We start from the raw sequence: 144,179 nt of genomic DNA, 5'->3' as shown, positions 1-144,179 counted from the left end.
ATAACTGAGCACACGTAGCGTTTTAGGGCCACTTCTTTTTCTGGTATATGTAAATGATCTAAGTTATCATTTTACCGATATTCCTATCATTTCTTTTGCAGATGATACTAATGTACTGGTTAAAGCCAATCCAGCTTCTAAACTTGATGCTCTGGTTATGAATACACTACATAGATTAAACTCTTGGTTTACAAATAATAAACTGCTACTGAATTATGGTAAAACAAATTTTATTTTTTTTCCTCAAAATTAAAATCAAATAAACCAAATACTCTGTTAAAAAATACCAACTTAAATTTTGTGGCACATTCACGATTCCTTGGACTTGAGATTGATGAATTTTTATCATGGGACAAACATACGTTTGGTTTGCTAAATAAATTAAACAGTATGTGTTATATGTTTAAAGTACTTTCTCATATAACTACCAAACAATGCCTATGGTCTGCCTACTTTAGTATGTTTATTCTTTAATCAGCTATGGAATTATGTATTGGGGGAGTAATAGACATCATCTACAATCAGCTTTTATTATACAAAAAAAATAATTAGAATTATACTCCACATGAAACGTTTCGACAGTTGTCGTGACATTTATAAATCCTTAGGTCTTCTTACTGTGCCCTGTATTTATATTTACAAAGTATTATTGTTTATTCATAAAAACAAATAAATTAATTTATTTAAAAAATACTAATATCCATGAGCATTTCACGTGAATTAATGCAGATTTTCATCTGCAAAGGGTTCACAAGAAAAAACTTTACAGTCAGTTAGAAATGTTGGTATTAGATTATTCAATAAATTACCATCAGTTCTAAAAAATATGGACCAATATAATTTATTTAAAAAGGAATTATTTCTTTATTTATCACATAAGGCTTTTTATAATATAGATGACTATGAACAGGAGGTAACTTCGTAATTTTTTTTATGTATGATTTTTCTTTTATATCTAATTTCTTTTATGTATAATATATAATAGGTGCTTATTCATGGAAGAGCAGCTGTTATATTTTATTATTTTAGTTTTGTAATGCTTTTAATACTGTTCTTGTACCTGTTTATGTGTTTGTATTTATGTTTATTTGTAATTTTTCTTTTGAAATATTCTATACCATTGTATGGTCTATTGAATGAAATAAAAAATCAAAATCAAATAAAATCACGTGTTTGCGGAAAACGAAAGAGGAGACTAATTTAATAAGTCAATCAATTTACAGGAAATAGATCCGGAAAGGAATCTTTGGAATGGGAAATTAGTACAAATGTTTTTCTTACCTCCGGCAAAAAAAAGTTATTTTTCAAGATGCTTGTTAGTAACTATATCTTCATAAAATAAAATACCAGTTCACCGAGAGCTTCTCATAAAAAAATGATACGCAACCTAATCTAAAAAAACTAACAATTAACCTGCAATTATTATTGCTGAAATATATTCATCCACCATTTCGTTATATGTTAATTAATACTTCGCAATGGATGCTCACGTACATCAGGTACATAAATGAACTCTTTCAGAAATCAAGCATTTTGGACACTCTCCCACGGAAAGTTTCGCTGGAAAAAATGTTGTTTGTAACATTGTGCTTTTTTATCATTAAATTTCACAAGCAAAATTTAAAATTTTTTTTGCCTATTTTCTTTGTCGATGATATAGCCTATTACCAGGGGCAAGATTATATGGTGAATACCCATAAAACCGAAACAACAGCGAAATTGAAGTCAATACACCGCCAAACACTGAAATGGAAGTCAATGACCGCATAACACCGAAATACAAAGCAAAATACAAAATGCAGCGAGATTCACCTCAAATACCCAATTTTGTATGTTAAAATATAGAATTTATTTCATAAATCTCTCATTAAGGGTGTTATGTACTAAGTAAAAAAAATTAGTTCCTACATATGTTTTTTTTTTTAAAGTAAAGTAAATTTAAAGCACTCAACAGACATGCCTAAAGGCCCACAGAGAAACGTTTGGTTTTGGGTATTTAACATTGCATTTTTTTTATTCATATTGGTAGTATTGAAATAAGAAGACCGTGACAAAAAAAATTAAATTTGAAAATATATTGAACTTTCTCATGAACAAAGAAACATTAAAGAATATTATTGAATGTTTTGATTGGTACTTTCTTATCAGTATATTTTTGCTTAGACATTTTAAGCAACTTACCACAAATTTTTGTAGCATTTATTCAATGTTATTGTGCTTGATATGTACATATTATTACATATGTTAATCCTTAATAGTGATAAAGATGGAATCCACTAGTTTTAACGACGAAATTTGCATACTTAGTACACCAAAAAATATTGGCTCTACTTATTACTGTCAACATGCGCAATAATGTACGCAAATATTAATATGGCGCGCCATCCATAAGATACAGAAAAATAAGGGCTCGTCCGGGATTTGAACCCGGGACCTCTCGGACCCAAACCGAGAATCATGCCCCTAGACCAACGAGCCGCGAAAGTTTAAATGCTAAATCAATGTTAAATATTGATAATTTAATCTAAGTTCTCAAAACTCTGTGTGCAGCAATATTATCTTTTATCTGTTCCAAGTAACAACTCTTATCTCCAGCACTTCACTTTCTTGAGATATTTTGTATGAAGTACTAGGGTATATACAATTGTTTTCTTTGCGTGAAAGAAGTAGGTAGGCCCGGTAACGTACAAAGAATTTCATTATGCCCGCAATATAATGACACGTAAACGGAGACGGATCACGGAACAGAATTACTGCAACAGCACGCAGACGGAGACGGACCCGCACGCATTAGCTCGGCAATGCTGAGCTCTTACGTTTACGTTGCTCCGTGCGACCAATAGCAGCCGAGTGCTTGGCTGCGGTGGCAGCAATGATTGTTATATTATGTTCTAAATACGTTAAAAATTGTTTCAAGTGTAATACTATTTAGAGTTATATTATTACTCTGTCGTTTATTTTTTTTATAAACGTAAATTATGTCCGTGCTATGTTCTCAAGGCATATAATTTTCTTTTTTAAGTTAAATTAATATTTCGTAACCTTGAAATGCAATCTCATTGACTGCAGTTTGTTAGGTTTCTGTGCATTGCGGAAGCAGTAGAGAGGTGATGGTGAATTTTTTCCGGGAGATCCGTTTCCATTTACGTGTTATTGCAGAACGGGCCTTACAGGGAGAAGATGAGTGGATAGAACCACTTATTCCGCTGGTTTTCTTTCAAATTATTTCCACATATTGTTGGGAATGATAGATTTTTTTTAAGGTTTCGAAAAGGGGATAAGGAGGCCATGGGCGTACCCAGAAATTTTTTTCGGGAGGGGGGGGGGTTTGGGGTTTCCCATAATTTGTTAAATGAAAACTCACCTGCATATTTGTAGTTCCTGATTATGTAATAGTATTTTATCTGAACTGGTCACAATTATGATTAATAATAGGCCTACAGTCAATTAACTCAAGAACAAAAGGTTTTTTTTTATCGTACGAAAACTGTTTTAGGTATATGAAGAGTTATTTTCAAATTTGATTTCATTTACAATACACAATTTATGTATCGTTTTAGCTTACCACTTTGCCTTGCTCTCAACCCTGATTTCATTTTTTTTTTTTTTTTTTTTTTTTAGCTCTCTTAAATATATAAAGCATGTATTGAAATATAGTTTCTTACAGACTTTACAGTGCAGTGCAGCATATCCTTCATACACACTGACATGACTATGTTCAGCACCTGAACCTAGTAAACAGAGAATTAGCCAACTAATACAGATATAATAAAAGTATTGACAACAACGAAAGTGTATTTTTTACTACAATGTTATATTTATGCATAACAAGTTAAGCTTCAGGTTAATTGCTTTTCAAAAATCTCTAACTTTACAAATGAGCAAAATAAATACGTTAAATTAAAACATTTTAGGACACATTTGACATGACCTCATTAAATTACAATTATAGCTTACAAAAATAAAATATCAAATAATTTTTTTACATTTAAAACATACACACAAAAGATAACATGTTAATGTTAAGTAGGAATTACAAATTGCAGTCGTAATAATTTCAATTATTGTATACAATAATTACTGAACTATTTATAAATATGCTCAATCAGATAATAAAAATATTTAAGACAGCAAATGTGATCAATTATTTGCAGAAACAAAATACAAATCAAGTTTATACAGAAATGCGCCTGGGCATTTTCAGAAACCTCGAGACAACTTCTTCTGTTTTCACCTGTATACTGCGGTGCACAGAAAGAAGTGCTAGTCCAGTCAATCTCGTCTCGCCCATAGAGTTTCTCAAATAAGTCTTCAACCTCCTTAATGTTGAAAAAGTCCGTTCTGGGGTTGCAGTTGATACTGGAAGTGTCGCTAGAACTTGCAGTAACTTCGTCACATTTGGAAAAAAATGTTTATTACAAGTAGCAAATGCATCCAACGCATTGGCTGGTCTTGACTTGGGGTCTTCCTTCATCCATTTGTTTTTCCAAATAGAAAATTCTGCATCAAATATGCTGTGTTCGGGCAAAATCGTCTTATAAAATTCAACACACGTCCTCAACTCTTCTACATTTGCATCACTGCTGTAAGATGGGATAATCTTCTGAATGGATGTTAAGAGAGATTTGTGCTTTTGGAACCTCTCTTTTAACTGAGTCCGGACATGTTCAAGAAAAGGCAGGTACAAGTTCTTCTTAAAATGATCTTGTGTGGATTCCGTAACAATATTAGCTCTGTGAGCTGATCTGGCAACTATACGGGGACTCCTAATTTCCTCGCCCACTTTTTCTAGCATCAAAGATGATGATGTGTAAATATAATTGAACTCATGTGTATTTTCCCTTAGCTCATCAAGTGTGGTCACAACATCGTCAACATATCTTAGGGCTGCTGCAAGATCGGAGTTGACAGATTGTAGAAATTTACAAAGAACTAAAGTGTATGAAAATATTTTGCTCAAGATATTCAAAGCAACAACAAATTCACTTTGAATTATTGCACAGTACAAATGATGGGCTTTTTGGGATGCTTCTCTGTTGACGAATTCTTGAATCTTTAGAAGAGACTGTACAATTGGTTCATAAAGTTCTTTGAAACGCAGCACTGCTTCATGATTGTAAACCCATCGAGTTTCACACATTGCCAACAAATTAGAATGTGCAGATGAAGGCAGAAGTTCTTTAATGGTATCTTTAAGCATGGTCGTATTTTTTGCAGATATTCTAAAGAATGAACCAACTGACTTAATTGTACCTATACAGTTACGAATTGTAGGCAGAGAACATGAATCTGCAAGAGCCAGGTTTAAAGAATGAGCGCTGCAGTGAACATACAAAGCCATTGGGTGATCTTTCCTTATATAGGCTTGAGCACCGTGTAAATAACCACTCATAGATGATGCACCATCGTAGTCTTGACCAATTAGGTACTCATCATGGATGCCGTGATGTTTCAGTGCTGCAGTAATTGTTTCTGCAAGCCCTTGTCCAGTCAAATCTTTTACAAGAGTAAAAGTAACCAAATCATCATGAATTTTATTTTCATCAACATCCAACCATCGGACACATAATGACAGCTGTTCCACTGTTCTTATGTCTGTAGTTTCATCTACAAGGACTGAAAAACACTTGGCTTTGTTTATTTTGTGAACGATTTCCTCTTGAATAATATCACCACAAATATCAATAATTTGATTTTGAATTTTTAGGCTTGTATACATTGCATTTTTTGCACCACTTACAATGTGTTTTTCCAATATAGAATCCTTTGCTTGCACACGGAATCTTAGAAGAGATCTAAAATTTCCATCACTGATGTCTGTGGCTTGTGTCATAACATTTCCTGCATCATGCTTACCTCTAAGAGCAAGTTCTTGCCTTCCACATAGAATTATTGTTTCAACGATGGAACCAAGAATTACTCTGTTTTCTTCATCTTGTCGGGCACGCTCCTTGCTGATTTGATTAAGTATGGGCTGTTGTTGCCCTTGTGCTACCTTCAGGAAGTTTTCCGCGAATTCACTGCATTTTTTGTGATAAGAAGTGTTTGCATGTTCTGAAAAACACTCCAGTGCATTTTTCCAATTTGTGTACGCTTTTGTCACAAGGGATCCGAGTTGCTGGTGACTTCCTTTCCCTGCTGCTTCTTGGGCGAACAAAACACAATGTCGACAAAGGGCTCCTTGTAAGTGCTGCGTGTATGTCAACCAAGGAAACTTAGAAAACCATGAGATTTGAAAACGCAAATTTCTTTTTGTTTGCACAGGGAAGCAGTAGTCTTTAGGAGGAGTCCATGGACACTTCAAGAGATTTTCTTTCGATAAATCATCCAAATTGTTTCTTCCGATGAAAAGTCCAATGTCCCACTGACTGTTGCATATGTTTAACGTGTTCTGACCCGAATTTGAACCTGAATCAGTACATAGGGTTTATGACATTTTCAATTTGCATCTGTGTATTTGATTCTGCAGTTTCTTTACCCCCACCCTCATCATTTAGTGTTTAGATTTTTTTTTACAACGAAGGTAGTCAGTGATGACTGTTTTTGACTGAAACGTTTCATTTTCTGTAATAAAAAAATACACCACATATTAAAGAAAAATTTAACCTTTCTTTCAGTGCCTTTTTAGCCTTTTAGTTATGTTTCCTTTCATTTTCTAAGTTTGCATAATTTATTATTGTCTTAAGACATATGTTTATTGCCAACCATTGCGTCACCTCACTCAATTTAGGATATATAAAATTCTGCATTTCAAATTAAAACTTAAACATTTTAGTAATGATAAATGAAAGAATAGCATCTAACAGATGGACAAAATAGCAAAGTTATAGGTATACGTTATAACTATAACATTAACATGTGAAATTGAATATCATTTTCAAACCAAATAAAATGACACCTATGTTTGTAACTTATAAAAAACAAAGAATGAAAAACTAGGTATTTCGTGTATTCTTAAATTTTTTAAATAAAAGCTTTGCATTTTGCAACAGTATACAGTTAAACTTAAATAAAAAGAACACAAACATACCCAAATTTGGCTATTTTGTTAAAGTAAATTTCTTTATATTGAAATTTTTTAAAGTCTACGAAAAAGACACACATGCATTAACTGATAAGACAGTCTGAGAAACATGAAATAGCTACACAAAAGTTACATACTTTAAAAATTAAACTTTATATAAGAAGTTTGCAGTACGGCTTCATTATTACAAACTACAAAGGACCAAAACTAGAACTTTTCTGTGTATTGAAGGTCTTTATAATAAAATAAAAATTAGAAAATTCCTTAATAAATCCTATCGACTTATTTTTAAAACAACCAAATGGTTTGTTCTTAATAGTGAAGTATTCTTTGTATTGAAGTTTTCTATTTGATGCTTTACTGTATATTGTTCTCTTAAATATTGTATTGGAAAGTTAAATATCAAAAATCAGAAAATCACAACCAAAAAACGCTGCAAAGAATATAAATGAAATAGGTACGCAAACCAATCGAATCACATCCAATGCAGTAACGTTCCATCCTAAACATTTTTATAGCAAACTAGCTGCAGTACCCGGCTTTGCCCGGGCTGAACACCGGGTGATATATTGTCCGCGAGTTACATTAAGAAATGACACATAATTACTGTTTGTGTATCTGTGGCCTATGATTTTCTGTTTACCCATAGCGATCGGTTGAAAGGTTTAGAAGTTAATGCGCTACAGCCATCTAGCGGCGAGTTACATAAAAAATGGATAGCATAAAAACCTTCTTCATGATAGAAGCACTTCGATGTGCCAACTTTCATGGCGATCGGTCAAACGGTGTAAGAGTTTATCGACGTCATACATACCAAAATCCAATTATATATATTCTTATATTTCAAAATTTTGGGGATTTCACTTTTGCGGAAAGTGGATGTTCAGGACCTCGAATGGTTTGGAACACTCCATCCCGAAAGAACAGATATTTGAAATTCCTGAAATTGTCGAAATTTTGGGGCTTTTACCCAGAGGGGGAGGGGTGATTTTGAGGACCCTGAATGGCAGGGAAACACTAAAAATCGAAAGAGAATGATTTATGAAATTTTCTAAATTTTGGGGCTTTGGCCCCTGAGAAGGGGGGAGGGGGTTATGTTGAGGACCCCAAATGGCTCGTTAACACTCCAAATCGAAAGAGAATAGGTTTTCGAAATTTTGGAAAAAAAATTTATTATTGGGTCTTTGACTCCTTGTGGGGGGAGGGTAGTTTGAGGACCCCGAATGGCTCGGAAACACTCCAAACAGTAAAAAAAAGTATACTTAAATTTAAGAAATTTTTGAAAGTTTTCGTAATTTTGGGTGTTTTGCACTCCCCCCCCCTCCCGCAAAATTGGGTGGAAAGTCGACTTTGGGTAAACGTTCCACCATGCCCCAGACACTTTAGTTCGTAATGACTTAATTTTAATACAATTTCCTCCAATTTTTCGAAATTTTGTGGCTTTCACTTTTGTGGAAGGAGAGGGGGTGGAGGTTCAGGACCTGGAATGTTTCGGAACACTCCATCTCGAAAGAAATGATATTTGAAATTCCTAAAATTATCGAAATTTTGGGGCATTTTCCCAGAGGGGGGCGGGGGATTCGAGGACCCTGAATGGCTCGAAAACACTTAAAATCGAAAGAGAAAGATTTTTAAAAAATTTTAAACTTTCGAAATTTTGGGGCTTTAACCACCTGGGGGCGGGGGGGAGGGGGACCCCGAATGGCACGGAAACACTCCAAATCGAAAGAGATATAAAGGAATATAAAAATGTAGGCATTTACTGTACTCCTATCTACCATAATAACAATATTGACAAATAGAAAAACTTATTACCTACCTATGAATAATGATTTTTGTCTGCAATTTAAATTGTAATATACAAAAACGGTATTGAAAATTGAAACAAATATGGCGACACTACAAACTGTCACTACATATTGTATGAGGAGTCGATGAATATCGATTCTCTCGACGTGTTCTGTACACATGATGTCTCGATCTACCAAAACTAAAAATAGATGTAGTAAATCATGCATACAACCGTTTTTATTTCCATTTTTGTTTGCGACATGCCTGACAAAAATGAACATATTTCGGGGGGGGGGGGGTTTCAACCCCCAACCCCCCCCCCCTTGGGTACGCCCATGTAAGGAGGGTATATATACTTACCACATCTCCCCATTTTGCGTATGCCTATGGATAAGCCTACTTTTGGTTAAAAACACATTTAAGATTATTCATATCCATTTAGTTTGTGGTTCCCGAATATCTACCTACAAGCACAAAACGGCAAAGAGAAAAAAAGGGAGGGATGACATTTGACAAAATTCAACCACTTTTATGAGAAAGGCGGGTCCATGGTATCATTCAAAAGAAAACAGTAACAAAAGAAAGAGCGTCAATTATTACATTTTTTTTAACAATAGTTTGTTAAGATTAGATAAATATTTTATTTCTCCGTGTAGCTACCTCGTTTGCGAAAAACTATCGACGTTGGTTGCCTAACATGACCAACCCATTTAACCTGTTATTACCAATAGTGCTTCTTAGCTAACCTACCTGTTTATAAAAAAATTTCGGTATTTTGTCGTTTATATATTTTTCTGTTTTATTTACCAATTTCCTCCCCCCCCCCCCCCTCGCATAAACAATTTACTGGTAATCAAATTTCGTTACTAAACATAAAATACAAGCAAGCTATTGTAAACTGGAATATCCTTTTATTTTTTATACTAAATTCTATTTAATTTTTTTTACACATTTGATTAAAATTCACTAAATGAAACAGGAAAATTTATCATTCACAAAAGCAAGCTTGTGTGTGCGTGCATCTAGTCACTTTAATCTCCATGCAGTAATGTATGCATATGTAAACTTTTTAAAAATTTTAATAATTGACAAATAAATATAACTTAAGAAATCTTACATAAGTTTTTATAAAGTTTGAAGTTAAATAGAGCAATTTAATTAAATACAAAATAAAGTATAACGTAGTTTCATAAAAAATATATATGTGTAGAAAAGATAAAAATTCATATTTTAGGAAAACTATAAGTACTTAAATTACTACAGTAAAGAAAAAATTACTTAAATTTTACAGAAATCTCTTCGTCAGTTAAATAATTCAGCCAAACATTGACATATTATTTTTGTTTGAAAAAAAAAGTTTAAAATTTTTTAAGAAGAATGACTACAATTTTTGGAAGTAAACATTCTAAAGATCTCTGTGAAATTGTTTTATGAATTTGAGGACTAGGTAAATAATTTATGTTCTGCTAATGCCGTGTAGAATAATTATGAGCTATATAATATATATGATTTTCCCCTTCGATGCATACTCATTATTGCAGCTCTAATATATAATCTTATGTGAACTTTCGTGGACTTTTGTAATAATTAAGACATTTTTATTTGCCCACGTGAAAATTTTTTTCCCCCTGCTGTTATAGACCATTTCCTGCTGGTAAATGTTAGGCCCAAATGAGTTATAAAACCTAGATAAGATATGATTTATGCAGAGTAAAACCATAAATTCAAATAGATAAAACAAAAATTATATCATTGCAAAAATAAAATTTAAAATCTCGTATAACGGAGCGTGTTTTTACTCGAACGTTTTACATTATAATTTTAAAATGGTAAAACTGCTCTGCTACAGTTTTCAGTTTTTAATCGATACTTCTTTACAGCTGGTCGGTAAGTCATCCGAGCGAAACGAAAATATTGTAACGCTCACAGCGCTATGGATAGTGTAACGATCAATTAGATTGATTGGTATTTGGTGACATTTGTGTTCCACTGGCACTTATATGGCGACACCAATAAAATGAGTATGGCGAGGCATTGTGGCTGCGGATACGTCAATTGCACATTACTCAGATTATTTTGAAGCCTCTTTAAAGTAACTAGAAACTCAATTATCAGGTTTATATAAATTTTTAAAACCCCAAAAATTCACATAACCTACACTTTTATTGCACCATACTTAACAGTTATCCCTAGAGACCTGAAAAATTCGCGCATTCATTTCACGATAGGCTAGAATCCAAAGAGGTTGCAATTTTCCTGCTTCGGTGATTGGGCCACAGTATATATGAAGGACTTTGGGCCAATGAAAAATGTAAACAAAAGAAGTATCAAATCACGAGAAACCCAGTTAACAGGTGCTGCGAGTCAGTAACCAATGAGCAGATGCAATTCGCCCGAGTGTATAGAGGATCATGGAGTCCATCCTATAGGTAATTGAAATAGCGAACTTTTCCGGTCTCTAGTTATCCCCCTCGAACAGCAAATTTATGTATCACATTTAACTATAATGTTACTTGCTGAAAACACACAGAGAAAAAAAAAGGGGGGGGGGGGGACAGAAGGAATACAAAATACTCAACTGTAAAGAGGCCACATCTAAAGCGAAATAAAAAAAAAGATAAGTCAAACTGCGGATTAACCGAAACTAACACAGTAGTATATGATAGCCGGTCCGGAAACAGGCTTTAAGGCTGTGGAGCGTGTGGGCACGTCCGCCATCTTGGATTGTGACGTCACGGCGGCCATCTTGGATGACCTTGACCTTGACCTTTGACCTTGACCTTGAATTTGATCCTCAAAAATCGCCAAAATTTGCCAAAATTGGGCAAAAATTGTCCAAAATTCCTCAAAATTCGCCAAAATTTCCATTTCTGTGGAAAAAAATTCCGCCAAAAAATCTCAAAAAATTCCACAATTCAAAAATCAGGATTTCGAAAATCCTCAAAAGTCGTTTTGCCCTAGAAAGAACCCAAATTCCTAAAAGCGGCTTAAAACTCCTAAGAGCTAGCCGCTCTAAGCCGTCGAGGTCATGACCTTGAAAATTAGGATGCCATGGCAGCCATATTGGATGATGACGTCACCGTTGCAATTTTCGTTACGGCCACCATCTTTAACTTTTTTATTTATTATCCGATTTTAATGAAAAAAATTTAAAAAATTATAAAAAAAAATTAAATAATAAAACTTTAATAAAATATTTAAAAAAAACATACATTTACGACACGGAGTTCGGAGTCCTCGGTTCGAACCCGACGAGCGCAAAAAAAATAAAAATGGTGACCGATCCTTCCCCCCGTGGTGACTTTTGGCAGACTGACTCCCACCACTTTTCTTAAAGCATATATATCGTCACCCAGTATGACGTCATGTCCGACATCTTGTCTTCGTTGCTGGAGACCACCATCTTGTATTCGTCGGCGAGAGTGCGCTGATAACATGTTAGTTTAGTTCTTATCCGCTAGAGTGCAGTAATCATTTATTACTGTGACACCTGCCATCTTGAAATTCGGCCGCCATCTTGGAAATCCGTAATTATTTAGCTAGGAATTCGGGAAAAGTTCCAAAACTCATTAAATAAATAGCTCATTAATTTACATATTGATTCGATCCGTTCCTGTCCTTGGTTCGATACCCGATCGATGCAATAATGTTTAATTTTATGTAAAAAATAATAATTGCAATAAACCATGTTCAACATATATTTAAAGAACCTCTAAATCCTCTACGACCACCATCCTATCAGACATCAAGACCACCATATTGGAAATTCGTAATTTTAATGCTAGAGATTCGGGAAAAAATTCAAAATTCATTTAATAAATTTGTAATCTATATACTGATTGATTAGATCGAATAAGGTCCTTGGTTCGATCCCTGGCCGATACAAAAAAAAATTTAATTTTAAAAAATACCACAAAAGCGACAGGTTTGAGAAAATAAAAACACCAAAAGTTCTTTTAAAAAAATTTATTACATAAATTCAATACACTACTACAAGTACAAAAAAAAACACTGACAAATTACCAAAGCCTTTTGGATTCCTCGTTTCAAACAGTCTTCTTATTGTACGGACTAAGCCTTTAACATGACTTTAAATGTCTATCCGATCCGTTCATTACCTCAGCCAGAGACGGACTGAAGTCCATATCACCAGGGTCTCACTTATATAGACTCATCAGTCGGTACAACACATGAGTCAAAACAAGAACCATGTTCATTATACTCACACTTAACTTTCTCGGAGCATTTTACATAATGAAGATGTAAGCTATCAAGACGTGAAATTAGTTTTTTGCACTTATTGCACTGAAATTGTATTCTTTTAACATTATTAGAACAACTGCTTCTTTCATGTCTGCGAGCATTTGAGGTGATAGTAAATGATGCGTCACAGTATTTGCACTGACGCAATGTACGCTCTTCATTAGTTGAAGAATCCATTGCTGACGATGAAACTTCGGATGATGGTGGTATCACGTCTGTTGAAATCTCCTCCAATGTTGACATCGTCGGTGCACACGGGATCTGCTCCTTCTCCGTCGTAGCTGTCGTCAAGGTTCCCGTAGTCGATGGTACAACCTCCGAGTTCAACGTTAAAGACGGTAAAGATGCCATCGAGGTCTCAAGAACAGCTAATTGACACGACTTATGCACCAGAAGAAACAAACTAGGTGATCCTTACACCGCCGTCGTCAGAAACAAACTGAGCGTCCTGCTGTCTAGGACTCGCTTATATACATGCACCGTATGGAATAATACGCTAGTCAAATCAAGAACCATGTACAATAATTCTAGAGTCAAATCTACAAATTAAAAAAGAGGATCATTTGATCGAAAAAAAATTCGATCTCTCCAATATACGCCAGGCTCCAAGAGCTACAATTCACGTCATCAGATCCATCTACATTTTGCTCCTATGCTTCAATTGACCATTAGCTGCAAGTGCTCCAACAGCTCCATCAGCTCCAACACGTAATGTACGCAATGTACGCGCAATACATGCAATTTACACGCAATAAATGTAATGATTACACAGTACACACAGGAAATGGAACGTACACACAGTACACACAGGAAACTGAACGTACACACAGTACACACAGGAAACGGAACGTACACACAGTACACACACACAGGAAACGGAACGTACACACAGTACACACAGGAAACTGAACGTACACACAGTACACACAGGAAACTGAACGTACACACAGTACACACAGGAAACTGAACGTACACACAGTACACACAGGAAACTGAACGTACACACAGTACACACAGGAAACGGAACGTACACACAGTACACACAGGAAACTAAACGTACACACACACAGTTCACACAGGAAACTAAACGTACACACAGTACACACAGGAAATGGAACGTACACACAGTACACACAGGAAACTGAACGTACACACAGTACACACAGGAAACGGAACGTACACACAGTACACACAGGAAACGGAACGCACACAGTACACACAGAAAACGGAACGTACACACAGTACACACAGGAAACTGAACGTACACACAGTACACACAGGAAACGGAACGTACACACAGTACACACAGGAATCGGAACGTACACACAGTACACACAGGAAACGGAACGCACACACAGTACACACAGGAAACGTAACGTACACACAGTACACACAGAAAACGGAACGTACACACAGTACACACAGGAAACGGAACGTACACACAGTACACACAGGAAACGGAACGTACACACAGTACACACAGGAAACGGAATGTACACACAGTACACACAGGAAACGTAATGATCACACATACAGTAGCAGAAACACACACAGGCTTAGTTGGAAATCAGAATACAAGAAATAAAAACATTAAATTTTTACTTTCAATATTTTATTACTTCTCAACATTACACAAATACAAGTAAAAGAAGCCATTATCGTATGTAGCCAGCTTTCCTCAGTTCTTTGAGTATGAAGGATATTTCTTTGATGCACGGATAGTTTCCTGCACAAAGCGAGCCATGTAGAAGTCTTAGCCGGTCAACCAATATGTTTGGATCTTTCCATGATGTGTAATCAATCTCTTCTACCACCATCTTACTTGCTTGTTTATTATAAATACTTTTAATATCACAATCGTCCCAGTGATCATAATAATCATTATCAGATTTATTTATTATAACACGACGTTTCCATCGTTTCGGTCTCAGGACATCGCCACATTCTTCGATCTTGTCGGCTCTAGGTGCTTCATCACAGTCTATGCCTTTGTCAACAGCCTCAGAGTCACTGTAACAATCACTGTAGAAGACATCCTCTTCACCCAGATTACCGTATGAATTCGCTATCGATGATGTCGAAGTGTCTTCATCGTCTTCATGCTTCCTTTTTAGGAGTCCATCATTTTTACAAAGAATGGAGGATCTACTGAATATAGGCTTGAATGTATTCTCACTTTTCACGGTGTTGATACTTCCATTAGTTTCAGTCTTCCCGAAGCCATTAGCATCCTTCAATTTATGTTCTTCCTCACGATCGGGTGAGCTAATTCCATCACGCTCAGGACAAGGAAAATTATTGTCATAATGCAGATCACTCTTCTTTAGTCTAGTGGATCCATCGGTGTCCTCTATGCCGTAAGTAGTCTTGACTTTACATGTTCTACCATGTCTTTTTAAGCTGTCAATTCGTGTTAACAACCTGCTACAACGATTACAGCTTAACATGTTGCGTAGTGGGTTTCTAGCACAATCATTCTTCTCATGTCGTCTAGCATTCCTTCTCATGACAAAATCCTTGCCACAGTATCTACAGCGGCTTCCTTCCGATTCAGCTATAGATAACAAACCACGATCCATGGTAGCTTCTGTGACTACTGTTAGATACAAACTGTCAGTTTTCTCCAATTGGAACCATTTCTTAAATAGAGTTTTTGAAATATTACATCAGCGAGAGTTAAGTTATCTAATGCAAAGCAAATTGATGCAAGTAGTTCCGGCTGTCGTCAACAGATGACGCCACGTGTTGCTTGCAGGTAAATAATATATATTTCATAATGTGGGATGCGGAACGCTCACTATCGATCGCAAAGGGAGGTTGGCTTCGATAGTAGCCAAGGAGAAAAAAGTTCGTCCTTCCTGCTAGTGCTTCTCAGATTTCTCACGGTCCGCCATCTTGGATTACGACGTCACAGCGGCCATCTTGGATGGGTGTGACCTTGACCTTTGACCGAAACCGCAGGAATGATTGCAAGCACACGGATTAACCATCAAAATATTGATAAGAATAATCAGGAGCACACGGAGAAAACCATCATAATATTGACAAGAATAATCAGGAGCACACAGAGAAAACCGCAACAAGTTTTCTTTGATATAATTAAAATACAAAAAAAATTAATAAAAAATTAAAAATAAAAAGGAAAAAAAAAATTCAAACATTCTGGCTTGTACTAGAACTATATCTTTGCTCAACAATGAGAAGTTCACAAGCTAGCAGAATGTTTGAATTTTTTTTTCCTTTTTATTTTTAATTTTTTATTAATTTTTTTTGTATTTTAATTATATCAAAGAAAACTTGTTGCGGTTTTCTCTGTGTGCTCCTGATTATTCTTGTCAATATTATGATGGTTTTCTCCGTGTGCTCCTGATTATTCTTATCAATATTTTGATGGTTAATCCGTGTGCTTGCGATCATTCCTGCGGTTTCGGTCAAAGGTCAAGGTCACACCCATCCAAGATGGCCGCTGTGACGTCGTAATCCAAGATGGCGGTCCGTGAGAAATCTGAGAAGCACTAGCAGGAAGGACGAACTTTTTTCTCCTTGGCTACTATCGAAGCCAACCTCCCTTTGCGATCGATAGTGAGCGTTCCGCATCCCACATTATGAAATATATATTATTTACCTGCAAGCAACACGTGGCGTCATCTGTTGACGACAGCCGGAACTACTTGCATCAATTTGCTTTGCATTAGATAACTTAACTCTCGCTGATGTAATATTTCAAAAACTCTATTTAAGAAATGGTTCCAATTGGAGAAAACTGACAGTTTGTATCTAACATTAGTCACAGAAGCTACCATGGATCGTGGTTTGTTATCTATAGCTGAATCGGAAGGAAGCCGCTGTAGATACTGTGGCAAGGATTTTGTCATGAGAAGGAATGCTAGACGACATGAGAAGAATGATTGTGCTAGAAACCCACTACGCAACATGTTAAGCTGTAATCGTTGTAGCAGGTTGTTAACACGAATTGACAGCTTAAAAAGACATGGTAGAACATGTAAAGTCAAGACTACTTACGGCATAGAGGACACCGATGGATCCACTAGACTAAAGAAGAGTGATCTGCATTATGACAATAATTTTCCTTGTCCTGAGCGTGATGGAATTAGCTCACCCGATCGTGAGGAAGAACATAAATTGAAGGATGCTAATGGCTTCGGGAAGACTGAAACTAATGGAAGTATCAACACCGTGAAAAGTGAGAATACATTCAAGCCTATATTCAGTAGATCCTCCATTCTTTGTAAAAATGATGGACTCCTAAAAAGGAAGCATGAAGACGATGAAGACACTTCGACATCATCGATAGCGAATTCATACGGTAATCTGGGTGAAGAGGATGTCTTCTACAGTGATTGTTACAGTGACTCTGAGGCTGTTGACAAAGGCATAGACTGTGATGAAGCACCTAGAGCCGACAAGATCGAAGAATGTGGCGATGTCCTGAGACCGAAACGATGGAAACGTCGTGTTATAATAAATAAATCTGATAATGCTTATTATGATCACTGGGACGATTGTGATATTAAAAGTATTTATAATAAACAAGCAAGTAAGATGGTGGTAGAAGAGATTGATTACACATCATGGAAAGATCCAAACATATTGGTTGACCGGCTAAGACTTCTACATGGCTCGCTTTGTGCAGGAAACTATCCGTGCATCAAAGAAATATCCTTCATACTCAAAGAACTGAGGAAAGCTGGCTACATACAATAATGGCTTCTTTTACTTGTATTTGTGTAATGTTGAGAAGTAATAAAATATTGAAAGTAAAAATTTAATGTTTTTATTTCTTGTATTCTGATTTCCAACTAAGCCTGTGTGTGTTTCTGCTACTGTATGTGTGATCATTACGTTTCCTGTGTGTACTGTGTGTACATTCCGTTTCCTGTGTGTACTGTGTGTACGTTCCGTTTCCTGTGTGTACTGTGTGTACGTTCCGTTTCCTGTGTGTACTGTGTGTACGTTCCGTTTTCTGTGTGTACTGTGTGTACGTTACGTTTCCTGTGTGTACTGTGTGTGCGTTCCGTTTCCTGTGTGTACTGTGTGTACGTTCCGATTCCTGTGTGTACTGTGTGTACGTTCCGTTTCCTGTGTGTACTGTGTGTACGTTCAGTTTCCTGTGTGTACTGTGTGTACGTTCCGTTTTCTGTGTGTACTGTGTGCGTTCCGTTTCCTGTGTGTACTGTGTGTACGTTCCGTTTCCTGTTTGTACTGTGTGTACGTTCAGTTTCCTGTGTGTACTGTGTGTACGTTCCATTTCCTGTGTGTACTGTGTGTACGTTTAGTTTCCTGTGTGAACTGTGTGTGTGTACGTTTAGTTTCCTGTGTGTACTGTGTGTACGTTCCGTTTCCTGTGTGTACTGTGTGTACGTTCAGTTTCCTGTGTGTACTGTGTGTACGTTCAGTTTCCTGTGTGTACTGTGTGTACGTTCAGTTTCCTGTGTGTACTGTGTGTACGTTCAGTTTCCTGTGTGTACTGTGTGTACGTTCCGTTTCCTGTGTGTGTGTACTGTGTGTACGTTCCGTTTCCTGTGTGTACTGTGTGTACGTTCAGTTTCCTGTGTGTACTGTGTAATCATTACATTTATTGCGTGTAAATTGCATGTATTGCGCGTACATTGCGTACATTACGTGTTGGAGCTGATGGAGCTGTTGGAGCACTTGCAGCTAATGGTCAATTGAAGCATAGGAGCAAAATGTAGATGGATCTGATGACGTGAATTGTAGCTCTTGGAGCCTGGCGTATATTGGAGAGATCGAATTTTTTTTCGATCAAATGATCCTCTTTTTTAATTTGTAGATTTGACTCTAGAATTATTGTACATGGTTCTTGATTTGACTAGCGTATTATTCCATACGGTGCATGTATATAAGCGAGTCCTAGACAGCAGGACGCTCAGTTTGTTTCTGACGACGGCGGTGTAAGGATCACCTAGTTTGTTTCTTCTGGTGCATAAGTCGTGTCAATTAGCTGTTCTTGAGACCTCGATGGCATCTTTACCGTCTTTAACGTTGAACTCGGAGGTTGTACCATCGACTACGGGAACCTTGACGACAGCTACGACGGAGAAGGAGCAGATCCCGTGTGCACCGACGATGTCAACATTGGAGGAGATTTCAACAGACGTGATACCACCATCATCCGAAGTTTCATCGTCAGCAATGGATTCTTCAACTAATGAAGAGCGTACATTGCGTCAGTGCAAATACTGTGACGCATCATTTACTATCACCTCAAATGCTCGCAGACATGAAAGAAGCAGTTGTTCTAATAATGTTAAAAGAATACAATTTCAGTGCAATAAGTGCAAAAAACTAATTTCACGTCTTGATAGCTTACATCTTCATTATGTAAAATGCTCCGAGAAAGTTAAGTGTGAGTATAATGAACATGGTTCTTGTTTTGACTCATGTGTTGTACCGACTGATGAGTCTATATAAGTGAGACCCTGGTGATATGGACTTCAGTCCGTCTCTGGCTGAGGTAATGAACGGATCGGATAGACATTTAAAGTCATGTTAAAGGCTTAGTCCGTACAATAAGAAGACTGTTTGAAACGAGGAATCCAAAAGGCTTTGGTAATTTGTCAGTGTTTTTTTTTGTACTTGTAGTAGTGTATTGAATTTATGTAATAAATTTTTTTAAAAGAACTTTTGGTGTTTTTATTTTCTCAAACCTGTCGCTTTTGTGGTATTTTTTAAAATTAAATTTTTTTTTGTATCGGCCAGGGATCGAACCAAGGACCTTATTCGATCTAATCAATCAGTATATAGATTACAAATTTATTAAATGAATTTTGAATTTTTTCCCGAATCTCTAGCATTAAAATTACGAATTTCCAATATGGTGGTCTTGATGTCTGATAGGATGGTGGTCGTAGAGGATTTAGAGGTTCTTTAAATATATGTTGAACATGGTTTATTGCAATTATTATTTTTTACATAAAATTAAACATTATTGCATCGATCGGGTATCGAACCAAGGACAGGAGCGGATCGAATCAATATGTAAATTAATGAGCTATTTATTTAATGAGTTTTGGAACTTTTCCCGAATTCCTAGCTAAATAATTACGGATTTCCAAGATGGCGGCCGAATTTCAAGATGGCAGGTGTCACAGTAATAAATGATTACTGCACTCTAGCGGATAAGAACTAAACTAACATGTTATCAGCGCACTCTCGCCGACGAATACAAGATGGTGGTCTCCAGCAACGAAGACAAGATGTCGGACATGACGTCATACTGGGTGACGATATATATGCTTTAAGAAAAGTGGTGGGAGTCAGTCTGCCAAAAGTCACCACGGGGGGAAGGATCGGTCACCATTTTTATTTTTTTTTGCGCTCGTCGGGTTCGAACCGAGGACTCCGAACTCCGTGTCGTAAATGTATGTTTTTTTTAAATATTTTATTAAAGTTTTATTATTTAATTTTTTTTTATAATTTTTTAAATTTTTTTCATTAAAATCGGATAATAAATAAAAAAGTTAAAGATGGTGGCCGTAACGAAAATTGCAACGGTGACGTCATCATCCAATATGGCTGCCATGGCATCCTAATTTTCAAGGTCATGACCTCGACGGCTTAGAGCGGCTAGCTCTTAGGAGTTTTAAGCCGCTTTTAGGAATTTGGGTTCTTTCTAGGGCAAAACGACTTTTGAGGATTTTCGAAATCCTGATTTTTGAATTGTGGAATTTTTTGAGATTTTTTGGCGGAATTTTTTTCCACAGAAATGGAAATTTTGGCGAATTTTGAGGAATTTTGGACAATTTTTGCCCAATTTTGGCAAATTTTGGCGATTTTTGAGGATCAAATTCAAGGTCAAGGTAAAAGGTCAAGGTCAAGGTCATCCAAGATGGCCGCCGTGACGTCACAATCCAAGATGGCGGACGTGCCCACACGCTCCACAGCCTTAAAGCCTGTTTCCGGACCGGCTATCATATACTACTTAACACTATTGTGTTATTCTATAATTTAATTTTAAGAGCTATTATGCAAACATTTGAATATAATTGTTTAGTTTTAAAAGAATTTTTTTTGCTATACTGAAATTAGTGATATTAAATTTTTGTTAAACATTGTCATACTTTTTTATTTGTACTTAAACAGTAACCATAATCATTCCAATATATTTTTATAAACCAACTACACACAGGTCTGGTTGTATAGTCTTATCGAGAGAGGTAGAAACCAGTTCAGTTTCAGGCGAATAGTGTGTAAATGGAAAATTTAGGCCAATGGAGTACAAAAACTTTTTTTTATTTTAAGGGGAAGGAGCCACAAACCCAAACTCTGCCCCAGAATGTCTGCGTGGACGGCCCTGAAAACACAGACGCCGGAACGCCAGTGAGCTGACGGCAGAACTAAAAATCATTCCAAAAATTTTCAATTCTATCGCGTGCGGCAGCAACGTAAGCTACGCATCAGGTTTCCTTTTTCCTTTTTTTTTTTTTTTTTTTTTTTTTCCAGTGGATGAAAATTTGCAGTAATAATTTTGCTGCACGTTTCACGGATTTCCAGTGGGGAAAAAAACTAATTCAGCAGTAGTATTTCGACTGTAAAGGACGCATCGTTATAATTCTAAAACAGCATGCGTCTGTGTTTGGTGTGTGTGGGTGTTGGTGAGGGGGGAAAGGGAGGGGGGGGAGGCTCGAACCTGTCGCTCACCATTATCTGAGGAGAGCCTCACCATGGTCGTCAGCTGCAACCTGCCCCCCGACCCCCCCCCCCTTTTATATTTCCTCGTTCATCCCGCGAACCCAACCATACAGGCGCTAATGCGTCCACTCGACAATCTGTGCCGAGTGACACGGTGGTGCGTGCGAGAGGCATCGCCCCTCGCCCGGCGTATACATCATACACACACCCTCGACGATATCTGCGCGGCGATACGAGTTTTATGATCCCCGCCGCAGCCGGCCTCGACACGTCCGCCGGATTTATGACAGGCGCTCTTTTTGGTTGTGGAGAGGGAGGGGGAGAGGGGGGTTAGTTTTTCCGATCACGCCCCGGCGGGAGCTGCGTGTCCGCCGGTCGTGACCGCGGGGGGGAGAATACTCCAGACGCGACGAGACCAGACGAGACACTCGGGAGTAAAACAACGCATTCTTGTGAGGGTGGTCACGAAAATTATCTTTGAAAGATTCGTGCAATGGGAGTGCATGACTTGATGTAGGCTCTTGGACATACGCCATTGCTTAGAGCAATGCTTAAGCAATTGCTTAAGCAATGGCGTATGTCCAAAAGCCTACATCAAGTGGCCACGAAAAGCTGGCATCTTTCATCAAGAAATACTTGAAGGCAGCGGTGGCTAGCGGCGAGAGCTCGTCCCGAACCAAAGGCAAGCCAAGGATGCGTCTGTCTCCTTCGAGCTGGCTTCAGGGACCATCCGGTGCTCCGGACCAGCCCAAAAGGCTCCAAGCGGCAAGCGTGGTGCAGCTAGCTGCCCCTGAGGAAAAGAAGCGATCCGTGGCCAAGAAGACAGCGGCGGGCAGGAAACCAGTCAAGAAGACTCCACCTACAAAAAAAAAAAAAAAAAAGGCAGCAGCGACGTAGCGACAAATATCAGCGCGACCGTCTCTCGGTTCGCTCCGGGAGACGGTTTCCCGACGCTTGTTTCAAACACGGAGGCAGATAAGTGATTATGGAGGTTCGAGGGGCAGGATATCGTCTACAGGTGTTCTGCGTGCCAAGGACAAGGGAAATGTTCAGTGGAGATCGTGCCCGGCGTGGGCTGCCTGGCGGGGAGGGAGACAGACGCCACGGCAGCGAGTGCAGAAGAGGTCGGGAGAGCCACAGCAATCGCAGAGCTGACCTACGTATGGCCCCGAGTAGTCGGAGGACGGCCGCGATGTTAACATCTGCCGAGAAGCGGGCCGTAGTAAGCGCCATTGCCAGATGATTATGTAGGGTGTCTTCGCAGCATGGACAACAACATGAGGGGGCAGTGTCACTGGTGTACTGAGGGCCGCAACGCGGGTCTTGCAGCGATGGTCTGCCCAGGGGAGCCCCTCATCCCTCACGGCCGCTGACGTCACGCTCGCGAATACCGACCTGGACACCCCCTGCCCCCTGCTTCCTCCTTCCTCGGCGCTGCTGTAATTCCGCGAGCTCACCGTGGAGGCCACCGCGCTTGGAGTGACGTGACTCCGACGCGTGCGTTTCTGGATGTTTCGAGCGTCGCGTCGGGTCGGGGCTCGGGTCGACGCGACGCGCCACGACCCACTCCAGTCGGTTCCAGAAAGACTGCCGAGGGTATAAAAGCGGTGACGCCGGTCTCCGCGGGAGGTCCACAACAGGCGAGCTGAGTGAAGTGCGAGTTCGGCGAGGAAAAATCACAAACACATCCCCCCCTCCCCCAACAACCTTTTGCGACCGGCGCGACGCGGGGCGGCGGGACCGTGCAAATGTTAACGAGAGTGGCACGAGACTGTGTGTGTGTGGACAGGTGCCGGTTAAGGGAAGAACCACTGTTGTGCCTAGCTCCAGTGACAAGTGTGAACTATGTACTTGACAGATACTCGGTGATTTGTGAACATACATTAAGTGTGGTGAGTTAATTATAAATGTAAATATTAGTAGCAAATAAAACAGTATAAAATTAATTGTGCTGTCTCCAAGAACCTATTTCCCCCACTCATAAAAATGCCAACCCCCAATACTTAAAAAATATATAAAACTTTTTTTTAATAGAATGAAGATAAAATTACTTAACATCATGTCGATGTAAAAATGTTTTTGTAAGAAAAAGTGCATTGATTTTTTCTTAATTTATTACCTATATTGCTAAAATGATGCAAAAATTCGAAATATATATATTTTTTGATTTTTTAATGTACTCACTAATAGCTAGAAACATTTATTAATGCAGCTTAAACTAACCATTTTTGTTTGCAAGAATCTGGAACGTAAACAAAAATAAAACCTCGCAAACATATATTAATAGATCAAATTATCACCAATACTACGAAATACAAAGAAACATCAAATAACTAATCTCTACAAAGATCACAGCCAATCAAAAGAAAGGCTTGTTCCAAATATTCAACGTAGTGGAAAAATAAGCATATTGTACTAGAAAATAATGTGTCACAAATAATAAAATATTAAAAATATATTTTCATATATTTGCTTGTTTTCAAAAGCACTCCTCTCTTAGATAATTTATCTTGGTTTTAATTTACTAAGTTATAGTGTTTGTCTGTTTTTATCCATGAATTATTAATTAAACATTCTTTACACTTTTTTGAATTTCTGTTTCTTAAAATTGCAAAAATTGGCAATATTAGTTTCGAAAAGTTTTAGGATGTGATTTATTTTTAAGAGAAATCATGTACTGTCTTGCACCCACTGGCTCTTCTTTGTAATGAGATAAGACATCCACCCTTTGCACATTTAGATATAAGTATATTCATAAATGTATAAATAACCCTAGCATGTAAATGGCTAAACTGAATACTAACACCGAAGAGTTGTTTTTCCCTACATTCAAAGAATAATTGAATCCACAATGGTATAAAATCTGGAAATATTTCGTTGAAACAACCACTTCGTTAACATAACCAACTATTTAATTTGAATAGATGTATTTTGAACAGTTATCAGTGTTTATAACCGTTTTGCCATGACAAGGAAACGAAAAAATTGAAAGGGATTACGGACCCGCAAGATATTTACGTTTCACAATTCTTCTGCGGTTTCCACAATGCAAAGAAAAGTGAAAAATTGCAACCAATCTGATTGACTTTCGTGGTTCAAACCAATTAATTGTAATAAAAAAAAGAGGCACGAGTACGTATCACGGTCAGAATAAACAAATATAAATATAATAAAAATAAACAATAAAGCAATTATATTGATATAATGCATTTTTTTGGACATACGCCATGCAGTTTTGCACGGTTTGTCATGGAAAAATTCTAAAAAGAATAATAATAATAAATATGAAAATAAAAATTCACAGAAAACAAAACTTAATCAGCTGATTTCGGACAAACATAATCTACAATGAAACTAAACAAGTATTATAGACAACACAACGTCGAAAGCACGGACAAAAATTGTTCAACCGCTAAATATCAGACAGCACAAGAATTCCGTTGTAGGAACTTAGACATGGAAAAAATTATATAAAAATCCCGACGAACACAGTGGGCTAACAAGGACGAGACATATTAAATGCAGGCAACGCAGAAAACGGGAAGCCTACGATGTACATTCTGTATTGCACAGACCCGAACAAGCCCGAATATCTACCTTCGGCCAACGTCGGCATTAAAATGATTTAACAGTATTTTTAATGTAGCTGTAATACTAACCTAACATAACCAACCATCCACAATTTTGTAAAGTAATAAACAAAAAAACTGACGAAGTTGGCCGAAGGTAGATATTCGGGCTTGTTCGGGTCTGGGCAATACAGAATGTACATCATAGGCTCTTCGCAGAAAACACATAGGTAAACAAAACAATGAAGATAAACAAGTACTATGGACAACACAGCGATGACAGCGCTGACGAACACAGAAGGTTTCCAGTGACAACAGTTGCGACGTTTCGGGAACTGACATCTGTTCCCATCATCAGGCACAAACAGAATTATGTACGTTCAAAAAAATTGCATTAAGTTAAAATTTCCCATTGCATGAATCATTTAAAAGAAAGTACTAAATATTCTTGGAATTCAAAAATGTTTACTATAAATAAATTAACCAACCATGGCTACCACAGCGGGGAAATACTAGGCATCTGTTGGTCGCACGTATTAACGCGAAAGGAGGAGATGGGCGTTGCCAAACTAGTTCGTACGGTAATACGTCTAATCCGTGTACGCATGCGTGCCATTGCAGGTTCTCCGTACCGTGAGATTCGTCTTTGCGTACGTTGTCCGTCCACATTCCCGTGTCGTTGTGTAACGGGCCTTACTCAGTTGTTTTGTTGTTTTCATTCCACGGTCTTACTATCGCAACTCTGATAAAGCCACGGCTGAACAAGAAAACGACTTGTCTTTTCCGTCTTAGTGCAGAAGTAATCGCATATGCTTAATGGTATGCCGATAGTAAATTCTTTCTGATACACCATGTCAAAAATTGAAAGCACCAATACTGTTTGGAAAAGAATCACATAAAAAGAACTAAAACGTTATTGAAACAATACACAATTATTAAATGTTCCCACTTTACTACATTCTTATTTTCCTGAAGCTTTTCCCCAAAATCCTACGATAATAAATGTGCTACAACTGTGAAATATTCACGTTATCAGTTATAAAATGCACGAATTATTTTATATAATGCAATATGCATGCAATGTTATGGACTGATATTTAAGAAATAATTCTTTAGGCATGTTGACGATTAAATTTTAGTGAGCAACTAATGCGCGCGCACCATGCTAAGGAAATGCAAGAGAATGAAGTCAAAAGCACGTGCGCGTTTTGATACATAGAATAAAATTAGGACGTGGTTTGTTGTCACCGAATGGATATTATGTCGTGGAAATAATCAAAGTGAAAAAAATATATATGCAACTCACGCACACACACACATATATATAATTTTAATATTGACTTAATGGCTACAGCTACCAGTAGGTAGGTACATATATATATATATATATATATATATATATATATATATATATGTGTGTGTATATATATACATACACACACACCTATATTTTTAAGCCGAAACCAGTGAACATAGTTTGTGCAACAATGTTTTCTCAAGGTTTTCTTATAATTCACTATACGACTAGACGAGAACACTGTGTTACAATATACATAACGTCGATGATATTTGACACTTCTTTGGTTATTTTTATTATGAGCGCCATTCCTTCTTTTTTTTTATGTCAACTATAGAGTGTCTCGCGCTTAGATTGCAGTACAACGTAAATGGAGCCCACTGTCACCAGACCGATGCTACCCGGCTTGATAAAATTGAAAAGTTAAAAACCTTATTTTGCTTACCATCGTTAAGCATAATAAGTTTCAACTTATTTCTTTAATTTTACAATTTTTTGATTTTACTAAGACCATTAAATAGTGCATATTGACAATACTATTGCAGATATCATTCTAGAAAAAAAATCAAATGTTAAACACCATTTTTTATTTCACAGGAAAAACTATCTATAACAGTATTTCATTAATTGTTATTACAAATTATCCTTTACAAAATACAACGTTTTAGATACATTTGAAAAAAAAATTAATTGTATTATTAAGCTGTCTTTAACACATTATTGTGCTCTATGGCGTACATCTGGCAACACAGCACGCAGAAATCGTGCATCGAAAAGACACATTAAAATGCACACTGAAAACTAACGGTGAGAGACCCTGCGCGTGCCTTATTTAATCACACCAAAGAAGCGTAAAATTTTAACGCGTGTACATAGTTATAGCTACGTACCTACCATTATATTTAACGAATTTTTTTATGGGCACGCCGCCAGGATGTTTCTACGTCTGAACACAGCTACTTCTCATCCGCGGTATCTCCATCTCCGGCTCGCCTCGGCGCCGACAATAGCAGATTAAATGCGCCGCCATAAAGCCCGAGCGATGCACCTCCTCCCAGAACCCGCGCGCAAATTTCACGGGCGGGGCCGGAAGAAGAAGGGTGGGAGGAAAGGAGAAGAGGGGAGGGGGTGGAAAAAGAAAAACTGAGGGGAAAAAAGAAGTGGGGGGAGGGATTTTGTGGTCCAGGGCGCGTGCGGCAGATCTGATCTCCAGCTGCGCTTGTTGATGTTCCTCTCCCCACCTCCCCACCCCACCCCTTCGCATTCACTTAATACCGTCCGGCCTCCCTTCAATGCATTTCGCGCCTCTCTAAGAGGATTTTAAATGCCCCCCTCCCCTCTTCCCCTCTTCCACACCTCCCCCCCCCCCCACCCTTTTCTCATTCTCTCGGAGTTCTCGGTACCTGATTTTAAATTACAAATATAAAGAAGGAATCGCCCGAAGGGGTAGGGGTGTACCGCTCACGAATGCGTTTGTGTGTGCGGGGGTTGAATAGGGAAGAGGGGTGGCTTACCCCACTCCTAATCTAAACCACGCATCTATCCCAAGTGAGCTACTCCCAGGGCTTCCTCCCCCCCTGTGGAAGCATGAATGGCCCGGTTCGGACACGGTGAATTAAACCTGCATGGAGTCCTCCTCGGGGCTGTAACACGCACCAGGCCTACTAGCCCCCCTCCCCTACCAACCAGGCTCGAGAGGAGGTCCTACCTGGAGGACCTTCGAGTGGCGATGAAGAGAGATCCTGATTTCTTCACCGAGCTGTCGCCGAACACAGGCACATCGTTCATTGTGCGGGCGTGCGCGATGAGGCAGTCCCCATCTGCAATACGTACTGGAATCGCAATAGCGCGAATATATCTACCAGCCAATCGCGCTCGACGTATCTGCGACGCGAGCACAACCAAAATTCGCGGGCGTCATGTCACTCGAATGCAGTTCTATACTGGTGCAATATAATTTTTTATTTATTTTCACTAAATCTATTTTTTCACTGTCACGTATAGTGTACAAGTTGTTTTCCAAAGTTTCATAAAAAAAATAATTGTAATATGATGTGTATTTATTTTAAAAAATTATCTATCAAAGTTAAGACAAACAAAAAGCTAAATTTAAAATTGTACACAAAATTATTTGTACCTAAATAATGTTAAAGCTTTATTTAAGTATGCGTGTAACATAATGTTCATATGTAGGCTATGTACAGTGTAATTTTTAATTTTTTCAGTTATAAAGTACAATGTAGAAATGAATGAAATAATTTAAAATCTCAAATAATGTATGATTTTATATTTGAGTAACTATTTGCTCAGTTCTTTTGCATATAACATGCAAAGTGATTTTATATTTATAAGTGTAATCATGCTTACACCATAAAGATTATAGCCTAATTCTTTATCAAAAAAAATTGGTTGTCTGTAAAGTCGGTTTACGGACGATAGTTTAACGTGACGTCATAACAAAACATTGATTTAATGATTGATCCAGAAAATGAAATATCCAATTCAGCCTGAGACTGAGCCGTAATAGGTTTTTGCAACCAAACCATTTAGGCATTAAAAATATGTTATTCTTTGAGGAAGTAATTTTTTTTTAAATTTTTCTAACTTTTTTATGATAAAATCTACCTCTGCATACTTTATGAATAAAATTGAATCATTTTTATTGAATTATCACTATTTTGTATGGATACAAAGGAGTGAAATGAAATCTACAATTTAATTGATAAATTTACTTTTATTTGCACTCATTAATTCAAATATGTTTATTACTTTTGTAGTGTCGCGCGCGCCGTATTTATTTTTACAAGTACAAAAATGAAGGTATAGCGGCGGCGGGGTTTCGATCAGTCAACCTTTGGATTGGTAGTCTGTTTCATACATTAGCTCTTTTACATGATACACTTGACATGCCAGCACACTGTGCTCTTTTGCCAAATAATATATACAATTTAAAAGGTGAACGTTGGTTTTACATATATACAGATGAACATGTTTCAATTGATAGTCTTTGAAGGAACAAGTTTAAAAACCTTGTAGTCAGCGATGATAATCGCACGGCCACGAGGCCATATTAGAAATAATGGTTTCAGATGTTGTATATATATTTATAAAAATTTTGTTTTGTGTTGTGGAAGTTTTAAAAACGAATGTAGTCCGCCATGTCTACTTCTTATAGTGGTAGGCGGGAAATTTAAAATATGTCGGCTGCTAGTCGGCCGCCATGTATATACTAACTTCAAGATCGTGGATAATGTTTTACGCTTTTCCGCAATTACACATTTAACGACGAAGTTTGTTCGTCGTGAAATTAAACGTAGAATTTAATAAAAATGCCCTTGAAGTTAATAAAAAAGTATTAGTAAGTTTAAGAAAGAATTTCGGCTTTAATCTCCAACCCAGACGCTCGTGGTGTGCTGGGGCCGAGATTAAAATTTGTCGAGAATATTTTACGTTTTTGTCTTCCAGTGCTCAAAATGATATGCAATTGTGGCCCCGGGCACGAAATTGTATTTATAATTCATTAATAATAACGCCCCTCGTGATAAACAAAGGAAAATATGTATTAACGAGTGCTTGGTTTCCTCGGAAGACAATGAGCATAACGGGACGCATCGTAGTGGGACAATGTGCGTAACGGGACACTTTTTCGTGCGTGCAGCCGGCGTTCATCGATTAGACGTTGTCACGTCAAAATGAAAATTAATGAAATACAATATAGGTATCACTAATTCTGTAACTTTGTTTTATAAATAAATTTAATGTATGAGGTGCTTACTAATGCCCAGCGTCATATTTATTGGACATGGATTTTCTCACCAACTATAGCATATGTATAAATTTTATCGCCGTAGTTGTTATATATGTATGTTTTTTTTTTTTTTTCAGTTTTGTAAGTTTCCCCCACAAAAAAAATATTTGAGTTCTAATGGGTTAAATATTCATTTTGTAACAGTTCACAGGAAAGAGAGATGTATTACTTTGTGATATTTACCCACATATTGATGGGAGGACCACTCCCGGTTGTGGAGAAGGGGGGGGGGGGGGGAGGAACCACTCTAGGTGGGAAGGGAGGGGGGGTCCTCATGTTTAAGTCTGGGGAAATTTGGTAGCACCAGGTGACCTGCTCCGCTGGCAACACATGGGAAGGCTTGTCCCATCCAGGGCCGGCACGTCCATATAGGCGAACTAGGCAACCGCCTAGGGCGCCAAGTAGCTGGGTGCGGCGCAGCACGACACATAACAGCTGATTATGTTTAACTATTTTTGAAACTAGATGAAAATGGATTTTTGTAACAGTTTGGAATGTTTATATTGATATAATTATTTAAAGTCCATGGTGACCTGTTTATGATTTGTAATAAGTAAAAAAAAAAAAAAAAAAACACAGGCCTGCTTACATTTGATTGTTGACAAAATCTTAGGCTTACGTGATGTATTTTGAGGCAAGTAAAATTTTTTTTGGGGTGTCCGGCCGGGGGAGGGGGGGGGGGGGGGCAATTAAGGCTTTTCGCCTAGGGCGCCAATTTACCTTGCACCGGCCCTGGTCCCATCTCACACGAGTTCTGGTGATGGGAGCTTTCGGTCAGCAGCATGATCCTGATGCCCAAACATTTTATGCTTATGGCACGTTTTCTCTCTACCGGGTCCACACCACTCACCATGACTGGCAAGTCACTACATGAAAAACTTGCCATGGGGCAACAGGCAGATCTGTGCTATATTTTCCCACTTTGGAACAAAGTGGAGGCTTAAGACAGTTGGCAATCGGGACATGCGCGTACGGACTGTCATGTGTCCTCGCATGATGTCGGCCACGCCAAACATGTGTGGCAATCTGCCGCAAGGTTATTTCCATGCCTAAGTGCCTGCTGATAATAGCAAGGTAGAGAACATAGCTGGTACCACATCCTTTTCCGTGAAGCACACAATGTCTTGATCCGAGACAGAGGGCACTGCCTTACGGTCCTCAAGATCCTTTCTGATGCTGATACAAAGAGGGTCACCTTGTTGACATTTACACAGGGTGAAGTACAACTCAGGAATAACTACTCTGTCGATCTCAAGGCTGACGCAGGAAGCTCGCCAACCTCGAATCCCTCCGGGTTGAACATTCTGAAAAGTATGTTGGTGAGCATGTTTCCCTGAACTTTAAACAGTAGATCTTGTCCCTAAACATCGATGACCTAAAAATCCACCATCCCAATTCACCCTGTTGGTGTGAGTGCTTAAATTACTGAATATCAGTGTAGGGATTGAATTCCCCAAGATTGAGTTACGACTCAAAAATCTCTGCATTGAATAAGCAGGCTAAGGCTTCCTTCTCATACATCCCCAAACAGCGTTCAAAATCTGAAAGGGTTCAGCTAGCAGAGGCGATCAGTGTTAACATGCCATCCTCTGGTGACCTATGGCTGCTCCTAAAGCAATGGAAGAAGCGTCAACCTGCAATGCAAACCGTTTATAGAAATCTGGCATGATCGAGACTTGGGGGGTGGTAGCAGAGACATAACATTTCATGGGTTGTCCAGTTAAACATAGCTTTAGGTTTCTTTCCTCCTTTTGACCACATAATTGGATAAAAAATATTCATTAGGTTGGGTTAGCCACATTTTAAAAAATGTTAAAAGCATGAATAAATTACTGAAACCCTAGGAAAATTGAGATTTTTCAAACTTATTAGTCTATAAACTGGAGGCATAAGTCACCTCCTGCCTCATGTTACTGGCCCAATGAATTCCATCAAATTCTTTACACAAAACCAGAGAATTTATGAAGCACAATTCATAGCAAATGCTTAAGCTAATTGAAATCCATTTTGCAAGCACTTTACAATGCACTGACAAAATATTTGGTTTATAATTGTATGCATGTTAGGAATAGTAGCTAAACTGCAAAATTATTAGCAAGCACCTTATGTGAAACCCATTTTGATGTGTGTAACACTAGTGAAAATATTGGCTGTGTCTTGTTCACACAAACCAGAGTGTAACAAATGAAAAAAAAAAAAAAATCTAAAAACACTTGAAGCAACATAACCTTAACAAATTAAAGGAACCTACAAATAAAAAAACATTTCTCATATCCAACTTACCATTATTTATTTAGAAATCTCTAAAATTTGTGGCAGCTTTTCATTGCTATTTCTTCTCAAACATAACTGTATCAATCATAAAACTTTCCCTGTGCTTGATATAATTGATTAAGAAATAAGCTCGTTACTGGAGAAAGGAAACTGACTTCCAAGATAAAATTTTGTATACAAAATAACGACAAAATTTTTTTTTCTTTGCTCTTAATTCATTAACGGGAGAATCAGACATTAAGTATGTTTTGCATTTACACACAAAAAGTACACAATTAAAGTATCACTATACCAAGGGAAAAGGAATTACGAAATATAAACAAAATAAAACTCTAGAAACAAGATAATTTTTGAAATTTTTCTTTTCTTCCAAAAAGATGTTGCATTAGCAAATTATAATCACTTCGTAATCACTGCTGAACCATTCAGCTACTCACAATGCTACACCCCATTTTCTTACAATTAATATTTCGAACATTTAACCCTTATCATACATATGGTTCCTGGGGAAAAAAAACCCACATGTGTAGTGTTACAGACCACGAACATCACAAATCCTTATTTTCTATTCCTCAATAAAAAAAAAATTACAATTCCTAAAACAAATGTACTAAATCACACCTATCATTTAAAAAACAAATAACACAATCAATATAATTAGACAAATATAAAATTTTTCATACAGGACTAAAGTACTATATAACAACCAAACATAACCTGAAATACAAAACAAAAACAGTTCTACAATGTATCAACAATATCCATTTTTTTTAAATTCTCTATCAGTATTTTACAAAGAAATTTTTTTGAAACTTTTGTTTTACAAATAACTATTATATGTACGATTCCAAACAATGATGATACAACTTCAAAAAGTTTAATGAAATTTTGATTTCATCAGTCAGTGTTTGTAATTATTTTACAGTAAAAATTTAGTAAAAATTCTTGCCAAAAAAATTAAAGTTCTACTAAAATTGAAAGTAGCTTCTAGTAAAATCATTATGATAAACAATATTTGTTTTTGAAATTATATGTATTATTATGCATGCCAAACAAACTTCATTTACAAACACCAATTTATACAAAAATAACAAAAATAACTTTCTGCTAACTATACAAGTGTTATTAGTGTAAAATTTAGCAGAACTTGCATTAATACTAATAATAATTAAACATCTGGCTAAAGTCTTTTAAAATAAAATCTACATATTCTCATCCAGATAAGTGAGTATGTCCTAACTTAGCATCGGCACACTATTAGTACTGACGAATTAGCACAGTGGCAATGTTTACCATAATGATGCCTGAACATTTCTGTTTCTTTGACTATCTTTAACAAATTAATTTACATAATATCCACCTTCAAAGATTTTAATACAAGTGGAAATAAATTTAAAATGTACCTCACTGTAAAGAATTTTTCAGTGCAAAGCACATATTTTCTGATCCTTACAAGATGTTTTCTATTTGTAGGAATTCAGCATTAAGCAATTTTATTATTAAGTACTAAAATTGTAGGTCTTCCAAGTATGTTGTTGTATTGATGCTTAACATAGTTAAATACTTACAGGACAGACATTAATGGTAAGAAAGGACATACTTTAAAATGACACGATTACATAGTTTAAAGAAACGGCAAAACCACATAAAAATAACATGAGCCCAAATATGGACTATAATCAAGAATGTAAGATAAATAATAAATAACACACTAAAACTTTCCACAGGTTGGAACATGACAGTCACAACTACAGTATTTATGGTACACTATTTCCTAACAAAAAAAATCGAAACTTAAATTTTCTTAGGCGGGGTTCTTCCTTCTTTACTTATCTTTAGTAACAATTCCTGTTAATTAATGAAACACTATGTTTTTACATATCTATGTATTACTTATTGCCAAAATTTGTTCATTAAGCCACCCACCATAGTTTCAGGCTTCTTTACTTATTTATTTAACAAATTAACATAAAAAAAACTACCACCTGTTGCATAAAAAAAATACAATGATTTGAAGGGATCTTATAAAATAAGATTTAATTCATTAGAAATCAGTAAATTACATTATTTTATTTGGAAGACCATTTATGCTAAATGTATTTTGATATCAATAGTTTGTAGCTTTGTATTACGTACATGATATATGATGTAATCAGTATCGTATTAGATATGGGTAAACATGGTGTGCCAAAAGTGGTGATCACAGGATAAGATGTGGTAGTTATGTTCGGTTTCATCTTCTACTGCATAACAGCAAAGAATCAAACCAAGAATTGAGGTCTTAGATATAATTGCACGTAGGGAAATACAGATACCTTTTCTTGTGTTTCCTTCTTCAATAACATTGCTGAAGAAAAGATTTTGAGCTAAATAAAAATAATGGTCTTCTGTGCCTAGACTGCACCATACAATTAATTATGGCAATGCAAATTATTATTTGATTATGCTTCAGTGATTTTTATCTATGCACAGCTATAAGAATAGCCAAAACTAGATCAATATCTTAGCTGCTTAAGTTATTTTGAATGGTGTTTAAGTCAGTTGAGTTTAGGGGCTTTCAACTGTTTAATCACAACACCTTTACAAATTAAAAAAATTTGTATTCCAATATTCTACACTTTAAAAACTTCACAAAGACATTTTAATAAAGCGCTTCCACAAATATTTTTATTTGCAATGATAAAAATGTTGAGACTTATTGAACTGTTTCATTCTAGTTTTTAATAAGTAAAATACTATTTAGGAATAAATTTTTTTTTTTAAATTTTAAATCACCTTTCAATTATTTTTTTTCAATAAATGTCATAAATAATATCTTTCCAATCTTTATGCCTTCATACATGTACTCTCATATAGTTGATAAGTTATCAATGGACTCCAGCTTGAAATTGCCAAAAGTGAATATTTAATGCTGGCAACCTCAAGTACATAATATGATACTTAAACTAGTCCACGAATACTTGACACTACACATACTTAGTTCTTTTCTAGAAAATGCACTAATCTGACAGATTTCTAATATTGCTAGTAAATGGCAGTGATCAAATATAATTAATGACAACTATTCTACCTTTTTCTTAATTAAACTTAATTCATCTTCTTCTTAAGTTTTCTCTCAATAGTATTTGGTCAAGAAATGAAATTTTGTTGAAAACTACCAAGTAAAAGAAATAAAATTAGCCACAAACATCTCATTACACACACTGGATAAAATTTCACTTCATACCTGTATACCAATCACACCAGAGATAGACACAAATAAGACTATTCCATAGAAGACCAATGTAAAAATAGGTACATATTATTATTACATATAAAGCATCACAAAATTTAAAAAAAAAATTATGAAAAAATACATCAATACTTTTTTAACTGAATTTTACAACAAAATTGTGTTGCAGTCTGTAATCAAGCAAATATTTTATTAATTCACGCAACTCGTGATTTTTGATACTAAAAGAACACTCCCTATGCTTAAAAATATCACACAATGTCAAGGGTGCATTCACGATGCCAGATTGAGACAGCAGGTCGGGAAATAATCATCAGCATGCAGTTGGAATAAAGTGATTCCACTTATAAAACAAATGTTAACTACACCTCCAATGTTACCACAAGAGACTTTTTTTCAAGTCAACAAAAATTTATTTTAATAAAAATTAAAAAAAAAAATTTCCCCTCCTAGCTATTCATTTCTCATTTATTAATTTCATTATTTATTTTCATAAGTTAGCCTAGAAGCCATAAGGTTTAATCTCCCTTCGTGAATAAAAAGAGTAAAAAGACCATTCCCTAATGGTGCCAGCAAATGCTTTTTATAGTTGATGCATGTTGAATGTCAAAAATTCAAAGTATGAGAAAAAAAAATTGTGAAATTTCAAAGTTTCCATAAATAAATAAAGAAGCTTCAAAGCATAATGCAACACACCATTGTAACCCCCTTACATTCTCCGAGGCGACCATTCTGTATCACCACACATGATTTGCACAGCCACTGCTGCTTTTGAACTTGTCATAAAACACAATTTGTTTTCTAACTGCGGCTTGGAGTTTCAAAAGTGACCAAGTAAAATACTCTACTGACAGAAAGAGGCACCAGAAAGGATTAAACATGGAATAAATTTAATAATTAAAATAATATTCAAGTGCTTAATACTACTTGGAACTGCAATTTCCAATCCATAAATTCTTTTTCATAAACTCGTGATAAAAATGTTTGAGGTCCATTATTTCATCCTTTTATGTATTTTACTTGATACTTGATTTTATTAAAATTTATTAAAATATTTACATTATTTAAAAAATAATGTACCCCAAACTTTTTTATTACGAGTTTATGAAAAAGAATTCATGGATTTGAAATCGCAGTGTTTGGACGTGCTTTTCAATGTTATTTCGGTTTTATCACAATTCACCATATAATCTTGTCCCTTACCTATGTGGTATACCTACATGTTTGGGTATTCATTTAGTTACCTATCAATGTCAAAAAAAGTTTCCTGGTCAAAATCTGCATTATTTTTGGCGATAGATGAGTGTTCTGCTAAGGCCAATTTGTGGTTTTCTTGCTTAGAGTCTAGAGTGCATCTTTCGTTCTTGTGGTGATATAGTTTGTAGTTATCCTCGAGGATTTTGGATTAGGTGGGTGGGTAGCATACTTTGTATCCCAGTTTCCATTTGTTGTCTTATAGAATCCAAAAGACCAGGAATCATACTGATATTCTATAGAGAAACAGAATCAAACAACAGCTAAAGAACTTATTAAAAAATTAATAAAATTTCTCCAAGGAGGTTTATTTCTTTGGGAAATACCTGTTCTTTTAGACAAAATAAATAAATACTTCAAAATCTACATTATTTGCTATTCGTTAAAAGTACGAAACATTGAATACAGCATTTTTTTTTTTTACATGATTGCAAACTGGAAGCATTTTTATTTATAAGTTATGTTTAATTTTTCATATACAAAATTTTAAATAATTAATTTACATGAGACTTAAATAAAAAGCCAACCTTGGTCCCCAAAATTTTTAACTAACTTGGATACATTTTGAATTGTGAGTTTCGAATATCAAAAACGTTTGTGTCTTACATTTGAGTTCACCTTGGAATCAAGGTTTTTTTTTTGACGCGATAACGTCTTATAAATCGATGAACGCCGGCTGCACGCACGAAAAAGCATGACTCATTGTCACGTTCCGTCTGAGCCGAGCGTGCAAGCGAGCGCGGAACAAGCGATAGAGAGGCACGATCAGCTTGTGACTCATCTATCTCTCTTCCACTCCATCGGCCGATGCGTCCGAGTAGAAGAGAGACAGCGGCAGCACACAACCTACACGAGAACTGTTTTGTCAACTTTTTATAAAGTGAAGTGAAAAGTTAATGTGGTTTCCATTGTTTATTACAACAACAACTGCGGCAAAAAAAGTAATTGATTCTTGCATTTTAAGAATTTGATTAGTGATAAAATCTCATATATTTGTTCTTGGATTAATAAAAAAAATAGCATCAGTCGGCGAGTGCAGTAATATTAGGTTATTTTACAATTTTGACTAAAAAAATTATTATATCATATAAACGATTGTATAAAAAGTCAACTGCATTTATTTAGTATTCAATAAAAAAAAATTGTAATTTTCAATTAACTCCTTTGTATTATACAAAATAATTATAATTCAGTGATAATAATTCAATTCATAAAAGTATGCAATTTTTCATCAATGTTTTCTTATGACGTTATCAAGTATAATTATTGTCCGTAAACTGACTTTACAGACAAACACCCCCCCCCCCTTTTTTTTTTTTTACAAATATCACATTATTTTACATAAATAAGTAAAATGAAAATTTATGTAGCTATCAACTAATGAGATGACAGATACCAAATAACCTTAAGGTAGTAGTTTGCCTGGAAGTATTCTCCATGTTAGAGTTAGAACACACACCAAATCAGATGCCTTTACATGCACCACACTGAAATGACATTCAATTGGTTTCATTCTTTTTCTTGACAATAATCTTATAGGATTTTATTTGATTACCTCATAATTTCTTGACAGTAAACAAAATAATTTTGAATACATATTGTGTAACATTTTTTTGTATTTATATAAACACTTGGAAAAACACCCATTCTAGCCATTCTCACAGCCAAACAAAATGCACAATAAAAAATTAGTTATGAAAGATTAGAGACCTGATATGATTCTTAAATGCTTTTAATGTTCACACTTCTTTCAAAATTTTTCCCCACTATAAGCTCTGTGCATTTAGGCCAACTTGCACAGTCATATCATAACAAATAATGAACAATTTGTGCTCAGTTTTTCAATGCCTGACGAATGAACAAAGCCTTAGTGGCCATATGGTGGTCACTTTTAGATCGCAACAAAGGAGGTGGGGAAAAATAACAAAATAATTAAACGTATCTTAGCTGGCAGATACTTGTAAATTAAAATTTTCATCTACTACTTCTATGAGATCTCATAATTTACTTGTGTAAATTCACCAATACCCTCTTTTATCGCATAATGGTCGCACTCGCGTAATAGTCGCACCCATATTTTAGGGCGTCAAAATTAGGATAAAAAAACTCTCGCGTAAACGTCGCATAATGTTTTTGGTCCCGCTATTAGATTCCAAGCGCTTTGTGTGGGTATTTTTTCCGTATAAAACAATGTACAGGGTGTCTACCAGATCTAGTAAATTAAATTCCCTGATTTTTCCAGGTTTTCCAGGTCTAAAACTGAATTTTTCCAGGTTTTCTTTAACACAATTATGACATTCCAAGAAAATGAAAAAATTGCATAATATTACAATGACGGGTTTCAAAGTATTTCAACTTACTTAAATTAGTAAAAAAATTACCTTCTTCCAAACGTCGCCAAAGTGACTCAATTGATGGCAAATAAAAGATGCTGCTACAAATATTTCACACACTTCCTTTTGCAAAAAAAAATTAGTAAAAGGAAGCTCCCATCAATTTCGCAGTGACTCAACTTTTGCGTCTATTGCACTTACTTCAGAACGAGCCAAATCCAACATTCGAGCCTTCTTCAACTGCAATGCCTTGATCTCCTCTTCAACTCTTCTTTTTTCTGCCTTCTTCTTGTCTGTAGCTTCCTTTTCTTTTTGTTTTGTTTGCAGGGCTTCCTTACGCCTACAACTAGCATTTCTTACATACTGCTCTACACCTCCAGAACGTTGAACAAAGTCATACATCTGTCTTTGTGCAATCAGTATTTCTTCTTGCAAGTTTTCAGTCAGTTGATTAGAATTCACTGAAAATCCTCTTTCCAATGATGCATTTCCATGGGAAAGTACCAACACCATCCTCACAAACTTTAGAAGGCCTGTTTTGGAAGCTACTGTATATGCCTTAAGAATGAGCATCCACAAGTGATCAAGGCGCCCGTCTTCTCGAGAAAAAGACGAGAACAGTGCTGCAGAATCTTGCAAGGAACATACCAACTGATATGATCACTCAATGTTATCAGCTTCTTGTCCTGATAGCCACCTGTTTTGAAGACAACATTCTAAACTGTACTTCACACGCTGTTTCCTCACACCCGAATTTAAAGCCACAGACGGACATAAGCAGGAAATTCCCTTGGTAAGATTGTACTTCAGGGGACTTTTGTCTTGAAGTTTTTTTACCATAACCTTTAGACAAGTCCTATCATTTTTCTGTAACAGGACAGACTTTTCTGGTACTTTCTCTTTCCTGATGGCATGGCGTACTGCATAACCCAACTTGATATTGTTAGCAGTCAATAGATTTTCCTGGTTATCTACATCCAATGGAGATACATTGCGTTTCTCCCTAAAGCTCTTCAGTACTTCTGGTTTCAAAATTTTCCTGCCAAAGCTAATAAAACCAGTGAATCATAGAGAAAAGGTGCCATGGGTGCTTCACTTTGGAACATTGTGAGAAACAATTCCAGCTCTGATGCCAAAAAAAAGGAAGAATGTCAATTTTACTTTTAGAAGATTATCTTCAAGAGCACATTTCACTACACTGAAAGAGAGAGATGAAATAGAAACTTCACTAACCAATTTCTTTAGGTGGGGTAACGTTTTCATGGCACGCTCAGCAACTGCAGTATTCCATCTGATTGCACAAAATTTATTGGGAAAAAGCTCTGATCCAGTTATTCTAATGTAATCTGCCCTCCTTGCAGATATGTGCTTAAACAAATAGTAACTGTGCCTCAAAAAACTAAAAACGTCCCATTGTGTAACAGAAATTCCAGTTTTGAAAGCACCATGGACCGTATGAAGCCCACAGCTACCAATTTCTAGCAAAGATGGTGAATCTTCACCAAAAGTGTCTGTGATATGTATTTTCAACGCTAACAAAAATGTCCAGTTTACGTTGAGGGCATCCATAGATACTTAAAATTAAATGCACCTGTCGGTATAATCTGAACGTGGGAAGCACATGCTGCAGCACGTCACGTCAGCAGGATAACAGACCATCTTGAACCAGTTTGTATCACGTGATTTGATGCCACTTCCGAATCCGATGGTAAATAAAAGAATTTGGACGTGGGAATTGTACGTTATTTGCCATTCAAAAATAAAAATGGGAGGGGATACACATGATGCCACGCCAATGCAAGCTGATCAATAAACAAAAAACGTATTGCCAACTACAACCTACCAAACAAAAATTCCCTGATTTTTTAAAAAATTCCCTGATTTTTCCCTGATTACAAAATTCCCTGATATTTCCAGGTTTTCCAGGTTTTCCAGGGTCAGTAGACACCCTGAATGTATTTTAATATAGAAATCTAATATTTATTCGGACATTACCACCAATTTATTTAATTGATGGAAATATGTATGAAGTTGTCTGACGTGTAAATTATCTTTTAAATACTTTTTAAATGTTATAACCTTCAAACGTTCATCAGCATCGCCGCGGTGTACCGCATACAAAACTGTAGCCAGCGCTCGTTGCAATCAATGTTTGGTTATGTTGCTTTCAGTACAGAGCGCGCGCACGGAGCCGAATATTGATGTCTCGCCGAGTGCATGCAACGCACACTCTCTATTTGGTTGTGTCGCTTCCCGTATAGAGCGCGTACACGTAGCCGAATATCGATTATCTCGCCGATTGCATACAACGCGAGCTCTCTATCACTTGCTGAATTAACTACATTTGATAGCCTGCACTCTTTCATGTTATGTAATACGAAGTTATGCGTTCGTTCGGTTTGCATTTGGATCACAGATGTTTTTCTATTTAAAGTTGAAGAAAGGTTTTTGTTGTATGACTTATAAATTTAAATTGTTTGGCGTGCTCTTTTATACATCACTTTTTAAATAAACGTACTTTCCATGAATGGGTTTTGTTTTTATGAATAACTTAATCTAAGAAAAATTTTTTTTCCACATAATCGTCGCACCCCTACTTTTCAAACTTGATTTTAGAATAAAATATGCGACTATTATGCGAGAAAACACAGTATCGTTCAGAGTGAAATCATGCAGTAATTTTTTTTTATAAATAAAACAATGTAATACTTCCTACCTTGGTCTTTTAATTGTAATACTTACGATGTGCATCCAAATGTACTACATTACATTTGGGAACAAAATTATTTTCTTGGTGTTTCTCATACTTCATGTCATAACTTGCTGAATACATACCTCTCTTCACACATGCACTATCTTTGTAAGTTCACGTTAATGTTAATGAGGGGTTCATAATATATCACCGAAGATTCATCACAATAAATACATAAATCATGGAAGATAAAAACAGTAGTTCAATTTCATTACACACATACAAAAATGACTTTGAACTTTTCATGAACACAAGAATTTTGTAAAGATGAGAGAAAATAGTATTCTCTTCAACTTGGCTTACTTGACGACATTTGGTGATGAAGTTCAGAACTATCTCTTCTGATCACCATCTGTGAAGTGATTTTACACATCAATACCTGTCGTAAAACTACACAAACATAAATTTTCAATTCCAACATAAAAACGCTAAACTAAAAAAGAAAAATTTAAAATTTAAAAATGAACCTTTAGGTATGATATAAATATTGGATTACCAGAGAGATTCCTTCAAAATAACAACCACACCATTATTTCAAAACCTGAATTGAGATACAGTGAAACCCCTAATTTACGTTACCGTTATTTATGTTTTCCCGTTAATTGCACTATATTATTCAGGTCCCATTTGGTTCCCATTTAATCCAATACAATACTTTCACGCGAATTACGTCTCAAAAATCTAATCCATCCCGCTATTTACGTCACGTAACAACGATAGTAGGCCTAAAAACATTGTGAAAAACGTAACTTTTATAGTCGGCAGTGAACATTTTAAATCGCAAAATAAACATATTTTATAACATGAAAAGTTGTTTTTATTTCTAAACATATAATAATTTAAGCCTAGGCGTGTAAAAGTCCGAGTAATTATAGCAGGAGACAATCTAAAATGTACTCAGGAAAAACGTAAACTCACGAATGTATAAACGTTCTGTTACTACTATATTTACGTCACAACTTAGCCGAAATACTGGTACGAGACATAAAATTCACTAGATAAAATGAGCGGAGTCTTGGTGACTGTTTTAAACGTATTTTATAATTTCGGAAGTATTGTACAGTTGACACATATTTTTTAAACTAACCATTTATATCTGGGGATCGTAAATAATTAATTATTGGTATCAAGATCAAGATGAACATACACTTGAAAACGTCACAGCAGCAAGAAAACTGGTGCGTATACCAATAAACTGGTATTAGAACTGGACAAAACTGGTACACGGGAGGTGGAGCTTATATTTTTTTTTCCCGCTAAGCTCGCATATATTGGCTGGCTGCTGATGGAACGTCACGAGTCTGGGCGGAGCGTTGAGTGAGTTATACTGCGCATGCGCAGCTCGAACAGAGAGAGCCAGCCGGCGGCTACGCCGCGCCATAACAGCTGATTGAGTACGATGACCTTTCTCCGCGCACGGCGCGCTATTGACGGTAAATTTCAAATTTGCGACCCTTTTTTTTAAATTTTTTTACTGTGGTGCAATGCTTATGTGTAATGTAGCCCGCATTTGTTATGAACGCTGCAGGATGCGACTGTATTTTAATTAACTTTAACGTATTTCTTACTTTTCCCTTTATTTCCACTTTCCTGCTTTTTACACTTTTTACTTTGCCCCCATGAAAAGTGCAAATAAGGGGTTTTGCTGTAGTTGCCTGTACTTACTGGATTTTACAAGCAAAATTTTTAGCACATTATTTAAAAAAAGCAGTGTTCAAAATTATACCAATATTTTCAATTGTAATACTTTGATGTATAATTAATAAAATACTAATCAGATTCAGAGATAAATTAGCAATACATGCATACACAACTACAATCTATATATATAAAAATGAATTTTTGTTTGTTTGTCCCTTATGCATTCCTAAACCCTTCATCCGATTGCAATGAAACTTTGCACACTTGACCTTTGAAACATGAGGAAGGTCACTGTCTAGGTGAGCTTTGATGAAGGCAATCCTTAAAGCAGAATTTAATTGTTCTTGATGATATTTGGCCATTTCATAGTTAAAGCATTGTTTACTCAATCTCTACAATATTTTGTAAACATAACCTTTGAAACAAAGGAAAGTTACTGTCTAGGTGAGGTAATGTATAACAGGTGGCGTGCAAGTAAATATTTTATTACAGTTCCTATTTTCTATGGTCCGAATAATAATGGTGGTGCGCAAGTCTATGGAGTAGGTGTCTGTTCCGAAGTTGAAACCAATTGGTTAGCAAAACAAATCATACCTGTATAAGGGATATTCTATACACGTATATACATATATTTAAAAATGAATGTTTGTCCCTTATATGATCCTATACCATTTATCTGATTGCGATGAAACTCTGGTGAATTGTTATGCGCAAGCCCACCAAGGTTTCTGAATTAGTACAACCCTTTTACAATAGATGACGTGCAAATCATGTCAGCAAACGAGTGTATTTTATATAATTTAGCGGCAGTTCATGTGTTTTTGGTGTAAGAGTTGTAAGCATAATTGAATTGAACTGAACATAAAGTACGCATGCGCATGCGCATGCACACGCGCGTGTGTCTATATATATAAATAAATATTTTTTTTTTTTGAGAGAGAGATTTATAGAGATAAAGAATTAGAAACATATGTACATGCATTTGTATATGTGTACCTACTTTTAAAAATTAGAAAAAAATTGGATCAGGCACTGCAATGCATGCCAGGCATTACAGTGAAACCCCGTATTTACGTTAACGGTATTTACGTTTTCCCGTTATTTACCTCCATTGTTTTTGGCCCAATTTATTTTCCATAAGGCGGTATATGTCGTTTTCATGCTTGTTACGTCGGAAAAGTTTCTTCATTCCAGTTATTAACGTCTCGTTCAGGGTTTACAAACATCGAAACATGGCCACCATAGAAGAAAGATACATCAAAAGCTGCATATGTAAATTCGTTCGAGTCGTGAACAGTGCAAGTAACCTTGTACTATTCAAAAATACTTCCATTTCCACAGCTTTCCGCTATGAGCGCTGGTAGTATCATTGGCTTTAGCGGTAAATGTATTTGACACATCTTTAACTCTTTGTCGTTATTAATATCTGTGAGAAAATGGAGAAAGTGAAACAACGAAAAACTATTACAGTTGCAGATAAAATTAAAATAATTGCCAAATTTGACGAATATGTTGGATCACATGTGGGCCTTGCGAAAGAACTTTCAATCCCTGTGAGTACACTTAACACCATCATCAAAAGCCGAGAAACCATCACTGCAAATGCCGCTCAATGTGGGCCAAGTGCTAAAAAACATAAATATGTGAAGGACTCGAAGTTCAAACAGCTGGAAGATATTCTTCTTGAGAGGTTTTCTGGTGCACGTGCCGCAAATTTACCAATAAATGGTACAATACTGAGAGAAAAAGCACGTGTTATTGCCTCTAGGCTGGGAATTCAAGATTTCTCAGCTTCCAATGGATGGATTGATCGGTTTAAGCAGCGTCACAATATTGTTTACAAGGTGGTTTGTGGCGAAAGCAAAAGTGTGGATGTGGAGACTGTGGAACATTGGAAGTAAAAGCTACAGGAAAAAATTGCTGGGTTCGACCCGAAAAATGTTTTCAATGCTGACGAAACAGGGTTGTTTTTCAATGTTCTACCAGACAAAACCTTTAGTTTTAAAGGGGAAATGTGTCACGGAGGTAAGCACAGCAAGCAACGGATTACTGTCAGGTGATCACTTCGGAAGTGCAATGTATAGAAGATATTGTAGAAAGCCATGTCAGTACTTCTCAACAGGATCTGACGAAGATGAAGATGATGATGATGATGATGAAGAAGTGACAACACCCACGAGTAAAGATGCTCTTGCTGCTCTTCAAACTCTGCGAGACTACATTGGAGTATCTGCTGGTGAAAACTGTGATGATGTTTTTGATAATTTTTATACTTTAGAGAAGCAGATCATGTGCATGAACACTCAAAGATGCAAGCAAACCAAGATTTCTGATTATTTTACAAAGAAATAGACCTAAGTTAGGCTTGAAAGTTTTTGTACATAAGCCTACAAAACTTTTTTTATGGTAACATTTTATCATGGCACACATTGCTTCAATGTTGTATTCACACAATTTTATAAGTTATATGTTGTAAATTTATTTTTGTTTACATAGGCCTAATGAAGGATTTTTTTTTAAAGATATTTCGTTCACTGTGTCTTTTTTTGATGTCTCTGACTACTGAAGTAAAAGGAGTGCATTAAACCAGGTATGTTACATTTTAAAAATATGTTTCCCTCAATTTACACTTTCCTGGTATTTACACTTTTTGTCTCTGTTCCCCTGAAAAGTGTAAATAAGGGGTTTCACTGTAGTAAGTTAATGCATAAATACGTTATCTTGCTTTTCAGGTTGAGTCATTTCGCTCTGCATTGCAACAGGCATTCCACTGCATTTACTACCAACAATCTGAGCCAAGATTTTATGGTTTAAAATTTGAAAAAGTTTATTTTTTATGGTTTTTATTTTGGAATACTGTACTGTAGGGTAGAATGTTCTGTAATAGGTATAAGGGGAATAGGAACTGAAATGAAAAGTTATTGGTTGGTTAGGTTTGCTTGGTTAGATAATTAAAAACACAATTTTTTATGTTATAAATGAAATATTTTAACAATATTTTACGTGTGATTACTGTAGCTGAATTAACATAATTAACTTTCACTTTAGTACTATTTGTCTAACTTCCCGGAAGCCACTACACTGCACATTTACTTTATCTTTCCCTTATATAATTGTCACATGCCGCGAAAAAAAATTTCTGTGGGATTCTAATTCTCAATTTTACAATTTAAATTTGATATTCATGTTCCAGAATAATTTGGTATTTGTATTCAAACTAAAAAAACTGATATTCACACAGTCCTAGTTAGCACTCAAACTCAAATCGAAACAAAACTTAATCATAAATTCAAAAATTGACACAGGCCTACAAATGAGGAATTTTGAATAGGTGCAGTCAGTTCTGGTAAAGTACCTGTTGAGTCGTAACGACAGGTACTTGGGAACTCTGATGGGATGGCGCAGCAGAAGATACCACTTGATACACGTAACTAGATTGCTGGGAGGCTCTGTGAAAACAAACAGAACCACAACAGTTAAATAGTCTCTTAAGTTCCTAGCAGAGCACAACACTTGGAAAAACAGACTAAAACTGTATCAGCCCACAAGGCATCCTTGAATCTGTGAATGAGGTCTGATCTCCTCAACTTACTTATAATTTTGTGATTCTACATTTAAATATTTTAGTTTTTAATTTTTTGCTGAAGAACTAACTATACCAAATTATTATAATTTTTCTTTACTGGCAAGGTATTCAGCACGGCCAACATAAAGGAACCATCACAGTTTGTACTTGGAGCAAGTGATGGACCCTGGTAAAACCTAAATCACCAGGGCAAGATAGTGAGCACAGTTGTTTTTTTTTTTCTCTCTTATCTATCTATCTATCTATCTATCTATATCTCTATTTATTTATCTATCTCTCTATTTATCTCTCTATCTCTCTCTCTATCTATCTATCCATATTTCTCTCTATCTCTAACTCTCTATCTCTCTATCTATCTCTCTATCTGTGTGTGTAGGTGTATTGTAGGTTTTTTTTTTTCAGATACTTAGTAACTAGATTTCACTGTATCAATAGAATATTATTAATGAAATTGCAGTATTTGACATCAAAAGTTGAAGAAAATTAATATTTTTTTTTATTTCCCCTAAGTTATAACCTTTAAAATAGTTGCATAGAAAATAGACTCTTGTAGAAAATATAGCTTAACATAATATTCACAGTTTGTTTTGTTTGATAGTACTTTATTTCGCAACTTTATGCACAGAGTTTTGAAGACACCGATCCACTTGGATACACCTCAGTGCTTATAAATTCAAGTCTAGTATTGGGACTGAATCTACTGAACTTGCCACACTAACATGCATACCAGAAACACTTTATAGTTCGTGTTAGACGTAGTGGAAGTTCATCCACTATTGGCTAAAAGTAGGGCTGTTCTGAAGAAATAGTAAAGTTTATCCAAATCTGAGTGTAAAGTACTGAAAATGCAATAAACAGAACCTGATTTGCTTTCTTTCCAATCCAAATTATCAAAATACTTTATCAGTGCAGGCCACTGCTCTAACAAGCGCTCCGCACACTGTAGGAGAGCCAACCATCTTGTGAAACAAGGTCGAAGAATGTTGTGGGTCCCCATTTACAACATTTCCTGAATATCCTTGAATTCATCTTTCCGCTTTCCTAAGGTTTTTAAGTGCACATAGACATATTTAGATAACTGTTCACACACGTCTGGCAGCTCACTGCAGGCATGAGATGCTGCTAGGTGAGCCACGTGGCATGTGCAGTGTAAGAACCATACATTGCCTTGTTGTTTTTTCACCCTGGATAGCACTGAATTGAATTCTCCAACCATCGCCTTTGCTCCAACAGCTGACATACTTAAACAATTTTTTCCAGGGAATAATATACTCTTCAAATGAGGAGCTCACTAAAGCAAAGAGATTTTCTCCAATTGCAGCACCACTCAAAGCCATTACGTTGTACAGATGAGTTTTAACTATCTCTATGACAGAAAGAACCTTGCCAACACTACAACCTGCCTAGTGACTGTAACATCAGTTGATTCATCAATCATCAGTGTGAAAAATTGTGTTTTCATAGCATAGGAAACATAATCTGCAGCTGATGTACCCAAAGATTGAATTATTATCTGGCTAGTTTTAGTGTGAGAACAATAAAAGTTTTTTTTTTTGCGATTACAAAATTTGGAAACATTTGCAGTTTCGTGAAATTATCACCGAGTTTCACAGATAAATTGTTTTCACAAATGAAGTTCGCCCATAACAGTTCTGCATCAATTATTTTGTTTGGTTTGGTTACAAACCTCGTCAAAGAACTCTGATCAGCAGCTTGTTGGTTTTTCGCATGAACTTGCGTATTTTCGTGCCGCCGAAGATCCTTCAAGCAACCCTTTGTCACGTTCAGTTTCGAGTTGCAAGTCGAACAAACGGCGGAAAATTCCGTTTTGCCACGCCTCAGCCATTTCAATTCTTGCTCCCATTCTTTACGATAATGCTGTTATAGTGACATGTCCGGTGAAGCCTTTCGTTTTTTCTTCATCATAATCAGCTAAGCCCAAAACTACTACTTAAATCACGTAAGAAGTTTGTAAACAAATGCAGCACCTAAAACATTGAAATGGCCAAGAATTCAAATGTTTACTGACGCCATGACCCTTTTCTTGGCGTTTAACTCAACAAACAAACAACATTCCCCCCGAAACCATAGATAATGTACTTTATGAAACAATATGTGGGAGTATATGTTTTTGGTTTGTGGTTAAACACTTGGAAGTTCCATGGCGCTACACCTAATGTGAGTGTTGCTTTACTGTTGGACGCTTGTATGGTTTGACAACTTCAAATAGCTAGTTGAATGTAAATATTTACACAAATGAAATTCAAATTTGAAAATATCGGCGAATCGTAGCAAATATCAGTGAATGTCGCAGTTTATCCATTAGTCCGTTTTAAGCTTCAAATATCCGTGAAAACGGATAAAATCCGTAAAAACTGCTGGCCTGCTATAAGCAACTAATGCAAAAAGTACATTTTTTTAATTAACTTTTCATTTCATTAATTCCATCTGTATGTGTGTACATTATTGTTTTGAACTTAGTAGTGTGTATTTTATTTTTATTTTATTTGTATTTTTTATTTATTATTGTAGTTGTCAGTTCTTAGCTTTCCTATCGTGCACATGTTTTAAACTCGCCTCAAGTGTTGTTGTGCACATAACAATGTATATAAAGTAAAATATAAAAAATATGTTTCTGAGAATTCTGTTCTCCCCTCCCCCCTTTCCATTTAAATCTAATTTTGAATAAAATATCAGATATTTTCAAAAATATTAATTTTTTTTTTAAACCAAGTAAAACATACAGCAATATTATGTTCTTCACATGCATCCAAGATAGAAATTATGAAAATATTGAAAAATTATATATAATCGTACATCAAATAAAAATCATATTTACAGATTATTTGTTACATATAAGGAACCTGCATGTAGCATGTTCAACGTGCTGCTGCAAAGTTTCTGCTGCGTACTTGCCAAGTTTAACACAGAAATGCCGGAGGAACAAAACTTGTCTTTTAGGGTGACGTCACTTGGCAGACAAACTCAGGAATGGTCCTACAACTCCCTAGCAGCAAAAACTGGTGCTACAAGTATGTATATGATGCGCAATATTATGATCCTGTTTTTTTTTTTAGGGGGGGGGGGGGAACAACCCCCCCCCCACATGTTATGGGAAAAATGTGAAACAAGCATAAAAAAATTTATGTTTCAACGTGTTTTTAATTTTTATATTTCTTATACATAATTTTAATTTTGACCCTTGAGACATGGAATAGTATCCATAGAGTAAATTTGAGGTACTTTTGGGTTTTAAAATTCAATATTAGGATTCGAGAAAATTGGGGTTTGACCCATTATAATTAAAAAATATTGGTGACCCGAGTCCCATTGGCTGTATCTACAGGCAAGAAATAGTTTTAAAAAATATATATTATTTGAAATGTTGATTCAATTACACAATCTACCAGCTCACACACAGGCCCGTGTGCCAAACCTATCCAACAAGACACGCACCCCCGCCGTCGATTCAAATAAATGATTCTTCACCAGTGTGGGGTGCACCTGAATTACCATGCACTCAGCGAGTTATAGAAATTTCGGTTTCTGGCCTCGCCCACGCTTACTGACCCGGATGGCAATGTGATGAATCGGTGGCGGCGGCGGGGGCGTTGATTCAAGTACAACACTATTAAATTTGAATTCAAAATTTTTTTTTGTAAGCCAGCAGATGCCTGTACAGTACCTGCGGCTCTCGACGCTCCGCAAGCTCTCCGGGGTGCCGGACGTGCTCCTGACCACTCCAGGAGCGGCGCTGCTTGCGGTCACTATGTTGGAGCTGGGGGGCGGTGGGTTGAGGGGCGACTGGCTCAGCATGTAGCCACCGCCGGCGGGGCTTTGCCTGCGCCAACCGAGCAGGTTTGAGACAAGATTTTATGGTTTAATTAGACGGATCCTGAAGACAGCCATCATCAAATTGTGACTTCCGGAAAATGCTTTCTGTAGTTTTACATTTCCTGGTCCATTGACCCCAAAACAATTGTTAGCTCGAACTGCCGTAATTTTGCACAAATCACTTTCAAACTGATACATAAAATAAAGTAATGGAAAATCTCGATAGTTTGTCAATGGGCAAAATCTGACAAATGGGGAAGAAATTATTAAAGTTTTTTTTGAAAAAACAGAGAAAAAGAGTTATAACTCCCATAATATAAAAAATATCACATCCTCTTGAAAGTATTATAACTCGCAGAAGTAAATACCAAAAACTTGTGTCTAGCTAAATTTTTGATATGACCAACTACAACAGCAAGGTGTGGAAAAAATTCATATTTTCTTTAGTAGGCACACCATCGAATCCGTTAAAATTGCTTGTAAATCTTATAATTTTCATCTAAAACATTTGTTTTTTATTTATTTTTTATAAAAACTGTTTTTTTTTTTAATACTAACTCCACCCAAATAGCGGTAAAATTTATGTGTTTCAATTTTCTGATAAAATTATTTGTAATAAATTCATCTACAACAGATCCATCCAGAATAAAAATAAATTAGTCAGCATTTGTGGTTTAAAAGAGATGCACAATAAAATAATTAAATTAATATTTCTGATCCATGCAATTTGGTACAATGGAAATGACAATCCTGAATTTTAAACATTAAAAGATTACTTTTTATTTAAATTAAGTTTTGGTTAAATAATAATTATATAATTTGCATTTCTGTGCTATAAGACAGGCCCGCCGTTTTCACGGATTTTATTCGTTTTTCGCTTAAAGCGGTAAAGTAATGCATTAGTAAGTACTAAAGGGCAAATGACGGTGCAAGTAAAAAAAAAAGTTAATCACTGCAATTCATAAATCATGGGTACGTAAAAATGAGGTTTTTGTCGATTATCCATTTATCTATGATTATTGCTTACATTTCAGAATTTTCTAATGATTTTGTTGTGTTGCTTTCGTAACATTTTTAGGCCTGGGTGATATAAGCTATAAAGCCAAATAGCAGCAGTTACTAGGCAAAGTGCACAGTGTGTAATTCGATGCTCAACATTGCCAGTGTGGGGCTTAAGGACCTGGACATCACGGAAATACTGAAAGCCACAAAGTAAATTAAGGGGACATTGCACAGAGTTCGTCATTGTCCAGTATTGTAGTGAAAGAAAATAATGGTGTCGTTGATGCTGAGTTACAATGGGCAAATTTTGTTTGTGAAAACAACCTGGATTTTTATGTTGGTACAAGAGTTGGTTTTAAAAATTTGAAATTTGAAATCATAAAAATGTCCTGTCTATATTAATTGGGCCATTTTAAGATTACCAGTCTTTTAGTACCAAAGGAATTTTTGATAAGCTTCCTGGTTAAAAGTTTGGTGTAAGATTACTTTTTAAGATCGAGAGAATTTTACCGGATTCCAGTTCAAAGTTTCTAGGATTTTTTTTACAGGATTTCTAAAATAAATTTACAGGATTTTTTTTAGTGTTGAGTCTGCGACTTAAGTCAGAAACCAGTCGAAGCCCTACTATGCGATGTATTAACTTGCACTTCGATTTTATGCATTTTTACATGCTTTTCGGTTTTATCATAATCCAACATATTATATTATAATCTTGTACCTAATGATGATGGATGATGATTGTGAGTAATGGATGATGGTGGGTGGTGATGGTGGATTATGGTGCATACAAAAAGCATGTATGAGCTATAATGAAATTAAAAAAAAATTCAAAAATATATGAATAAATATGCTTGGCTTTATACATGTTACTACACTATTACTATTTTAACTGTTGTAAATAAGTCCTACTTGCAACATGTTATCAGTTAAGCATTAATTTTTGAATTTAACTGTTGAATCGAACGTCAAAGGAACTGTTTGGTTTCCGAATGCTCCCACCTGATGGTGGGGCTGGGCTGGGCTCCCGCCGCGGTGATGGGGCTGCGGTGCTGGTGGGGGTAGCCCATGGCGGAGGGCGGGGACGGGTCGGGGGGAAGGCCGTTCTCCATGGGGTGCGGGAGGTAGCTGTTGTTGACGCGGGCGCCCCTGGCGGGGTCCTGCTGGAGCGGCGGGTGCTGGGGCAGCCCGGCGCCCGGGTGCACGTTGTTCACTGGAAGAAGAAGACCGTGCCAGCATGCTGAATACTGGCAGTATTACTCAACACGTCTTTGAACACTCGCGGGCAGCTACGCAGCAGTCTCCTGACAATCTGGATCCCCTCTCCTGCCAACATCCAATTAATCAGGATGGGAATACAGTACAACCCTGTTATAACATTCTCCAAGGGACCAACTTAAAAAAAATGTTATAAGCAGGAAATCATAAAATTACATCTTCACTTTGTGTAAATTACGCGTGGATTGATTAAATTAAAGAGTATAGGTAAAACAACACAAAGTACAGGAGTAATACACTAAGTACAGCAATAGAGTGGAAAATTGTTTAATTTTATTTATTGATAATACCTAATAATATGCTAAAGAAAAAAATGTTTTGTACGATACAGTTCAGTGTCGAAACAGAAATATTCAACTCTTTTGCAATCGCAACACGTGTTTTGTTGGGGTTCCTGTCCACTTGGTTAATAAACTGAATTTTTTCAGCAACAGAATATGAATTTCGCTTATATTTATTGGCCATCATAGCCGTACAATAACCTGAATAAAATTTCAAAACAGCGTATTTTAATAAAATATGACAGTGACTACAATAAGTAAGTGAAAAATAATAATTACAGTAAAGGTTAAACACAAACAAAAGCCGTGAATATTTCCACAGAACATTTAACCATCTCAAGGTGTTAAACCTTTGAAACAAAAACCAGCACTATAGAATACAGTAGCACTGTTTCCGACCATGTATCAGTGCACAAAATGTGCATCATAAGTATAACGGAACCAGACATAGGCTATCGAGCGCGAACAGGACGCCATATTGATAGTCGATCCGGTGCAAGTTGTGGAGTGCATGTGTACCACGTCTATGGTGAACTACACAAATGTAAACATCTGATGATTGTATATGCGTGCTGTATTTTCTAGCTATTGTTTCACTCTAATTTATGACTTTGAAGTAAGGGATACTGAAAATTGTGGCAGTTATCAAAGCAAATTTGAACGTTAAAGGCAGGAATGTAGAAATTTTAATATTGTTACAGGCGGGAAATTAAAGCATTGTGATACATGGAGAAATGACGGGACCATGAAATTATGGTGTTATAGGCGGGAAAATGTTACAAACGGGAATGTTATAACCGGGTTGTAGTGTATATGTATATCAAATATACCCAGTTTACTAATATTTGTAGATTAAAAAATTATGTCTACATATGCAGTAGGGATGGGACGATTCCAAAATTTTCGATTCCGATACCCGATTATCGATTCCTTAAAAAATCCTTCGATTGTCGATACTCGATACTCACCTAGTTAACTTAATATTAAATAATTCAAATTCTATTTGCAACATTTTTTTTCAGCTTTCAATACATATATCATGTAGAATACATCATAAATTCATATTTATCAAACTTGAGTACACAACTAAGTTATTAACATTAACTCATATAAATGTTTACATCATTAGAAGTTAATGGCTCATATGTCAAAGGGGTCAAACTAATCTAAAATTTGTTTTGTAATACGAAATAAACTATAAAAAAAATTTTTAAGCTTTCCTTGAGCAGTATAAATTATTTTCGTTAATACAACTTGCCTAACTTAGAGAACGGTACAAATTAACTAAAAAAATTGTGAAATGAAACAGTAACAAAATTTAGCAACTAGAGAACTAGCAAATGAAAGTGTTGTACTTGATTGTGGTATTTCAGCGTTAAGTTACATTTAAGAAACACACACAAATTCATTCGTTGTTATTTCGGCATTGTGGTAACGACCCAACAAAATCTATAAAACACTGTTGACCAACTAATCATCATCGTCACACCATTCGAAAATGAATGTTTGTTTACATTTATCCGCTTTTTGGCACGTTTTAAAATGCTTATGCTGCCACGTACGGCTGGGTGACGAAGTACAGAGCCTGGTACCTGGTTCGCCCGTTATAATCTGCTTGATACTACGACGCTGTTCCAACTATATGCCAGCGCCCCCGGCTGACGTGGTATGGCCACTCACGTAAGGCTGTTCCAAACACCGTTCGCCCAATCATCTGCTTGCTTTTGTATTTATCCGTTGTTGCGGTCCAAGCTGAAGTCAGTGCCCCGAGCAGTGTGCGTAGGCTTTAAAACTTCGCCTGTTTGTCATATATATTCAAACATTATGCCGGAAAGGAAAATAAACGCCGTAGTTTTGCGTATTTTTACACTATATTTTTGGGTTTAACATTATAACGTGAGCGTGTGTAAGCTTTTGTTTGCTTTAGTGCATTTATGATTAATGTTTAGTGGCGGCAATATTGCGGTGTTTGTTTACAAGTGACGAGACATGTTTTTTACACAGTATTTAAATTTCCTGTAAAAACATTGCGATTTCGCATTTTAATACTAAATTTCGCGGAAAAACGCTGTGTTGTGGTGATTTCGCGTAAAAACTGTATTTTACGGTGATTTCGCGTTTATCGTCGTTAAATCGCGATCGCGAAAAGAATACGCCCGTTCCTAATACGCAGTGATAATTTTTTTTATAAATAATTTTTGTACTTTGACTTGTTTATAACATCGACCCAAGTTTTAGATATTGTTTATTTGGGGAAATATGACTGTTATGCGTCTAGTCAGTCATAACCCCACTCAAAGAGTCGTTAAATAATTGTATCTGACAGATTTGCAATGTTGTGAAATGATTTTTTTTTGCTACATGCGGGAATCGACTTTTATCAACGATTCTCGATTCTCGATTATTTAAGTAGAATCGGTAGGTATCGATGAAATTGGGAATCGGTCCCCCCATCCCTAGTATGCAGTTAAAACTAAAATCAAGCTGTAGGAAAAGTACTCATATAAAAAAAAGCTATAAAAATTTATAGTTTTCACCCCTCTAAAACTTGTATCACGTGCATTGTAAGTCAAATTCTATTTATTCTCAAGACCGAGACAGAGTCTGGTCGGGTCTGAATTAATGGGACTCTAATGTACAAGTTAAAGATCTTTAATTTGGCAACTTCGAGACCAATGCCATGCAAAAATTAGCGATTTTGCTGGATTATAGAACATGAATATAGTTATATGGGGGAAAAAGAAGAAAAAATCAATTGACAAACAATGGAATTATAACCAGAAGTCAGAATCAGCTCTAAAAAAGAAAAACTACACATGAGCATAACAGTTGATATTTCTGATATCATATTGAGTCAGTGATTCTTACCTTTTCAAATAAACTCATGACAAAACTCTGAGCAAACTCAAAACACTGGCAGCACAGTAATTTAGTGCAGGATTAAAGCTCTTTCACAGTACTGGATTCATTGAACACTTCTGAGGCACCTTTGAATAACAATTTTACATTTAGCAGCAGTACTGAACTCACTCGATTATAAGATGAAACATTCTTTGTGAATTATAGAACACAGAAAATGGAGTGCCCCTTGCAACAGATGGAAAACACAACTACTAAATTCAAAATATGCATAATTATAACTAGAGATGTGCTGAAATTCGAAAACCTAAACCTAAGTGGTGTAAAGCAAGCAGCTTCAGCTAGACTTGGCTCGAAAATCGAATTCATGGTACTCGACCAGACGAGACTCAACAGAAGTTTTTAAAACTCGATACATATTCGACAAGTGAAACCAACATAAAATCATGCACAATAATTATGAAAATATTTTACTACGAAATATTGTATTTATGCTTTAATATTTACATTTTACTGCCATTCATGCAGTTTTCTTATAGTATAATATGGTATATTACCTACTTGAAATACCCAGAAGAAAGCATATGCCACTATTTAAATTTTCTTTCAGTTGTATTTAACACTCATTTTGATAATTTTATAGCTAAAGCACAAATTTTAAACACGTAAATTGAATAGTGTTAAAAATGTTAATTTATAATTTGGTTATTTAAATTCTGAAAACATTATATTCTGGCAAGTAAGGCAAATGTAAACCAAAGTGTATAGGATTTTAGGTTATGTCAGATACATTAGTAATACGTACATATTTAACATGTAAATAATAATATGTTGTAACAACCCAGGTTACAGCCATTCCCACTTAATAAGGTTATTTGTGACTTATTATGTTTTTATAAGCAGATATGATACATACATGGTTCTGGTATGATTTAAATAACAGCAGTTTATTCTTCTGAGAGGTATTTTGTGCATTTGCAACTTGTTATGAGCATAAGTCACTTTATTTTATGTTTTGAAGTATTTCTGATGATTTGCTTCCTTTAATGGTGAATAAGCCACTTAAAGTGGAACTTCTGCAACTCCTGTCATCAACACCACACCGGCAGGCAGGCTCTAACTGATACGCTGTCCCAGCTTGGTGTCATGTGGCACTTCAATCCTTCTGCTGTTGCTCATTTTGGTGGGTTGTGGGAGGCTGGGGTAGAGTCATCCAAGACTCACTTAAATGCAAGGTGATTGGCGAACAAGTGCTCACATTTGAAGAACTAGAGATGTGCATACCCTTCAAGTGAAGGTGGAAGCTAATTTGAACTCGAGACCCCCTGTGCCCCTTGAGCTCTGATCCCAATGACACCAGTGCTCTGACACCCTGGCCATTTCTCAACTCTGGTGCCACTGGTCGTATTGCTGGAGCCTAACCTGAGGGATTTCCAGCTAAACCGCCTCCAAAGTTGGCAACTTGTGGTACGCCTTCACAAGGCCATTGGCGTCGTCGGCACAGGGGTTACCTGCACACGCTCCAACAGTGACAGAAACGGAATGAGCAGGGAGTTACTCTCACCACCAACCAACTTGTGCTCCAGAAAGAAGAGAGACTCCCACCTCTACAGTGGAACTTGAGGCACACCTTGGACCTCTACCCTGGGAAAGATGGTGCTGCCAGGGTGGCTTAAGTTCATACTTCTAGTGGAACTTAGAAGAGTCTTGTGGTGAAGCTCTGCCCTTTACCACACAATTGTTGAAATGGGACATTTCAAGGCGGGCGGTAATGTTTGAACATGTAAATAGTGTGTGTATAATGTTAAGAGACGTGTCATTTTTGAACTTCCCACTTCAAGTTGGCTGCTTGCCTTCCAAGGTGGGCAGCCCTGAAGCTTCCGGTGACAAAGAAACGGTTGCTGCCAATCGCATTGTTCGCAAGTGAATCATTATTAATGGTTTAGTTTTTATAGATTTTACAGTCTTTTATGTTTCCAGAAAAATAAAGTCATTTAAATATAAAATGGTTCAATTCTAATGTCTATTTTTTTTACATCTTGTTGATGACATCTTTTGAGAAGTGAAATCGAAGAAGGAATTGACCATGGCCTATTGTAAAGAACTATCCCAGCATTTGGAATTGAGAAATTTAGAAAAACCAAAGAATATCGAAATCAAGATGGATGGATTGCAATTTGAACCACAGTCCTTCCAAAATCACATTAATATTATAAATGCAAAAATGTACGAGAGTGTGTATGTTTGTTAACCAATCAAGCCCGAACAACTGAATGGATTTGGATGAGATTTCGCATAGAGTTAGTTCATAACCTGGATTAAAACACAGACCACATATTAATGTGAAATTCCATCCTAATGGAGTGAAAAAGGGGTAAATTCTTGTTATAACACAAAATCATAGCTAACAGACATACTGAGTGTGTGTGTCATTTCTCTATGTCAGCTGTACAATAATATAGCAAGGTTGAACAACTTCCTATCCTTCTCCTTGGTGAGACCTGTTTGCTCGGTGGAGCTCGTGGCAACTGCGAACTAATGGCGCTAATAACGGGTATCTCTTACTCTAACAACTGACTCAGTACGTCTTATGGTTTAAGCTGATTTTGTAATTTATCGATTTTGAGGTATGTATGTTTAAAGGTAAATTTTATTTGTGACTTGAATTTATTTTTATCATGACTTGTAAACGCGAGTCAAATCTTTTGCAGGGCTCACAAAAAGCTCCAGAGATACAGCAAAAAAAAGTTGCTTCATGCAGAACAGCGGAGAATTGAGCAGGTGGTAAAAAAAAATTCATAAAAACCATAGCAAGTTATATATATATATATATATATATATATATATATATATATATACAAACACACACACACATATATATATATATATATATATTAGGGATGGTCGGATACCCGAAATTTCGGGCAGTGTTTCGGGTATCAAGTATACCCGAAATTCCGGGCGGGTATTTCAGTGCCCGAAAATATTGGGCACCTTGGAAAACGGCAATACCGCACGGCGCAAGTAAACAAAGCTTCTTTTTTTTGGAACGCGCGGCAGCTGCAGGAACATGCCACGCTGCTGTGCCGGTGAAGTGAGTGTGCGTGAGAGATAAGATAAAGAAGGTGCCCGGTCAGCAAGTGTGTTTGTGGGAGGGGGAGACATATAAGAGAGCGAGCCCTGCAGCAAGCGGAAGTGGTCAAGGTCAACATTTACCGTTACTCTCGCTGGCTAACGATGCAGCTGGTCGCCCGCCTCTCTCTCACACACACACACACACGCGCGCGCGCGCGCGCGCGCGTACGCACGGCGGATGCTCACTGCTCAATAGTCACAAAGTAGTGTTCAAGGCCGGTGGAGCTGCTTGCTGTGTGCGAGAAGGATTATAAGCTGACTTTAATTACACACATTGTAGTTGCGTGGCATTTGCAGAAAGTGGTTGTGAATTGTTTCTATTTAATTCATGTCATTATTTTACCAAAATGGATACCAGTGGAAGTGTAGGTCAAACAATCAGCAGTGACAATGAACCTTCAAGCAGCTACCCAAACACAATTTAGTTAATAAGCACTTTATTTCCAAGATTAATATGCACTCTATTTTTTAGTTTAATGTTTAACTTTCATATCAGTGCGGTATAGTAAATAAATAAAAACAGTTCAGGTTTGTCAATGCAAACTTAAGTACGACTATTTTATGTTCAAAATTTATTTCATTAACTGATTTTGATGCCCGACCGAGATTGCCCGAGCCCGAAAATTTTGGACAATTACCCCCCGAGCCCGCCCGAAGTCAAATTTCTCTGCCCGACCATGCCTAATATATATATATATATATATATATATATATATATATATATATATATATGTGTTCTGAGAATACTAGGTAAAGTGGCAAAGTGTTGATTACTATAGACAGTAAAAAAAATAATTAAAAGTTATACTAACAGATTATGTCATGCAATGCAAATACTTGACTGGTTTTTTAAGTTAAACTTAACTGCTAAACCGCAGGTGAAATCGTGGGGCGCACTTCATGTATTTCACGTCAGTGAGTCATTTCACCATAGTGCCATCTCGCTCCTTCTCTACAGACATAATCATGCAAATCTCGCACGTCTCTTGACCGCCCGGGGCTACGGAAACGTCGACCGAAGACGCGAGAGACAGGGTGACTGACCGTGGGTGGCCGGCTGGGAGGTGAGCGGGATGGCCAGCCGCGCGTTCACGGCCAGGAGGTGGTCGCGGCGCTGGACCAGGCCGTTGACGTGCTCCTCGAGGCGCAGGTTTTCCGCGCGCAGCTGGTGCAGACACGACAGCAGTGACGCGACTGCAAGCAGCGGGGGGGGGGGGAGTGCAGGCTTTAGGGGAGCTTGCGCACTAGGAGTCTGCAAGTATTTCAAAAATTACAATTCCAGTATATATAAAAAAATAAAAAATAAATAAAAAAAATATAAAAAAAAATCCACATATTGGACTCATCATTTGAAACTGAATATATATTGTTTAAATATTCAATATGAAAGATACTATAAAGGAGTACAGAAATTTAAGACTTATTAGCTGACACAGTTGCGAGAACATTATAGATTTATGAGCTGTAACAGTTTTGCATGGCATCCTCACTGTTCATGTTATACATAACGCCATTCTTACAGTAACATATCTTCAAATATCTGTCAGCTATGTTCCATTAGAGCATAAGAACAATACAAAAAAAATTGGGATTCACGCAAGAGTAAAAAGATAGCAATGTAAGTTTGAATTAAATTTGAAAAATATTCAATATTCAAGAACAAATCTATATTAAATTTGAAATTTATATGAATGAAAAAATGTGATCAAGTCTTTCGGTACTAGCCAGTGATGTGTAAACATCCTAACTCTGTAATGAGAAGATTAATGTGTTCTCATGATGCAGATAAACTTATAGTACGAAACTTGGACCCCAAATTTTAAATAAAATTCTTAAAAATAACACAGAGCATGATAAATATACGATAGTATTCATTTTAGGAAAAAAAGTTAAAATTTTTCCCCCCCTTTTAAACCTAACTATAATTCTGGGAGTTGGTGTATTTAATATATGCCATTTTAATACTTGAAGTCAAAGTGAGAACAACCTCTAACCCCTTTCTTTGTTTCAGCATAGCAAAACAATTTTTGGTTATAATGACGTTTTGCCCTAATTCCTTGCAGATGTTATGTTTCTGTAGCAAAATTCACTACATGATGGCATATTTAAAATTCTTTCTTGCAAGTACTTTTCAAGCTATTAAATAAATTTATAGCATATTAACCTTTATACAGCTATTATATCAGGTACTTCAGAACAGACAACCAAAGGTCAAGCGAGCAATATTTCATAGAGATCGGATGAACGATGAGCTATCAATGCAATGATGAAATTAGTAAATTCTACTTTATACTAGGGATGGGGCGACCGAATCCAATATCCGCCGAATCCGCCGAATCCTAGGGATTCGAAGGTTCGGCGGGTCTGATATAGGATTCGTCAAAGGATTCGGTTTTTACTATTTACGGGAAAAAAATACAGTAAAACTCGCTTACGAGGTCCCGCATGGTAGATTTTTCCGTATAAAGCGTTTAAATTGCCCGAGGTCTCGTCATTTACGCCATTAAATGTGTGATATAATGTCTGTTTAAATTTTTTCTGAAACTTCTTGTCTCAAATCATAGAGTAAATAAGTCTCAAATAATGGCACACGTAAATATGAAGAAAAGACAAATGAACAACAACATACGAAGAAATATGGATGGTGTACCATAACTACAGTACAAACCCAATAGTTATTTTAAGATAATTACCATAAAAAGAACTAAAGATTCTTTGTAGAATACCATAATTACTACAGAAGCATGATAGCTACCATATTTGCACTATAGTTATCGTAACAACTGAGATGTATATTTACCGTGATAGTAATGTATTATTTATTTATGACATATTAAGTTAAAGAACATTGTTAAAAAAAAAAAGGATGTTAAACTTTGATATGTACGGTTCGCACATGTTGCTAAGAAATAATGCGATCTGAAAGAATGCAGTACTACTACGAAAAGTGAAAATGGTACTCGTGGATTTTTAGGTTATGGCAGTCTCTTTCGTTTTTGAGTAATATCTGCCGAAAATAAACGAGCGTACTGTATCGGAAGTCGGCAGAAATGCCGATTCAACTAAATATTGGCAAAATCGGCTTCTTCAATACAGCTCTACATTTAATGACATGAGTAAACATATTTCAGACTTCAGGATATTGAAAAAGACTTTAATTTCCATGTAGGTTTATTGTGTGTATGTTTTTTTTGCAAGTGTAAATTGAATGAAGTAAAATGTTTTTATTTTTATTACTTTCAATTGATTAAACTTTAATGACCAGTTACAGATATTTATGACACTAATTTTGAGGTTAAGCAATTTTACTAAAGCATTCCAGCCAAGCAGGTTGCCAGTGAGAGACGCTTCTCTTTTGCTGGAAACACTATATCCAATCGTAGAGCTAATTTAACTCCTGAACGTGCAGAACAAATTATTGTTCTGAATGATAGATTAAAGAACAGAATTTAATACTCTGTGACAATCTCTCTCAGAATTATTGTGCTGAAAAGTGGAAATGTTGAAACAATGTGAATGTACTTTTCAAACAACATGATTTTTGGTGCTAAGTTTGTTGAAGCTCAGTAAGGACTCCAGAAAAATTGACAAGGGTGAAATTTTTCCAAAGATATGTTACATTTACACAAACATATACTTGGTTATGTTAGTTGGATGATATCAGTTACTAATGAACCAATGGAAACAGGTAAGATTCAATGAAAAAAAATGTTATTTTTTTTCTAGCAGTGCAAAATGTAAACACACTCTGTAAATAGTTACCCAAAATTAATAAGCCCACTTCATTTTAATACTTTATTCAAACATGATATTAAGTTTAAGATAAAAATAATTTCCCAAAAGTGTAACTGTACCACAAAAGCTCGAGCTCGGCTCGAAGTAAAATTCTTAGGCTCGCAGACCTCTAGCTTATTTATAGAAAAAATCCTAACCGCTAATCTGTACTAAAACTGAAATTTCTCAAGAAAAAATTGTTGTCTTTATATACACTTATACCAGAAATGTACCAAACTACATGTGATAAAGTCAAGGGACTTTTAGTGCTAGCAGAATACATCTCACTTACATTAGATATGTGGACATCTATTAAAAGATTCGGGTTTGGGTTCGAGATTCGGCAATTCCAGTCGAGGATTCGAGTTAGGGTTCGGATTCGAGGAAATCAGGATTCGCCCCATCCCTACTTTATACGGATTGGTTTTATCAGAATCTCACCTAGATAGTACAGTAATTACCATTAAAATGATTTCCCGTCCAATACGGTCAAATGTTTCGTTCCTGCCAATAATATGTACGTTATTTATATTTATATTTTTATTTATTTTTCCAGTTTATGATGTTATATAAAAACATCTTTCCCTGTATAAAAAAATGTATTTTAAAGTTGAAAACCATTATTTGTTCGGATAATCAGAATACGAAGTCGGTGATGTGTAAAGTTTCTTTCAATGATGTTTTCAATCTTATAGTCTTTATTTGCAGCACATTTATGTTTGGTTAAGTTGAAAACTGTATTCTGTATGCTCGCATAGTCCAATATCGATATCGATAGCTTGCCGATTGTATGCAACGTGCACACTGTCATGTGCCGAGTTAACTGCATTTAATAGCCCACATTCATACTACAACGATGGAATTTCACCAAGAATAATTAAATAATGCTTTAAAGTTTTGTTTTATCAACATCTCACCTAGACAGTGAACTTCCCCTTGTTTCGAAGGTCAAGTGTGCAAAGTTTCACCTCAATCGGATGAACGAAGCATGACTGTATACAAGACGAACACACACCATTCATTTTTATACTATATAAGACTAGAACGTCATTATGTGAAAACAATAAATTAATCTAGACTTGTGCTATTCACACATGCGTTCAATGTTAAACATGAAATTATCAGAACTCGGGTCAGAGATGTCCATATTAAACATTGAGACATCTCAAAATATTAACCTTTTTATGGTGGTATTTTCTTAGACAATTCTTTTTTGGACTTTGTGTAAAATCCATGCTAATGTTTTATTAATTTCAGATTTTCGTCCGATTAAATTCCACTGAACGAACACAACTACATTCAAACAATTGTTATTCACTTATCTAATGTAAAAATTTAAAGGATAACAAAAAAATAACTTTTTTTGGGTGGGAATTTTGTTAACGAAACACAACCTTTATTTACCCACCGAGTCGGGGGAAGTTGCGATGTCCCGCCACCGACCATGCCAGCCTCGCTTACAGAGAGTGATTCCGGGAGGAGGAAGACGTCTTACACTCACTGTCGAAGTGCTGCGCCTGCTCCATGAGGAACTGGCTGCCTTGCTCCCACTGTCGCTCCAGGAGCTGCTCCAGGTTCTGGGGGATGTTCCCGGCGGCCGCGGCGCCACCGGCGCCACCCGCGGGCGCGGCGCCACCCGGGCCCGCCGTCTGCTGGCTGCTGGTGCTGCCTCGCACCTGTAAGGTCCACTCGCGCTCACTTCCACAGCTCGTCAGTTCTACATCTTGGCCATGAGGTCAGGGTTAGGGTTCCCGAAATCTAGCATTCCCATCAACAAAAGGGAAAGAATTTGAAAGCAAACATCAAGCAAAGTGGTTATATTTCCCTCACACCTCCCCCCTACCCCACAAAATGAGACTATGCGTACGACTCCTAATCAGGGTTCCCACACACACACTTCAGCAAATTACGATAAAGATTATCTGGTTTTCCCTGTCACGTATATAATTTTATCTGCGTCTGATCGGTGTATCTGACAATGCAAAAAAAAAAAAACACATTATTTCGAAATGATGCACTATGTGCAAATCTGACTATAAAATGTGTTCCTACACTTAATGTTGTTTTAACTTCTATAATTTTCATAAAAAAAAAAAAGCGCACACTTATAGTATGCATTATCTCCTACAAACCATTTGTAAAATTTTATGTTACAATTATATTACAGTACAGGCATTAAACTTGAAAACAAAAACATAGGTATAGAACTGAGGAGTATGTCTGTAATTATAGCACATTTTGTCTTTCTTTACCAATTAGAGGTTCAATTATTTTGAAATTTGATCTTGCATGTATTAAACGGTTAGCAATATTTATTTGTGATATTTAGGATATTTTTTGGATACACGCCATCGCTGGTTACACTGTATGCATAAGAAACCTCAAGGACCAGAGGATAGGAATGGATCTCAGTTCCTGAAAAGTCGCAACTGTTTTGTCTTAGGTAGTCTACTGTGTCTGTCTGTGCGGTCGTACTGCGGTGTCCAGAATATCAGTTTAGTCACATCGCTGGGTTCACCTGTGCATCTCAGTGTGTTCCACATAATCTGTTCAGTATATTTCCGGACCTGTTTTCCCACTTGTAATAATACTTTTACTCTCTTCTTGGTAAAATTAAGCAAGCAGACAATGCGGTTGTTTTGTTTCTGACCAACATTATTAAATTAGTCTTTTTCTGTATTGGTTTTTTCTCTCAGTTAACATTACTAAATGGAGTGGAAAATAAAAACCCTTCACATGAATAACCCACAAAAAATACCAAAAATTAATCATTCCTGACCAACTGTGGAAAAAAATCATAGCAATCTTGAAACTTTTCCAGAATTTTGGAACCCAACACAGCCATAATTTATTATCATTTTATACTAATCAGAAGTATAAAATATAAAAAAATATGCTGGTTGTCAACAACAGCTAAAAAAATAACTTTTAAAGAACAATTGAACCAGGATAACAAAAATGTATTTAGAAGTCAACAAACAGTTATCAAAGCCAAGAGAGATCCAAAATCGTGCAAATCCAAGTCATAATAACAGTGGCAAACAAAGAGGGTGGCGTGTTCACAAGCTAGCTATATCACAATGGTAGGCTGACAGTGCCAAGCGGCCGGCTTAAGCACAGAAATGTCTGGTGCCACGGAACCATTATCTGCGAGAGAAGGGTGAAGAGGATCAGGACGGGGCAGGGGACGTCTAATGCTTCACGTGCAGTACAGTGCTTGCCAAGAGAAGCACAGTGCAAACTCAACTCAAAATAATTTTTGGGCAATTTCATTCAACTAATCCAACATTTAAAACAAAAGTCATGGTTCCAGTAAACGTAAATTAACGGAGACATGGTCAATAATAAACGGGGTTGAAACAATGCAGTTTCACTGTAATTCCTACCACAGAATTTTTGGTTGATTTTGACTTTTTTCTTTTCTGTATGCATATTTATTTCTTTGGTTAGATTTTGAAGTTTCTTTTGAAACTTACTGTAACCAGTAATAGAGTATGTCCAAACAAACATCCTAAATCAACCTTTCCAATGGCAAGAACTATCCAAAGAACATATATTGTGTTCTGATTTTGCCAAAAATTTCTGACAGTAAATTATTAGAAAATTTTATAAAAAATACTGCATGTACACATGATTATATGGTGAATTAAAAAAAAACCTAAATGAATGTCAAAACACTGTATAACAATGAAATGCAAATTAATATACCATGTAGCACCAAAATACAAGTTATATCATGGTATTCAGTAGCATTTAACAAAAACTTAATTTAAATCATAAAACAAATCTTTTAATGTTCGAAGTCCAAATAATATCATTTTTGCACAAAAAAAACTGTACCAAAGTGCACTGATCAGAAAAATTAATTTAGTTTGTTTTTTATTTGGTTAGCTCTTTTTGAGTCACTTTCAAACCACAAATATTTGCTAATTTATTTTTTATTGTTCTGAATGTATCGGTTTTAGACTAATTTCTTACAAATTATTTTACCGTAAAATTGCCATATTAATTTTCCCAATATTTTGGTGGAGTAAGTATTACAAAACCGGTTTTTTAAAAGATAAAATCAATAATGCCGAAATCATCTGTTTTAAAAAAGAAATTTGATTAAAACTGAAATCATAAAAATCTTGTCTCGACTCTAATAGTTCTCCACCTGCACTCACCGAGGCTATCACCCGGCTGTGCAGCTGCGGCCCCACCAGGGACGCGGTAGCCGTGTTGCTGGTGTCGAAGATGCTGTGCGCCTCCAACTCCGCGGAAAGCGTGTCCGACATCTTCTGCGCCATCATGGACGCCGGGTTGAGCTGGTTGCCCAGCATGTGCGGGGCGCTCACGCCGTTCTGGAACCTTGCGCCGCAACGCAAACCACAACCACGGTCGCTACACATCACACTTCAGCATGAAATTTTCATGGTCACCAGCTCAAAGTTATGGCACACCCTTACTGAAAGTACGGTATGCTACAGGGAATTATGCTGCACTATATAGAATTTAATGCCACAAATTATTGCAGGCAATAGAGAATTACACCTGGGGGCTCAAAACTTTTTAAATAGCGTACTAACATTTAGCTTGTAATTATTTATTCGTAACAATGATACAGTGTTCTGTCTGGCAAGACATGCGAGGCCACTGACATAATTATAACCAGAACATATATAGCTATTAAAAATTAATAATTTATTACTCATTACCAAAAGCCTCATTTAATTATAGAACATTAGGCCTATGCTAAGTGGCTACGGTTTCCATGACTGAAGAATTACCTAAACTAAAATTAATGTTTGTGGCTGTCTCTTGCATATTGCTATTAGAGAAACACGCCTGCTTGTTGAATTATTAGTGCTTCATTAGCAAACATAATTAGGTAAAATGTAAAACATGTCAGATGAAATTATGTTATCTGACAGCACCAGTGTTTCCATTGGAAGGAAATGGGTAGGAGGGGAGGGGTTCGGGATCGGATAGGGTTGTGAGTTCATAGTTCCCTATCACTGTTCTGCCCTGTACACGATGGGTCGCCAGGTGCTTCTACTCTGAGACTCGAACATAGGACCTCGGTTGCGAGTACCCGCCGCCCGCTAAATGAGGCTTATGGCCTGCTGGACTCTTCTACTGCTGCTAGTTTCTTAGCAACAAAACCTTATCACTGTGTTACTAATAATTACTGATTTAACATTGGTCCGAATAAAAACCATCCCTGGACCTTGCTAAACACACACTGGTGAACTCCATTGAACCAGCGGCACCAAACTACTTGTCAGCTTGACACTTGTGGCGAGAGAGAATCATTGCAATACGGCAGTTCCCTGCGGCGTGAGAAGAGGACAGTGACATATGGGTGCTGCGTAGACTAGCTTACACACTCCAACAGCCTTCGCAGACGTACTGCTAAATAAGTCTTTTAATTTTAAGTTCTCTTACCTTTGGCTAATTCACTAACAGATATTTGATTAATTTTAAATTAAAATTGAATTATATCTACATTTCTAGGTTAAAATTTAAAACATACCAACCTTAACTTAAAAAAAAAAACATACTAAATGTTTCATAATAATATTACGCTTCAGTTTCTTGTAACACATAATGGACCTTATTGAACATCAAAAATTTGGTCAAGCTGTGGTATTCCCCCCCCCCCCCCCCAAATTTGACTTAATTGCAATTATCTGATGATATAATTAAGATTATTTTTATTATCAGACATAAACATTAGTACATTTACTGGTTATATAATTACTTGACCACAAAGATGACAACATTTCAAAACTTTACAAGTAGATATTTCTGAGTTTTGCTGTGAAATCTCCTTTAGAAAAAAAATCATAATTCAACTTCAATCAATCATCAAAAGACAGGATAGAACACATAAATTACATTTGTGGGAGTAGGGTGCGGGGTGTGGATCCACTTTACCCCTGCTTTTTGCTTTAAAATTTTTTCCATTTGTTGGTGGGACTATTGGATTTTTAGGATTTCTTAGGATTGGGACGGGAGGAGTCCTCCCCCCTTACGTACGCCTATGGAGGTGTTTGATAAATATGGTTCTGATGTGCTGCATTTTCTTATGCTTTCTGGATCTATTGTAATCTGATAAAAAAAATATCTAGTTACCGAGAAAAAGAGTTAATTTACTAAACTTTTCATGAGGAAAGAGGTAGCTAGAAAAAGGAGAGGACAATCACTTACAGTTTGACGTCCTTCTCCTCACGGCCATTGCTCCCGCGCTTGCTCTTGTTCCTCCGCTGGCCACACTGGCTCACGCTCGAGATGGACTCCGAGCCGGGGCTGCTGGGCGGGGACTCCTTGAGCTCCTTGACCGTGACGGTGGACCCCGTCGGCGCCGGCTGGGAGGACGACGAGGGCGGCTGGGGCGGCGGCGTGGGCGCGTTTTCGCCGCCGCCGCCGCCGCCGCGCCCGTTCCTCTTGCCGGGCGCAGCGGCCGCGGGCAGCGAGCTGCTCGGGGTGACAGATGGGGCGTTGGGGGCGGAGGGCACGCCCCGCTTCTGCTTGCGGCTCTTGTCCGTCTTCTCAGACGACTGAGACCTGCGATTAGACCTCCACATTAGAACCCAGTAGGTCCCGAAACTACCAATTAGCAAGGCCAGGCATTTTTTGCGAAGTAATCTGAACGCGTGTTAGACTGCTGTATGTAATGCTCACGCCAGCTGTTTCTACTTTGTACTTGCTTCCGCACTGAATTATTGCAATTGGTGTGATGGCAATGTACCTAAAAGAAACGAGACCAACCAGAAAACAAAGACTACACTAAAGCATTTTAACTCTCAGCTAATCTTGAAATCTTTTCGCGAAACATACATGTTCCCTACCAATAAGCAGCCTCGCAAAATTTTTCGTGTTTAGCACCCAGATTTTATCTGATTGTTAATATTACTATTCCAATGACTGAGATCTCTCTTGCTGGTATGTTATTGATGCTAAGTTGCAGTGACTGGGGTAAGAAGTTCTGATTTTACAGACACCAATGGCCAGTGTGCGCAGAGATGTGGAGGCATCTTAGGAGTTGCAGATGCTACCAAAGACCTGCAGGACTTTAAGCCATCAATTTTGGGGTTAGAAACTACCTAAACCAGTTAAAGACACCTTCTTCACATGTATAAAAGGAATTCTCCAGAGCTGGACCTGCAGAACGACACTCGCAATGAGAGGCCCCTGTGGGTATGTACGAAAGTCTGGGACCAAACACGAACAGCGAAGTAGGAATGTGGTGACCATCCGCCTGCCCTAACCTTCTTCTCCTCTCCCAACCAAGTGTTCAATCCCAGCCAAAGAGCACAGGGAGTGGAGTTAAAAGTCCAGGGGCAATGCCGGACGAAAGAAATCTGAGCTTGGCACCTGCTAACAGCACAATAAATGGGCTCAGTAGGCTGTAGAACGGTAGAGTCTAGCATAAGTCAAAAAGAAAGTTATGTTGACAAAGATATTGTTAGAAACGAACATACACCGTACAATTTGGAGAAATTGAGGAAGAACTCACACATGGCCTACAGCTGGAACAATCCCCGTATCTGCCGAGAAGGTGATTCCATGCCAGTTCACCAAATGGTTACAGCACAGCCCTCTTCGATTTTGTTTGGACTTTCACATAATGCTGTCCGACGTCTTAAAGAAGCTGTGCAAAATTTTAATGGCTAACTCGCATGGTTACGGCACCAGAGCCCAATGTGTTGATGGCTGTGGACCACACAGAAGTGTTTTATGTAAATTCTGTCAAGTTAAAGATGTCCTACAGCTTTTAGCTTACGCAAGACAACGTTCTGAATTTTGGCATTCCATATTGTCTTTTTATGGAGAATTCAGAAATGCCATAATTGAAAAGCTCGCTTGGATATATTTTTTACAACTGGATTCTAAACTTACAGAAATTCTCTTGAATAAAAATTTTAGTCATACTTTGACTACCTACCGTATTTACCTGCGTAAGGATAGCATATTTTAAGCAGTTTTTTTTGTTTAGTTAAATGTACTGTGACACACATGCAAAAATGTCCATTTTGGGTAAAAAAAAAATTAACATTGCACTGTTGTGGTTAATTTGTCATGTCCCCGTCAAGGGAAGCTCCAGCCAGCGACTGGGATAAAATACAAACAACAACAAGAGTTCCCATTTGTGTTTCAACATTAAGGAAAACCATTTCAAAGGCAAGGCATAAATATTCATAATAGATGCAGTAGAACAATTTTAGACAAATAAGTTATACTCCACTAAGGTACGATAGTAGTATACATGGATAAGCGTAATACGCAACTTATATGTCATACATAAGAGACGTATGACGTTCTATGAACTTTACGTGTGAAAAGTAATTTCCTTGATACATTTAAAATAAGGAAATCATTGAACATAACAAATAGGGGAAACCTTGCAAAGGATAGGTGACTAGAAACATAGTGAGCGTATATACAAATAGTGTATATATGAGTACAATCTATATACATGTATACAGTATGTTGAAAGTAAGAGATGTACTGACATAGTGTGTGTACAATACAAGTGTGTACAGCACGTACAACATAAGGAACGTATGAACGAAACGTAAATAATTAGTGGATGTTAGTTACTAATAAGCAAACATAACACTTATCGTTAGAGAAAAAACATTATGTGAAAGTACGTGTGCAAGGTACAAACAATATGAGAGCATGAGATTAACTCTACACACCCTAATGTTAGGGTTCTACAAAGCAAGGCTAGTGCATCATTTAAGTTTATGTAAATAATATGCAATGCGTGTCATCCAGGTGCCGATCATGGGTACTATAACCAGATAAACCAATGCTAAGAGACTCGTGAAACCAAACCTCAATTTAGAACGTGGCAACGAAACAAAGTTTAAACAGTATACAAGAACTAACACAGACCAATATGTCACTGAGCCACATTACTCGCAAATTTGAACTAAGACACTTACCGATGATCGACCCCTAGACCGGCCGTGACAACAAACTCGACCAAGGAACTAAAGTGAAGTAATTGGAGAGGCAAGTGAGCAAGAGCTTATATAAATTAAGCAGGATATAAATCCGCAAGCAAATAATAGTTCCTAAGAAGGGGAAGGAGGGAGGGTCACCAGAAAACTGGAGTGAGCAGGAGGGGTAAGCGGGATGTGGAGAGGGGAGGGGGTAGGAACACGACTACGCCGACAAAAGCTGAAGACTCACTGAGACAAATACGAGTTTGGCGCAAATTATATGCTTAAATAACTAGCCTGTGTTAGTTTATAATTAATATGTCACGAGTAAATATACAATAAGCTGGGACAGGTACAGTAAAGAAGAAACTTGTATTCTACTGGCGACAGTTTTAAGGCGCGACACATATTCGAGGGCGACCATTATCGTAAAAAATGTTAGATTTTTTCCCCCTAAATTAAGGCTGTGACGATACGAAGGGGCGATCTTCTACTGGTAAATACAGTATTTTTAAATGAAAAATATTTTTTTACAAAATGACAAATCAAGATTTTATACATTGCCCATCTGCATTAACCATACTGTAGTAACAAGGCTCTGGAAATATAATTTCTTGGTTTCATAACTGACTTAAAATTGTGTACTTTCCAATTTTATTTAGAGTATCACAGCCATAGGAAAGAGCTAATTTTGAACTTCATGGATTTTCATATCCCAATGTGGACCCTGGAACTAGAAGTCTGCAGAAGCACTTTGAAAATGGCAAGGTTCTGCTAGGGAAACCCAATGAATAATAAATGGTTTATTATTAAACAGATGTAGTGATTTTGAGGAACCACAGAAAAACCAAAATCTGATGGGGCCCGGGACCTCTCAAAAATACAAAACTTCATTCAGTACACATGACACCATGGGAGCTCATCCCCCATGATTATAGCAGTCTCTCTCTCCTTACTTTTGCTCACTCTCGTTCCTCTTTCAAAATAGCTAATTATCTACGACTGATTTGATAGTGTCCAACCAGATGGTTTTGGGGGTTCTACCGCAGAAAATACTTGAAAATTAATTTATGAAACCTGTGTTTCACTAAAATACTTAGCCTTGTTTTATTACAATTTTTAGATTTTGTGTTAATTAATTTTTTTCCTTTTCCATCAAAATTTTTCCCAGAAGCCCAACTTGCACCATAAATAACCCCCGTGGGCGACCCTCTGTGAAACACTCGCGGCAGTATTCACAGATCCTGCACAGCGCTTACCTCTGTCGCTTGCCTGGCTGCTCCTCCGGAAGACCAAGTGTGGCTAGCGCTGCATCGGCTGAGCTGTTGGCGATGCCCATGGCTGCATTGTTAGCCAGCACAGACTGCTGCAGCTGCTGGAACAACGTTGGCGGCGACGTCACCACTGTCTGCTGCTGCTGTTGTTGCTGCTGCTGCTGTTGTTGCTGCTGCTGCTGTTGTTGCTGCTGCTGCTGTTGCTGCTGCTGCTGCTGCTGCTGCTGCTGCTGGGCCGGCACTGCTGGCTGCAGCGAAGTTGCAGCCAGGGGAACCGACACCACTATGCTCGACGTCGACGCGTTCGACACAGAGTTCGTGCACGAGATTGCGGCTATCATGTTGGTCGACGGCACGAGGGTAGTCCTGGCGTTCGCGTTGCTTATCACAGACTCTGCCTGCGACTGTCCCATGCTCAGAACACTCGACGTGGGTATGCCTGGTTCCAATTTCATCTTCTTCGAGTCCGCCACCATAATGCCGCCTTCCATGCGGGCGCTTGATGCGATCGTGGTTGCACTAGAGTTCGTCGGGGCGCCGCACGTCGAAATACTAACACAGTTCAGAGAATTGGACTCCGAAGAGTTCTCGAAGTTCAAGCCATTGGTCGGAGTCCTGCTCCCCCCGGATTTACGCTTCTTACTCGTCACGTTCTGGGGCGCTGGGCCAGGAATACCTCTCTGCGCTTGCGGGGGCCCGTCCGCCCCGAAAACACTTTCACTCTGCGTCACTACCGTCTCGACAAAGTTCGACGTCGTGAACTTGGTGGGCCCGACGGAACTGTTTCCGGCAAGCGCCGTCACGGAGTTCGGCCCGTCTTTCCCCACGCTCGGGCTGCCGACTTTGTGGCCCTCGCTGGCCACTTCTATGACGCTGCTGCCGGAGGTCACGTGACTGTCCGGACTCTGTCCGCCTGCCTTGCCCCCGCCAGCTGAGCGTACGCCTGAGCTCACTGTCGCCGCCTTACCACTGGCCTTCCTCTTCCCTCCTGCCCCGGACTTCACCATCACATCGGAATCCTTTTCTGGGGACGAGTCGGAACCATTGTCCGCAGGGATTGGCTTGTACGGGGGTATAGTTTTCACGTTACCACCTTTCTTCTGAAAGCATCAACAAATAATCCTGCATTCCCTGAAGAGTTTCAGTGGATTATATAAACACCCAATCACTGACGACTGGAAAAAAAAGAAGATATGTTAATACATAAAATCACAAGCCAACTAGTTACATACCTGCTTCTGCACCACTCTTGGTTCTCCAAAGCCGGCATCAACAATAAAGGTATTCTTTCTGCTTCTTGAAACTGGCATTACAGACTGTAAAGGCTACACATTAATAGAAGTTTGACATCCCTAACAACAATGAACTAAAATAATGTTTAATTCAAGTGCTACCAAATATAGCAAAGATTACAAAAGGTATTCATAAATAAGAATACAAAATATCTACAAAAGGTTTTTCCAGCTGCAAACCACTTATTTCTAACTCACTGACTTTTACTAATTATTTTAATTGCAATCAGGAACATTTTGTGTGGACCACCTGTAAAATATAATAAAGTCATCAAGCATTCCTTCTATATGTTTCCTTGAATTTCCAGTACTTTTTAGATAACAATTTGAAGCATTCACAGATGCAACAGATTACTTTTCTATTGAACACTGCAAAACACACATGCAGATAACTGTTAATTTACTAAGCTTTAAGAAATCACAAAATTACATGTAAGAAAGCACATGGATATTAAAGGAAACACTAAGATAGAGATTTAAAAATTTTACATTTCAATAAACAAACACAAGGAAAACCCATAATTTTTCTAAATTTTAAGATAGGCATTTAAATATGCATAAGCTTTTTAATGCTAAGCAAGGAATATGTTTTTCATAATAAATTACATGTTAAGGAAATATTTTCTATTACATATTCATATACACTAATGAAAAATTTATAATTTCAAATTTAACATTTGGTTATATATGCAATTTGATACTAATATTTTAATTAAATCTGTTTTACTGCTACACAAAAACTATCAACCATTTAGTTCATAGTAGTTTTATACAAACTAGAGTTTCTCAGGTTATGAAGTAAAATTATGATTGTTTCTAAACATATTTTCCCCATTTTCTTTAACTTAAGTTAAGATAGCAAGAAAACATTTAAAAAAAACTTTCATTATATTGACATTTTATTAAGCTGATTGACGATACTAAAACTTAAGTTTCCAAATTTACTCGAAAACATACTGATAATTATTTTAACTGACAACAAGAAATTATAAAACTACAAAGTTTAGGATTTCTTATTCAAAGCAATAGCAAATGAAAGTGGTAGCATTGGCTTATACCAAGACACATTTAAGATGATTCGTAAAGATAAACCCCTGAAACAGCTTAGCTCTAACAGTTTATTTCCACGTAAGATGAATGGACATAAGCCACTGCAGAGTATTTGTGTCACAGAAAAAACACATTAAATAGTTAATTATTAACATCAGGACTATGGATTCCACAAAACTACAAAACATTACAACACAGAAAAATGTTTCATGTCATAATGTCAACATGCAGAAACTGTAAAGGGGTAATAAAAAAAAACTGAAGGCACCTTATGTATTATATAATATAAAAACAAAAATACACATATACATACATTCTCAATTATTAAAGTGATATTTAGTTTGAAAGATCATTTAAGGCTGTGTCCGAATTAAAAAGGGTGCTCACTTTCTACTATCCCCCCTCTTAATAACACTCTGGTTCACTCTTGTATATCTGCCCTCGGTGAACTGGACTTCTAACACATTCTTTTTGAAAAATAAAAAAAAACTAAGTTAGACTAAAAAATTATCTCAGAAGAAAATGAACAAGGTAAACGACTTTGCTTTCAAAAACAATTCTGGTGGTAAAATTAAAGAGTTTAAAAACACGTCCAACAGAAACCTGTCACCTTTTTAACCTTCACATCTGACTGCTTTCAAAGCCAAGATGGCTACCAAAAAGAGGGCAAGAGGATGCAAGTAAGCAATCACTGTCCCTCGCTCTCCTTGGAGTTGGATCAGTGAGGTGGTTCACTGCCTGACGTCAAGAGTGGATGGGAGTGAGTGAGCGAGTGGTTTATTGACAATTCCGGACATGACCATACAATGAGAGGTAGACACCAAAGCCACCATCTTGGATCAACAGTTTTCAGGTCATTCCATTTTTTTTTTATCGTTCATGGTTGTATTAAAAAACTTATCTTTGTTAAAGTAAAGTAAATGATTTTACTTATTTTCTGGCAGTGATTGGCTGCAGAAAATATTTCCCTCTGTTAAATGACTGGTGCCTAGTAGGCTATAGGATTAAATTTTAAGAATGACTACAGCTGTAAAAAAAAAATATTACCAACAGTCATTCTTTGACCACCTCAGAAAATCCATAAACACCTGCTTTCAGACTGAGCAAAGGCAAAATATCAATAGTAAAAATTATTTTTTGTTATGACCTAGAAATGTTGAATCCCAAATGGTGTCTTTCCCCTATAGACTCTGCTTCACCAGCTATACTGAATATTTTTTTCTAATTCAAAATCTTCAAGAAGAAACATTCTTCATAAAGAAACATTTTGAAAATCTGACAACAGAAGAAAAGTTGCTTGCACTTCCAAGCTGCGAAAACGCAGAAAATAAGGTCTGATTAGTGCCCTGACCATAATGTAATTTCTGAGACAAAAAAGGGGGTTGTCTGTAAAGTCGGTTTACGGACGATAATTTTACGTGATAACGTCATAAGAAAACATGATGAAAAATTGCATACTTTTTAATTTTCAAATATCATTTACAGTTTTTGCAAATTTAATTTAAATAATTTGTTTAACTATATAATCACGAACGATTAGTTAAAAAGCCCGCCTTAAGGGCTCCGTCTAACTGGGCACACACACGGTGCGCAGAGCTTCAGGAAAAACAACGCGATTTCAAAACTACTCAAGATATCAGAAAGGGGTCTGCTTACGAAAAGCATTTAAGAGTTCGCTGAGGGCAGAAAAGTACTTGTGATCTTGGATGAAGTTTTTAAATAGTATTTTTAGAGGAGTTAAAATGGATAAAATGCCTCCAGAGTAATTTTTAGGCATAAAAAAACTTTTACAGATTCTTGAAAGCACTTAAGGGACTTGCATTACACCTTTATCTTCATTTCTCCGCAAAGTAATGTTAAGGTCACCGCTCAAATTTCACAGTTGTCCTGTGACGACGAGAAGACTGCACGTCAGTTCAGAGCCTTGCGCTTAGAGGCGATACCGCGCTGGAAGAACCAGCGAGCGTCGCGCTTATCATCCCGCCTCACTAACACACATACACCCCTGACGAGGCGGGCCCTTTAACCTGTTAGATATTATAGAAGATTTTCTCGCACGGTGGTTGGCCGGTTCTTGCACGCTGGGCTCAGGCGGAACGTGACAATTTTTCGTGTGTGCAGCCAGCGTTCATCGATTCATAAGACGTTATCACGTCAAAATGTTGGTTATTTACGTCTACCTAACTTTTAAAACATAAAGAAGAAAAATTGCAAAATATACCTAGCTCCAAAATTAATAACAAAAAGTAACTTGCAATTCTCATATACATAAAAATAAATGACTAGGGTGTCTACAAATACCTAGTAAATCAATTTCGAGACTTTTTCAGAAAATTTAAACAAAATTTCCAACACAATTTTTTTTATCAAAGGATGATTTTTAAGTCAACATTTACAACCAAAATTTAACAAGAGCGAATGCAATAAAAAATTATCTACAATTCACAGGAACATACTTATTTTTAAGTACGAAAGCTAAAACACTTTCAGAGATAATTTCTACACGTGACTATAAACTGAGGTGAGGCATCAAAAAACCAAATGAAAGTTAGTTAAAGGCTGCTGTAAATTAAAGTTTTGTGGCTTCAGCACAATTGTTGTTAATTTAGGGACGATTTTGTGACCGATATGTGCAGTCCTTCAGGTTCCTTACTTTCTCATGACCATTAGACAAACTTACGACCCAACATGAAGGGATAGGCCAAACCTTAAGGGAATCGTTCAGAATAATTAGAACACTTTTGAGATCCTTGCCATGCATGCATTTTTTATTCAATCGCACACTGTCACTACGAACAGGCGTAAGCCAGGTTATTTTCAAGTTAACCCTCAAGCTGAATTGAAGGAAGCATGCCACACCAATCAAGAGATAGGAAAGCCAGACTTGACAAAGGATTGGAACAGGAGTTTGAAGTTGGCAAACATGGTTCCACATAGGAGTTTGCGCAATCGAGGACAGACATGAGAGTTTGGGTCAGTTGGAACGGGCTGTAAGTTCAAGGACAGGGTTCCCACACTGTTACTCTACACAATTTTAATGAGCTTTCCCTGTCCAACAAATTATTTTTTTTTCCTGTCTCATAGATCAATCTTGCAATGTACCATAATTGCACTTAACTAAAAATACTTTGATGCGTGTCCCACTCCTCAAGCCTTTAGATATTTTAATACTAGTTTCTTTAATTATCTTTGTTCTTTATCCCCTTAAATTTTTGCCTGGTGCTATTGCTCTTTGCATTCATTTAATTACCCTGGGCATCTGTAATACGGGATGCTAGCGGAAGTTCAGTAACTATCAGCCATCTGGGCGTGTTATCTGGGCACCGCGTGGCGCCACCATCAACTACAAGCGTGGGCAGTGGTTGGTATCGGACGCACCTCCCGACTAGACACACCTGATCCAGAACCAAGCGCACCGGAGGTAGCGCAGATCCGCAAGGGGTCTACACCTGGATATCTGCCTGCATAATTACAAGTAAGGTGCCAGGGGTACAACACCTAGCCAAGAACCAAGTTGTTTGAGTGGCCTCGTTGTTTGTATAAAAACTTCGAACTTTTGAATAATTATTCTGTGCACACAAGAAATAACTTGGCGCTGTTTTTCTTTCGTCGCATTGGCATTAATGACTGTGGTTTCCTGGTGCATGCCCTTTCATGAACATAACTGTAATGTGTTTTGTCGTCCACAGTGTAGTAGGGCACAAGTTGACTGTACGAGAACTTAAAAGCAGTTTTCAATGTTCACAGGTGTGATAACTTGTATGACTTAGTGTGACCAAAATGACCTTGCTGCTTTAAGTTTACATTTTGGCATAATAGTATCTTGCCATGAATCTGTCATACTGGACTTTAGACAGTTTGGTTTTGGACTTGCTCACATTTTGCTGCCATTTTGGAAGTTTTAAGCACATAATTTTTCTTTCCATTACGCAAAAAAGTTTAGTTGAACTATAGGTGTTTTTTTTTAACCACATTTTCTATCCAGCGTGATTGAAATGTGTAAATGTAATGCATTTGTGCTTATTTGAGACTACTGTTTAATTGTTGCATTTTATGTGTACCAAGCTCATGCATTTGCATTTAGGAGATAATAAGTGGACCACCACTAGCATTAACTTTAGTTGTCACAAAATAAATAGCCTAGCCGTACTCGTGTGTATCTGTACAGCACTGGAGTAAATTTTGCATCAAACTTAATTTTCAGCCTTTTCTTTGATCCTCCTGTCAAAGTTTTTGATCTGGTTTGCCATTATAGAAGGCTATCTGCAGGCTTAGCTCCGATTCCTTTTAGCTAGCTTTGTTCGTCACTCCGAGTCAAGTCACATTTCAACCACACACAACATGTCAAATTTAACATAAAATATTTTCTTCCCAGTCGATACACGGCTTGCACTGACACCAGTTCCATCAATGCTATGCAACCAACTCTGCATATAGCATACTTGAAAAAAAAAAAAAAAACATTCTGACGAGGTGAAGGGCAATATTGACATTTCATCTTACTTAAAATCATTAAATCAATACATAGTTGATACATTGATTCAGTGATGATGAAAACCAATGGATTTCCCTAGAAATTAAATTGGTGATTAAAAATAGAGACTAGTTAAAACACACTGAACAGGTTTGGAAACTTAACATTTTTGTCGATTTCCTAGGTTTTCTGGGCTTTGAAGACACAACTTTTCAGTTCCCTCGAGCACCGTGGGAACCCTGGTGCGGGGGGGAGGGGGGGGGGGGAAAGAGAGAGAGAGAGAGAGAGCACGCTGCGACAGGAGGGAGGGAGCACCAAACAGCGGGACCGCACTCACCAGCTTGGAGTAGTGGTGCTGGCAGTAGCCGCAGTACTTGACGTTGTCCAGGTAGTTTCCCGCCTCCTCGCACAGCAGGCCCAGCGCCTGGGCGCACGTCACGTGGAACTGCTGCTTGCAGCCCGACTTGTTGCACTGCATGCACGCCCCCACGTTGGCACGCGAGCCTTTGCCTTGCTCCTCGCAGATGTAGCACACCTGGGGCACGGTGCACATGCGGGAACAAGGGGGCGTGGTCAGCGTGGCTGGGGCGGCTCAAGGAAGACGTTAAACGACGTTAAATACACACGTCACATAGTTTTTTATAAAACTTTCGATGAAGCAAGTGAAAATATGAATTTAACTATTTAAGTAAAAAAAAAATTTTTATTTTTTATTTTAAATGTTGGCTTAAAGAGGCCCTAATCCTCCCCCAACCATTTTGGAGTTGCATTTGCAGTGGTACGCTGAAGTGTCTTGACCCATTTGAAACAACAAATTAACATTTTTCTTATACCATAGACAAAATAAAAACATGTGAGTGAGTTTTTCAGAGTGATGTGCAAAATTAGGGGTTCTCATGTTGCAAATACACCAATAATACAAAATCTGGCTGCTGTCTCATCATACAATTCAGAATTCTTAAAAATATTGCAGAGCGTGATGAATATTTTCGGGACGCCAATCACACATATTTTAGGCACCCGCCACTCAAATTCACTGCCGGAGCAGCAAGTTCGCTACATTGACTATCGAACCATTAGATTAACAGATTGACATTTTAAACTATTATGAAACGACTGCGATAAAAGCAAAAATGACTTGAAAAAATACTAAACCCTGGCTTTGGATTTTATTTTCCAAAAGGAAATTCATTAAAATACTGCTCGTTGTGTTAAAATTCATTAACAGTTAGTATAATAATATTTCTCTTTGTCTTTATGAACTTTCGTTCACACGTTCTTGCATAGATGGAAGCATCATTGTTACACATTTCTGTTGCATTACTTCCATCCCATTCACGAAATTACTCCCACTAAATGCTGTATACAAAGAGCTACAATTTTACATTAATGATGTGTAAAAACCTTATTTAAAAAATTAAGTTTCTTGGACAATGAAAATTCATGTTAATAGTTAAAACAAAATCACAGCAAAAACAGAAAAGATCAAAATTAGGCCATATATATATATATTTATATTTATATATATATATTTATAAATATATATTTATATATATATATGTATTTATATATATATATATATGTGTGTGTGTGTGTGTGTATACAGTAGAACCCTGTTATAATGTTTTTCAAGGGAGCCCAAGAAAAAAACATTATAAGCAGGAAATATCAATTTTGAACTTAACAATGTTCGAGCTTTGTACCAATGGACTCACCAAGCTATGTTAACAACTTTAATGTTAAAACCAAAGATAGTATACTTGATACATGAATTTTCTGAAACAAGCCAACAATTTTTCAACTTTGTCTTGTTCCCTGGTTAAATTTTGTTTGTCTTTAAAGATACACTGCCACATTTTTTTGTAAAATTGTCTCACGATTCATGATGACAACATTAGGAGTGAGAACGTCTACTCCTTCGCCACCTAAAAATGTTTAATTTTGGGATTCCTATGTATGAATGAAAAAAAAAAAATTATTTGTAAGCAATAGAAAACACTTTTAGTTATGCCTTCGCTCAATGGTTGGCAACTTAATATCGTAGGACTATGTACGTGCATCTGAATACCCACTGGAATGGCAAGGAAGAGAAGAGTTGACTAAGGGTGCCAACTGACGCGTAACTATGAACATTGTGTACCTTCAGTATATTGCATAAAATTGTATTTTAACAAACATCATGTATTGTATGGCAGTGATTGTTAACATAAACATACATAAAGGAAACTTTTTATCGTAAGTGTTGGAATAATTTGGTTTTAAAACATTTTTTCCCCATTTATTGAATGTTAGAAAGCAAACATTATAAGCAGGAAATTACACTATTTATGAACGTTATATGCAGGAAATAAATACATTGTCCTTATGGGGGAAATATTGGGACTTTTAAAATATGACATTATAAGCAGGAAAACATTATATGCAGGAACATTATAACAGGGTTCTACTGTATATATGAAGTTGCTGACAAAGGAATTACAAGTCTTACCACTCTTTCCAAGTTTCTTTTAAATGATGCACATGTGTATGTTTGTTAATTTATTATGTTTGTTAATTAAATGATTCTCACTTTCTTAGAGATTTGTCATCATATATCACGTCATGGCCCACATAGATACACGACATTAGGAAGGTGAGTGCATCTCTACATAAAAGCAATAGTTGTCACAGTTCTGGTCTTTCAGAAACTAATTGCTAAAGCAAATTTATGGCACTTACACACTCTAAATCTACATTTTGGGCCCAGGAATGAAGGAACATCTGGTATCGTAAATGTGCTAAGGTGCGTATACATTTCCAAGTCAAACCACTCATGAGCCGCTAGTTCTCGCAAAACTACCTCCTATTGGTTTTTATAACGAACAGAACGAAATTCACAAATTTCATTGGGATGGTGTCGTGTGCAGTTCACTTGATTTTCTTTCTGCTTGCGCATGTCCAGGCTCCATCATCTATCAGCAATGGTCAACTTTACTCTTTTGTAGCATCTGATATTGTTTCTGAAACTAATCCAAGGACCACACAAAATGAATTAATATCAAATTTCTTACAGCAATTTTTAATGTAACAATAAATGGATTTAAAAAATATAAATAATGTTTATATATTCCTAAAAGAATATAATGGCTTCATAAAAGTATTTGCAGACAACTTATTTCACATATGCTAACAAAGATAGCTAATAACATTTCTGTGTTGAAAGAATCAGGTGGGGCAGGAGAAAATGTCGTGCACGGGATGGGGCGTGCGTGTGTGCCAGAGAGAGAGAGATAGTAAGAGAGAGAAAGAGAGAGAAAGAGAGAGAAAGAGAGAAAGAGAGAGAAAGAGAGAGAAAGAGAGAGAGAGAAAGAGAGAGAGAGAAAGAGAGAGAAAGAGAAAGAGAGAGAGAGAGAAAGAGAGAGAAAGAGAGAGAGAGAAAGAGAGAGAGAGAAAGAGAGAGAGTCTATATCCTATATATTTAATTTTACATGTCTATTGATTTTGTTCCAGTTTTTTTTTTAATTTAATCTTGAAGTTGTCAAAATAAAATTCCCTGGAAAAGATTAATATCTGTGAACTTAATTTTTACTATGAGATCCTTAACATAATGAAAATTTAAGAAAAAATTAAGATGCCTGAAGGAGAAAAGGTGTTGAGATGAATGTATCTCCAGACCAAAATCTCTTAATTTCCCTCGTGCAAAGACATGATTTTAATGCACAAACCAGTTGGCTAACAAATGACTGCTAGTGGTTCACTATTGGTTTTTTTCATTTCCTAGGGTTTGCTGGAAGTTTGTTGCGAAAGTAATTTAATCAAACAGTTTGAGTGCGGACCATGAACAGTTCAGCTCGCAAATGTACAACCACCCAGGCTACCCCTCCCCACTTGTTAAAAAGTTTGAATAATGACTTATAATATTGCCTGATCATCTTCAGTACTTGGTGAGGTTCTTTGATATAATGTAAATAACAGCTATTTATTTTTTTGAGAAGAATTTGATCAAGTAGCAATTTGTTTTATAACCATAATTTCCTTAGTCAAATTTGTAAACTATTTTTAAAATGTTTTACTTCAATTTCACAAAGTTGTTTAAAGTTGCTGTTACCTATATTTTATTGGTTGGTTAAGTTTTGTGTGTGTTCATGTGATTTTCTTTGTAGTTTTTTTTTTGAAAGCTAACTGATGCAGTAGTTTTGTCAGTCAAGTGAGAATGACAGAGAGACAGAGTTTCTGCAAGCGTGAGAAAGATTCCTGATTTAATCGAAGTGCTGCTGCCATGCACCAGTAATGGCTGATGTTTTTGGGTGTATTTTTGTGATAGGTCAGAAATTGTGTCACAATAACACCTTTTTTTTTCCTCTGAGAAGACAAAGGACGGCCATGGAGTCAGTCAGCAACTGTGCAAGGTACTAAGAGGTCACGTGTCAGGTGATGGCTCAGAATTAATATATTAATGTAGTGACAATTTCGCAGCTGTAGTCCGAGCTATGCGATCTTGAAGTCTTTTAGAACATTTTAAATTAGAATTTGTTTGACCAGTCATTGGTAACAGCCTAAAACAATGGGTGATTAAAATCGTCATAGTTCCGAGGATGGAGTTTTTCAGTTTGGACTGTAAGTTACAATCAACCATTGCATTTTCTTGCAAACAGTATGTAATATTTCCACTTTCACTATCTATCAAGATGCAATAAATCTGTTTTGAGTCACTGAAGTTGTTTGTTTAAGTGGTCGGAAGATGGCAGCCATGCTGACTTGTAAATAACTAAAAACCGTAAAAATCAGTTTTTGTCCGAGATACGTTACTTCAGTAATCCATCGTTGACAATATCAATTTTTTATGGAACTTAAATATGTTCTTAAACATTCAACAAAACCTCAAGTGTTTATGTACATTCACTCTAAACCAAATTTGAGCTAGTCGGAGGACTGGAGTGTTACGGTGTACACACCTTTACCATTGTTTTGATTCACATGTTTATATACAGCATATAACATATAAAAATAGGGTCCCTTAGTTTTGTTGTATACAATTTTGACTACATACCTACATATCCTGAAATGACTCTTCTTAATCAAAATATAATTCTTACACTCATTGGCATGCACACAAAAATAACTTTTCTGCCTGACCTAGAAAAAAGAAATAACTCATTGAACTTAGCATACTTTCACAGAGTGGCAAAAGAATTAAATTAAAAAAAAAAAAATTACAAGAAAATTCATTTTTGGATTGTTCTAAAATCAATGACACAGTAATAACAAGCCAATTGAAAATAAAAACCTGCAAAGTTTTTTCAGCACCAAAAATCGTAACATGAGTGTGTCTGGACCAAACACCAGTGTTGCATATTTAAATCCGAGGATCTTGAGCCCACACGGCGTGAGCGTACACACTACCTGGTGAGTAACTTAGCACAATTTTTTTCTTCCTAACCTAACTAAAAACTAAGTGTGTTTGGGAGGGGTCCGGGTTAGGGAGGGACCTAAGTGCATCTCAGGCCGAAGCCTATCACGCCTTAGTCATGCTGGGATCAGCCATGCAGGGAGAGGGGTCGCATGCATCATGTGCCAGGAGGGGATTGGCCAGCCATGGCAGCAATTGTCGCCATGACTAACTCCCCTCACGATTATCTCTAGTCTTAAAATACTAGTTAAGTTGGGCCCAGGTGAAACCATGCATAGACACAGGGGAAACCCTGGGCACTTTCATGCGGGATGCAAGTTTGCATGCACTAAATGTGGGAAAGTACAGGAGACAGAGGATGGTCTGGATGAAGAGTTGGCCAGAGTAGAAAGATTCTACCATGCAGGGGTTGGGGCACTTGGACTAACTCAGCGCCCGTCCTTCACAGCAAACATCACCCGGGGATCACGATCCAGCTCAGCTCACCTTGCTGAATCGCTCCTGCGGTATCATCTGCAGCACGATGGGTTCCATCGTGGTCACGTTGCCGAAGCGCACTTCCGGAATGTACAGGGCGCAGACGACGTGGGCCCAGCCACCGTTGTCGGTCCGCTTAAGGGCCCCATCCTTGCTGGGGCACAACTCGCACCTCTGAATGAAAGGCAACATGGGAAAAGAACAAACAAGGGTTATGCTGGCTACTAGGTCGAGCAGAACTACAAGACCAGTGACATTCAACCCTGCTCCACCCGCAGGGATTCTTTCTTTGCCGATTCCAGATTTTTTTTATGAAGAAGTGTGATCACACAAGTAAATTCGTATACATACATCTCTTAGATGTGGAAAACATGAATTGTACCATTTTACAGCAATAAAAATTGAGGTTTCAAGGAATCCTTTAAGGATTGAAATGTCTTCAGAGATACATGCATAAATATAGATTTCTTTTTTACTCATAGTTTAATCCAAGCCAAATTCTATTACTATCAGAAAATTAAATAAATGAAAATTCTCTGCTTCACCACTGAAAAAAGAAAAGCCAGCACAAAGAGTATGCTAGGAGCTAAACAGCATCGCTAAGCACCAACAAAGTGCTTGAGCAAAACATTACTTTGCTGTCAGAGTCCAAAACGAAATAATTAAAAAAAACAAAAACATTTTTTTTAAATTTTTATGTGCTTTGAAAAACATGTTATTAATGAGTTTTATTGGATCATGGTGAAATTTAAGGACATTTAATGGCTCTTAAGAAATAAAAGTTAAATTTAAGGACTTTTGAAGGATATTAAGGAGGCATAAGAAACCCCAGAAAATCAGAAAAACACCTTATGTGTGACCACCAGGTAATTAGCCAGACAAAAACCTTAGTTTCGAATATTTGCCTGACCTTTTAAACACAGCAGATAACATCTCAAAACCAATATTTTATACAAAACACAATACTTAAATCATGCAATTGAAACACTGTTATGAACAGTCATAGATAAAAATATAATGCCATGAAAATGGAGTAGCCGAACTTGAAATCCTAGAAGGAGGTTTGGAGTTAAGGGGGGTTTTGAAGACATGCATTAAAAAAAATGTTTCATTCCTTATTTCTAATGGAGTAATCCAGAAACCCTAAAACTTGTGATGAAAATTTTTTCCTAATCTATTATACATCATATATCATTCAACCAGTGTAAGCTTGGATCATTTATTCCCTTTAGCAAACACCTTTGTCCACCCACATCCTTATTTATCAATTACAAATGACCACCTGAAATATTCGTTCTTAATGGAGTCTACAGAAATATTAGAGTTTGTCTGTGAATATTCTTACAGGAGTTTTGTAAAGTTGGGAGACTGACTGTAACGAAACTCACATTTCACCATACAAATCTTAGCTCTGGATTTGAACCCAGTCATCACTCATAGCCTCACTCACTGCTGACACCAAACATTCAGTGTCTTCAAATAAATATTTGTATTTAAACTAGGCCAGAACTGTCCACAAAGCAGCAAAACTTACTCGCAAGCCACATGAAAATAATTTTAAAAACCTATCAATTATAAAATTTTAAGAGCACTGTATGAAATGCAACCACATAAACCATGCAACAAACATTAAAACAACAATGATACATTGCTACAGACGATCATCACAAGCAATTATTGATGTTGCTAACAATATTGCTTAACAAAAAGAGTACAGGAATAAAAATATTGAAAGAAATACAATTTCATACTCATGTGCTGCAAAAAATACATTAAATTATCAAATACAGTACAGATAACTTTTTTTTTTGAGAGGGGATGGCAAAAAACATAATTTTATAAATTTTATTTTCTATTTGATACAAAAGAATTTTTCATGTAATGTGTAAATTTTTTTTTTAAATTCTGCAGAAATTACAGTTATTTCTAACATGAATATTGCCAGTAAAACTAAAATATTTTTTATATGCCACACAAACAAAAATATTAGGTTGTTTTTCTTTTCTGAATCATATTCACTGTTGGTGCAGATAAACACTTATTTTTTTTAAATGCAAGTGATTTACTATAAATTAAACTGACATGAAAATGTACAACATGGTATGAAGAAAAGCAATCTGTAACACTTCTTCACATGAAACGCCTGCTGCCAATTAACCCTGTCAATTTCTAGAGACTAAATCAATCACTTCAGTGTTATGGGGCCCACCCAGTCATGGGTGTATTTGAGTTAGTAAGGCGGGATGATAAGTGCGACGCTCGCTGGTGCTTCTAGCACGGAATTGGTCTCTGAACTGGCACAATCTTCTCGTCATGCATTTCAGTAGTAACCATAACGTTATACGACAGAAAAATGAAGATAAAGGTGTAATGCAAGTCGCTTGTGGGATCAGTACCACGTGTTCCACGCCTAAAATTATTCTGAGAACCAGCATTTTAAATAAGTTTAAAAAGGAAATAAAGAAACAGAACTACTAATCTACCCTCAAGGAACTTTGAAATTCTTTTTGTAAACAGACACCACTAGGATATCTTCAACAATTTTTTTACATCACAAGGTTTTTTCTGTAGCTTTGCACACCGTATAAGTGCCCAGGTAGGCTGGAGACATTTCAGATGAACTGAATCACAACCGAAGATCAGAGGTAAATCTTGTCGGCACCAGCAGACTTCTTCACAAGAATGTCGCCAATCCTCACGATGTACTGTAACATCACGGTGAAAGTATTTCAAACGCAACTATCTGCAACTTAACGTACAAACACTTCACGAGCATTCCACAATGCTGAACTCGACCGGTGCACATAGATGAAGTCTTGCTGCTCAACATCAGGGTGTACACACTATTTACCAGGCCAAAAAGTTATAATTTCCATGACAAATGTTTTTAACAATTTACATATTTTTCAATTTTCTGAAAGAAACAAACAAAATCGAATTTTCACCATCCCCATGGCCAGCAAAGTTTAAACTGAACCTTGCATAAGTTAAGATTTCATTTTATAGTGTGCATCCACTAAGACATCATATAAGAAAAAATGCTTTCACAGCCTGGGTTAATTTAGACTGGAGCATGTCGTTTCCCCTTAACATTACTATCACAGGGAAATTTCCATGATTTTTCCAGAGTTTTGAGTGAATTCCCTGTCTTTCCGTGACCAACTCCAACTTCCCCGACTTTCCAGAATGTGAAGAGTCTGAACATCTACTAACCCCATATTGGTGATAGCACTGCAAAGCCACAGTTTTGCGACATAAGGATGAATGGTCTGGGATTCAAACCTGCATCTTTCCGTACGGGAGTCCAAAAATTTGAAGCTACGCCACCTTGCTGGGACCAGGGGAAAAAAATAAGTAAATAAAAAAAATTGGTAAATATGGTATTCTGCATTAATTTGATTAACAGCAAACCTATTTAAATACATTTTTATAACATCAATAAAGACACAAGTTGTAACACAAAAAACTTCACAAAAATATGTGTCATTTAATGACATTATGGAAAAATAATTTAAATTACCAAAGTTTCCTAAAAGGTTTTTGTACATCATTTACAAAATAAAGTAATTTTTAAAAGATTATAAATTACTTTACATTATTTGCCCTAAAAACTATCTTTGCAAAATATCTATCGAAAATTCATTTTAGACTCATCTTTCCAAGATTACTACTGTCAGGTGAAAAATAAACATTTTACTTTCAAATCACTAAATACACGATTCTGTTTTCAACTTTCCCTGATTTTCCCCCCCACTTATTACAAACTTTATAAATTATTGCACTAATGAAGAGCACAACAACTAAGTTGGGGGAGGGGAGGAGGGGGGAGAGAGAGGTGAGGGAAATAAAACTACTAAGGATGGGCCAGTCAAATCCACAAATACCAACTCTTCAGTATTTGAAAGAGACAATATTTATTTGAGGAAAAATATTTGGAGGAAATGTAAAATTCAATAATACTACTGATAAAGTCAATACAAAAATTTGTTTGTATAATTGTGGTATTGTAAGATAAAATAAAATTTTTTAAAACATGACATTTATTAATTTATATAACTTATGTGAATAATTTAGACTAGCACTATACTACACAAACATTTGTTACTGCAAAAAAAATCACTGCACAAAATATCCTCTACTGATATGAGATTGCCAAACACAGTACATGAAGATTATATTAATCACCCCGCTATTCACAAGCTTATCACATCTAGGCTAATCTTGTTTGTCCTGTACCGTAACCTAATGACTTGCATGTACAAGAAATATGTAATGTAAAAGGTGTGCTACTAAGAGTACCATTCCTTTTTTTTCCTATTTTACCTACATGTGAATGGACATAACCTTGTTTAAATGCATACACTGAACATTATATTTATACCATGCATTTTAGAGAAATACCTCAATTTTTATTATTCATATGGATTTTTGTTTACCAGCAGAATATACATACATACAAACATACATACACACAAACATACAAAACATTTTTGCAGTTCACAATATGTTTAGTAAATGACTTCAAAAAATTATTTTGATAAAACCACATTTGTCTACATAGAATGTTACTTACTCTCACTACCTGGACTCCTGAAACTGACCTCCAACTAATTCCCAAAATATCATAAAACAATGTGGTAATATTTTAATAAAATGTCAAGAATTTATGAGTTAAAAAAAAAAAAATCACTGGTAGGAAGTGAATTAAATTATAATCTAAAAATAATTTGGAGTCACTTTCAAATGGATGTGGTTACCAAAAGGTAGGTCGCGACCCACTAGTGGGTCGCGGAAGGGTTACAGGTGGGTCGCGACTCGATCCTAAAACTATCAGAAACCATCGAATAAACCATCAGAAAAGATAATAAAAATAGAAACAAATCGAATTGTGTGCAAACATGTATATATTTTTAAATAATTAACTGTTTTGCTACAAAGTGCTTATATTTTGCCAACCATTTTCAAATCAGAACACAAATTGTTTATCAATAATCAATCGTCATCTTAAAAAGAGCATATATATATTTGCAATATTTGATGGTAAATTATATATACATAAGAAAGGGATACTATACAAATAAGATTTTTTTACTCCACCATGAACCGATAGACCGTGGAGGTATTCCTATAAGGAAAGGTGGGTCACCAGCTGAAAAAGTTTGGGAACCACTGGGATAGACAATATGGCTGTTGCAAGCATTAGAAATTTCAAGATTCCAATCAATGAATAAGAAACTGGTGGCATGAAGGTCAAACACATAAAGAAAGTGATGATGTGTATTGTCACGAGGTGGGCCATGCGTGCATGGTGGTGCCCTGTCAAACAAAACCAGCCCCTCACACCTGGAGCGTTCTTGAGAAGGGCGTTTCTTGTCACCATGCTCGGAGGGCTGACACTGGATACGGGCTACGAAGCTCTCATTTGAAGTTAGTCCCTAAGCTATAAGCAACTGTGAAACAACACACCAATCAGTATGATTTAAAGGTAAGCTTTGTATTCGAGTGATTGCAATTGTTTTTCAATAACATAAAAAATAGTTCTTTTGCATCTTCAAATATACGAAATCATGGTTCCTACCCTCCTGGGCAATCAATAATGAAGGACTTTTTAAGGAAAACTATTTGTAATACCACAAAATCCATAAAAAAAAAAAAAATACGAAAAAAAAATGTTCTTTAGTTTGACTCCAACAGATCAACTCCCCTCCTTTTTCTTAATTGCCCAGGCAAGATTATCTCTGGAACACATATATAACACAAGCCCCAACATTCATTTGACCGTACCATTACATCTACTTAATTAGTTTACTCTAAGTATAACACAAACACATGTTTTTAGTTCAAAGGTGGTATACAAAAAAAAACTCAATCTTTTATATATAAAATGTGGCCTGAAATTCACCAATTGTACTGGGCATGTGAAAAGTGTAGTTTGCTGCCACGTCAGAAAGAAAAACATTAAAAACCATGCATTAATCCATTAATTTCATGCTGTCTTTATTAAGGAGTTATTAAGGATTCTTAGTGAAATTTTAAGGGGCCCTTATTCAATTTAAGACAAATTAAGGACTCTTTAAATATATTAAGGCAGCATACAAACCCTGTAAATGGTTATAAAGGTAACTAATTTTAGTTTATCTAAATTCTCACCCTTATTGTGGGAACATGAAACATTATGAAAGGGTGGTCATACCATTGCACTTGATTTTGTCTTGGTGGGAGATGTTTATACACCAGTATGGGAGTAATATCTCTGTCAGACTTTACTCGCTCTGTGACTATGCCCGAACATGTCGCTCAAGAGTCCTTGGCTTGGTGCAGAGATGTCAGAAAGGGTTTCGACCGTCGCCATCATTGCATAGCGCGGGTTGCCAGATATTCTGATGTGCCTTCGTGGAAGGTATGAAGGTATGAAAGGCCCTGGCAGATGAGTACAGTGTGTGCAAGGGCAAGGGCATGTGATGTATACGAGGCATGGGTGCATATGTGTCAGAGAGTCCGGGAGGAAGCAAGAGTTTGAGAGGAGTTAGGGTAGTAACAACAGCAAGTTCCACAGGAAGAAAGTGGCAAACATGCTAGTTCTTCGGCGATGAGCGACTTCGAGAATCCATGGTGATATAGACAAGGCGAAGAAGTATAGCGGCACATGTGGGAATTGCCAGATAAGTGTATGGACAGTGCTGAGCGGAGGTGAACCATAGAAGACGTGTTTTTATTTGATTCATTAGGTTTCAATCAACTGGCATAAGAACACTGGACAGTTTGAAAAATTAACATATGACAAAAATTTAGTGCAGTTAATAAATAGACAGTTTTTTAATCAAGCTATCCTTTTGAACCCTGACCCCCCCCCCCCCCCCCCCCCACATTTTCTAACAGTATAGTTAAGATGATAGACCCATTTTCACAAAGTTAACTTTTTATAATTATTGTGCACAGAAAGGGCTAACTAAACATCACATGCGACACTGCAGGGAAAGAAATGAGTGTGAATGTCTTTAGATTGCACACAGAGGAAATGGCACAATTATAGCAGAATGTAATAATAGTTTCTCGTTTTGCACAACATATTTTGAGGGAAAAATTGAATCAAACTAACCAAAAGTGACAAAAAAAACCTATGAAATATATGACAAACATTCAACCCTATGACACACATTACATAGGCTACCTTACTTGTACATAAGCATTCAGTCCAGGAGCACATTAACTTGAAGGGCAATGCAACGTGTGATAATGATTTATCAAACTTACTAGGCATAAGTTTTCTTGATGATTCTTATTTAGTGCAATCTCATAAAATGTCATCAATATTTCCAGAACCATTAAATTATTTTATTAATAAATTCAAGTTTCTCTAATTTACAATACTTAAAACTGTCTTTTTGTATGCCTTCAAAAATTAGATACAAAATTCTAAACGTTATTTACATTATGACACACAATTCCTGAACTTGGAATTATTTAACAAGATATTTTCCGATTGCAGACAACCTAAATACAAAATTACAAACCAATCAAAATATGATAGCTGTTATGGGCTAACAGCGAACCAGAATCGTACAACTTAAATACCTAACCAACCTGTTCAAATACGACAGCCCTGACACCTTTATTCTCTCGCAAATACTCTGCTAGGGTGGAACGCATCTTGGTGAGCGTGCTATGAAGAGGGAGGTTTCGCTTGGCCAATTCCTCTTCCAGTTCACCCCTCTTCATCTTGCGGATCGATGAGCTGGACAACATTTTCTCCAAAAAAAAACCATAAAACAAAGCACCAGGTTACGCTCTGTCCAATCGACACGTCCCACACTCCTGTCTGACAAGAAGCAAGGTGCCGAGAGTAAAAGCCATTCGACGACACATGACACCAATCATGTGCGTACTCAAGAACGCTTTGTCAAACTTTACATTTCCACGGAAGTATCTTTGTGCAGAAAATTATCCCAATATTTATATGACATGAAATCAATTAATGGAAGGAAAATTTCTTAATAGCATTCTTCTAAGAGGAAAGAAAGAAGGGAACTAAATGAACTCCAATTTAATTATTATAAAATTTTATACATTATCTATACATTCCATAAAATTGTAATGGAACTGTATCTACAAATGAAATATATTAACAAAAAGTAGTTTATTTGATTATAAAAAGTAATACAGAAGCCACTACAACAATTTTAAAATTTTTTTATACTCATTGCTCTAGAACTCTTCCATCTTAACAAAATCGTGAGCACAGATGGTTCGTAAAATTATTGGTTCGCAAAATAATACTCATGTGGTAGTCCGATTATGAATATCTGACAATATAATACAGATGTATTTTTTTCCTTAAATACTATGGTAAATAAAAGAATAAATCTGTTGTGAAAATAATTATGCTATCTGTTAACTTAGTGTGATACCTAAAATTATTATATTTCAACAGAAACTAGTATGTATTCATAAACACTTAAATATCTAAAATAATAATTTTCATAAACATTGTATGACATTTTTTTTCTAGTGACCCTATTTACAACAAGCACAAATATCTTGCTAGTCTGTTCCATTTGTTGTACTGGGAAAAAAATATTTTTCTGCACAAAGTTACATGATTGTGAGACATTTTAATAAAATATTAATTGAATTGTTAACTGCATGAATCTGATAATTTTGATAATTCAAATCTAATCTTAATTCAAAATAGGATAATTATTATTAAATTATATTGAAACACTATAGGTAGTAAAAATTTGATTTTCTGGAATAAGTTACATTATGCCTATAATGTTCAGTGTAACCACATGAAAGTGACAAAGAAACAAAAGTGGGCCTTTTCTTTGGCAATATATACTGTACTATAAAACATGTACAATTTGTTAGGATAAATTACATAACCCAATTTTGTGACAAAAAGAGAAACAGTACAATTATTTTAATTTTTTTGTGAGTAAAGGTATAACCATACATTACTTTTAGCCCATTCTATCTGTACATTTTGTTATTCAGACCATTCAATGATGAATGAGTTCCTAAAATTCCATGACTTATAACTACAATGAATAAAAAATGTTCCACAGGGTTTGTGAAATTAAGCACACATAATATTTACAATATTACATCAATGTTGATTTGTGAAAAAAAAATTAAACACTTTGTTTAGTTTAAAATGAGATAAAATTTTCCAATTAGTAGTCACATCATTAATTTGTTGACATTTACTAATGAATACACTTATGTGATCAGTCTGTGATTTATGTTCATAAGAATAATATATACAATGTCAAAACATTACATACAATCAACATTTATATTTTTGAAAGTCAGCTTTAATAAGATTTGTATAACCCTCAAATATGATTTTCATTTTCTTCCCAATTCTGCACTTTAGTATTTAGTTGCAAATTTTGTCAATAAATCTTTTAACTCTTTGTTCAACTTTTGTCAAATGCAGATAACATAATATTGCAATTTTAAATCCGGGAAGATAATTTTTACTGGACTATCTAAATATTTTCTACAAATAAGGCATAACTTCTATGTCCTTTGCCATGAAGCCAAAAATTTGAACAAAAAATTATTTTTAATTCTTGGTACATACTGTTCTTTTATGTGATATTTTTCATTATGTATGTTATAGGTTTATTTTCCTCAATTAATTTGCTTATACTTATATATGTATATGTAAACATACACCATAAAATGGGGTGAATAGAAACAGTCTATTTAAAGAAGCATTAAAATTCAATTCTTCAATATAAATATCTCTTAATAATGTTGGCAAATAACTTTAAAATTAGAAAATTTTTAAATTAATGATTTTAGCCATCAATTTTTTTTTAGCAGGCTGTTTCTATACACCCCACTGTTTCTCTTCAGCCCGTTTGTTGGGGTGGGTTGGGGGTGATTTGGGGGGGGGGGGGGGTGTTTGTGGGTGTGTGTTATGTGTGTATTTATTTCTGTTTTGCTTAAAATTCAAATTAAACTCTAACTATGGTTAGTTTTTATTAAAGTTTTTTATAACTATAAAGACAATTACTAAATCAACCTTAGCATTACCTGATAACATATAATCATATTGCATACAGTTTATAACTAGCTGTTTATAAAAAGCCTTTGTAAAAAAATAAAATTTTCAAAGAATTAAGAAAGATATCCTAAAAATAAAAAAATTAAAAAACAAACAAATACTATGCAAAAATTGTTAATTCATAATTGTTTACTACAATACTACAAGCTCTAAAATGATGCTAGGGTTAAATTGATAAGTTGGTTCATAATAGTCTAAGATCCGAACTAGAAACGACCTTCACCCACCTGTTTAATGGATGAAAAGTATTCTATATCAAATTTAATATATTAGAAAATATATCTCGAGTGGGTTGTCTAAAAAATTCCTGGCCAGACCATGATTAATTAGAAATTGAAAAATGACTTTTTATTAAATATTGCACTGGTGAGTTTAACGAATAAATATAATACGAACCGAAAGTATGAAGCCTATAGAATATACAAACGTTGGGTTGTCTATTTTTTCTTGCGTAACTACTAGGTTGGCAGGTATGAACAGGTAAATTGATAATAGTTATTTTTACCAATCTGTTTAATAAATAAATCTTATATCAAAATGAGCACTATTTAATTGTGAATACAATGATATAGGGTTGTCTGTAAAAAGTCTGGCCTGAATGACGGTTGTCGAGTTTTGAAAGGTGAAAATTTAATGCGCGCGGAAACTTGTGACAAAGAGGTCCGAGCCAAATATCCCGTGCGATAGAAGAGGACGCAGCTTTGTAGCTGAGAGTGACGTGACCGCCAGCTGAAAGTAGTGACAAAGAGGTCCGAGCTAACTATCCCATGCGATAGAAGAGGACACAACATTAGAACTGCGTGCGACGAGACCGCTGAATGAAAGAGAGCGCGTATGCTATTTATTCGTGCAACAGAAAAAGATAATGTTACATTAGTAAATACTGAGCATTATTTTGGAGTAGTAAATAATCTAAAATATTGTGAACAATTAATACCAAAATTTTATTATTGAAAAAAGTTACAATCAATAATTATTATTCCGTATCTGATTCATCAGAAGTGAAATGTTGATCCTCGAACAACAATCGTCTTCTTTTTCCGTAATTTCGACAATGTCTTGTATTTTCATCGGCGTTTGGTTCCCAATAAATCCTGTTGGTTTCAAATATTCATCAAAATGCCAACCGCAGTTTTCAGGCTGCAATTTCACACATTTAATGTCTGTTGCATTAAGCCACATAGAATTAACAAAAATTGTTCATAAAATTTGTTGTTGTAGGGATATCCAGCATGGTGGTATAGTAATCACATGGGATATTTGGCTCGGACCTCTTTGTCACAAGTTTCCACACGCATTAAATTTTCACCTTTCAAAACTCGACAACCGTCATTCAGGCCAGACGTTTTACAGACAACCCTATATCATTGTATTCACAATTAAATAGCGCTCATTTTGATATAAGATTTATTTATTAAACAGATTGGTGAAAATAACTATTATTGATTTACCTGTTTATACCTGCCAAACCAGTAGTTACGCCAGGAAAAAAATAGTAGTTACGCCAAGAAAAAAATAGACAACCCAACGTTTGTATATTCTATAGGCTTCATACTTTCGGTTCGTATTAAATTTATTCGTTAAACTCATCAGTGCAATATTTCATAAAGTCATTTTTCATTTTTAATTAATCATGGTCTGGCAAGGAATTTTTTAGACAACCCACTCGAGATATATTTTCTAATATATTAAATTTGATATAAAATACTTTTCATCCATTAAACAGATGGGTGAAGGTCTTTTCTAGTGCGGATCCTCTACTATAAGGTTTTTAAACTTTTAATTAAACAGTCCCGAATTTATAAAACCAATTATAAACCACAAACCAAGGTTATAGCAAGAAATGTATATTTAACTCATGTGTCATTTTATTAGTTCTAAAAGTTATATTAAGGAAACCACCCATTAATAAGAAGTGTGGGTTGTGATTAATCTGTGTAGACTAAGACAATTCAATTGCTAGTATTTCATCTTAGCAGTAAGTACTTGTACAATACGTGCAAAGGATATTTTTCAATTACTCGGTAACTTTACTGATTTTTTTCATCAACTGAAAACACAGCTCTTCTTAATACAAAGTTTACAGCCAGATTTACGAACTTTACATTAAGTTTATGTAAAGAGGCTTATAGTGGCTTGCTTTTTCTTAAACACAATTTCATTTTATCACAACAAAATCATGGACACAATGACGATTTAACACTATCTGGAAAAAAATGTACATTCTGTACAATCCGCAAAACTTTGTTTTTGTATGAGACATATATTAAAATAAATAAAAAAATAATATAACTGTCACTTCCATTACCTATTAATTTTGCATTTCAAACAATAAAAGGAAATTTAATTTTTGTGCTTTACAACATCAATTTCATTTCTTGATTTTTGTAATAACTTGGAAGTATGCTGGTGTTTTATATGGAACACTGGTTAACTGTTCATGCAACATTCTTATCCCACAGTGTTCCATTTTTAGTGTCATTGTCATATGGATATAGCAAATATATTACTGAAATGAGAAATTTTTAATTCCTAAATAGAACAAGTACCTACCTTTTAACATAACTTCTTGAGTAACAAACTGACCAGAACATCTCAATATAATCTGCTAAAATAGGTAAATAATACAAATGAACCTATTTGTGTAGTATTTTAAGATTTAGATTAGTACCTGAACTATAAACCTCACAACTACACTCTTGATCATGTTAGAGAGGTCACACTAATTGTAGTTGGGATGTAATTAAAAAGTGGTGCTGGATATTTCTATGACTTTCAATATCCTCAAAAGTATAAAAAGAAAAAATATTCTTTGCTCTTATGCTACTTCACTATCAAACAAATTTATATTCTCAAAAGTATTTACTCAAAAACATTCTTTGCTCTTACGCTAACCTCTCTATCCTACAAATTTAAACACTTCCTGAATTTGGGAATGCAGTCTTCCACTTTTTAAAGGTGAATAACTGGAAGTGTACTAACTAATTCAAAGATTTTGTTAAGTCTGAACAGTAAGGCACACACAATCATGAAACGGATCCAGTGTTATCGGAAAACTGTAGTTCTTTCAGATTCCATCATGCCTTCACAATAAGTAACTTAAACTAAAGGAGTCAATATTTTCTAGTGTGTGTGTGTGTGTATTAGTGTGTGTGTTTGTGTGTGTGTAGAGAGAGAGAGAGAGAGAGAGAGAGAGAGAGAGAGAGAGAGAGAATTAAACTAAACTGAGAAATTTATTTACTGCAAACATAAAAAAAAAAACATATTTGGGTCCATACCAGCCCCAGATTTTCAGCAAATGATTATGCAAAAAATATAAGTCAAAGTATTAGATATTGTCTAAAAGCAAAGCCATGCAAAGTAAAGGTAACATAAGCAATTTTTACTGAACTATTGCCAGAACTAGTGCCAAGTCCTAAATAAAAGATGAATACAAACTAAAAAAAATTAAATACTTAAAATCTCTACATGTGGAATTCTAAATATTTCTAATTATGATTTTGGATACTAAAATGGTTTTAAAATTAGAAAATCATTTATAGTATTGCTACTAATAATTATAAAACCAGATAATCAAATTTTTACTAGCATGAACATTACAAAATTAATAAATTTGCTATGTAGTATTTAATTAAAAGTAAAATTATATAACAGAGCAACTACAAATTCAAAACACTTATACATTCAGATACTCAAAACAACTTAAAATCATGTCATGCTCTTAAATTTTGTAAAGATAAACCACATGCTATCACTACTGCAGAATATGTACAACAATTGAAAATATAAAATAATACAAATTTTGAAACACACTAAACCACATTTAAATCTACTAGTATTACAGAACAAAAGAACAAAACGAACAAAAATATTTCTGAGCACACAAACAATAAAGCTGTTCCTAGAACTACTTTAAAACATTAAATATTAAAATACCCTTAACCTTATTTTACAACATTTCACACACAGTAACATCAATAAAAGCAAAAATAATTAACAGTATTTATCTGCAACTCATACTCAAGACTCAACTAAATTATGGTTAGGTAATTTAAATTCCCATAAGCACATGTGAAACTAGATCAACTGGAAACAAATATATATAATTAATTAAAAGAAAATAAACAATAGCACCCAAAATAAGGCAACAGTATTTATTCAAACAGTTCTAAAATACACATTTATCTTGAGAAAAAAAATCATACATGCATATAATTTTCCAATAAACCCAACATTTTCTCGTTTCTAAATTTAAAAATTTAAACATTGCGAAGACACTCAGAAAAACATTTTCATGATGACCTTATTGAAATTTTTATCTTAAAGCCATGCACTTCTTTGCAATTCACTGTGCAGTTTCTTGTTTGAAAAAAAAACATTTGATTCTTGCTGAATCATGCTTAAAATTAGACAAGTACAGTAGAATCCAACTAATACGGAGGTCCGCTTGTCTGAACATTGTAAATCAGAAAAAAATGAGGGAAAAAAAGGTAGTGTACTTATTTACGCAAGTTAGAAGTTAAACTTACTTGGCGTGATAAAAAACAAACTTTAATTTGGCATGCAAATAACTGATTGTATAAATTCAAACAACTTAAAAATTCTGAAGCGGGCATACCATATTAAATGGGCTCGGGAAGTTGCACCTAATGCCGACAGATGGCAGTTAATGTTAAATCTGATTTAGACAGTTGTACTGCAATTTGTTGTGCTTGTCACCAGCTAATCCCAGCATTTGTTTACCAATTGATGTACTGTTACCCCGACGATTATCTACAGTTCCCCTTAAGTGTGTGTACCGAGCAAATGTAAAGTACCTACTTATATACATATAATCTAAAAAAAACATATTGGCCTGGTGCCTCTATGGGCATCAGAAGTGTAACTTCACACATAAGAAGGATAGGAAATTTTTAGGGTACTCTAATATTTGAAATACTAGTTATCATGCATTGAAAGTAGACTTTTACTAGTGTCTGTCCGTGTCTTCAATAGAATATAAGCATGAATCAATGGGATTATGATAGCTAAAAAAAATGATTAATAACCCTGTAGGAAAAGTCTATACATACTGCCACAATTCTAATGCTACCACCGGATTCAACCTAAAATCAGTTTAGAGTTGCGAATTACGAGTTGCGAAGCATGCAAAAGTATGAAAAAGTATGTAAATGTTTATAAAAGTATTTGAAAGTGTATGAAATCATACGCTGTTGCTGCCATCAGTAACCCTGCACCATAGAGCAATAGTCATGTATCATGCCATGAAGCGATCACTCACGGGCTATCTCTTTCTTTTCCCCCTCCATGGCAGTATTAGAAAGTAATGCATGTGTTTAATGCAAGAACCTCGTGTAAGAAGTATAACTTAAAGCAGGATTTTTTTTTATTTTGATAATCCTACATCAGATCGTAGGTTACAAACTTTGGTCTACACATACAATATTATCACAACTAAAGTTGAGCTGTAGGCAAAAGTGTGAATATAAAAAAAACAATTTTTATAGTTGTACTCAGCTAAAACTTATATTACATGCATTTTAAGGCCAATTTCATTTAATCTTGACTTTTGGTATAGTCCCATCCGCTCCGGATTAGCGGGACTCTACTGCGAAACACTGTCCAAGCTTTCGGCTGGATATCCAAAACACAGGCAGGCCACCGTAATGATGAAACCTAGGAAAACCTGCAGAGATTTTGTACTAAAAAATATGGAGGATGTATACGCCCCACCAGTTACAAAGTGATCTATTCATGAACACAAACCGCACACTCCAGAGCGATGAGCGAATATAAAAATGTGAAAAAACCAAAACACAAAGGTAATCGTCACCAATCATCACTTAAACCATGTCTTGGCACATCACCACAGCTCTTGGATCTGTTAAATTCCTAAACCAACCCATAAAGTAGCATTTACGAAACTGCAAAAAATGTAAGCCGTAAGCTTATAAATTCAAAAATGCTACATTATCAGGCAAGTTAAAATAAAAACACAATTACAAAATAAAACTGAATATTCATATATGTAAGATGTATCAGCCAACATTAACAGTTATTGTATTGGTCAATAAACAAAGTATTCTGATGCATAGTAGGTTAAGTTGGTATTTCTCAAGTTCACTCTCCCTCATCTTCGTTTGTTCTTGATTTTATTCATTTAAGAACGTGATTACAAACAAATCAAGTAATCATTTGGAGTTACCAAGTAATAAATACCAGAAATATACACATACAGTGAAACCCCTTCACACATTTCCTAGATGCATGGTTCATACCCTCTTGTGCAATCAAAAATTAAGAAGTTTTTAAGGACCCCTTAACTCTACTGCCTTCACCATTAAGAAGTAGAAAACTATTTGTATATCACAAAATCCCTTAAGAAACCAACAATATTGACTAGTCAATGCACAAAAAATAATTTTGTTGGTTAGTTCAATTCTTTCAGAGTTCATAACTATCTCTGGAAATCTATGAAATTTGCCACCCTAACATTTAATTTGATCACTAATTACATTTACTTTATACGTTCAAAGTATTATTTCAAAACAATTTTTATACATAACTTCTAATCACGTGGCCCAAAATTTGCCAAAATTACAACGCCAAGAGAAATTTTTTTTTGCTGCCAGGTCAGAAGTAAACCATTAAAATGCCCAAATTTATCCATTACTTGCAATCAGTCTTTATTAAGGAGTTTTTAAGAATTCTTAATGAAATTTTAAGACTTTTAAGGGCCCCTATTCAATAAAAGACAAATTGAGAACTTTTTAAGGATATTAGGGAGGTGTACGGACCCTAGGATGACTAAAAATAACGAACGAGTGAATTAGAGCTAAACATCGCGACATCAGGGTCATTATAGACGAGGGGTGAGGCATGGATGGATCATTGATGGAGTGAATAATGAGTGATGGGGTCAGGGAAATTGGAGTACATACAGAGGAAACTCACAAATTCACTGCATTGTCCGTCATGTTTCTCACTCATGGGAAAACCTGGGTTTGACACTGCCAGGAATCAAACTCAGGTCGCCTTGGCACCAGTTGCCCAACCAGGAATAAATTATGCTACATGCAAGAAAGTATCAAAGGGAGTGCATTTTTTTTTACATGTTCCTTGCCAGTTTTAATTTCAGCACAGTGTCCCTGGTTTCTGGCAGGTTACACATCACATTTTATAATTTTGTATTCCTGTCGAAACCATATTGGTTTGATAATGCGGCAAAATCGCTACTCGTTGGCCGTGGTCCCTCATATGCTGTATTAGAAACCAGGCCAGGAACCAAACTTAAGACTGTCTTCGTGGAACTAAGGTTCTAACTACAAAAGTGGTCAGGTTTACCAAGAAAAAGGATTTTGTTAAGAGGGTCTACCACTGGAAGGGAGTTATGATAGATGAGGTCTCAAAATATAAATACCTAGGGGAAGTGCTGCAAGAAAATCTGGAGAGGGGGGAACAAGTGGAGAAGGTTGTTAAGAGCAGACAAGCCCTGGGCATGCTGGGACAAGTGATTCGGGGACGAAGCAGTGTTTTGAAGAAAAAGGCCTATACGACATTTGTCTGCCCCATGCTAGAGTTCTCAGCAGCAGTGTGGGACCTCATATATAGCAGAGCTTGAGAGGGAACTGGAAGGGGTGCAGAGGAAATCAGCTAGGTGGGTGATGGGAAAATGGAGGAGAATCATTAGAAGGGAAAAGAGTAGTGTAGCTAAACAGTCCAAAAGAACTGATGAAGGAATTGGCAGAGAGAGCCTAGTTAGGCTGTACCAAGTGCTAAGTGAGGTGGGAGGGTGGGGAGAGGTGGAGAGACGAGTTGTGACAGGGAAGAGTAGAGGTATAAGGGAAAACACTAGGAAAGCATTTAAGGGCCCGCCTACGCAGGCACACAAATGGTATGAAGAGCTTACGGAAAAAACCATGCGATTTAAAAATTATTCAAAATATCCGAGTGGGGTATGTTTACGAAAAGCATTTAAGCATTCGCCGATTGCTGATAAGTAGTTTTATTTCAGAGCTAATTTTTTAAACTGTATTTATAGAAGAGTTAAGATCGCTAAAAGGCATGTTATCAGAGTAATTTTTAGGCATAAAACAACCAGTTCAGATTCTTGAAAGCAATTAAGGGACTTCCATTACACCTTTATCATAATTTCTTAACCATATAATGTTACGGTCACCGTTCAAATTTCATAGTTGTCCTATGCACGACGAGAAGACCACGCACCAATTGAGAGCCTTGCGTTTAGAGGCGATACCGCGCTAGAAATACTAGCAAGTGTAGCACTTATCATCTCTCCTCATTAACACAGATGCACCCCTGACTTGGGCCACTTAAGGAACACAGAAAGATGGAAAGGGGGAAAAATTCCATGATTGTGAGAATGATAGATAGGGAGTGGACTGTATGCATGAGGAGTGTGTAATGTCTAGGAGTGTAACTCAGTTCAGGAGAAGAGTTGAGACAATTTTGCTCAATCGCAGCAGTAATCAATGATGATGATGATAATCACTGTAGCTCCTCAATAAAGCCTATAAAAACAATATAACTAAAACCTTCTACAAAATATCATTAAGTAGAGATATTAAAAAATAATAACAAAAAGTAATTTAAAGATGGAATTCCAATGCACTGGCTAACGTACGCGTCAGGCGCAATGCATCTGACGCAGAGCACTGCTGCTTGCGGCAGCCGCTAGCACAGTGGAGCCACGTGGCCTCACCACTAGGAGAGAAGTATAGATGCAGCAGCACTTCAACATGGCCGAAGGAAAGGTACAATTCACAGCTGAGCAACATGATAAACCATCCGTACTTGCAACTCTACGAGAGAATGGTTTCATCGTGTTTGGATATAATCAAAATGCCTCTTCAACTATCATTTTTTAACAAGACTCAATTGATTAAATGGTTAAATAAGCTTTCCACTGCCCTTATTTTGAAAATCAGTGTTGTTTCAGCATTCCCTTCACTTAGTTGCAGTAGAATTTCTTGATATTCAACATTTTCTAACATTAAATAAAACAACAAACTCATCCTTTCAGTACCAGGACCGGACGGTGACTGAGCTTTATAGGAATTGCCATTTATGCGTCAGCCGTACTACGTATGACGTATGCGTCAGCCGCTGCATAGGAATCCCACCTTTAAGGAGAACTTTATTAGCCTATCTGAACGTCTACAAATAGCCAGTGAACCAATATCTAGAAATTTTTTAAGACTATATAAAATAAATCCTTCCCCAACTTTTTATATCATAGGTCATCTAAATATGTACCTAGATTAGATGTTCGTTAGCAATTGGGCTTTCACCCGGGTGGCAAGAAATAAATCCTTCCTTTTCACTCACTTCCCCCCCCCCCCCCTTTTTTTCCAGATTTCCCCACAGATTCCTTGCATCTCTCACCCATAACATTCCTTCATCCAGCCCATTCCACTCCCTCCCTGTCCACCCAAGGAAAGCGTTCCTACCCCTTTCCGTTCGCCTCCATTCTCTCTGGAGCTTCCACCCGTGATCTCTCTGCCTCTTATATCCACCTCTATGTACCCTATTTCCCAGCTGCCCCAGCTCCCCTCTCCCTTTAGCACCTTATACAGTCTGGCTAAACTTTCCACCTTTCTCCTCCCCTGTAATGCTCCCCACCCTAGCTCCATAATAATCTCAGTCGGACTATGCATTCCTCTTGCCCTTCCCTTCCACATACCCATCACCCACCTCGCCACTCTTCTCCAGCTCCCTTACCTCTGTCACTACGTAGGAATCCCAGATCACAGCCACATACTCCATCACTGGCCTGACCAATGTCTCTTACCCTCTTCCCTGCTCCCTGTAGGGTCCTGCCGAGCAACCCCAGCACCTTCCTACCCTTAGTCACCACACGCTGTACCTGCTTACCCATCCCAGGTTAATTTGTAGGGTCACCTCCAGATACTTATATTCTTCGGCCTCCTGTATCTCCTGTCCCTTCCACACATACACTTCCCTCAGTACGTACCTTCCTCTTTCTTGTAAACCTAACCACCTTCGTCTTTCCAACATTCAACAACATCCCATGCTCCTCTGTCCATCATTCCAGTCTGCTCAAAGTCACCTTGCAGAAGAACCCCTTCCCCCACCACCTCATACACTACGCAATCATTCGCAAATACTCTCATCCTGGCCGCCTCTCCAATATCGTTGATAATGATCGTGAAAACAGGGGTCCCAACATATATCCCTGCGGAACTCCTGACATAACTTCAGACCTTTCCTCACCCACCCTCACCCTCTGCTTTCTATCCCTCAGGAAGTCTCCTACTCAGCTAACCACCCTCTCATCCTCCACCAGCATCTCTACCTTCTCATTCAGCCTCTTGTGTGGTACTCTATCAAATGCCTTTTCGAAGTCTATGAAAATTGCATCTATTTGTTTCCACCTGTCCACAACTTCCACCAGATCTTCCAGCAACCCCACCATGTGTGTTTAACACGAGAACCCTCATCTGAATTCATCCTTGATCATTCATTACTCACACCACATAACTACCCACCAGCCTATTACTTTCCTTACACAGCACATCAGGCTGACTGGCCTGTAGTTCACCGGGTCTGTCTTATCTCTACCTCCCTTGAAAATTGGTAGTACAACCACTTCTTTCCATTGACTTGGCAACCTCCTCTCCTCCAAAGATTGTTGGAACATCACCGTTAAGAACCTACATAAATACCTCTTCACCTGTGCGTGTGGGTTAGCTTGATTTTTACACAAATCTACAGTTTTAATCAGAGTATTATGAAATTTTCCATACTTGATGTTCGAAATAAAAGAAAATTTACTTTTTATATCTGAATTTGAAATAGAAAAAAATCAGCCCATCACCTACATAGAGCCTCTTCTTTGCACAAAAACCGCCAAGGCCCGGTACTTCAGTTAGTTTTTATACCTACATAATAAAATTAAAAATTACACAAAATTTATCTACTACTCACAGGAAAGTGCCAATTTTTAGGTAAGATAGCTAAAACATTTTCAGAGATAAGATATTTTTCACACAATTCGATTCAAGTGGACAGTCTCCAACTATTTATATTAGATGTGCAACTAAAAACCTGACAGAAGAGGTAAAAAAAATGCATGTTACCAAATATTTCCACCACAAATACTGTTTATTCAAGACCCTTTCCTGATTTTGTCACGTGTAGTCACCTTACCATAAGGTAATCACAAATCAGCACCATTACATTCTGTGGCCAGAGCGGTTGCCATTTTTGTCTACATCAATGCTGATTACTATACATACATAATTTTTAATTATTTTCCTTTTTATAGTAATTTTTTAACTTTTCCAACTCTCACTTTTAATGAGGCCTTCATAGCCCTCATTCCCAACTATCAAGCTTTTACAGCGACTTCCCGCCATATCTATTTCCTTAGCAATTTTCATACCTATTTTCTGTTAGCGCACCTGCTCTCGTGTTGGTAACATTTCAGCACCCTTCCAAGGGGTCTAGCTCTGGGGATAAAAGTTTTCATCCCCGAAGTCTTAGCCAAAACCATTATAGAATGAGTTTAAATTTTCTACTATACCCAAGAGCCAAATTCATCAAGAGGGCAGACCCACGTGTAGCAATACAAACCCGTATAAAGTCCCTTTTGTAAACATTAGAGGAAGTAAAAAAGTAATGGTACGCCAATTAAAACTTTATGTTAATAAAACAATATATTTGGTGAACTAAAATAGTCATGGAAAGAATAATCACAAGTTTCAATATAGCTCTTAGTCTCCTATTCAAAGTACAAAAATCTTGGTAGCCAGTGGCAAAGTTCGCAGCTGAGGTTCCCGAAGGGTAATTTTTGACGAGGTTCAAAACCTCGTCGCTGCAAAAATTTTGAAACTAATCTACAAATGAAAATTCAATCACGTTAATTTCAAAATTGCTCTGTTTTGATTTTTTGATTCTAAAACTGTTATAGTTTACACAAGTGAAGTGTGAAAAAATTAAATTTCAGGTTATATAATTTTTTAAATAAACTGTAATAATTTTTATTATTTCCCCCTTCAGTATTTGGTTAAATTGACAGCAGCATGTTTATCCTACCCCAAAATGCTTGCTTTGGTCGAAAACTGCTGGTTTTCTGTTAGCATTCTAGGTATTGTGTGTATGGAGTTACGAATTCTTTCTTCTATTTTGCTATACAAACTTTAGGCCCACTTTTATACCAATGGTATAACAGAAGGTATAGCAGAAAATGGGCATTGTGTGGGGTGGGCATAAGAATCTAATCAGAATTGGGGGGAAGGGGGGGAATTTTTCAGGATATTGAATAAACTTTAGTAGTACTCCAACTACCATTGTGGGAACATTATCTTCGTAACTGCCCACTTACTTTGCTTTCAAAAGTGAGAATGGAGTGCACACCTTTCTATCTGCTACGTTTATCTCTTATTAAAAAAATTGATTAAAACATTATCACTCTGTGCTCTCTTTGCTGGTGCTCCAAAAAGCAGTGGAGCAGTTTTAAGTTAAAATTTTACAAAATCTGAATATAAACAACATTTTCCCAGGAAATATTAGCAGCATCCAAAAATTTAATTTTATAAATTTAATTTTAACTTTGTTAATCCTGCAGATTAGCAGCTTCTGAGAAATAGGGCAACCGTAATTATCTTATTCTATTTTATGATTCTTTAAAATATAACTGTGATATTTCAAATTTACTGAAGTTCACGGTTATGAAAAGTTGGTTAGGTTAGCGATATTTCTAATAATTATCAGTGTTTTTCAAGACAAGTAGTACTCACAGATGCCACTTTCTGAATGTTTTTCTTCCAGAAGAGCACCTAATCTACAATTTTATTACTGTGAATTTGCAGAATAAACTATTTCAGAAAATTTACATTTTGCTACTCATGCAGAGTTCGCGTCTATGGCTTAAACCACTGACACAATTACTATCAGGCTGATCCATTTTCGAAATAACTTAAACTTGCTCACTTACCTTTCATTTTTATACTCGCTACTCCAAAGTCCCCATTACATGCTCCATTTGTTCTACGAGCCTTGCTTACTTTCTATTTTCCTTTTTTTCAACTAATATTTTCCATTCGCATGCTATTCTTATTACTCTACTTTGCATATACCATCATTTAGTTATATTTCATTACTCTTACACACACCTCATAGCATTCTTAAATTAAATTTTACTATTATAATCTTCCTCGTTCCCTCTCAATTTGTAACTTACTTCCTAACAAATGACTAACATGTGGTTATACTTCACTGTTACCAACACTTACACACTGAAAACACATTTCCACTTTATTTAATACCTTATTTTTTCACTTCACTTATATTTACATTTTTGTGTTGCTTTTTTGTTACCCTCAAATTGTTTTACTTCTCTTCTTACATTTATCACTTATTTATTTTTATATCGTGCAACCTCTTTTTCCAAATTAACCTTTCTAATATTTTTTTTTTCATTCCCTGCCTACTAATTTGCTTTATGTATATGACATCATTATTTCTCCTACTTCCCCCCACATCCCGCAAAATAAGCTTCTACTTCACTGGTATGGCGTTTTAGAAAAAAAAAACAATCCTCTTTAAGTCTACAATAACCCAGCTTGATTATAACCAATTACATTTACTATTGCATTTCCCAAAATCTACAAAAACATTCAAAAATGCTTAATAATACTCTAAAATGACCAAGACATCATTTTTGCATTTCTATTATGCTTCAACTGCACGTTGCAATTCTACACAATAATTAATAGAACAGTAATGCACAAATACATATAAGCTTCAACTAACACAACTACATTACCACATTAAGAATTAATAGTACAATGCATATCCCAAACATATTCTAAATTGTTATAACTTTACATTACAGCCCTTAATAACATTAATCAATCCTCTCTTTTTAAAATGACTTTAAATGCACTAAACTCCATGCTTTAGGAGTTGTAACGGTTAATAAGTGTCTCTAACACAAGCTACTAGCATGCACTAACTACACACTAAACAATAACTACCTAAGACTGCTAATAATTTCTAATCTCTGAATCCCCGAAAGGTATTTGGTACTCACCACTCTAGCTGCACGCTCTTGAGATTCACATTTACGACAAAACCATGGACCTGTTGGGACGGTTACAATTCCATAACAAGCTGTGAATGAAAACAAAACCAAATTAGCTTCCACACACACGCGAACATCAAAATCCTGTAGGCTTTGGCTATTTTTACTACTAAACTAACCAAGGGGGGTCTGTTGACCAAAAAACTGGATTGTACGGAATTAAACTCACCCTGGTGAACAGCTACAGTGCATCCTTGACCATCACAGTAAACGAGGGGGTTCTCAGCCCACCCTCGTTCATCTGAACAAACACAGCAGCCTCCTACCATTTCCTTCATACTGAGGTAAAATAGGGTTTGCTGTACTAGCGTCACTTTTTTCGAAGTCTGTTACGCATTTTTGCGATTTGTTCACGCCATTCCGGGTAAGAAATATGTACACACCACTGATCACTTAACGTCCACTCACTCTTTACTGCCTGAACTCTCAAATAATACCGCAAAATTTAACGGAACGCATCATCACAAAAAACACTCCATTTTGTAAACACTACCCACAAATTAACAAAATGAAATCCAGGATGTGCAACACACCAAACACATATGAAGAAAGTTAAAAAACCAAAGATTAAAAATAAAATAAAAAGAAGTATCGTAACATTATAAGGGAAAAAATCGTTTCTATTTTAACAACGCTACTTAATAATTTCGATTTTAATTTTTTTAATGAGTTTTGAAAACCAAATTGGATACAAAAAATTATAATCTCGTTTAGTTCACATAATGAACGCTTTCTATTTCTTTTGCTCTTTTCCACACTTTTCAAACTCTTGTTTATTCTTAACACACTAAAATTTTTATTGTATAGTAAAGTTTAATATGCAAATCCAGCAATCAGATGAACGATGTGTAAGAGTATAGAAGACGAACTCAATTTTTTTTTTCCTAGCCTAAGTTAATTCTAAGTGTGTAGGGGAGGGTCCAGGTTAGGGAAGGACCTAAGTGTGTCTCAGGCCGAAGCCTATACACTCTACCATGCGGGTTTTTAACCATGCAGGACAAGGGCGCGTGCATCGTCTGCTATTGGGGTTTACTGGCCAGCCATGGCTGCAATTGGCGCCATGACTAACATCCCATTGGTCGCCTAGCTTAAAAGCTAGCTAATGTGACCCAGGTAAAACCTGCATAGACACGGGAAAAACCCTGGGCCGGTTCATGCGGGGATCAATTAACATGCATTAAGCAAGCAGGTAACTACTGGACAAGAGGAAGAAGGGTCCAGGTAAGAAGAGTTGGAGGGGCTGAAAAATCAACCATGCTGGAGTTGGGTGCTTGGGCCTTGCGGCCCGCATTTAAAGGTTGGGAACTCCTGGGTTATTATTAACCAGGGGCGGGCGACTTCACTCGTCAGCCCGGCCACAGCTGCCCAGGCAGCCACAGTTAAAACAGAAGTGGGCAGACGAGCCAGTAAACCGGCTCGAACTGCTGGCTCTCGGAGCGAAAGGCAGCCTGACATTGCGCCATCTCCATCTTCCTTCTTCCAGTCAACAGCCAACGACCTTTCAAGCCAGGGTGGGTGTAAGTCGTTCAGGCGAATGAAGTATCTTGCGAGTCGGACCCTCTTGCCCCCCAAATTCCCGGGTCGGTTGAAGGTCGCGCCGCCCAGGCTACCACTGGCTCCAACAGGGCCCCAACTTGAAGGCGCCGCCATCTCTTCCTTCAGAATTCCGATGCTGTTCAGTTCCGTTGCGCACGCGGCAGTCCACAGCTCCGCAAGTTCCAGCCCGCAGTTCGTCTACACTTCGCATCCAGGGCACATCGAGCTCCCCTGCGGTGCCTTCGCCGACGAAGCTGCTTTCTGCCGCGCGCCGAGCTACATTCAGGCTACCTTTCTCCCCGACAGCCGTGATAACGACTCCACAGGCCGGCCATTGGTCCGCGGACTGCTATTGGTTATTCACAGCCACCCCAGCGAGATTGCAACTCCCGAGCTGGGCTCCCGTATCCGCCACCCACGGGACGCGGTCGGTAGCAGTTGGCGCTGCTAGGCCGCCCCCAGGACGCACACAAAACCCACACGCACTGCCAGCCTTCGGTTACCCAATAGGTCGCAGGGAACTCCCAGCCAACAGCCCGCGAGAGAGATGCGCACGCTCCGAGAGACGACCACCGACAAGACGAACTCACAAACCTTCATTTATATATATAAGAAGAAGATTAGAAACTGCCTCTATAAAAACCCAGCTTTAAATCTGATTTTCACAAGGAATTTTACTAAAATCCTGTCCATCGTGTTAAAATCCACTTGTTTGAAGTCATACTTCCATGTCATTGCTAAAATATTGACCTAAAACTTTAACAAAACATATTTTAACACTAAGACAATGTTTGTATATTAGTTATTGCTTAAATGACTGTAATAAGCTTGTTATTACTTCCTACAAATAAACCTTAACTTTATTGAGGTGATTCACAATTATTATTATAATTTAAAAAAAAAATAACCTAAAAAATTTTTTTAGTCACAAGAATTGAATCATGCCCCATGAGGTTACAAAAATGTGATCTACGGCTGTACTACTAATCCTCTTGAGAATTAAGAAGTAGAGCATGTATTATAATGCCAGTTTTCTTAGGTATTTTAAAACTTATAATAACTTTTATAATATTATTATTTTAGTTTACCAGATATATTTTAGGTTGGTTTCACTATCACAAAGAATTAATTGACACACCTTTATAATTGTGTCTCCTAATATTTACGAAAGTGACTTGACGTCGTACCGACGCTACCTTCAGCCGGTTCTCACCCGATCAGTGACCCTCCCGTTCGGATCGCGCCCCAGCCACATCCGGAACGAGTCAAGTGAGGGATTCGCCACCTGACCTACGTAACAATTAAAACATAAGATTCGAGTTAAAAGGATATTTGTCAGTGCCATTAAATGAAATCCAGGATCTCATCAGTGTTAATGCTTGTAAACAACAGTCTTCCATGTGACTATATTTTCAAACAGTTAATTATTAGTGATAGAAATATTAAGCCCTCAGCAAACAGTTTCCAGGTACCCTGGAGCCACCACTCCCCCCCCCCCCCTTGGATCCGCCACTGCCCCTCACCCTCACCCGCAAAGAAGTTTCTTTAAAAATTTTCTTTTCCCCGCGTTTCTACCGTCTGCTGCGGCTCGTCCCATCGCGGACACAGGTAGTTCGCGCGGCGTCCGTTTGGCAGCGCTGCGGTTCGCCCCATCGCGGCAACTGGTGGTTCGCGCGGCGCCCGCTTGGCAGCGCTGCGGCTCGCCAAGTCGCGCGAGGCGCGAAACACGGCGCTCGGCCGGCTGAATCAGTCGCGCGCTGTAACGGTCCGCCGCAGGGTCGTTTTAAGTACAAAACGTTCCAAACCTGTTTTAGGGTGCGCGGAACACGTTCTCACACGGGCGCCTTGCGACCTTCTGGTTAATTCAAAATACTTGGGGAGGTTGTGTCAACCTTTCGACTGCTTGTTTAGGTTGCCGTATGATGAGGTAAAATAAGGGCAGGCTAGTTAATTAATTTTATTGTGATTCAAGAGAGCCGCGGGCTGATAAAGTGGATTGATTGGAAAACTCAAATCGGTGAGTTTTCCTTATTTTCTCAGTAGAATGACAATATTTTGAAAACTAGTCTCTTAAGTTCATAAAAAAACAATGTCCTTTATTTAGTTACATGTGTTCAAGTCATAACTTTACTTTATTCAAATATTATTTGTTGTTTGTCCGTCAATCCCTAAAATATAAATTATTTTTTGATGAGTTTTGCTTAGTTGAATGTATTTTCTACGGCTATTTTGACAGAGGAAATATGTTTAATGTAGTAATTTTATTAATTTTGAAATTTACAATAATTTTTAATAACCATGGCCTAAACAATTTTTAGGAAAAGTCTACAGTAATATTTTTTATGACAAAATACATTTTGAATCTAATATTGTTGTTTGCATTGTTTATAGGCCTACGACGTTTGCCTTCTTAGTCACCAAGTGATTAAGACTTACGAAATAAGTTTCTTGTTTTTAAATTAATATTTTATTCGATAAAAAGGTTTTGTATTGCAATTAAACAGTTCTTTAAAACATAACGTAAAGTAGGCACGTATTTATTAACATGCTTGCTTTAGGCTAATATTTTGCTTGTTTCATATAAAAAACAATATAATTAAACGTATCTGTGTGAAATATAACGTGCAAGTGCACCTGATTTATTAAGAAATCAAACGAGTATTTCTCATTTTTTAAATTAAGAAAAGAAAAATTCTATTCATTTTTTTAAATTTCAATCTTTCACCACTTTCGTATTCTCTTTACTTACACGTAAAACAAGGTATGAATTACGTTATTGTATGAATGCTTCAATATGACATTTGTCATCTAAAATGTTGTTCGTCTCTCCCCGTGCAGATGTAGACAGTTATTTTATCAATATTTCTGTTAGTTTTGAATATTACCCATGACTTATTACTAGCCAGCAAAATGGTAGAATTGTATACGAAAGAAGTGTGTTAATATTAAACAGATGTACGCTTGAACATGTATCCCTTCCTAAATTGTTACTACTTCTCGTGTCCACGTCAAGGAATTTGACCTACGATCTTATGAATGTAAGTCAGCTATAAAATAGCATTGCTAAGCATGCTTGAACTGTATTGTGATCAAAACGTCCAGACTATATCTCTCGAATGGGAAGAAAAAGTTACTTTAAGATTTTTTGTTTAAGACGTTGAAGGGAACGAATTTCCTGTATCCATGGAAGCAACGGGGGAAAAAAAGTGGCAGTTGATATTCCAATGTGAATTCCTGCATTGGCATGATTGATTTTAAGAAACCGAAGAGCTAAGAAATATGTGCTTCTTTTCCAGTATCCCAGCTGTATCTTTGCGTATTTGCATGCGACATAGTTATCGAAGTATCAGGGGATTTCATGTCGTAGGCGAGTGTCTTCTTCTGGCTGCTCTGCCATTACCAAGTACCAACTGTGGCACCTTGCTTTGCACGTTAGATACATATTTTCAACAGAGCAAGTTTTGTTTTGAGAATCACTTTGAAAACTGATGTATCTATTTTCAAGTTCCGACTGATTAGTTTGGTATGTGGCAAATTAAATTTTATCTAACCAATACTTTGTTGATGTGACGGCAAAATAATCATAGAGAGACTGGATAAATAACAGCAAATTCTGTTAACTTGCAAGCGCTCTCTCTCTCTTATATATATATATATATATATATATATATATATATATATATATAACACATACATACACACATTTATAATAACAGATTTCGAACTTGTACACTACGCGCCGACTCACGTGGTATAGTTGCGATGACCTAGTTATTGTGTTGTGTATGTATAACTGTTTTAAGCGTTTTTGGTTGTTTTACTCAGGTTTTAGTATCAAATATATATATATCCTTAAATAACTCATTTTGTAAAATATAAATAAAACATAGCCTATGCCAATTCCGAAGAATTTAGGTGTATTACAGTGAAATAATTTGTGATATATTTATTTTCGTGTTATAGTTTACTTTTTACAACAAATAAACTCTATCTCTTTATAATATAAGGACGGCTATGGATTCTATTGTCGTGTCTTAAATTTTGTGATCGTATAAATTCTTTCAAGAAACTGGAATATTGAAACGAATTTGTAATAATGCAGAGCTGGAGGTTAGACAGCAGTTAAGATTTTGAGAGGTTTTCCGTTGAAATGTACACAAAACTCGCCTTTTAACACCTCAGATCATGAAATGGGTTTAAGTTTTTAATATGAAAATAACAATAAATAATCTCGCTCCTCTTTCTCCTTTTTCAAAACTAAACCGCTTATCTCCTCTCCTTACAAAGTAGCGTGTTTACCATATTTGATCATTCTATTGTCACTACAAATAACCTTACCCCCGTATACCCCACAACAATATGATACAAACCTTAAGAAATAGTCAAATGATTAAAGATAAACAATTCTTGGTGCAGCAATTAAAATCTTTATCTTTCGATTATAATTAGCGTACCATTTATTTTCATAAAACAATGTATTACGCTAATGTTTTGGTATCTGAGTAAATTATGTACGTATATAGGTACACGAGACTTCATGTTTAACCACCCTAATAAAGTTGCTTATAGTTTGATTTTCTTCAAAAATATATGACCGATGATTTCGACCGAAGAAATGTGACAAAAAAAATTCTAACAAATTTTCCCTTAAAGATTGTTTCAAGGAAATTATGCTGCCTTAACAGTTTTTAATAACACACATTAAAATTAATTTATGAATACTTGCAGCTAAGCAACAAATAGGTAAATAATTTTTCTTACAACAGATATCTCATACCTATTAAAATATGTTTGAAAATTTTATCCTCCTTCGTTTATTAAATGAGAAAGGCTGCACATTTTGCGCAAGTAAGTTTGTAACACTAAGCTGCAATACGATGTTTTAGTTGAATAGTATTATCAAGTTCCTACATCGAGATTAACTTTAAAAAGTGTTTTGTTCTAAATACTCTTTGGTAAATCTTTTACTTGACATGCGTAAATAGGCGTGAGTGGCTAAGTTTGAATTGCCCGACAGGTAGCAACATGCACGACACACTTTATGCTATGGCGGTGTTGCATAAAGATAGCAGAAATGTAATGCGATGACAAAAATAACATTAAAAAATTTATGTAAAAAATTTAATCTCAGACAGACGTCCACAACTATATCTTAGCTAGATTCCTAAATACGACAGCTATTTCCCTTGAAATTCAGGTTCAGAAAAGTATCTGTAAATAATACCGAAAAATATTTGAAAAAGAACATAGGTTCCGTGCAAAGATTTTTGTTCAACGAAGTTTTTCGTCACATAAACAAACTTTTGATAATACTCCTACTTCATAAATCTTTGAGGAGGAACAAGCCCCTAAAACATTAAAAATTGTACATTCTAGTGTTATTGATATTTGATGCCGTTTTACTGAGAAATATGACAAACCTATCTTTGTTTCAACCGTCTAGGACACATCGTTTCAACGCACCACACATGCAAACGTTTCAGCGCCCTAAGCAGTTGCAACCAGAGTGACTTTTTTAAATGCTCTATAAAATGATTAAAATATCCAAACTTCGAAAGGGACCGATAACAATACAGTTTCAACTCCTATTATTTCAATTAAGTGGACAGAATGTTACTAAAAGTTTGTTAATAAGGAAAAACAACGACGTAGAATAAAATAATGCCTCCAGAAATGTAGTTTAGGTTCAACCATTTTCCAATATTTTTTCACATATATTATGAGTGCAGTATAATTTCAGGTAATTTACCTAACGACACACACACTGTGGCATCCAGAATGTTTTCTTTCTCATACATAGAGTAATAGATTCCACAGTGGTTCAATTATCCGGTTTCAGTCCTTATCGAGGTTCAAACCCGGATAATTGGAGTTTGGAGACACGCGACAGTACACACAAAAATTTCTGTACTTTTACAAAAGATTTATTTGGAAACCAGCTGCCAAGAAATAGTTTGGAATACTACAAGAATGATACTGTAAATTTGTACAACCAATAATTAATTTATATATGATTATTTTTGCAAATACGTTTTTCGATATAATACTGAGCATTTCTTACGAAAATTGGCGCATAATATTATATTTTAATATATATTTAATTCAAGCAAATTTTTTAAAACCATGGAAAAGATAATCGTAAAATTAAGAAAGTGATTTTATTTTGTTGTATTATGCTTATGTGCGCAGTTAATACTATAAAGCTATTCAGGGAACGGTTTAAAAATTATTAACAACTATTGGAGGTACTGGAACAACACAAAGCATAAATTCCCGGGTAAAGAATCCGAACCCAGCTTTACTGCGAACTCTTATTTTGAAGTGATACAGTTGTTTTTATACAAACGCACAAATGTACAAATAGCTGTAATTTTATACAAATATTTCCGTTTCATTTAATATATAAGTTACTTGAAGAAGTTTTTTTGTAAATGTATTTTAAATATTCATCTAAATTAAAGATATATATATATATATATATATATTAATCTGTACATTGATTTGAAACGAACTGTATCGCTACAATATTGAATTCTATTTTTTTTTTTGCCCAGGCAATGTGTTTTCCCAGTATATATATTTTGTTGTAAACCGTTTCCTGAATAGCTTTCTAGTATTAACTGTGCACATAATTAGCATGATACATAAAATAAAGTTAAATGGTTGAATGTTAGATTATATTTTCCATGGTTTGAAAATATCATGCTTGTATTAAAAATTAATCAAAGTGAAAAATTATGCGCCAAATTGTTTGTCAGAAATACTCTTGTCTTGTTAAAAAAAATTATTTCATTTATGAAAAACAACCGTAGACATGTGATGTAGAAAAATTAAAATATAGTTTCTTGTAGTGTGACAAACGTTTTCTTGGCAACTGGTTTCCAAAGGAATGTTTTGTGAGAGTACAGAAACATTTTTCTGTGCTGGCAGTGGATACAATGGTGTCCCTTCTTAACCCCTCCACCCACTGGCCAATCGATCCCGCACCGTACGAGATCATCTAGATCATGTATTCCCTGGGCAATGGATGGGTCAGGTTGGTTAAATTTTCTGGCCTTCACGGTTACCACAACTTGAATCCACTTGCCTTTTTTTCCCCCCGTGAGAGTACATGCGAAGTCTGGTGTATCGGACACCAGCAGAATCTCGAGAAGATCTCGTTACACGTACCATAGCTAGAGACCGGAAATATTCGCGGATTCATTTCGAGATAGGCTGGAATCCAAACTCGTTTAGCTTAATGCTGCGACAGTGATTGGACCGCAATTTACCTGAAGGACTCTGAGCCAATGGCAAACACTCAACAAAAGAAGTATCGAATCATAAGAATCGCAGTAAACAGGTGTCCCGAGTCGGTAGCCAATGACCAGGTGATAGTTGCCCGAGTACATAGAGAATCGTGGAGTCTATCCTAGTGTTCATTGAAACCGCGAATTTTTCCAGTCCCTAATAATAGCAGCTGCTGGACGTGTCAGAGATAACGTGCACGTGTGTTTTAAGGAAAGTTCGGCAGTCACTGCTTACGTCGTCCTGAACGTTTGTATCGCACACGGAGGCCATTTATTGCTACGCAGGAAGTTTATTCGGACACTACTGCTCACGATGACCTGACTTGTTGTCACTGACAAAGATCGTAATCAAGTCTCTCAAATTCTACGTAATACGGGATTTTATCCCTGAACACTCGGTGACCATATGCCACGAAGAAACAACATTTAAAAATGCGCCTTGTTTTTTTGTATAAAGTTTCTTGCAAACGACAGGAATCAGAAAAATCTTAAAAGACATAATTTTATGTAAATTGTGATACGGAAAATATTGTCACAAATATCCTTTTTTTTTAAAGTTGGATACATTTGCAAACAAATTAAAATAGGACATTATTGTTACCGTTGGTATGATTTCGTGTGTCTGTCATATATATATTATACATATTATATATATATATATATATATATATATATATTAACTACATCCAAAGACGCGTACCTCATTTATTTATCATTGTCCCTGATTTGAGCAACTCTAGCATATTGGGTGTTATGCGTGTTGCGAAGTTACCAAGCGTAGCAATTTTCGTTTTCAAATTTAATAAAAGCATTTCTCTAATACTGCAGGGTTTAAGGCAATAATAAAAAAAGGCACTTTTAGTTTCTTTTGACATGCGAAATTAATAAATTACGTTCAAAATCAATATTTTAATCAACTGTGTCACTAAAATTATAGGAAATTAGGGCTTTAACCCAATAAATTTCAAAATCATTTTACGACAGCGGCAAGTTTCGCTTTCGTTTTAGAACTTTGTTTGAATAAACATTATCTGGACGCTTTTTGTTCAAATTTAAAAACTTGTCTATAATGTGCAATAAATTTGTTGCACAGCTCCAACTTCAAAAGCGTATACCAACATTGGGAAACGCTTTCAACCTTAAGTAAATGTTAATAATTTCAATGTTTTCAATTTATATTCTCATAAATATCTCGGTTGAATTCACACCATCCTGTTAGGCAAGCTACAAGTTATATATATATATGTATATATATGTATATATATATATACATACATACATACATACATATACACGTACGAGCGAGTATGTTACATTGTTTCTCAAACAGTTTTTACATGAATTCTGCGTTTTAATACATAGCCAAACATTTTTGAAGTTATACTGCATTAGACGCGTTGGGGGTAGAATTGTATTAAGCAAGGGAAATGCAATGTAGTGCGTGCGCACCATGGACTTGTATTTAATAAGACGGAGTCTAAAGCGCATGCGCGTTACTGCCCTTTTTTTTTGCCGTACCCACCTGGTGAAGTCGTCTAGACAGCCGAACGCGTGTGGCGGCATTAACCTGTGTATATTCGCTTTCGTGAACATCGTAGGACTTAGTCAAGCGTATTGGTGTGCAAAACCAAATCTTTGTGAAAGCTAACATATTTCATAAACTTTATTAGTCACACAAGGAAAATGTTAAAATTTTGTAAATACGTTTTAATAGTGGGACCAAATCGTTATTAAACAGAATAAGTTAGAATTTATTCTGACGTGTGTATTTAGCTTAAGGTTTACGTGCGTTGTTTGCGACCACAATTGCCAACACTGTAATTTTTTTAGCATATGGAACAGAAATATTCATGTAAAATTACAGATATTTGTAATTTTTCATTTACATTAAAACAACTGTATCACTACAAAATAGTGTTTGCAGTAATACTGGGTTCGGATTCTTACCCAGGCATTTATGAATGTTGTTGCAGTACCTCCAATAGTTGAAAGTTCCCTGAATAGCTTTCCAGTATTAACTGTGCACATAATAAGCATGATTAAACAAAATAAAGTTAAACAATGGTTAAATATACGATTATCTTTCCCATGGTTGAAATAATAATGCTTAAATGAAATGTAAATAATATATATAATTATACGCCAATTTTCGTAAGAAAAAGTATTATCTAGAAAAAAACTATTTCATATATGCAGAAACTACTGTAGCCATGTGTTATACAAATTCTCAAGATATTTATTGTAGTATTAAAATATATTTCTTGGCAACTGTTTTATAAAGGAAACTTTTCTAAAAGTACAGAAATTTTTCTCTATAAAGCTTACAATCTTCCCAATGTAGCAATATCTTACTTTACTTTTTCTTATTTAACTTATTATTGAATTTTAACACTACGGTTTAAGAAAGTTATATTTTCAGTGTTATTTGTTTTTTAACTGATTGTTATAATTTTTAATACACATATATGAGTCAGTTGGTTTGGTTATTTTACATTAAATAGACTTGCAACGTATATATTATACTTATAATAAAATACATTTTTATAAATTCAATCAAACTGATTAATTCGGAATGTGTGAATATACGTATTCACATACATATAAAGAAGAGTTTAATTTTGTTTAATTGCATGATTTTTTTTTATTATAAGAATTAAGGAATTTTTACACATTTTAGTTAAAAAAAAACTATTGTCACTGTTAACATAATATTTCTAAAAAAAAAAAAAAAACACTCCCATTACTCTTTAAAGTGGAATTTTGATTTTTTTTTTTCAATTTTGTGGAATTGACATTCAAAGAAAGATGAATATAACCCTTTAAATATGACTTAGAAAAAAACAGAAAGATCATATTCCACAAGAGATTAAAAAAAAAAAAAAAAAACACCCGATTTACCTTTCCCATTTCTTAAAGCTGAATTTTGGTAATTTATTGGAATTTGGCACACATGACAAAAATTCCCGTGTACATCCAATTTTGGAAAAAGAGTAAGTAATATCACGGTATACATAAAATTTCGAAAAATCACTCCATACTACATTCCTACCCTTTAAAAAGAATTTTGGTACTTCTTAATGAAATTTTACACACATGAAATAAAAAAAAGAAAAAAAATACAGTCTGCATTTACTTCAGGAAAAAAAAAGTTCCACCTTCCATCTACCAAAATTTACATTTTTGAAGAAAAAAATTCATTTTTGTATTTAAATTTATTTCTATAAAATGAAAATAAGTCTAAACTGCATGAACTCAGAAGAATACTGGGTAGTTAAGGCTGTATGTATACCTATATAGCTATAATTAATGTCCTAATTACTGTAAAATGCTTTCCCGTTACAATTATAATGTAAACAAATGTTATAGTTTTATAGTTCCAATTTTAAAATATTTTAGTGTATTAGTAGGGGCATGCAGATTTCGCGGAACGATTTCGAGACTAGATGAAAGTTAAAACACCTTAGCACCGTCTGTGTTTCGTGATTGGGTGAGTTTCTTCCAGGTACATATCGATTGTGACAACACCAATCACAGTGATTCAGTGCGGAAGTAAACGCGTCCTGAGTGGCTCGGTCAAATAAGTTAACGACTTATCTCGCAATCACAAGGAAGAAACTACAGTTCCGGGTATACCTTGTTGGAGTCAAATAAGTGTTCAGATCTTTTCGCGATAAATGCCTGCCCCTATGACTTAGTTAAAAATAAGTAATAACTTCTAGAGCACGTACATATTTTTTACAGTGTATATCTGCCACGAGCGCTGTGACGGTTTCTATTACGTGTCGAGTCCCACGGGAGGTGTTCGTGCGCGTCATCCCCACCCAGTTTCCGGTGGGTTTCTGACGGGTGGAGGGGGTAGGAGGGAGTTGGGAAGGGGAAAGGGGTTTTCACCCAGGAAACCTCCAACGTAAACACGGGAGTAACGTGATTTCGCCACCCTTTCCCTTACCTACCGCTCCATGCCCTTTTAGATCTTCCCTCGCGGGTACTTCAGGGGCATCGTGCATGCCAGGCCCCATTCGACCGGCAGGCCCAAGATTCACCGAGACAGGAAAACAAAATCCGCGGATTAATTATTTCTTGATACTTTGAACTTCAAATAATTATACCTCTGCGCTGCTGCGTATGCAGTTGGAGCAGATGGAGCCATGTATCTTCGAAGCCTCGTAGCCTCGTAGTCAATTAGCGTTAGGCCTAAAACTATTTGGAGTCGAATACTTTTGACGTCATTGATTGTTGGAGCCAAAACACTGTTGTAGCCAATGACTGATGGAGGCAATGTATCCCAACGTAAAATTAATGAACGCAACCTACTGAGTTGAATGTTCGTGAAAATGTACGTCCTTTTCGTTAGATGTGCTTCCTTTTTGTTGAATGTGCTTCCGATTGTGCTTCCAAATGTGCTTCCTTTTTGCGTTTGTGCTTCCAAATGTGCTTCTTTTTTGTGATTGTGCTTCCAAATGTGCTTCCTTTTTGTGATTGTGCTTCCGAATGTGCTTCCTTTTTGCGATTGTGCTTCCAAATGTGCTTTGTTTTCATTAAACGCTTGAACTGCGTGAATGTTGTGTGGTCATTGCGTACATTACTTGTACAATGCGTGTATTGCGTGTCAATTGCGTGAACATTACGTGTTGGAGCTCTTGGAGCACTTGAACCCGATGGGCAAATGGAGCATTGGAGCCAAAGTCATTTTTCGTTTTCTTGACGATATCAGGCAGAACACAATCTATCAGCTTACTGATGATGTAGCAACAAACGATTCATTAAAATATAACTTGTGGTTGGACTGTATACGTATATGGAAAGCCGTATCCATTCGATGACCAAGTGAAGAAGTGTGCATTCAAGACATCGGCTGCAGTAATTTACAATTCCGACGATGTGAAGCAAACTGTTAAACACGCTGTCGATAAACTCTGTCATGAGGAGGAGAACTATGTCAGTAAAGGTTCTAGTTGGACTCGACCTAAATGTTTATGAAATTGTTAACTTTCGCAAGTGTTCCTGTAGTGGAATAGACATTAAGTAATACAATTTATTTTGTGAAAGAACTTGTGTCCAAGATGGCGGGCAAAACCACAACAACCCTGAACCCTGTCCCCGGAGCCCCCAAAACATACTACTAAGGATAAGTGATATCATGCTGAAATCGTACTGATATAATACCAAAATAATTTTCTTACGTACATTTGACGTAGAAATGATGTCATATTACTAGAGACCAAAAAATTCGCGGGTTCAATGACCTCTAGGATGGACTCCAATATCCTCTACACACTCGGGCAAATGCCAACTGTTCATGGGCTGCTGACTTGTGAGTCGTCTCGACTGGGTGGTCTGTGATTCGACAATTAAATGAGTGAGGGTCTTTAATTTTGCCCTCAGTCCTCCAGATTAACATTGGACCAATGGCAGAATCAGCACAAAGGTATAATTATTTGAATTTTAGCATAACACGAAATTAACCCGCGAATTTTTCAAGTCTCTACATATTACACATTTAAAAACAAAGTTTTAAGTTTTCACTTCTGTTGACAGTCCCCCTGACTGGATATTTGTGTGTGTGTGTGTGTGTGTGTCCGCGCGTAGCGAATCGTGGCACGGAACGAGCGACGTTGGAGTGGGAAATGCAATTACGGACGTCACTCGCACGGACCTTTTCAAGCTCTCGCTCTGCCGGTTGACGCGATGGACCTGCGTTCCTGTTCGTCGGATCAGTGCTTGGATCGCTTCGCAAGGCTCCAGACCTGACAAAAAAAAAGTGTGTCAAAACTAGGGATTGGGAAAATTCGCGGGTTAAATGACCGTTCTGTGTCTTCTGCATACTCAGGCAAATAACGCCAGTTCGTTGGTTGCTTGCTTGCTGGCTTGTGAGCAGTCTCAACTGGGTAAGTATGTGATTGGTTTTTTGAAGTGCAACTACTTTGGGCGCGATGGGAGTAAAATTTCAAGGCCGAATTTTAATCCAATATAACATTTTTGTGAATATATATATGTATATATATATATTTATTAATGTTGTAACATGCCCACCAACAGCCGAGGGCTTTAGCGGTGACGTTAAAAGAACTAGTTTAATATAATCAATTTTTTTATAGTGTGTGTATTTCAACAGTGAATATTATTTATTGTTAATTAATCAATAATTATTTGTATGTTGACCATTTATTTTTAAGCGAGTAATAATTTTGTTCGTTCATGTTCTTTTAGAAAATTGTCTTCAGACATACTTTTTTTTTCTCTCTCTGCCGTTTTACCCCTCACGATGTCCTTACGAGTCGAGGTTTGAATTGCTAAAGAATTTTCACTTAAATCACGTGTACTGAGTTACACGCACTATTTTTTTGTTGTTGAGGGTTTCTCATTGGCCCTGAGTCCTCCACACAAATAATGAGCCAATAGCGGAAGCAGCTCAAAGGTATATGTATTTGAATTTTAGCCTATCGTTAAATGAATGCGCAAATTTTTCTGGCTTCTAGTTAAAAATATGCCGAAAAGAAGTTGCAGACACACACATTTATAGGGACTGGAATATTTCGGAAATCAATGATCGCCAGGATAGACTCCGCAGTCAGGGTTGCATGCAGAAAAGGAAATGCTAAAACAAAATATGTCATCCCCACCAACAAAAGGAAATAATTTGATTGCAAACAGAAAGTAAAGAGATTCTACGCTCCTATCAACAGTCAACTGGTTAGTTGTCTGTGGCTGATGACTTGTAAGAAGTAAGACGTTCTAAATGGGTAACCCCGTGAATCGATACTTCTTCGATCGTTTTTAATCGAGGGTTAGTCGTTGCCCCAGGGTCCACAAGATAAACTGTCAGCCAATTGCAGAAAGTACAAGTAACACAAAGTACAAGTAATTTGAACGTCAGCCTATCACGAAATGAATCCGCGAAATTTTCCTGTGTCTATACGGCTATTTCATAAAGTCATCGGGTAGCAAAGTAGATTTGAAGCACATCATGTTCATAGCCGTTACTACTGTGCTCTTGACACTCCCTAACGACCCCAAGCCAGTTTTAAATAATAAGAAGAAATGTGTACCCCTTCTGGCTGTTACAACTAGCATGTAGCATGCTCCGCTACGTACCTATCACCCCCCTCCGCTCAGACGTCTTCCCATTCGATCGCTAGTGCATGCGTTGCAGTGGCGTCGCCGCTGACGCAATCTCCTGCTCTACCGGTTCCCCCACCAAGTACTTAACTACTCCCCTCACGCGATCTGAATTTTCGTAACGGTAGAAAATTGTAGCTCCCTCAGCAAAAAGTTTGATTTCAAAACTTATGTAAGATTATAAAATTTATTTCTTATTTATTTATCAATTGTTTCAATATTAAATTAATTTTTTTATTTAATTTTACGTTAGCCGAAATACCGCACAGAAATTAAGGTGATTTAATTCACTCACACCCAAGCTTGCTTTTGTGAGTGCTAAACTTTTTTAATTTTGTGAATTATTGTAAAAAAAAATGTAAAAAATGTAAAGCAAATAAAATAACATAATAATACGTGGACTCAGGATTGTGTTTCTATGGGAATAAAGGAAAGTGAAAGTGGAAAAAATTAAAAATCAGTTGTTAGCCTTAACCCACGCGGTAAATATGGATGATGCCACAAACGATGGTAAGGAGGGGGACTCTGGGCCACTTGCAGGCACCACAATGGCCGGAGCCTAGTGAAAGCCTCTCACTGTTAAAATTTTTTATCCTCAACTTACGAAGAACTCTGGTTACATATTATCCAGGGAATTCCCTAAATTTACGGACACTAAGTTCACTTACATTGAACTTGAATAAAAAGAAAATATTCTTTGCATACTGACAAAATATTCAAAAACTGGTTAAGTCCACAGCAAGAACACTCTTATTTGTTCAATTGTGTGTTTGCAGATTCTACGAAGATTCAGTTATTTGAGTTTAGTGCTTCTTTGAAAAGTCCATAAATTTACGTCTAGCACACTAGAAGCGACTCTCTCTGCCGCGACTCTCTCATGCTTACCCTTTTATACATTCGTCTACTGAAGTGAACAGGTTATACCTCAATGATACATGGAGTTTATCAAACATTGAATGTGTGGGTTAAGTTGTACCTACATTCTAGTGGACATCATACTTTATGGCTATGAAATAAATAAATTTTATTTTAATTGTATTAATTATTACAAAATAAATATACATTACTACGTTAATTATAGCGTAAGGTTATTCATACACATAAAAAAATTTAGTTGTGATAGTTACGATAAAAAAATTTAAATTATGAATACCTTAAGGAACTGACAAAATGTGACTGGTATGATCGAGGCCCCCGCCTACTCGGGCAAAGAAATGGTGGGCAAAAATTCAGAAAAAACCACGCAAATTGCAAAATGCTGAAGATTTCCAAGGGGTGTCGGTTTACGAAGATCATTTTAGAATGCGCTGAGAGGGGATGAGTAGCTATGTATACGGATTTAGTTTTTAAACTCTATTCCTACACAAGTGAAAATAGTAAAAAAAAAAAGTGTTTAAAGAATAATTTTTGGGCGTGACACACACGGTAATTTTCTTGAAAGTGCTCAAAGGAACTAGCCTTACACCTTTATCTTCATTCCTCGGACATATTAAAGTTATGGTACCGTTCAAATCTCATGGTTGAGCTATGCACGACCAGGAGATTGAGCGCCATTTCAGAGCCAAACCTTATCATCCCACCTCAGTGACACCCCTGGCTAGGCGGGCCCCTTTAAACCAACGGTCGTGACCCCTTACTCTGCCTCGAACTTTTCTCTCTGTATCCAGATTCGAGGATTATCCTTCGTTGCTGGCGTGGCAACACCGCGAAGTCGTCAACCGGCGGTGCGTGGCAGTAAAGACGCCAGGGCGAAGGGGAGGCGCACGATGTCATGTTTATCGACCCGGAAGTGGGTTTGCCTCGTCACGTGATCGATAAATCTTCCCCTCCGTCTCAAACCACCTTCCTTACCATCCTCGGAGATGTGCAGTTGGCGACGAAGCTATGTGAAATAGAATCTTCACGTAGCCTTCGGAGAAATGAATAGCGAATACCTTGCTATGTAATCATAATAACGTTTTACCACATGCTTACAATTCCTTAGCATGTTAGAGGTTGAAAGAAAACAAGCGGACGAGGATAAATAACCACACAACATATACTTGTAGCTCAACTGGTGAAGCGCTAAAGGGCGTACGCGCTATTTTACGCAATGATGAGGAAAAAGACAGAAAGACATGGAATGACAGATAGCTCAGTTACAACTGCCGGTACTTGACGACAACAACTCCCTAGTGAGGGTTGGATCACCCCCAACACAGACTCGCTAGAGCCATAGGGAAATTTATACGCCATTTCATTGAAACTTGGATGGATTTAAGGAGGAGCTACAGAGAGAGGCTAGGACAATACATCCCAGCATCACTGCCACCCATTCGCCCTTAACGATTCAGATAACCTGAGGTTGACTCTGAGGAAACCCCACCCTTTTACGTCACAGCCATCTTGGACTAAACTAAAAAATTCCTCAAAATCCCTCAAAAATGACTCAAAAAGACTCACAAGGCGCTTAACCAAGTCTTACACACTTCTGGGACACCTTAGACAACCCACAGAGCCTGTGATCTACCCGAGGTACATACAACCTGTACTAGCTTACGGAATGACATGTTTTCAGGCTATCTTCGGCCTGCGTGTGGGATAAGACTGGTTCTCAGCACGTGCGCAATTAGGTAGGATCCGGGCAACAGTAGTCAGTACAAACAGTCCATATATATATACATGGTCAGAGAACCAGAGAACCAGCATCTCTGACCTTGCATCAAGATTGTCCCCACTGGGACTTTTAAAATTGGGAAGCACTGACCTTCAGCTGAAAAGATCCCCAGCTATCATTAACCACCTCACCAAGCCGACTGCACCGTACTAGGATTTACCGGTGTCATCCCAGTTCAGAACTTTAGATGAATGCAGTGTTACACTCATCAAGAGGTGGATTCACTCCTTTCAATCCTTAGGGCTTCAGCTGTGTTTATGGACTGAGGCCACCCATCCCAGCAGGAACTCTCCCTGATCATTCAGCTAACCAGACAGTTGACTGCGTCCTGAATCCCTGGACCCAGTAATGCTGGTGCCCACCACGATCCACCACTTATTTCTGGGACTCCTCAATCACCCAGAAAACCCATGTTCCGGTGGAAGGCCTGTCCAACCTCTCCTAGCTGTCCAGGATAGTACCAGAGCTGTGACGTCGCTCAACGTGTCAAATCTTCACAGGGCTGAGGAATCCTCCAAGCTTGCTCGAAGCGATAGGAACACCACCACCAAGTGCTAAACCTACCCAATTGGAAACAGCTGCTTTATAATTGGCTTATTCAAGAAGCACACAAGTACTTTTTCTCAGGACAGAGCCAGTTTATAGACAGTAAAAAAAAAATAATGTTGAATGAAGTATAACAGTCAAATTTTCCCTCCATAAATCGTCATGCATATTTATCATGCTCACGCGTTACGTCCGAAGTACTGGAAACGACACAAGTTGTTGGACAACGCGTTAATAAGCGGCTGTGTAATCAAGCGACACGTCAGAATTTCTTGCATTTCAGGGGCAAGTAGTAAGCAAAGAGAATATAACCGTCTATGCTACATGCCATGCAGGAGTAAATTTTATAAAAAAAAGAGAAAAAAAATGAAATATAAAACTATGTGTGATTAATATTTTGCGAAGTTTTGAGTTCATAGTCTACTGTTGTTCGGTAATCACATTTTTTTTTAATCTTTCGATTTTGAGTAGATTACGTTCTTCTCTACGCTCTATATGTACTTTAGCGTAGCAGCATTAGGAAACATTCAACTCGTGTTTCATGTTATTACTTTTTTTTCCTACATGCAGAGCGAAAATCGTTATCCAGACGAGCGTGGCGATTTGCTGCGTCACCTGGCATCACGCCGTGTTTCGTTACTCGCACGGTTGTGTAGTTAAGAACTTCGTAGATAGATTTATTTGAATCTGAAATTTTCAAGAAGTAGGAATGTCTGGAACACTGTTTCCTATTTCCTACTCTGGGTGGGCATCAGGAAATGTGTTTAAAGGTAAAGTGGGTTGTAAAAATAGCGCTTCACTTCGTTAAAAATCGTTATTTTTGACGTACGTCATTGCTGGTTGAGACTGTTATGTCGTAGGGATGAAATACCTGAAGAACAGACAAAGAAATATGAACATCCAAAAACGCAGAAAACAAGCCAACATCAGATGATGTCAATTGTTAAATGTAAAGACAGCACAGAGAATCCCGTGGAAGGAATTAGAACTACATATATCCCCGCACAAAAAAAAATTTAAATAATAAAAATTTAAATTAAGGAAAAAAAAAAATTATTAAAACAGAGTTTGAATCAATAATTATTTTAACAAGTGATTTTTTGATGAATTTTGAAATTTTTTCCTGAATTTATAGCTTAATAAATACAGATTTCCAAGATGGCGGCCAAGACGGCGACAAGATGGTGGATGCCCTGGAAATAAATAATTAGTGCACTCTAGCGGATAAAAAAAAACTAACTTGGTGGTAGGGCACTCTAGCAGACGAAAACAATATGTCGGATCCAGGATGGTGGCCTCCAGCAGACGAAAACAAGATGGCAGACTTGACGTCATACTAGCTGAAGCAATATATACATTGGCATTAGTGGTGGGAGGTCTGAAATTCGGTGATCTATATGGAGGGAGTATCCATCGCCATTTTTTTACTTTCACTGGGTTGGAACCGAGGACTTCATGTCGTAAGTGATATTTTTTAACTTAATTTTTAAAATTGTATTTAAATAATTTTTTATAAATTTTAAATTTAGTTTCCGAATTTTTAAAATAATAATTATGGGTTTGAAAGATGACGGACCATTATCAAAAATGTGGAATGTTTTTTATTAATATTTTATTAATTAAATTTTTGTTATTAATTTTAAATTTTCTCCTGATTTTCTAGCATAAAAATACGGATTTTCAAGATGGCAACCGTAACAAAAATTTAAACGGTTACATAACAATTCAAAATGGCGGCCATGGCATCCTTATTGTCAATGTCATGACCTTAGTGGCTTATGACGGGTTGTAGATGCGAACTTTAAGCCGCTTTGCGGACTTTTCAAGCCACTGGCATTTTTGAGGATAAAAACGGGAAATTTTCCCTCATAACGGAAATATTTATTTTCAGATATTTTTTAGATTTTTAGATAAAGTTTTTTTTCTTAAAAACTGGAAATTTTAGCGAATTTTTGGCAAATTGTGAGGAATTTCGAGTCAATTTAGGCAATATTGGGCAAATTTTGATTTTATAGTTCAAGGTTAAGTTAATCCAAGATGGCCGCTGTGACATCACAAATCAAGATGGTGGACCGGCACCAGACACCTCACTCCGACTTCAGTCCTCGGACATACTATTATATAGGGGAGACCGGGGTAAGTTGGCGAACGGGGCAAGATGACGAATCGTATGTAACTAATCCAGAAACACAGATAGACGGTTGGCGCACCTGTGACCTTGTGTGTCACCATCTGCACCTACTAGGCAGGTGCAGCGGAATTTTCCAGTCAGTTTGAATGTGGCAGTTTTGAGAGGCAGTCTGTTTCGTGAGCCATTGTTGTAATATTGAAGGTACGTATGTTAAGCTATTACGAGAAAAGAGTCCATTTGTTTTAAATGTTTATGTATGTAAAATGAAATGCTGACTTTTGGGAGTATTTTAGTGTATAGATTGTTGAAGAAAATTTGTTCATGTTGTTCGTGATTTTGGTAAAGCAAAAATACGGCTGCTGGGGCAAGTTGACGGGGGCAAGATGACGAGGCGCTTTGTGCCATATTTTTTGTATATTAAGCGCCCCATGCTTTTTTCTCATTTATACTAGTATTGCTTATATACTATTGTCATAAATTAAATTTTAAAATTATTTTTTCCTTTTTAGTTTGATAATCTTTAAAAGCATGTTTTTTTAGTTTTTTAAACTATATTTATTTTTAACTTTTTAGTTTGATATTCTTTAAAAGCATGTTTTTTTTAGTTTTTTAAACTATATTTATGTATAATTATCATAGGGAAATGAGTTACCGACACTACCTATTACCATCTGAGATAACTATTTGGAGTTGCAACGTCACAAAGAAATAGTAAAGTCTCTCCGAAACATTTACAGTTAGATGTATGGATATAATCTTAGAATTTACCGAAAAAAAAAATCTTTTATTTTTCGGCGTGGCCGGGAGTAGAGCCCACGATCACTGAATCCGAAAGCTGACTCCACAGAAATCGCGCGCCTTAGACCACTCGGCTAACGAACGTAATGAAATTGGTGGGACACTTTACAGTGATGGGCCACTCACTCTTAGTCGAAAGAGTTACAGACGGACAGACAAACAACATACAGGTGAAGCTAATATAAAGCATGTAACATGTAACATGTAAAAATAGTTAAGCAAGCTGAAAGGCTAGCACAGAGGAAGGAACAATTGAAACTGGTAAAAGTATGTGCTTTGCAAGAAAAGAAAACTTAGTCGAAAGAGTTACAGACGGACAGACAAACATACAGGTGAAGCTAATATAAAGCATGTAAAAACGGAAAGGAGGCGTTGGAGTGACGAAGAGATAGATAGAAGAAGCAGAATGAAGAGAAGAAAAATGAAAGAAAAATTAAGAAAACTGAAAAACAAAGCTCTGATCATTCTGTAGCAAAACCATAAAGCCTAAATAGCGTTTCTTGCCCTGCATGTGAAGAAGTTTACGTGGAACCTCCAAATGAAGACTGGATTCAGTGTTCCACATGTTCTGAGTGGTGGCACGAAAACTTTTCCAATTATGAAGTCAAGGAATTATATCAAAGTCGTTCAAATATGTTACAATATATCTTCTTTACATCCTGCACGTTGTTTAGTGTAGGATATCTATAAAACTATTGTTTACTTTGTCCATAAATATATATATTTTAGGTTCGTCATCTTACCCCAATAGGTTCGTCAACTTACCCCACTCCTGGGGCAAGATGACGAATGTGCTAACTAATTGGTTTCTTGTCAATAACTTCGGAATTACGCAAAGTAATACAACCTTTTTACATATTTAGGTAGAAATTAGTATGTACTTCGTATTGGTACCAAATTAGATATTATACATGCTTATTTATCTGTTAAAGGCCATTTCAAAGCTTAACATCGTCAACTTGCCCCGGTCTCCCCTACTATACTATTTACATTGTGCGAATTCAGCTATTGCAGCTAAATGTTAGACAATATCTACAAAACGTTTAGTATGTAACATTAATGGAATATTGTAATTGTTAGAATACTAAAAACGCCATAATATTAGGGACTATAAATATGTTAACATTATGTGAATTAATTAATTCATATCTACATGAAGGTAGCAAACGAATTCTTGTTTTTGCATCTGGAACAGTTATTTTTTCCCCCCATTTCTTCTATTTGTAGGAGTGTAAAATAATACTTCACTGTCTCAAAACTCTGTCGGTCGAGAACATAGAAAACCTAATGAATTTTGTACTACTTTTTAAAAGCGCTTTATTGTGGAAAAGTTTTCAAGTAAAGGTCTTTCGTGCTTTGGTGTGTGTAAGTGTGTGTATGAAAGAGTGCGTGTATGACACTGATAAGGTCGACATGTTTGCGTCTTCCTGTTTGAAATGTGTTTATGCTGCCGTAATCACCGAGCGCTATTTAATATCGATGATTGCTTCACGGCTAATTTACCAAGTTTGAGATACCATCTCAGCTACTATTTAGACCTCTACGACCTGATTTTTACACTTTAGAAATTAACCTTTGAAAAATAATCGCTGCCGGTAGCCAAGTGTAATTTCACCCAAGAATAATCTTGTGTAAGCAAAATTAAGATGTCACTTAGTCCCTTACGGGTATAAAGTTGAAATTTATGGCGATTGAAATAATTATTTCCTTTATTCTTTACGTCAATGTAAATATTGCATCCTTGGACCATATTAATGTCAAAAAATTATCTGTCAGTTTCGCTTGGATGCAAGTCACATAACTTTTGACTGTGTTGTTTCATTTATTTTGTTAATGGATTCATATTACTAAAAATATTTGTCATCTTAGACTAGGGCTTTGAAAAAAAATGTTCTAATGACAGCGAACAAACAATAGATTTTCTAGCCAAACGCCATGAAAATATAAGCGAGTTTAAGTATATATATACGCATTCACTTTGAATCGACGTGCAAAAACCAAATTATAAAAAGTAGTGATTCGGGATCCAAAACAATATCCATACATTGCATGTCACTCCTTAAGATTGAAAACGCATTTATCGTTGGCATTTAGATATACCTTAAGGCCCAGTCCCATAAGCAGAGTTGGTTATTTCATTTTAATCTTACAAATTATATAAATTTCGTAGAAATTTATTCATATAACTTTCTTGAATTTAATGTTTCGTCTGAATTTTTCTCAATACATGTTTTATATATATTTTCTAAATGCGGTCAAATGTCCCACATTGTTCATAAGTATGAATTTTTACAGCTAAACGTGTTAGTAATTACATTAAATCTACGAACTTTTTAACGAAGAGATGAACTAAAAAAAAGATTTTTCTTTTTTTTTGTAATTTCAAATAACTGAATCTTCATATAAAGTATACCGTATTTCGACTTCCGAGTTGTATGTTTCGTTATAAACAAAGGTAAACACACACGTTAACAAAATAACAGTGTTGTTGCTGTAGAATTTACCAATTATTTAAATTTTTTGTTAATATACCAAGAGCATTCTTTCAGATTCATGTTAAAAGTAAGTGAGCACAGTGTCCGTAAATAGCTTATACGAAAATCCCTGGATAATTTTTAACCAGGGTTTTTCGTAAATTAAATATGAACATTTTTAACAGTGTAGAAAAAAACGTTTAGTAAACATCTGGCAAAACCATTTGTGATCCTTCAACAAATTCACTGTGGGGTAAATGTTTAGGGGAAAATTTACAGGGAAAAGCACTCAACAAATAGCAGTGACAAGAAAATGAATTAACCAAATCACTGTGTGATATCAAGCTTAAAGCATAAAAATTACAGTAAAACCACGTGCATAAGTAACCTATAGAGAAAGTCCTGTATTGTAAGGGGATTTAGTTTCTGAGCCTCATGTAACAATTAAAAACGTGAACTTAATATCTTGGAAAAACCGTACATATTTAAGTATCTTACAACATAGCAGTGGTAAAAATTTCTGCTCTGAAATATTTTTAAAGGTGTGATAAACTGTTTATTTGTAGTTCATCAAAGTTTCAAACTTTAATGTAAATATGCTGACATGTTAATATTATGAAAAAAAAAATTTCCAGTTAACACGATATTCCAATACGTATATTTATAGATTTTTTGAAGAAATTTATTTTTGAAAAGCCATAGAAAAAATTACCATTTAAATGATTGTAACATTTAAAGTTTGTGTGTCGAATAACATAGTATGCAAGTTGATTTCTTGTTGTGTAGTTCTACTTTGGATACGATGTTGACGACTTAGTGCATTTATATCCTCTATACAGGTCGCTTGCTAAAGTAAAATGTTAGTTTTAATAAACTTAATAATGTATTAAAATTCCGTACAATGTAATCACATCAGGTCAATCGGTACTACGTTAGTCTATATTTCATCTTAGTTTGGATTTTGTTTATAAATTAAACATGAAGTTTATTTTAGGACATTAAGGGGTTTCACAATAATCTATATGCTCATATCTGAATTGTTTTATAGCAGAACTTTGCAAGAAAACAAATTTTTATGAATTTTTATGATATTCTCCTGCATTATTTGGTTATATTTTAATATAATTTTCTGTTAAATCAGGACATAACTGTTTATTCATTTATTTTTCATTATTATGTCCCTAATATTTTGTAACCAATTAACAATTTCACATTATCTGACGCTTCAACAAACGTAGTTTTCATAAATACATAATGAAATAGATAATATGATGTATTAATTTGTATTAAAAAATTAATACAAAATAAATATAATAAACTAAAATTTATAACTACCCTATACAAGAAAAGTTAAAAATTTAAAAATACTATTGCCATAATATTTGAGTGAAACACATTACTAATAACAATTTATTAATATATATTGGGATAGCCAATACAATACAAAATAAATGGGACAAATAAAATCAGCAAGTTAAGTCCAAATTATCTCGGCGCCAAATTTCTACACCAGGTTCATGGTTTTTATCATTTGAAATTTGAAATAACTTTTCAAATTATAAACTTCTGGACATTTTGTTTTGCAGGTCTTTCCAATCGTTGGTGGATTCCAAGAGGAATTAGTTTTTACTCGTGGAACCAAATTTATCAAGTAATATTTTTAATATACATGACATAAAAGGTAGTGGTTTATAAAATTATCAAATTCCTTGGAACAAATGGCTAAAAATTCAGCGTTTTGTATGGCCTTTTCACTAGCTTACACAAAAAAGTGAGCTTCTTTCAGTACCCGCCAGAGATATATAACAACCCACCTTAGTAACGAGAAAATTCATGTGTTTTCATGTTATAAAAAACCTAATACGAAACTCGAACACGAAATTAAACGTAGTATTATTGAAAATTATGCTGAGCGTGGTAAATATTAGCTAATCGTGTTTTCAGCTACATTTCTGCACATGAATCACATGTAGTTGCCGTACCCTTCGCTATTATTCGCTACCGTAACAGTTACTTCGACTATCGACTCATTCGATTCACAAAGCGAAATTGTAAACTATATAATGAAACATCTCCGATAAAGGCGAAAAAAAAACCACTTGAAAAAAACCCACTAAACCCCGGCTTTGGAAGTGATTTTCAAGGAATTTTATTTAAATATTGCCCACCTTGTTAAAATTCATTTAATATCATAAAGTTTCCCTTTGGCTTTGTGAACCTTGGTTCGCGCCATCCACCACGGATGGCAGTACCGTGGTTACACATTTCCTTTCCACGTGACTTCCATCGCAATCACGAAATTACTCCTAAATGCCGCATACCAAGAGCTAGGATGATGCACATCAAAAATTCATACCACGTAAGTCACAAAATTTACTTTTGACCAGAAAGCGATGCTGATCTTGCAGCTCACCCATTCCTAACGATGATCTCCCGATATGTAGTGCCACGTCTTCAAAATATCCTGACGTCTGGTGACGATAGCCATGCAAGTGTTAAGGGTGTACCAGGTTATAAATGGGGCGTGGTAAACATGGTAATGCTTTATTTTTTTTTCTTCAATTTCCAACCCTAGCCCTCTTAATATAATTTTGCCATTTGAAAAAAGTTTAATTATGTCTGACAACTGTTAAAAAGATTTTACTGATGGTTAAATCTTTCGTTTAATTGAGTAATCCACCACTATTAAATTAGTGAGATCCAATAAAAGTTACAAATAGTTTATAATGCGCTGATTCATATTGAGCTGTTTCATATATATATTTTTTTGATTCATGAACTGGACTTATTTAATATGGCAAAGTTCAAGCGTGCGTTAACCGCACAAAAACTGACAAAGCATAGGAAGATGATAATAAAGACTACATTATGATACGAATTTAACAGGAAAGTTACTAGCTTCTTAAAACATTTGCAGTCAAATTACACTGATTCGGAACATTTTAAGCTATTAAAAATTTACAATGCACACAAAAATGCGACTGAGATGATACTAGTTTTCATTCTGAAAATTTTTAATTATTAAAAAAAAAATCATGGCGTTTAATTTGAAGGGGGAAAAAAGTAGTAGCAACCAGCAATTATTACGTTTAGCGACGTTTACACTATGAATAATTTTTTTTGTACTTTTACAAGGATAGGCCCTGGAAACCCTGTTGCCAACGATATCACTTGTAGAATGGCAAGGCAGAGCTTTGTACTATATACAATTTTACAAAGCTCTGCCTTGTAGTTTTACATGTGATATCTTTGGAAACAAGGTTTCCTAGGATTTTCCTTGTAAAATGTACAAAATTTTTTTTACAGTGTGGAGCTCTGCATGACGAGGCGCCAATCGAAATAAACCAGTTCACCTTTTACGGGAGGAAAATATTAATCCGGCTCCACTTTACACAGAGGAGATTCCTTTGGAAACCAGTTGCAACCAATAGTTTGTAATACTAAAAAAAAAATATTGTAACTTTGTACAACACATGGCTGTGCTTATTTTTGCGTATATGAAATATGTTTCTCGAGATAATACAGAGTATTTCTCACAAACATTGACGTATAATTTTTATTTTTTGACGTGACAACGTCTAATAAACCGATGAACGCCAACTGCACACACGAAAAAGTGTCTCGTTATGCACATTTTCCCGTTACGCTTTGTCCCGTTACGCTCGTTGTACGCTTGCGCCGCATCTATCTCTCTTCCACTCGATTGGAACAACCATCGATTTGACTTTTTCGAGGCGCATTAAACTTGAAACACTCCCATTCGTTACCTACTTTTCCTATCATCGTCCTATCCTTAACAGAATAGCACAGATTGGAAGAAGTTAAATAGCAAACATGTATAAAAGTTATAGTTAAAATAATCTCTTCGTTAAAGTAATAAACATATTTAAATTAATGAGTGCAAATAAAAGTAAATTTATCAATTAAATTGTAGATTTCAATTCACTCCTTCTTTATATCCATACAAAATAGTGATAATTCAATAAAAAATGATTCAATTTTATTCATAAAAGCATGCAATCATTTCATCAATGTTTTGTTATGACGTCACGTTAAACTATCGTCCGTAAACCGACTTTACAGACAACCAATTTTTTAAGTTAATTTTTCATTCAAGCACAATAATAATTCAATTTTAGGACTTTATTTTGTTTTATCGTGCTTATTAACGCGCGCAGTTAATACTGTAACGCTGTCCAGGAAACGCTTAACATAATAACTTTTAACTGTTACTGGGAGGTACTGGGACAACAAAAAAGCAGAAATGCCCCGGGTAAGAATTTGGACCCAGCATTTCTGCGAACACTTTCTTTGAAGTGACAACGTCTAATAAATCGATGAACGCCAACTGCACGCACGAAAAAGTGTCCCGTTACGCACATTGTTCCGTTAGGGTGTTTTCCGTTACGCTAATTGTACGCTTGCGCCGCATCTATCTCTCTTCCACTCGACTGTTTATAAAGTGAAGTGAAAAGTTAATGTGGTTTTCATTGCTTATTGCAACAACAATTTTGGCAATAAAGGTTCATTATTCTTGCATTTTAAAAATCTGATTACTAGTATAATATTAAGTATTTCTTATTTTATTATTAAAATAAAAATGATTCAATTTTATTCATAAATTATGCAATCATTTCATCAATGTTTTGTTATGACGTTGTCACGTTAAACTATCGTCCGTAAACCGACTTTACAGACAACCATTTTTTTTTGTGGTGATACAGTTGTTTCCGTGAATATGTACGAATTTACAAATGTCTGTGATTGTAACGTGAATATTGCTGTTCCATTTACAAAAAAAAAAAAAAAAAATAGATAATTACTGTGTGGCGAGTCAGCGGGCAAACACTAGCGCGGCCATGATAATTAGTGGCAATTTGGGGAAAAGCCATTACCTCCCACCCCTTTCTCCTAAAGGAGAACTAACAGCGGAGGGCGAGGTAAGATAACGTTGTTTGGCTTTGCTGCTGTCAAGAACTCGTTTTGAACTAAATACCGGTATTCTCTGTTACTGTGAAATAATTCTGAATGGACACTTTCTCGGCTAATTAATTCAGAACTTCCATTAAGCACTAGCTGCTGTACGCAGCTTTGAATTGGTCGATAAACAGGGCATATCCGCATCCTAGAAAGTCAGGGAAACTCAGGCATGAGTCAGGGAAGTTGAAATTCGTCAGGGAACTAAGAGAATTAACTTAAAACCTTTGAAAAGTCATTGGAATTTCCCAATGATAGTAATTTGAGAGAAAATGTGATGCTATGGTCTGTTCTCACGAAGACTGTGAAAGCATTTTTTTTTGGATTGTGTTTTAGTGCATAGTCTCACACACACACACACACACACACACACACACATACACTATGAAATGGTATATGCAAGGGTCTGTTTGAACTAGGTCAGCTGTGGAGATGGCGGAGGCTATAGTTTCTCTATTTCTTTCAGAAAATGTCAAAATAGGTAAATTACTAAAAAAAAAAAAAATTGTCGGTGAAATATGTATTCATGTTCATGGAAAGTAATAAACAATTAAAGGAAATTTTACTACAGATACGTGGGGAACCCTCATAAAGATTTTTAACATTCTAAGTTTTCTTTTAAAATACTATAAAACTAAATAGTAACTAAATGAATGTCAATTTCCAGTTAATGTTTTCGTAATGGTTTTGAAATACATTATTTTTAACCGAATCTTTGTGGATATATATTCATTTATTATTATATACGGAATGGATTTAGGTCCCTAAATTATTTTCATATGTTAAACTTGATTATGTTTTGTTAGATATGTATTAGGTACATAAAATAGCATACATATGGCAGTATCGGCGCGACGTGTTTTTTTTATGTATATCAGTAACTTTTTAATTAGGTGAGAAATCAATAAAATTTATTATTTTCTTTTAGTTTTATTACTTTAAAAATATTTGTAATCGGTTATGGGATAATATAATTGTATTGGGAAGAATGTATACAATTTTATATGAAATGAGTTGAGTATTTATAGTATAAACAGATTGGATGATTTGTAAAAGTATTTAGACGAGTCTTGATACATTTTTAAGAAGGCGAATGCAATTTGCATGTCTGAAAGGACGTTACCGTACTTTGAAATATTTATATGTTTTAGACCTAGTTTTATTCATGAGAAACGTTTGTATTGCTCCTGCCTCCCCCCTCCCCCGTGAGATTGACTGTATTCACAGAAATTGTTTCATGCTTCTTGAAATATTCAGAGGCTGTTGTGTATTTTTACTCTGAATCGAAACTACCAGCCCATATAAAAAGAGAAACTCGATATCCCTTCGTTTTATTAAACATCAGTTATGGACTTGGTTTTCAAGTAAAAATTGTCTCATAGTTACGCGACAATCAACACACATCATTACAGAAACCATTAAATAGGTATCTTTCTATTTGACCCACAGTTAAAGGTGAAACCTTTTAAATCAATCCAACTGTGCTTGTAAATTGTAATGCGAACCTATATTTTGTAATAAACACGAAAAATATAATGGTTGAGTTGGACATGAATATTACTACCTCAAAAGTTCTGTACTTATGACTAGATAACCGTCCTTGCTCTGAAAGCCTTTTAAAAAGAGTTATCTTAAAACCCTAAATGTACTTAACGGCCAACTGGCTGTTCACTTATTCTGAATACGTTAATAATTTATTTATTTTATATTGTCTTACGTAAATGTTTTATTGTTCAAGGGTTAACTGACATGTTTTACTAAATAAAAGACAATGGTCCTAAGTAAACAGGGTCGAATATAGCATTTTTATTAATTATTATGGATAGAGGCCTATATTTTTTTTAGTTTTAAATTTTGTATGTAGGTATACACACACTTACATACAATGTCTGAATTTACGATCGTCTGTGATTTTTAGGCAACTCTTAGTCTTGGTCACAAATATATTAAGAATGTTCCTCGGTTGCTGTGTTAAAAGAATACTGTACCTAATAAAGCTGTATTTACTTATGATTACACACATGGAAATATTGCAAGTTAAGCAACCTATAGGCTAGACTTGGTGCTGCTGTGTATTTTAATCGAGCCTTACTCTATAAATTTCAGTTCTGAATGACCTGTTTCTGACATGACAATTCAGTTACGGTTTGTTTGTTACGGGTTTCGACTGAGGGCTTGTAAAAACAACTGTTGCGTACACAGTTAAAATTTTTCGCTTTTCACCTTAAATTTATGAAACACGCTAGTTACAAATTATCAGGGATCTTCTTAAAATTTATCTTTATCTTTGTAGATTTACAGGTATTAAGAATTATATTGGTATACAATAAAAACATTCAAAAACTGTTTAACACTACTGCAAAAAAAATTATATCTTCGTACGTGTGTGTTAACTATGGTTATTACCTACACAGAACTAAAGAAGTCAAAATACGGCATTGTTTCTACGAAGATCTAGTTATCAGAAATTATGGACAACTCTTCGTTTATTTCAGGAGAATTATTCGTAGAAAAGTCCGTAAATTTGCTCCAATTTCTATAAAATAGAAGATGCCATTAAAAAATTAAAGTTTTTTTGACGTGAAAACGTCTAATAAATCAATGAACACCGGCTGCACGCACGAAAAAAGAGTCCCGTTACGCACATAGTCCCGTTACGCACATAGTCCCGTTACGCAATGTGTCCCGTTTCGCTCATTGTACGCTTGCGCCGCATCTATCTCTCTTCCACTCGATTGGAACAACCATCGATTTGACTTTTTCGAGGCACATTAAACTTGAAACACTTCCATTCGTTTCCTACTTTTCCTATCATCGTCCTATCCTTAACAGAATAACACAGATTGGAAGAAGTTAAATAGCAAACATGTATAAAAGTTATAGTTAAAATAATCTCTTCGTTAAAGTAATAAACATATTTGAATTAATGAGTGCAAACAAAAGTAAATTTATCAATTAAATTGTAGTTTTCATTTAACTCCTTCTTTGTATCCATACAAAATAGTGATAATTCAATAAAAATTATTAAATTTTATTCATAAAAGTATGCAATCATTATTTCATCAATGTTTTGTTATGACGTTGTCACGTTAAACTATCGTGCGTAAACCGACTTTACAGACAACCAATTTTTTTCATTTTACTTGTTGAATCACTTGATGGGTATTGACACGATTATTTTACAGATTCATTACACTTCAGGCTCGATTCCACTTAACTATAGTTATTAAAATTATTTTATAATCTTCATTGATCGATTAAAAGATCATATACTTTTCCGGATTACACGTGATTGGATAGTCATTTCTTCTCCTGGTTTACAACTGGTTAAGAGTCATCAAGTGCGAGTCAAGAGCATTGTAGTCCAATCATAAACCTGAAGAAGCTTCAAGACTACATTGCCACGCAATTAAAATGCAAAAAAAAATTGTTTCTCTACAGAAAACTTAAAGGTAAAACGTTATAAAAAACATATTTTGATTTTTAAAAATTTCCGGTTTAATTTTTGTGTTTCTCGTTGATATGATAAATTTTAAACATGCATCTGATTACATCTTTTAAATAACAATAAAGTACAAACATAAAACTACTTATAATTGGGCATATAATTGTTATTAAATATAATTGATTAAGTACCTCTTCGGAAAATTTGTGACGAAACATAGCATGCAAGATAGCTATTATTTAAACGTTTCAGGAAAATATCGTAGAAAAAATTACTACAAGAAAATAATACAAAAAAAAACACGACGCGTGTGCAGAGCTTGTGAAGAAACCACGTGATTTGAAAATACTCAGGATATCAGAGTGACGTATGTTTACGAAAAACATTTAAGAATACGCTGAGGGAAAGTAGTTCTGTTTCCATATTACGTTTTTGAATTGCGTTTCTAGGTGAGCG

The 144,179-nt window shown here is 36.2% G+C and overlaps 1 protein-coding gene and 1 non-coding gene across 9 annotated transcripts; both read right to left on the bottom strand.

Annotated features, from left to right (window-relative positions):
* Positions 1-2,406: 2,406 nt before the first annotated feature.
* Trnap-ugg (transfer RNA proline (anticodon UGG)) lies at positions 2,407-2,478 on the bottom strand. The gene has a single exon. It is a non-coding gene; the product is annotated as a tRNA-Pro (tRNA).
* Positions 2,479-33,043: 30,565 nt separating this feature from the next.
* Positions 33,044-111,236, bottom strand: LOC134531901 (zinc finger protein zfp-1-like). 8 transcript variants are annotated; one of them, XM_063367923.1, is made up of 15 exons: positions 110,922-111,236; positions 110,702-110,781; positions 94,134-94,298; positions 86,559-86,723; positions 81,021-81,218; positions 75,100-75,192; positions 73,853-74,967; positions 69,850-70,206; positions 67,824-68,007; positions 65,153-65,333; positions 60,928-61,077; positions 53,333-53,570; positions 51,183-51,338; positions 47,267-47,360; positions 33,044-42,622 (listed from the first exon to the last, which is right to left on the bottom strand). In XM_063367923.1, exons 1-15 carry the CDS (start codon positions 111,028-111,030, stop codon positions 42,560-42,562), a joined length of 3,348 nt encoding a protein of 1,115 aa, XP_063223993.1. In that variant the 5' UTR covers positions 111,031-111,236; the 3' UTR covers positions 33,044-42,559. The 8 variants fall into 8 exon arrangements, with proteins under 8 accessions (XP_063223993.1, XP_063223996.1, XP_063223994.1 ...); XM_063367926.1 differs by having other exon boundaries at positions 53,333-53,543; XM_063367924.1 differs by having other exon boundaries at positions 65,159-65,333.
* Between the last annotated feature and the right edge of the window lie 32,943 nt (positions 111,237-144,179).

The sequence above is a fragment of the Bacillus rossius genome, chromosome 5 (assembly GCF_032445375.1).
Source record: "Bacillus rossius redtenbacheri isolate Brsri chromosome 5, Brsri_v3, whole genome shotgun sequence".
Classification (NCBI taxonomy): domain Eukaryota; kingdom Metazoa; phylum Arthropoda; class Insecta; order Phasmatodea; family Bacillidae; genus Bacillus; species Bacillus rossius.
This window is presented reverse-complemented; position numbering and strand designations above follow the sequence as displayed.

What these genes read in the sequence shown, in the direction of transcription:
- LOC134531901 (XM_063367923.1), bottom strand. Translation starts at nt 111,030, where the DNA reads ATGAAGGAAATGGTAGGAGGCTGCTGTGTTTGTTCAGATGAACGAGGG. An exon ending in CGCAGGAGCGATTCAGCAAG is followed by an intron (nt 81,219 to 86,558) that starts GTGAGCTGAGCT and finishes ACCGTGCCCCAG; the next exon opens with GTGTGCTACATCTGCGAGGA. An exon ending in CTCCCAGCCGGCCACCCACG is followed by an intron (nt 53,571 to 60,927) that starts GTCAGTCACCCT and finishes GCCAGTATTCAG; the next exon opens with CATGCTGGCACGGTCTTCTT.